Below are 144,179 nucleotides of genomic sequence, written 5' to 3'. Positions count from 1 at the left end.
CTCAAGAATTAGAAGAAAAAATTGGAGGAAATACCTGAGAAAGTAGAACCAAAAAATAAAAATGAAAATGAAAAAGAGATGGAAAATAGAAAATATAAGAAAATGAAAGACAATTCAGCAGCTACATAATAAAAATGTCATGCAAAAAAGAATAGAGAAAACAGGGGAGGAGATTATCAAAGTAGTAATTTAAGAAAGTTTTCCACAACTGAAAGACATGACTTTCCAGAGCTAAAGAGCCCACTACATGCTGAGCACAATAGATTTAAGAAGACCCACACCAAGGCATCTCATGGGAAGTTTTATTCACTAGGGACAAAAAGAAGCTCCTAAACATTTCCAGAGGAAAAAAACAGGCCACAAAGAGCTAGAATAAGGAAGGAATTGACTCTTTCAGCAATGCTCCATGAAAGAAGGTAGTGGAGAAATGTCTCCAGAATTCCAAGGAAAATGGTTTCAACCTAGAATTCTATATTCAGCCAAACTGTCAAGTGTGAGGATAAAGACATTTGCAGATGTTTGTGTTCTTAAAGATTGTGCTTAATATGTACCTTTTGTCAGGAATTACTGGAGAATGTACTCCACAAAGCAAGGGAGCAAAACCAGGAAGAAAGAAGTGAGATACAGAAAATAGGGGATCCAGCACAAAGAGGAGACGGGAATCCTCAGGATGAGCATGAAGGAGATCCCAGAGCAATAACTGCACAGCATTTCTAGAGAACAGTCTGTTCATTTTGGGGACAAGAAAGCAGAGGTATCCACCAGGGAGGTTGCCATGAAAAGAATAAAATAAAAGCAACCTGATGTATTTGAACATCATGAAAGGAAATGTATAATTCTGGAGGAATGTTTGAGGATGAATTAGTTATAGGAACATAGAAAACTAAGCTAACAATAAAGACAATTGTTTTTTATTCCAGGAGAAACAAAAAACTGTACAAGAAAGGAAGTATAATTGTTTTATACTGCATGGTCATGTTGAGTTAACCAAAAGTTATGGATCATGTAATCATATAGGTAGACATGAAGGTGGAAAAGAATGTATGTGAATGTGTGAGATAGGGCGTGAGGTGGGCAGTGTCATAAGAGAGCTTAATCTTCACCCTCCGTAGTAGGAAGCTAAAAGATATGAAACTGAGCAATCCCAAAATAGCAGCAATACAAGGATCCTATTGAGGAAGATGGAAGCAAGTACCAGAAGAATATTCAGCTAATATAATGGAAAGAATGTTGTGTTTGAGAAGTGGGAATCAAGGGTAGAGAAGGAGGAACAACAGTGCACCACTTTTTTTTTCATTTTGAGTCTTATAGTATTATTTGATTTTTAAAACTCTGTGCAAAGATAAACTTCTGTCTTAAATAAAAGAGCAAGAAATAACTAACATTTTTTCCAAATAATCTTTTGAACATAAAGGGAATGAAGTGAGGAAAGTAATAGTGATGTGTAAGGGAAAGCTTCAGCCCTGATGGTTATATAGTACTGGACAGTGGTAATTACTATCCCTATTACAAAAATAATCACATCCATAATTTCTTTTTCAAGATTTCATTTCATTTTATTTTTTTATTTTTTGGCCACACCCTGTGACATGCAGTATCTTAGTTCCCCGACCAGCGATCAAACCTGTGCCCCTGCAGTGGAAGCGCAGAGCCCTGGACCACCAGGGAATCCCCACACCCATAACTCTTACAAAGAAAAACCATAGGAAATTGGGGATACTTGTAGCAGGGGAACTCAATCCCATCTGGAGTGTGTGGAGGGTTTCCATATAGAAGCTTACAGTTCATCCAAAGACACAGATTATGAATAGATAATTTCAATACAAGACAGAAGTAGAAAGAGTAGAAGTATAGATAGAGGGGCTTAGAGCACATAGGAGGGCATTTAGCCCAGCCTGGATGGGTCAGTAAAGACTTCCTAGACTAAAGAATGACTAAAGATGTGCAGGAGGGTAATGAAGGCTGTAAAACAATAGTCAAGTGTTTCAGAAAGGTTTTGAACCTTTGCATGGATAGGTTGGAATTTTCTAGATAAATGTTTTGACTCAACAATCAGAATCATATCTGGTTTTGATATTTTAATATCTCTTTATGGATTTGGTAAAGAGAGGGAAAATAGACCACATAATGGTAATGTTTTTAAACAGCTGTTATAGAAAAACTTTATTTATTTGGGCATATTTATTTACTTATTTGGGCATATTTCTTTCAAGTTATATTCCTTGTCTTGTTCTGGGGATATAAGAAAGCAGGAGAAAGCAGGGGGTGTTGGGAAATATTCACCCTAATCCTTACTCTTTTTTTTTTTTTAACTTTAAAGCACTTATTTTGGGACTTCCCTGGTGGCGCAGTGGTTAAGACTCCATGCTCCCAATGCAGGGGGCCCAGGTTTGATCCCATGTCATGGAACTAGATTCCACATGCATGCTGCAACTAAGAGTTTACATGCCACAACTAAGGAGCCAGCGAGCCATAAGGATCCTGTGAGCTGCAGCTAAGAAGCCTACCTGTCGCAACTAAGACCCAGTGCAACCAAATAAATAAATAAATATTTAAAAAATAAAGCACTAATGACTCTACTACACAAAGCAATCTACAGATTCAATGCAATCCCTATCAAACTACCACTGGCGTTTTTCACAGAACTAGAACAAAAAATTTCACAATTTGTATGGAAACACAAAAGACCCCAAATAGCCAAAGCAGTCTTGAGGGAAAAGAACAGAGCTGGAGGAATCAGACTCCCTGACTTCAGACTATACTGCAAAGCTACAGTAATCAAGACAGTATGGTACTGGCACAAAAACAGAAATATAGATCAATGGATCAGGATAGAAAGTCCAGAGATAAACCCACGCACATATGGTCACCTTATCTTTGATAAAGGAGGCAAGAGTATACAGTAGAAAAAAGACAGCCTCTTCAATAAGTGGTGCTGGGAAAACTGGACAGCTACATGTAAAAGAATGAAATTAGAACACTCCTTAACACCATACACAAAAATAAACTCAAAATGGATTAAAGATCTAAATGTAAGGCCAGACACTACAAAACTCTTAGAGGAAAACAGGCAGAACACTCTGTGACATAAATCACAGCAATACCCTTTTTGACCCACCTTGTAGACAAATGGAAATAAAAACAAAAATAAACAAATGGGACCTAATGAAACTTAAAGGCTTTTGCACAGCAAAGGACACCATAAACAAGACGAAAAGACAACCGTCAGAATGGGAGAAAATATTTGCAAATGAAGTAACTGACAAAGGATTAATTTCCAAAATTTACAAGCAGCTCATGCAGCTCAATATCAAAAAAACAAACAACCCAATCCAAAAAATGGGCAGAAGACCTAAATAGACATTTTTCCAAAGAAGATATACAGTTTGCCAACAAACACATGAAAGAATGCTCAACATCATTAATCATCAGAGAAATGCAAATTGAAACTACAATGAGGTAATACCTCACACCAGTCAGAATGGCCATCATCAAAAAATCTACAAACAATAAATGCTGGAGAGGGTGTGGAGAAAAGGGAACCCTCTGGCACTGTTGGTGGGAATGTAAATTGATAGAGCCACTATGGAGAGCAGTATGGATGTTCCTTAAAAAACTAAAAATAGAACTATCATATGACCCAGCAATCCCACTACTGGGCATATACCCTGAGAAAACCATAATTTAAAAAAAGTCATGTCCAAAATGTTCACTGTAGCTCTATTTACAATAGCCAGGACATGGAAGCAACCTAAGTGTCCATCAACAGACGAATGGATAAAGAAGATGTGGCACATAGATACAATGGAATATTACTCAACCGTAAAAAGAAACGAAATTGAGTTATTTGTAGGGAGGTGGATGGACCTAGAGTGTGTCATTCAGAGTGAAGTAAGTCAGAAAGAGAAAAAAAATACTGTATGCTAGCACATATATATGGAATCTAAAAAAAAAAAAAAAAAAAGGTCATGAAGAACCTAGGGGCAAGACAGGAATAAAGACGCAGACCTACTAGAGAATGGACTTGAGGATATGGGGAGGGGGAAGGTTAAGCTGGGATAAAGTGAGAGAGTGGCATGGACATATATACACTACCAAACGTAAAATAGATAGATAGTGGGAAGCAGCCACAAAGCACAGGGAGATCAGCTCAGTGCTTTGTGACCACCTAGAGAAGTGGGATAGGGAGGGTGGCAGGGAGGGAGACACAAGAATAAAGAGATACAGGGACTTATGTATATGTATAGCTGATTCACTTTGTTATAAAGCAGAAACTAACACACCTTTGTAAAGCAATTATGCTCCAATAAAGATGTTAAAAAATTAAAAAAAAAATAAAGCACTTATTTCAACTTCACTCACTTATTATATTTCTTGGATTGGAAATACATACATTATTTACCAATAAATACTTAATGCTTTACAATTACATTTGCAGAGACTTGATAACAATTCCAATTAAATGAAAAAAGGTACAAAAATTATCTTTATTTTGCTTTTATAATTCAAAGTATATTCAAAATAACGTTTTATAGCAGCTAAAACTTTAACCAAAAATTCAGAGCTGCCGTTTTGTAAACTCAACAAAACTTTAAGTTAAATTATTTTGATGACGCTGACTCTCTTTACTAGTCTGATTAATCTAAGAATTTACAGCTGCTGGTCTGTAAAAAACAAGCTAGAGAGGAATTCCCTGGTGGTCCAGTGGTTAGGACTCCGCGCTCCTACTGCGGGGGGCATGGGTTCGATCAGGGGGGAAAGAAAAAAAAGCTAAAGGAACTCCAGTCTGTTTCTAGCTGTTATCCAGGGCTTCTATGTTTCTATGTTTGCTTCAGTCTGGCTCCAATCAGATTCATCATCCAGCAGGTTCTGGACTTTGTCTCCTCATTCTGGCCATGTGTTTCATTGCCTCCAGGATTTGATGATGAAATCTGCCTTCCTCACTTTGACTATTGGCCCCAAGCCTCACTTATCCCAGCTCCATGGAACAATGGGACAGAGATTTCATTCTGATCAACCAGTCACCTGATCAAGTTTGTTTGAAGATATTCTTTGGGGTCTGGAAAAACGTAGTTCCACAAACAGTTCTCTATGTGGTAGAATTATTACTGATTTTTGTTTTTTCTTCTTGTTCCAATTTTTCTCTGATAAACATAAGAAGAAGCAAGAGTAACATACCAAATTTATATGAAGGGCTCTGCTCTTCATAACCTCTTCAACCAGAGCAGCTCAGTCTTTTTGTGTTGTATTTTTTAACTTCCATAGTAAGATTTTAACAAAGGACTCTTAGCAAATACAAGCAGTGCTTTTTAAATCACTTGTACATTCACTATTACATTTCATCCTCAAACAACCCAGCATGGCTGATAGATCATTTTTCAAAATTCTACTACAGAGATAAATAGATGAAAGCAACTGACTGATCGAACATCTTTTATACAGCTAGTTAGCTTTAGATCTGAGATGAGAATTCAAGGTCAGAAGTAATTAAGGTGCAAATTGGGAATTCAAGGTGGTAGTTTCTCGTAGTTACCAAGTGTGAGCCCCAAATTAGATTTTTAATATCCACAACATTCATATATCTCCCTGATCCTGTTTGGGTCACCAGTACCACATTACCCTATTGGAGGATTAATTGTTCCAATCCTGATGCTTTGTTGGCTCATCTTTCTAAATTAAAAATGAAATTTGTAATCTAGAAAAAGATATTTTACACAAATGCATGAATTTATTTACAGGAAAACTCTTTGAGAGATATAAAAGTTAAAATCCAATAAAGGAATGACCTTTGCCATGGAAAAACAAAAGTAGGAAATAAACCAGGTCTTCTCTGGAAAATCTGGGACATGGAATCATGAGGCGTAATGTGCTTCCCCCTAGGGACATAGGTCACTTTCAATATTTGCCAAAACATTAGATCAGCCAGACACTAGGAAACATTTCTAAGCTTAATAACTGAGCTGCTTTGATGTGTTTTGGTAAAAGTTTAAAACCTCTCCAGCCCCACTTTATCAAACAGATACCTTTGGTATACAGCATCTCTCCCTTAGGATATTACTGAGAGAATAACCATCTATCTAACAATTTTTATTGTGCCTCTAGTAAGTGTACTGTGTATACGGTTGTTAAGTTGTAAAAGTGCAAAGATTAGAGCTCTGTAAGAGGGTTTGGGGAAATAGGAGTAATTTGTAATCTGAATAGGAAAGGACTTAATTATTCAACTGACTAAAATTATGTCAACCTTCTCTGCTTTGCAAATAAACTGAAAATTGTGGTAAACTTTAGATCAAAAACAAAACCTCAGAGGTCAACTAAGACAGGCAGTAAAAAAAAAGAGTTGAAACAAATTTGTTGTAAGATGGGTAATCCAAAAACACAGATACTTTTCTTTTTAAGGATAAAAACTACCTGAAATTCCACCAGCCAGTGAAAGGGATTATTAAAGTTTTAAGAAACATTCTTCCACACTTTATATATCCATATGCACAATAAAAACTATATATTCTGTTTTATAACTTGGAATGGAAATTTTTAATTTTTAAAAAAACGAATCAATATATCATAAGCATATTTCTATGTCAAGTGAGAAACTAAAATGTCCTGTTAGTTATTACATAGTATTTTATTGGATTAATTTACCAATTTGCATAGAAAAATCTTTGGGAATATCAGAAAATCTGAGTTTTGACATTTATAAACATTAAAATGATAGACATTCTTATAACCAAAGTCTTTGGAATTCTTTGTTAGTTTCTGAAGATAACTTCAGAAGTGGAATTTTAAGGTGTATTGGCTAAGATTCTTTGGTTGCAAGCAACAGAAACCCAACTAGAACTAGCTTAAGGAAAAAGGGAGAATGGACTGATTCACATTCATTCAAGAATTTTTTTTAATTACTATAACTTTTGTTCATTGGAAACTATAAGGATATATTTATTTTCCAAGTTGGAACACAGATCTGCTCAAAGAAAATTATAGGAAACTTTTTTTTTTTACAGTTCCCACTTCAGATTGTTCCTCATATATATCCTCTGATCAATAGTCAGCTAAACAATAAAGAAGAACTCTGCAGATCTTCAGAGCACTCTCTCTGTGCAGCAATCTCCTCTCTGGTATGCTGCCCTGAGAACTCTAGCTGCCTTGTCCTCCCACGACCCCAGCTCCATCTTCTCAACTCAGAGAGATTATGAGACTCCACCAGCGTCTCCTCTCTTTGCATGCAGTATGATAACTCTCCAGACAATAAAAAGGGGGTACTTATAAGGCTCACTTTGTTTCTTCTCTCTCAGAAATCACACTGTTCTGTACTGTCTGATGTCCAATGTCTAAAAATCATTTTTTGGGACTTCTCTGGTGCTCCAGTGGTTAGGGCTCCATGCTTCCACTGCAGGGGGTGCAGGTTCCATCCCTGGTCGGGGAACTAGGATCCCTCATGCCATGACCAAAAACATAAAAATACAAAAATAAATAAAAACCTTTTTTTTTTCATGTATTTTCTCTATCTTTTAAATTGTTTCAGAAAGGAGTGTAAATGTGGTTCTTATCATTCCATCTTGGTCCAAAGTGAAGTCTCTATCTCAACAATTATTCTTGGAGTGGCTGTCATGTGCCAGGCTCTTGGGATCCTTGCTTTTCTAGAGCACATGATCAAACTACAGGAAGGTCAGAAGTTGAGATAGCTCCCAGGCCAGCGAGACCCAAGGATATAAATGCTACCAGATTTCAAAATCTCTGTCTCTCTGTCTCTGTCTCTCTTTCCATACCTTGTGTCTCTGTATCTTTTGGCACAGTGGTGTCAATCTTTCCTTCTATAGATGAACTGCATTCATGAAGAGTACACGGACAAAGCAACCTGTAATTGCCTTCTTTCAAGCTTATTTTTTTTAGAAGAAAGTGAATCTCTTTTTCTCAGCGTCAGTTTGAAAAATCTCTAGGAAGGAATGATGAGCCCATCCGTTGGATGAATCACTGTGGCTGGGGAATGAGGAATTTACACAGACTCAGTCTGGATCATATGCCTACCTTTGTGCCCAGTGATCTGGAATTTCTTAGTAGATAGAAAGACACGGGAATTATCAGATGAGCAGCCATCCCAATCTGTGTCTACAATTTTGGGTATACTATTTTTTGATACTTGAAGAACTACTTTGAAGTAATTTCAAACTTCATGACATTCACCACTGGTTAATATTAAGGGTCAAATGCTTGCCTAATATAGTGTATAAAGAAGCTAAGGTAGAAGTAGCCTTAACATTTAATTAATGAATATGGTTCAGACAAGCAGTACGTTATAAAAAGAAGCATATGAGGATCCAGAAGAACAAGAGAGAACTTTAAAGGGCAAAGGAGACATTTATAAGCTTCGTTTATAAAACACCAAAAACGAGCTTTATGATAAGCTCGGGAAATCTCTTCTCATTCATGGACCCATAGCCAGGAAATTCTTAGGACATCTAGGCTAACTATGTCACAGCCTGAGGAGGAAAAAAATTTAATCTTGGAGTCATCTTTGATTAGTTTCCCCACTCTTTACCTTTTTATCCAATTAGTTATCAAGTCCTGTCCATTCTCTCAACCTTCACTGGCGTCTCCTTATCCAAGTCACTTTCATCTCTCACTTGAATACTGGAAAGGTCTTCTAGCAGCCTCTGTGAATCGAGACTTCCTCCCTATAAAGGGGTGCTTGTGCTTGCTGCTCAGCACAAATTTCTGCTTTTTCTTTGTAGCTGTACCCAAAAATCTCCTTTGGGAAAAAATCCCTCCCCCATTCTCAATCATGTAATTTGGGTGGGATTAACCTCACCTTCAGCTCCAGAAGGGGATTCTGGTTAGTTTAGCTACTCAGTGAATTCCTATTGAGTGAATTCATCTATTCCTTGGACTATACGGATTATTTCAGGCTTAATGAGACACAATAACATGTTTGTTGGGGGCTTCTGGGAGCTAATTTCTACTCTTCCTTCAGTTCTCTATAGAAATGTCACTTTCTCAGGGACGATTTCCCTAATCTCAATTTAGGTTGTGCTATACACTCCCATAATTACCTTTTGTGGTACATGTTGCATTTGTAATTTCTTGTTTAAAATCTGTCTTCTTTTTAAAGAATATACACTCCCTGGGGACAGGGCTTTCTGTCATACTCATTGCTATATTCCCAGAGTCCAGCACAGGGCCTGGGACCAAATACACAGTGAACAAATCCCTAGACCAAGAATGAACATGGAGCTCAGAACCATAGAAAAGGCAAAAAGTGTATTTTAAGAATAAATGAGCATTCCACCAAACTTAGCTTAAATGTCAACCAAAGGCTACGTAATATTGATGAATCTGAGTATCTTGGGTGAAATTCCAACTTAGATTGGGCTAAGAGAAGGAAAGTGAAATCTGATAGGCCAAATATGCCTTTCAAGTCAACATTTGACTATCCTTTCCTTACTTAATGTGCTCTGTGAACTCATCCACGTCTATTCCTGTGCATTGTCTATCGTTTTGGTGTTTTCTTTCTTTCTTTTATTTTACTTTTTGGCTGCTTTGGGTCCTCGTTGCTGTGTGTGGGCTTTCTCTAGTTGAGACGAGCAGGGGCTACTCTTCGTTGCGGTGCGTGGGCTGCTCACTGCGGTGGCCGTTCTTTGCGGAGCATGGGCTCTAGGCGTGTGGGCTTCAGTAGCCGTGGCACACGGGCTCAGTAGTTGTGGCTCATGGGCTTAGTTGGTCTGTGGCATGTGGGATATTCCTGGACCAGGGCTTGAACCCGTGTCCCCTGCATTGGCATGTGGATTCTTAACCACCGCACCACCAGGGAAGCCCTGTTTTGGCATTTTCTTATTCATTAATTCAACAAATATTTGTTCATTATCTCCTTTACTTACCACTGCCATAGATGCTACAGATAGGATGAATAAAATATGATCCTATAAGAAATTTACTGTCTAATTAGAGAGATAGATGTGTAAACAAATAAATTATGACATTGTAATTGCTGAAAGAATAGAATAGTGATTATTGCTTTCTTCAAACATGAGGTGTTATTGATCAGAGATCTTTCAGTTGCAAGTGACAGAAACCCAATTTCAAATAGCCTAAGCAGAAAATGGAATGTATTGGCTCATGTAACTAGGAATTCCAGGGATGAAGCTGAGCTGAGGAACCCAAATAATATTATTGGGTCTCTCCATTTATTTCTGGATTTACTTCTTGCTTTTGGGGACTTATCTTCTTCTTCTAAAGATGGACTCTGAAGTAGATTCTGTGGTACAACACCCAGACGCCACTTTTAGGATGGAAGCACTGGTTTCCCCCAGCTTTGGGAAGTGTTGGCTGCTGACGGCTTGAAGCTGAGTCTCTCTCTCTGGGAATTGCCCTTAGACAAAGAGGGGATCCTCAATCAGAGAGGGGGTTATGACACCTCCCTGGGAGCAGCTTGCATCCAAAAACTGATCAATGAGGGATACAAAGGCTTGGCCTCTTTCCTTGACTGAAGACTTATCTGAAGAGCCATCCCAGCTTTAGGGCTACCCATGGGATCAGCTGAGAAGTCTGTGGAACTTGAGGTCTGACTTTTGGCAGATCTGTTCCATAAAGAAGAGGGTTGAGTTTATTTTTAGAATTCTGGATATATAGGGAAGAAATGGAGAGACATGATGAGGAGGAGATACGAAGTGAATCAAAAGAATATTCCAAAAAACCCCTTGCCCTATGACCCCTCTCTAGGATTCTGCAGATCTTTACCAAGTGCTTGAGTGCAAGTATTTTTTTGTTTTGTTTTGTTTTGTGTGTGTGTGTGTGTGTGTGTGTGTGTGTGTGTGTGTGTGAAAGCAGTGGAGACACTGGGCATCCCCCACCAGAATGGCCTAGGAAGGGATGGAACTGTAGAACACAGGTGTATTCAGGAGTTTAGAGATATAATCTGAGAAAATAAGTTCTATAATTTTGCAGAAACAGTGAGTAGGTTTATGAACACTATAGGTTATAAGGTTTAACTACTGAATATCTGGATATACCTGTCATAGCAACAAATATTTTGGCAACTAGAGTATAGCTTTGTTAATGGCCAGAGTTCTTGGCCTTCCCCAATCAATAGAAATTGACTAGAGGCCAGACCAGAAATTCAGGCAAGGCTTTATTGAGGCCCCTGCTGCAGCAGCAGGGAGCAAGAGCAAACAACAGGTTCCCTTGCTTGCTCACTTGCTGGGCTGGGGAGTGGGGGGGCGAGCAGGTTTCTTCTATGGGGTGAGGGTAGGGGTGTGTCCAGGCTTCTGGCCAGAGGGGTAGCTTAGGTGGTTTGCCCACCCCTTAGGCGGTGTTATGTGCAGGGGGGATGCTCAGTATCGTGCTTTTGCTCCTGACACCCTGTTTTTGCTCCAGGCAGAAGTGACAGTTGGGATTTTTGGTCTCTTTGTATCTTTTGGGTCCAGAATTTACCCCAGCTGCACATGCACACAGTTATTTTTAGTCCCATATAGTTTATTTGCATTTTGTTGCTTGAGGAGAGGTGTGTCCTGGTACAAGCATTGCAACACTTTAGCAAAGGGTCACAGGTCCCAGCAAAGGGTCCCAAGTCCCAGCCAGTCTCAGCTTTATTCTCCAAACATTTGATGAACTAATAGTAAAACTAGTAAAAGCCAATAAATCACAATATAATAAAATAACGGTAAAATGCTATGGGAGGGACTTCCCTGGTGCCGCAGTGGTTGAGAATCTGCCTGCCAGTGCAGGGGACACTGGTTCGATCCCTGGTCCCAGAAGATCCCACATGCCATGGAGCAACTAAGCCCGTGAGCCACAACTACTGAAGGCCGAGCGCCTAGAGCCCGTGCTCCATAACAAGAGATGCCACCACAGTGAGCAGCCTGCGCACCGCAACGAAGAGTACCCCTGCTCGCCAAAGCCTGCACACAGCAATGAAGACCCAACGCAGCCAAAAATAAATAAATTTTTTAAAAAATGCTATGGGAATAGAAAGGTCTTGCACAACTAACTGATATAGTAAAGTTAGAGTTTTATAAGTCATTACTTAGTTTTATAATACGAAGGAAAACTAAGGGAAGAATTAGCCACGTCTAAAGTTATTATAAAAAAATGAGATATCAAGAAAATTGGAAGTCCATTTTCCATGAAAAATTTAAGGTATAAATTATGTTCATCCATCTATCATGACAGATAAAAATAGGCTCCAATGAAAACATTTCTAAAATGGTTTTCATATGTTTTCTTACAAACAAACAAAAAACCCCACAACTATCCACTGAAGAAGTACCTCTGCAAATGAATTTACATTTCCAAAAGGGCTTTCTTATGTTTTCTTAATTAAAAACCAACCAAACAAACAAAACCCCTACAACTATCCACTGAAGTACCTCTGCAAATGAATTTACAACTGCGGATTGTAAATCCTACCAGAAGATAGACAAATAAATTAGATAATTCCTGGAGAGCCATTTCTACCCTCTTAGCAGGGTTTTTTGAAAGTGTGACTCCATGCACAAAAGCACAAATCTGAACTGAAAATAAAATAGCATATTAAGAGGGCCATCTACTGGCAGCTCATTGAAATCTGTTTAATTCAGTAGGTTTCTATGCCAAATATATTTCCATATGTAATACTGTGATCAACTTTCTGGAAAAATTTAATCTGACCAACTTTCATGCTATACTTTGTATGAAGGAGAGTATCTTTAGTATCACAGTTATAATTTGAAACACAGATACGCATGTTAAGGAGTTATTCTTTGAAATTAGCCAACTTGGCTATTACAGTAAGAATGATAACAACAGGGTGTATGATGTTTAGTAAAGTGAACATAATAAGAGCAGAAAATATATGTCCAGCACTGTTCCATGCATGTACTTTACTTACATGAATTCTTGTAATCGTCACAGGAACCTTATAAGGTTTGTGCTATTATATTTTTCTCTTCTTTATTTCCCATTCATTCTTCTTTTTTAAAAAATTATTTATTTTTATTGAAGTATTGTTGATTTATGATGTGTTAATTACTGCTGTACAGCAAAGTGATTCAGCTATATATGTATATATATATAAATACACATTCTTTTCCATTATGGTTTATTATAGGATACTGAATATAGTTTTCTGTGCTATACAGTAGGTCCCTGTTGTTTATCCATTCTATTATAAAAGCTTGCATCAGCTAACCCCAACCTCCCATTCCATTCCTTCCCTAAACCCCTCCCCCTTGGCAACAACCAGTTTGTTCTATATGTCCATGATTCAGTTTCTGTTTCATAGATATGTTAATTTGTGTCATATTTTAGGTTCCACATATAAGTGATATCATACGGCATTTGTCTTTCTCTTTCTGACTTACTTCACTTAGTATGATAATCTCTAGCTGCATAGTAGGTGCTGCTATTATTCTCATTTTACAGGTGAAGAGACTGAACACAGAGAAGTTAGATATCTTGGCCAAAGATCAAGCAGCTACGAAGTGTCAGAGCTTGGATTAGGATTCAAGTAATTTGGCTGCAGAGTGGATACTCTTTAACCATAGCCATATACAAACACCTATTGAGTTCATATTATTTAATCAGCATTGTTATGGCTTACAAAGATAGTAAGTCAAATTTGAGAAGATTACAGTTAGGATGAAAAATGCAAATGTAGATAAAGTTTAACACAGATGATGTGGTAAGTTAATTAAAACATGTAAAGTGTGCTCTGAGACCACAACGAAGAGGCACTTAGCTCAACTTTATGAAGAAAGAATGGGATAGTATCTTAACTTGTTCTCCTAATCACAGCACCAACACACTAAAATATAACTACTTGTTTATTTTCTAAACTGCAAGCTCCCTGAAGTCAGGGGCTACCTGTGTCTGCTTTGCTCACTCATTTATTCCTTGTATTGAGCACTAAATATTTGTTTAATGAATGAATATAATTTAGTTTGTTGAGAAAAATATCTGAGACACAGAGTGATGAAAGATGAGGCTGAGAAGAGTGCAAAGGCCATTCCTAGAGGGCTTGATGTGCTGTATTAAGGAGAGATTTGGTTGAACTGCTCTGCTGTCCATACATGATCTCACATTTTTCGTGGTTTCAAAACTCACCTGACTTTTGGACTGTCTCCAGAACTGTAGTGAAGTAATTCCAAATGCCTGCTTGGGGTATGGATATCTACCACGATATTCTGGAGGTACCTAAGACTTAACACGTTAATATCTTCAAACAGAGCACATTTCTCCTCCATCACCAAATCTGTTCCATTACCTACATCCTTTTGTTGCTGTTGTTGAGATATAATTCACTTATTATTAGATTCACCCTTTTCAAGTGTACAATGCAGCATTTTTTAGTATATTCACAAAATTGTGCAACCATCACCACTAATTCTAGAATATTTCATCACCCAAGAGAAATCCTATATCCATCAATAGTCATTTACCATCCTCTCCTTCCCCCCAGAATCTGGCAACCACTAATTCAGTTCTGTCTATATGGATTTGCCTGTTCTGGACATTTCATAGAAATGAAACAATACCATATGTAGCCTTTTGTGTCTGGTTTCTTAACATAACATAATGTTTTCAAGGTTCATCTGTGTTGTAGCATATGTCAGTACTTCATTCTTTTTTGTGACTGAATACCATTCTATTGTAAGGATTTCTTTATGTATTAAACAATTGATGGACATTTGAACTGTTTTCACTCTTTGGCTGGTATGAATAATGTTGGTACAGATATTTGTATACAAGTTTCTGTGTAGATATATGTTCCCTTTCTCTTGGATATGTACCTCAGAGTGGCATTGCTGGGTTTTATGGTAATTCTATGCTCGACTTTTAGAGGAACTTCTTATTTTCCAAAACAGCTGCACCCTTTTATATCCCCACCAGTAATACATGAGAGTTCTGATTTTCCACATGCTTGTCAATATTTGCTATTATTTCAATTCTTTTTTTAATGGATGAGTAATATTCCACTGTGTATATATATATATATATATATATATATATATATATATATATATATACTACATCTTCTTTATCCATTCATCTATCAATGGACATTTAGGTTGATTCCATGTCTTGGCTCTTGTAAATAGTGCTGTTATGAACATTGGGGTGCATTATCTTTTTGAATTATAGTTTTCTCCAGATATATGCCCAGGAGTGGGATTGCTGGATCATACGGTAACTCTATTTTTAGTTTTTTGAGGAATCTCCATATTGTTCTCCATAGTGGTTGTACCAATTTACATTCCCATCAACAGTGTAGGAGAGGGTTCTCTTTTCTCCACACCCTCTCCAGCATTTATTATTTGTAGACTTTTTTTTTTTTTTTTGCGGTACGAGGGCCTCTCACTGTTGTGGCCTCTCCCGTTGTGGAGCATAGGATCCGGGCGCGCAGGCTCAGAGGCCATGGCTCACGGGCCCAGCCGCTCTGCGGCACGTGGGATCTTCCTGGACCGGGGCACGAACCCGTGTCCCCTGCATCGGCAGGCGGACTCTCAACCACTGCGCCACCAGGGAAGCCCTATTTGTAGACTTTTTGATGATGGCCATTCCGATCGATGTGAGGTGATACCTCATGGTAGTTTTGATTTGCATTTCTCTAAGAATTAGTGATGTTGAGCATCTTTTCATGTACCTCTTGGCCATCTGTATGTCATTTTTGGAGAAATGTCTGTTTAGGTATTCTGTCCTTTTTTTTTTTTTTTTTTTTTTTGGCCGCAAGGTGTGGCATGTGGGATCTTAGTTCCCTGACCAGGGATCAAACCATGCCCTCTGCACTGGAAGCACGGAGTCTTAAACACTGGACTGGCAGGGAAGTCCCCTTCTGCCAACTTTTTGATTGGGTTGTTACTGTGTTTTTTTTGTTTGTTTTTTACTGTTGTTTTTGATATTAAGGTGTATGAGCTGTTTGTAAACACTTGCTATTGTCTGTGTTTTAGACTATAACCAAAACTAGTGGGTGTAAAATGGCATCTTTGTGGTTTTGGTTTGCATTTCTTTGATGCTAATGATGTAGAACATCCTTCTCCTTTGGAGAAATGTCTATTCAAATCCTTTGCCCATTTTAAAATTGGTTTGTCTTTTTATGGTTGAGTTGTAGTGTTCTTTTTTTTTTTTTTTTTTTTTGCTGTACGCGGGCCTCTCACTGCTGTGGCCTCTCCCGTTGCGGAGCACAGGCTCCGGACACACAGGCTCCGCGGCCATGGCTCGCGGGCCCAGCCGCTGCGCGGCATGTGGGATCTTCCGGGATAGGGGCACGAACCTGTGTCCCCTGCATCGGCAGGCGGACTCTCAACCACTGCGCCACCAGGGAAGCCCTAGTGTTCTTTATATACTCTGGAGACAAGTCTTTTATCAGCAACATGATATGCTTATGTTTTCACTTTCTTAATGAAAATGAAAACCTTTTGAAGCAAAATACATTTGATTTTGATAAAGTTAAATTAGTAATGTTTTTGTTTAATCATTTATGCTTCTGGTACTGTATCTAAGAAATCTTTGCCTAACCTACAATCATGAAGATTTACTCCTATGTTTTCTTCTAATAAATTTATTGTTTTAGTTCTTACATTTAGGTCTATGATATATTTTGGGTTGATATTTGTGTAAGGCATGAGGTACAGGTCTAAATTGATTTGCTTTGCATTTGGTAATACAATTTTCCCAGTAGCATTGAAAAGACTATCCTTTCCCTATTGAATTGCCTTAGCACCTTTGTTGAAAATCAATTGATCATAGATGTAAGCACTTATTTCTAGATTTTCAATTCCGTTCCATTGACATATAGGTCTACCTTTATGCCAATACCATGTAGTCTTGATTACTGCAGTAAATTTTGAAATTGGGAAGACAAATCCTCTAAAATTTGATATTGGGAAGGATAAATCCTCGAACTTAGTTCTGTTTTCAAGATTGTTTTGGCTATGTTGGTTTCCTTGCATTTCTATATCAATGTTAGAACAGTTTGTCATATGCCCATGCTTGAATTGATTGACTTAAGGGATGAAGAATTATGGGCCAACCTAGGTCTATGGTCATAGAGGGGTGGGGTCTGAAGAAGAAGGGAAGGTGTGCCTAGTGAAAAAAGCTAAGACTAGAATAGAGTTGCTGTGTCTTTCTTTAATCTTTATTCCTGGAGAGAACAAAAGGTTGTGTAATGGAGGAGGGCAGTAAAGAGGAAATTTGAACTTCCTTGCTAAAGATCAACAGGTGTGGATAAGAAATGCCTGATTTAGGATTTTTTGAGGTAGAACCAGTGGAAACTGGATGCTGAATAGACATTGGAGGCAAAGGAGAGGGGGAAGTAGATTTCTCCAAGGATTCTTGTTTATTCAATTATATAAGATCAGTAATACAGGTAAACGTAATCAGTATATATGTATATCATAATCATAGAATGAATGACAAAAGCAACATGATCATCAATCATACATTTGAAAAAAATCTAATGCCCTTTCATGATAAAAAAAAAAACACTCAACAAACTAGGAATACAAGAGAACTTCCTCAAACTGATAACAGACATCTATGGAAAACCCATAATGAACATCATACTCATTGGTGAAAGACTTTGGTCACTAGTTGCCTGATACCTGGCCCTGGGATCATTTAGAGCAGGGGAAATATTGGTTTAGTGTGTGAGAGTTAGATAAGGAGATGGTTGAGTGTATAGACTCAGTATTGGTTGGTTTATGTATTAAACCCATGCTCAATTGGCAAATTGTTATTATCTTTAGGAATTAGCCAGCCCTTGCAGGGATATTCTCTCTCTGCATCTGTAAGGCCCCCAAATGCCAGAGCATCAAGAATACAGAAAATAGGGACTTCCCTGGTGGTGCAGTGGTTAAGAATCTGCCTGCCAATGCAGGGGACACAGGTTCAAGCCCTGGTCCAGGAAGATCCCACATGCTGTGGAACAACTAAGCCCATATGCCACAACTACTGAGCCTGCATGCCACAACTACTGAAGCCCACGTGCCTAGAACCCATTCTCTGCAACAAGAAAAGTCACAGCAATGCAAAGCCTGTGCACCGCAACGAACAGTAGCCCCTGCTCGCTGCAACTAGAGAAAGCCGGTGTGCAACAACGAAGACCCAATGAAACCAAAAATAAATAAATAAATAAATAAATAAATAAAGAATACAGATAATAAGAAAATATAAGTAATATAATATTTGCCCTGTGATGAATGGATTCCAAATAGACAAACAGAATCTAAGAAAATACAGTTAGAACAACTTCACACCTACTAGGATGCTATAATCAAAAAGTGAAAAATAGGGACTTCCCTGCTGGCACAGTGGATAAGACTCCGTGCTCCCAATGCAGGGGGCCCGGGTTCAATCCCTGGTCAGGGAACTAGGTTCCACATGCATGCCACAACTATGGAGCCAGGGTGCCACAACTAAGGAGCCTGTCTGCTGCAACTAAGACCCAGCACAACCAAATAAATAAATAAATAAATAAATATTTTTTTAAAAAGTGAAAAAATGATGTGCCATAATAAGTGTTGGAAAAGATGTAGAGAAGTGGGAACCTTCACACATTTGCTGATGGGAATATAAAATGGTACAGTTGCTGTGAAAAAGAGTTTGGCAGTTCATCAAAAAGTGAAACATAGAGTTACCATATGATCTGGAGTGGAGTTACCAATTCCACTCCCACATATACACCCAACATAATTGAAAACAGGGATGTAAACAGACACTTGTATGTCAATGTTCCCTGCAGCATTATTCACGTATCCAAAAAGTGTAAATAATCCACATGCCCATCAAGAGATGAATGAATAAGCAAAATGTGGTATATCCATACAACAGAATATTTTTCAGCCATAAAAAGGGATGAAGTACTGATATATGCTACATCATGAATGAACCTTTCAAACTATATGCTAAGTGAAAGAAGCCAGACACAGAAGACCACATGTTGTATGATTCCATTTATATGACCAGAGTAAGCAAATCCATAGAAACAGAAAGTATACTAGTAGTTTCCAGGGGTCAGGGGAAGGGACAAATAGAGAATGACTGCTTAATCAGTATGAAGTTTCTTTTTAGGGTGATGAGAACATTCTGGAACTAGATAGTAGTGATGGCTCTACAACCTTGTGAATTTACTAAATGGAACTGACCTATATATTTTGAAATGGTTGAAATGGTGAATTTCATGCTATCTGTATTTTATTACAACAACAAAAAAACAGCACCAAAAAAAAGTCCATCTTCTGCTGGGTACTTTAGGTCTGAATGTGATAGCTACAACTTTAAGAGTTACTAAAAGGACAGAATGAGATAATATATGTAAAAGCTCCCGTCACAATAACAGGCACCCAATACATAGTAGCAATTATTATTCTGAAATAAATGAATATTAATATGTAGATATTTGGGTTTATGACACAATAAAATAACTGTCTCTCTACTAGTAGCCATTGTATTACCCACTATCATGAACTTGAAGTAAAAATGCCACTTTAATTTATAATTGTCATTGATGAAGCAGTAGAAATGACTAACTTCATTGAATCTTAACTCTCTTTTTAAAAATTAATTAATTTATTTTTGGCTGCGTTGGGTCTTCGTTGTTGCGCCACAAGCTTTCTCTAGTTGCAGTGAGCAGGGGCTCTTTGTTTTGGTGCGCGGGCTCCTCATTGAGGTGGCTTCTCTTGTTGCAGAGCACAGACTCTAGGCACACGGGCTTCATTAGTTGTGGCGCACGGACTTAGTTGCTCTGTGACATGTGCGATCTTCCTGGACCAGGGCTCAAACCCGTGTCGCCTGAATTGGCAGGCGGATTCTTAACCACTGTGCCACCAGAGAAGTCCCTGAATCTTAACTCTTAAGTGCAAACCTTTTGGGTGATAAAATAGGCAGTGTGACTAAAGCACTTCTGCTGCATACCAAAGTGGGATGGTTCTCTTGAGGAGAAGCATATGTGTGTTTATTTGAGTTGCCAGCTAAACTAGACAATTTTTCTTGGAATGCCATTTTTTTCATGAAAGAGTAACTGACAAACCACATTTATTTAGATTTGGCATTTGACAGACATTTTTTAAAAAATGAGTGAAACGAACCTGTTACTTCAAGGAAAACCACACTAATTTTAAGTGAAAATTAGAATGTTGGAAAACTAGTATCAGCCACAGCAAGCTTGTCAGCTTCCAGATACTTAAAAGATCTTTTCTGACTAGAAAGTGCACGGTAAGGCACATGCCCACCTTAGGACTTTTGTACTGCCTGCCCCCTCTACCTGAATGCTCTTCCCTCATATCTGCTTGCCTCATTCCCTTATCTCCTTTAAATTTTCATTCACATGTCACCTTCTAAATGAGATCTACCCTGACCACCATTTTAAAATTGTAATCCATCCTTCAGGACTCTTGGTCCTTCTTTTCATCCTCTATTATTTCTTCCTCCCTCCACCTCCCTATAGGACTTATCACCTTCTAGCATTCTACATAATTTACTTGTTTTATTTTTTGTTTATTCTCTGTCTCAATCCACTAAAATGTAAGCTCCTTGAACAGAAATCCCTGTTTTTGTTCAGCTATAACCCCAACATCTAAAACAATGCCTAGTTCATTGTATACAGTGCAGACATACTCATTAACAAATGTTTGTAATAATAATATTTCATGTTAGCATAGTCATAAAAAGTTAGATTATACATCAAGTTATTATGGGTCATTATTTTGGTTGTGTTATATATTATTTAATGTTTGAATTTTTATCAAACACCTGGGTTATTTTAAAAATCAGAATATATATATTCTGAAGTATACACATACTTCTATGCCACAGTAAGACTTTGTAACTTTATTAAGTCCTGTTCACATTCTACCTTGATTTATAATTTAGTATGTACATACTTGTCTTCCTCAGTAGATTTCTAACTCCTCAAGGGCAAGATAATATCATGTTCTCCTAGGCACCTGACCAACTGAGTGTGTGACTGGCCATGCCTCAAAGTCTAACCATTTTCAAAACTAGAGTAAATTCATTACAAACTGGCTTTTGGCATTCAGAGGTACAACCTTTGTGAATTATTAAGTAAATAATATCCTTTAACTAAGTACTGAGACTTAATAAACAAGATCCTTGCCAGCTTTCGTATTTCTTGTAGAGAAGTCAAAAAGAATTACAAGAGGTCGCTTCTGGCTGTCTTTTTACTTTAAAATATATAACTTGAAGCTTTTTATAATTTTATTTAAAAACTAAAGTTTTGTGATATCAATATTTAATATTAATATTAAGTTAGTAGCTCCTTTCTGAACATTCTCCCAATTCAGAGTTTGAGTTCTGGTTTTTGGTTCAAGTGACAAACTGCCGGTATTAGACTCTTTCATCTTCCTCCAAGCTCACTGAATTCCTTAGTTTCCAAACACCCAAAATAGTTTTCTATCAAAAGAAAGAGAGAGAGAGAGAGAGAGAGAGAGATTATTTTAGATTCAGAAGAATCTGAAATTGGGTCAGGCTGAAATTTAGACTTAATAGAAGTAATGTTTATGAGCAGTATTTAACTTGCTGTTTTTCCCTGGAAAGCAGTGTAAGGTGGAAAAAAGAGCATAGGTTTAAAAAAATAATGTTTAAAAATAGTTCGTAATAACATGGAAAAGTGCTTTATGTTTTAATGGTAAGTGAAAAGAGCTGAATAAAAAATTGTTTGTAAAGTAATCACAACTCTGTCAAACAAACACATGAAAAACTACATTTAGAAGAAAAGATACCAAGAAATACAGATCAAAATGTCAACAATGGTCACCTTTAGATAACAAAAATAATTTACTTATTTATTTTTACAGTAGATCCTTTTGGGTTATCTATTTTAAATAAAGCAGTGTGTACATGTCAGTCCCAAACTCCCAATCTCTCCTTCCCCCACATCCATCCCGCCTGGTAACCATAAGTTCATTCTCTTAAGTCTGTGAGTCTGTTTCTGTTTTGTAAATAAGGTCATTTGTAACTTTGTTTTTTTTAGATTCCACATATAAGTGATACCATATGATATTTGTCTGATTTACCTTACTTAGTATGATAATTTCCAGGTCCATCCATGTTGCTGAAAATGGCATTATTTCATTCTTTTTAATGGCTGAGTAATATTCCACTGTCTATATCTATATCTATATCTATATCTATATCTATATCTATATCACATCTTCTTTATCCATTCATCTGTTGATGGACATTTAAGTTGCTTCCATGTCTTGGCTATTGTAAACAGTGCTTCAATGAACATTGGGGTGTATGTATCCTTTCGAACCATGTCTTTCTATGGATATATGCCCAGGAGTGGGATTGCTGGATCATATGGTAGCTCTATTTTTAGTTTTTTTGTGGAACCTCCATACTGTTCTCCATAGAGGCTGTACCAATTTACATTCCCACCAACAGTGTAGGAGGGTTCCCTTTTCTCCACACCCTCTCCAGCATTTACTGTTTGTAGATTTTTTGATGATGGTCATTCTGTGTGGTGTGACGTGATATCTCATGTAGTTTTGATTTGCATTTCTCTAATAATTAGCAATATTGAGCATCTTTTCTTGTGCCTTTTGGCCACCTGTATGTTTTCTTTGGAGGAAACATCTATTTAGGTCTTCTGCTCATTTTTTAATTGTGTTGTTTGTTTTTATGGTATTGAGCTGAATGAGCTGTTCATAAATTTTGGAGACTAATCCCTTGTTGGTAGCATCATTTGCAAATATTTTCTCCCACTTTGTGGGTTGTCTTTTCATTTTGTTTGTGGTTTCCTTTGCTGTGCAAAAGCTTTTGAGTTTAATTAGTCCCACAGATAACGAAATTTTGAGTGATTCTTTTTTCTTACTGCTTTTCGGCAGTTTACAATGATTTACATCTATATATATTTTATTTTATAATTGGAAAAAATAGTAACTTTCAAAAGAATGGAAGGAATAAAAAGAAGCAAAGAGAGAAAAATGTGAATTTTGAATTCATGCTTATCTGAGTTCAAATCATCTGAAAATTGGGACATGTTAGATAAGCCAAAGAGTATGACTTTTATTACCCACTGGGTTTCAGGTGCCTTAAATACATCAGTTCTGCCACTAGCCCCAAGCAAGGGGAACCATGCCTTAGAGCAGCTGTCCCCAACTTTTTGGCACAAGGGACTGGTTTAATGGAAGACAATTTTTCCACAGACGGGGGCAGAGGATGGAAGGGTGGGGTGGGGAATTGTTCCAGCGGTAATGTGAGTGATAGGGAGCGGCAGATGAAGCTTCGATTGCTCGTCCACTGCTCGCCTCCTGCTGTGTGACCCGGTTCCTAACAAGCCGCGGACCTGTACTGGTCTGCGGCCCAGGGGTTGGGGACCCCTGCCTTAGAGGACTCTACGTGTAATATGATCACAAAAATCATACTGAAAACACAGGAGTATCTTTCTCATTCTCTAACTGGCTCTCAGCACTAACCTGGTGCCACCCTTCACCCTAAACAGCTGTTCCTGTCACTAACATTGTTCAGGTCCCAGGAAAATGCTTCTCCACATCTTTTGCCCTACAAAAGGCAGCTGTATGCAAATGCTGTAAAGTTCTGGGATTTGCTGGTAGCAACATCAAATATAAATACTGCTTCAGAGTATGGAGAGGATTTGAGTGGCAAAATACTTAGGTAAGAAAAAAGACAACTTGTCAAATCTTATGTTTCAGAAAGCATGAATGCCATAGATTCCTGTATAGCAGAGACTCATTCCACGATAGGAATTTTCTTGCTTCTGTTCCTATTCCAATGTGTGGTTCCAAGTTAATTATGAATTAGCCTGGTATTTGCAACAGTTGTGTATGGTGACTGTGGTGAATATTTCTCAAATGGCCTACTGTGATCCCCACCTCCTTGTATGTATGTCTTTGTGTAATAATCTCCCCTTGCGTGTGGTCTCAGCCTAGCAGATTGTTTCTAATAAGTAGAACACAGCAAAAGTGATGCGGTGTCACTTCCATAATTGGCTTTTAAAAGAGTGTGACTTCCATCTTGCTAGCAGACTCTCTCTATTGCCTTCTTGGCTCACATGCTTTGATGAAACAGGCTGCTTTTTCGAGAGGCTCATGTGGCAAAGAACTGAGAGAGGAGATGACCAATAGCCAGTGAGAAACGAAGCCCCTCAGTCCAACAACCTGCAAAGAACTGAATCTTGTCAACAACCACTGAATGAACTTGGAAGCACATTTTTTCCCAGTCATATTTCCAGATGGGATCACAGACCTTGGTTGACCTTGATTGCAGCCTTGGCAGAGACCAGGAAGCAGAGGACCCAGCTAAGTCATGACCAGATTCCTAACCCACAAAAATTGTGATAATAAATATTGTTTTTTAAAACCACTAAGACATGGATAATTTGTTATACAAAATACGTGATTAATACAGTGGCTGAGAAACATTTTGCAATTTCAAGCATTATATATTACTCTTCAAATGTATGTATATGCATATTTAAACATAAAATACACGTTTTCATAAAAATATGATTAGCAATGTTGAACACCTTTTCATGTGCTTTTTGGCCATCTGTGCATATCCTTTGGAGAATGTCTATTCAAGTCTTTTGCCCATCTTTTAATTGGATTATTGTCTTTTTGTTGTTTATCTTTAAGTTTTTTATATATTCTGGATACTAGACCCTTATCAGATATACGATTTGCAAATATTTTTTTCCCTTTCTGTGGATTGTCTTTTCATTTCTTCATAGTGTCCATTGATGCATGAAATTTTTAATTTTGATGAAGTATGATTTCTCTATTTTTTCTTTCTTGCTTGTGCTTTTGATGTCATCTAAGAAACTGTTGTCAAATCCCAGTCATGAAGATATGCCTGTATGTTTTATTCTAGGGGTTTTATCATTTAAACTTTTATATTTAGATCTTTGATCCATTTTGAGTTAATTTTTGAACATGGTATGAAGTAAGGATCCAACTTTATTCTTTTGCATGTGGAAACCCAGTTGTTCCACCACTATTTATTTGTTGAAGAGACTATCCTTTGGCCATTGAATGGTCTTGGCATTCACTGCTTTTTTTCTCTTCAATTATTTTTATTGTGGTAAAATACACATAATATAAAATTAACTATTTTAACCATTTTCAGTGTACAGTTCAGTAACACTAAGTACATACACATTGTTGCGTAACCATCATCATATCTCTAACATCATTCATTCACAGAGTCAAAGTTCTGGTCCACAAACCCTTCCCTGTAAGAGGTTCAATGCTTGCAAAAGAATTTGTAATAAATCAGGCCTCCCAGTCCAGAAAAAAAAAAAAAAGAATCCATTTTATTTTACAGAATCCATTTTACCTTACAAAACTGAAACTCTATATCCATTAAGTAATGACTCCATTCCTCCCTCCCCCTAGCCCCTGGTAATCACCATTCTACTTTCTATCTCTATGAATGTGACTACTCTAGGTACCTCAGGTAAGTAAAATCCTACAGTACAGCTGACCCCTAAACAACATGGATTTAAACTGAATGGGTCCACTTATACTCAGATTTTTTTCAATAGTAAATACTACAGTGCTACAGAATCCATGGCTGACTGACTCTGTGGATGTAGAACTGTGGTTATGTAGGGCTGACTATGAGTTACACGTGCAGATTTTCAAAAGCGTGGGGATGGGTACCCTAACTCCCTCATTGTTCTAGGGTCAACTGTATTTGTCTTTTTGTGATTGGCTTATTTCACTCAGTATAATGTCCTCAAGTTTCATCCATATAGTAGCATGTGTCAGAATTTCCTACTTTTTTAAGGAGTAATAGTTCATTATGTCCATACACCACATTTTGCTTATCCATTTATCTGTTGATGGACACTTGGGCTGCGTCCACCTTTTAGTGGTTGTGCATAATGCTGCTATGATGTGGGTACACAGCATGTGCTGCTTTTTGTTAGAGAGAAAAACTTTTCCCAGAAGCCCCCCATAGCAGATTTTCCCTCACATCTCATTGCCAAGAATTATCTCACATGTTCATGCTTAAACCAAGAGAAATAGGCCACAGTGTTTGATTTAGGGTTCCATTGTAAAAGAAGGATGTGAGTATAAGTCAGTAAGTTACACTCTCTGCTGTCAAGACTAGTGAAGTCTACCTGCACAAGTTAGGGTGAACCTCAGATTTATATGGGATTTCTGTTTTGAGACCTTGAGGCTAGTGAATACTTCCTCATATTCCTGGCATCCTTGGTCATCATCTTTCTTGTGAGTTCTCACATGTACTTCCTTTCTTATGACCCAATCTCCCGCTACTTTTCTCCATTCACAATCTTTCCATTGCTTCTCTGATGCTCTAATTCACTACCTCTGGATTCTCCTCACAGAATTTTTGCCTCACCTTCTGGTCTTAACAAATGCTGACACTTCTCTGAAGATTCTGTCCCCCTGCAACTTCCTTGAAAGTATGTCCTTTTGTCTTTTTGGTCTCATTTATTCATGAACACCGGGTCCAGAGGTGAGTTCAGCTCTCTCCTTATTCTTCAATGTTACATCTAAACCAATAACCCTTTGTTTTTTATGTAAAAATCCCGTTCCTTGAAAAATTTCATAGAAATAAGCCAATCACAAAAATTTCATGGAGGGGGAGTGAGGGAAGGCCATTTTCTACAGATTTGCAATCCACAGACTGTTCTGAGCTCTTGGGTTTAAAAACTGGGATATTGACTAGGCCTTTGACTTAGAGGTTGCTTGCTCAAGCGTGCTTTCTCGCCAAACATCCACTCTCAGAGGGGCCTGCTGAGCCCTCAGAACCAGCACTAAGGTGGACAGTAGTAGAGGGGGAAGCCTCTAGTGTGCCCAGGTGCTTCCTACGAAGGAACAAAGTGTGCTCTGAGCCAGACTGGCAAACCCTGGTGCTTCATCTCCCATGAACTCAGGGGTTTTCCAGCTGCAGCGAACACTGCTGCATCACACAGACCTTGAGTTTGTAAGAAGACGACTGCTGGTTGACATGAGGCCTAACCCATGAAGGCTGGGAAGAGGCGGCAGGCGTTTGCTGAAGGCAGTTATTCCAGGCTCTTCCGTGTTTTTGCTGGCCAAGAAGTAAACTATTTTGAGCCCTACAGTGGAAGAAATCTGGTCAGCCAACTGCAGAGCACAGCCTTCACTAAGGGCTTGTTTTTCTTCAGCTTTTACTTGAAGGTTAATGTAGGATGGACTCCCAGATGGAGAACTCTTGGCTGTCCTACCATCAGCTCTGCCTTGCTCTGTGACAATCAACTTTCTCCAGATCAAGAGTAGGCAGGTACAAGTAGTGGGCCCACAACGTTTGACCTCAACTGGTTTTTCTAAGTTATTTTGTACATTTTCAGCAGCGAAACCAAACTGGGTCCATATATTTTTCTCCACTCTCCCTCATTTCTGTCACCTTTTGGCTTCCTGGTTACTAGCTCAGATGCCCATCCACCTGGCTCGTAATCTTATCCATGCCCATGGTTTCAACTCTCACCTAAAGCTAGTGAGTCCCAAGTCTATACATTCAGCTCAAATCTTCCTCTTAAGCTCCATATCTAATTGCCTCCTGGGCATAGTCCTCTGATGGTGCTTAAGCATTCCTAACTCAACATGTGGAAAAGTGAAAAAACAGAAACATGGGAGTCTCCTTTGATTTCTTCCCTCCTTCGCCCTTCCTCTTGGTTCTATTGTCCTAATATCTCTGACCAGTTTTTTGCTCTTCCTTTATTACTATTTATTTCAGGTCTCCCATTTTTTAAAACCTGAATTATGAAAACAATCTCCTAACTGTTCTTTCCAGCCCAAGCCATTCTCTGTAATCCTGCAAGCAGCAGCCTAAAAATGCAATTTAATTATGTCATTCCCTAAATGGTTTCCTTTATAACCCGATTAAAGTTCAACACTCTTATCATAGTGTACAAGTACCACTCCCCAACTCTCATGTTCCAGCTATAATAAATTTCTGGGTTATCCTAAACTGATCGAATCTTCCTCTTCTGAAGCTAGTTAATTATTTTTGTCATTTAAGTTATCTTAGGACTTCCTCCTTCAGGATCCCTCAATTTGAGAATAACTGACACTCCTTGTTCTCTTAATACCCTGTTCATCCCTCTATCATAATGTTTATCACACTGTGAGCTGTAAGTTACTTCTCTGAATTCTTTTCATATTTCCATGACTTAGCACAGTGCTGGATGTTCAGTAAATATTAGCTGTGAATAGATTTTGTGCTGCATTTCAAGGCTAAGGTTTACTTTGTAGCACTTGCTGAAGTATGGTTATGAAAGGAAAAGGAAGATGGAATAATATTGCATCTAGGGGGGAAACTGAGTCCGCTGAAGTTGCTTTCAGAATTGTGGGGATTCAGTACATGTTTGTAGGCTGAGGCAAAGGGGGCAGTGGAAAGAGTGAGCTTGAGGACGTAGGAGAGGGGATAGAAATAAGGTCACTTGGAAAGGAGAAAACGTTTTCACCAAGTTTTCCTTAAAATAATTTTAATAATTTCCACAAGGTATTCATCTCATCAGGGCTGAGCTCAATTTATCTCAAAATAACGTTCCTGATCAGTCATACATGGTACATGTTTACTTATTAAACAGGACCTTCATCTTTCTCTGGGTCCTGGAGGGAGATGAATAAGACGTATACTTGGTAGAAGTTAAGAATTAAAAGTTTACTAGCAAAAACCTGGAACTGTATCACAATCAATGCTACTAGAATGGCTTCTTTGTTTTCAAAGTACACACCTGGGATATGATGAATTTTGGAAAGGGCTTGACGCTTAAGATGAATGTTTTAAATATATATACGCACTAAGCAGTGAATTGCTGTTTTTCATGATTTTTAAATGTAGCATTCTATTAGTCAAATATTCTGGTTTTAATAGCTATTTAATTATACAATCTGATTTATTAATTAAAATAATAGGGACTTCCCTGGTGGTCCAGTGGTTAAGACTCTGCACTCCCCATGCAGGGGTCCCAGGTTCGATCCCTGGTCAGGGAACTAGAACCCGCAGGCAACAGTGAAAAGATCCCGCACGTGGCAACGAAGATCCCGTGTATGGCAACTAAGACCCGGGGCAGCCAAATAAATAAATAAATATTAAAAAAAATAATAAAGCACGGGTGTTAAAAATAGCTTATGTATGAATAAGAAGGGAGTTTTCAGGGCCTCAGTCATCACCATGAACTCCCACAAGCACTGATGGAGAACTAATTACTCTGTACAAAGTACGGTGCTTAGAGCTGAGAGGGACACAGATGTTTAAGATGTAGCTCCTGTGTTTTAGAAAGTATATTCACTACTAAAGAGTTCCAGTTAAATAAATGCATAAGTGATTATTGAAAGTTGATGTTGAAGATAGTTTCTAAATACTTAGAACGCTATCTGGTTCAAATATAGTAGCATATTTTCACTAATTGCATTATTGATATTATTTAGGTACTTTCTAAAAATAGGGTTATAGTTTATTTTTAAAACTTTCAACACCCTGAATAAAATTTTACCTTCAAAAAATATTTTAGGGCTTCCCTGGTGGCGCAGTGGTTGGGAGTCCGCCTGCCGATGCAGGGGACAGGGGTTCATGCCCCGGTCCGGGAAGATCCCACATGCTGCGGAGCGGCTGGGCCCGTGAGCCATGGGCGCTGAGCCTGCGCGTCCGGAGCCTGTTCTCTGCAATGGGAGAGGCCACAACAGTGAGAGGCCCGCGTACAGCTTAAAAAAAAAAAAAAATATATATATATATATGTATATATATATATATATATATATATATATATATATATATATATATATATATATATATATATATATATATTATGTGCCAAGCCCTGTTCTAAATACTTTATGGTGGCTTTTATTATCATCCTATTGTACAGTTGAGGAAACTGAAACACAGAGAGAAGAGTAATTTGCCCAAGTGTAGAGCTGTGACCCTTACACAGGTATTTCACTGCAAAGGTCTTTTAATTTTTTTTTTTTTTTTCTTTTTGTGGTATGCGGGCCTCTCACTGTTGTGGCCTCTCCCGTTGCGGAGCACAGGCTCCAGATGCGCAGGCCCAGCGGCCATGGCTCACGGGCCCAGCCGCTCCGCGGCATATGGGATCCTCCCAGACCGGGGCACGAACCCGTATCCCCTGCATCGGCAGGCGGACTCTCAACCACTGCGCCACCAGGGAGGCCCTCTCTTTTAATTTTTAATTAAAAATTTTTTTGACTAGGTAAGACATTCACACGTTTAAAAATAAAAGTGTGTATAATAAAGGAAGTTGATGTTACACATATTTTACTTTCTGTTTTCCATTCTGATAAAGCTCTCTTATCTTCTTTTCACTTCCTTTTAATTCTTTCTTAATTATCAAAACTGTATGTGCTTCAAAAAAGACTATAGTGCCTAGGCAGAGTGCTTTGCCCCTAGCAGCACTTATCATGTATTTGTTGAACCGAAATGAACATCTTGTCCAGTTTTGACTCTGTGTAGTTGGCAATTGGCTGAATTACAAAGTCAAAGACACATGAGGAGAGAATATTGCTGAGTACTGCAGCTGCAAGAATCTCTTTTAAAAACCTAAAGTCTGTTACATAAATTATGTACTCTTTAGACTCTTTCCCACATTCATTTATACAATTGATCATTGAAACCACTTTAGAAATATGTGTATCAAATATTTAGCACATTTTAAAGCTTCCTTAATAACAACCCTAATAAGTGGATCCAATTACGTGTTTATTTACTACAAACACCTATGAATAACAGATAACCTAATTATAGTTTATTACTACCTCTGAATCATTCCAATGAAAATATTTTCTGTCACAGAGTTCATATTGCTTTGGTGTATGAGTATCGAAAGCAGCAGATTGTTTTCCATGATCGTAGGTTTTAAATATTTACCTGCTTGTGCTGCATAATTTAGCACACTGGAGTTGGAAAGCAGTTTGTATGGCAGCTGATGCCATGCCAATGTTAGAGAATATAATTTCCCTGTGTGACTTCTACGTGAAGTTGTAAAAATGGAAAGTATTCTACTGTTTTACTAACCAATTAAAATTTGTTTTTACTGTAAATCCATAGGCTACCAATGTTTGTGGTATACATACAGTTTTATTTTGTATAATTACCATGTAGTTTATTTAAAGAACCAAAGCATTGTTTCTCGCATCCTGTTAATGTATGATATTAAAAATAAAATACATTCATTCTTGTAATCCGAGTCTTTATGAAAGTAACAAAAAAGCATCCAGACAGCTTGTTAAGTGCATATTATCTGTCCTAAGAAATCAAAACGGAGTTCTGTATTTTAAAATATGGAACCACTGGCTATCCAATCAGGCAAGAAAACAGTTATTTTGTTTGCTCACTCTAAAAAGTGTTACATCTTGCTATATCCTTTGTGTGATAGGTTACTTGGTGGCCCTACTGCATAACAGAAAATAAATACTTGCAGTTACCTGTTTTTGTGAGAATAATAATAAAAATAAGATAATTCAAACCATTAAACACATAAAAAAATTGAAAACCCTTTTCAAATCTACTTTTAAACTTTTCAACCCTGCATTCTGAAAGATTTTCTTTCCCTTGTGGTTTCATAGTCTGCTACTACAGACTGTTAATTTTTCTCTTCTCGTTTTTTTTTTTTTTTAATAAATTTATTTACTTATTTATTTATTTTTGCTGTGTTTCTGTGCGAGGACTTTCTCTAGGTGCGGCGAGCGGGGGCCACTCTTCATTGCAGTGCGCGGGCCTCTCACTATCGTGGTCTTTGTTGTTGCGGAGCACAGGCTCCAGATGCGCAGGCTCAGTAGTTGTGGCTCACGGGCCCAGTTGCTCCGCGGCATGTGGGATCCTCCCAGACCAGGGCTCGAACCCGTGTCCCCTGCATTGGCAGGCGGATTCTCAACCACTGCGCCACCAGGGAAGCCCTCTCTTCTCGTTTTTATTGTAATTTCCTATTCAATTCGGGAGCACATTTGGTAGCCCTTCTTCCAGCACAACCTTGCAGTACTGCAAAAACGACGCAGGATTACACTTTGCAATAATTTAGTATTTCTCTCAACACCCCTTATGAATGAGGATAAAAATTTTCATTTCATAAAAAGCCTTTGCAGACTGTCCTGTTTCAATTCTGGGAAATAATCTGAACGTGGAAAATGAACTCACATATTCCTTGATATTTAATACCTTCACAAAAGGAAAGGAGGGAATACTGGTATTTTTACCAAAGTGGGTCTTGGTAGAAAGGTCTACATTAATCTGAAGGATTTAATGAATCCTCTGAAATCGCCTTTGAGGTCTGCAGGTGTCAGGGGCAGAGTGAAGAATAAGGGGGGCAGTGCATGCTGGATCTTGTAGTTCCCGCGCTGGAGGAGAGGGAGTGTTGCATGGCAAGATGGGAGTTGAGGTCCAATTGTTCAGCAGGAAGTCATGGCAGGAATAATGTAGTTTGTCTATCGGAGACACCGCTTATAGATGGATACTTTCTCTTGGTTCTGCTCTTGCTATATTGGTGACTTACAGTCTGAGGCGGCAAACAGGACGAAAAAAAGGAAAAAAGGATGAAGTAAACGGACCGGGGGCTTGTAGGCCGCTGCTACTGCTGCTGCCAATCAATAGGCGTTAGTGCCCCGGAAGTGGCTGACCTACTGGGTTTGAAGGCGGGTGGGGCGTTTCTCTTACTACGGTGGCCGGGGAGCTCGAGGTGCATGTAGCTGCGGCGCTGAGGTCGGGGTGTCTGCGTGTGTGTCGGCTGCTTTTGTGGTGGCTGCTGGTGGAGCTGGAACATTTCCCGGTTGGTGGCTCCTGCACATTGTTTACATTTCTCCAGTTCTGTTTTCGGGTTTTCGGTGAGGGGTCGACTTGAGGTTCCTCTGACTCCGCTAGCTTCAGAGAAGGTTGGGACTTAGTGTCTCTGGTCCTTCCAAATGACCGGGTTTCTTGCGGGCCCCTGCCCTCAGTGGAGACCCAGTAGCCAACCGTTTAGGCTCTCTGAGGGTTTTGGCGCCTCCCTCATCTCTGTTTCTGGTGTAATTTGTTTTCTGACTCCTTGCCCTTCCTGGGCTCCAGAGCTAACGAACTGTAAGCCTTCCTGTGGGCAGCTGTTCCCCCTCTCCTAGAGGCTTTTCTTACGTGTTTCAGGCAGGATCTCTCGTCCCCTAAGTTATTGCATCCATTTAACTCCTTCCCTATTTCTCTCCGTTAAAAAAAGAACAGAAAAGAGAAAAAAAAAAATCCCCCCAAATCAGATTCTCAAGGTCTCTATCTTCTCATTCTTAACTCCTTTATCCCTTTTTAGGCCTTTGTTACTGCTTCAGACTCTTAACACATTTGCCTGAATATCTTAATGCTTTTCCATTCAGACATTAACGTTTAATCACTTTATTTGTTTCTTACTCATCCTCAACTCTTCGACTTCCATCCACATGTCCGGGCTTTTTAGGTTGGATGTTCAAACACATTCTTATGATGACTGGTGAATACGAGAGACGTCAACGAACAGCCAAGCATGACTCTGCTTATGAAGTTTATACTTAAGATCTATTTGGCTTACATTTTTGTTTTTTATTGATTATTTTCCCCCAAGGGGTTCACTGCTACCCTGTGGTTAGAGGAGAATACCTCGTCCTACAGCTCTTCGTATCTGAATTACTTAGATGGGATTTTTTTTCCCTTCTCCTACTCGAAACATATGTCCCCAGTAGAATTTTTGCAATGATTTTGTGTCAGTTAATAGCAGATAGACACAAGGGAATGCTCTTTCGTCCTTGGTTGTTTATGATTTGTAATTAGATTGTGAGTCATTGAAAGTACACAGAGGGATTAGAAAAGCTTTGAAAGGTAAAGTGTGTGTGTGTACCAATTTACAAGTAAATAAAGTGTCTTCCCTGAACAAGGGAGAGTTTCTAATTAGTCGAATAATCTGATGGTGTATTAAATTAATTCTCAGTTCTTTCACTGTAAAATTTTGGGACGTGTTTAAAGTTAAAAAGTAGCCAACATGAGAACTTTTATAGTTTAGTAAAAAGAGTTTAAAAACCATTTAACTGGGCTTCCCTGGTGGCGCAGTGGTTGAGAGTCCGCCTGCCGATGCAGGGGACATGGGTTCGTGCCCCGGTCTGGGAAGACCCCACATGCCGCAGAGCGGCTTGGCCCGTGAGCCATGGCCGCCGAGCCTGCGCATCCGGAGCCTGTGCTCCGCAACGGGAGAGGCCACAACAGTGAGAGGCCCGCGTACCGCAAAAAAAAAAAAACCATTTAAGTGATGCTCCTTTTTCTGTAAAATGGAATACAAATATATTGAAAAGTTTATTTGTTGTGATTGTTTATGAGATATTTCTATATATTTTTAAATTTATTTTATTTATTTAGTTTTGGCTGCGTTGGGTGTTCGTTTCTGTGTGCCGGCTTTCTCTAGTTGCGGTGAGCGGGGGCTACTCTTTGTTGTGGTGCGCGGGCTTCTCATTGCGGTGGCTTCTTGTTGCAGAGCATGGGCTCTAGGCACGCGGGCTTCAGTAGTTGTGGCTTGCGGGCTCTAGAGCACAGGCTCAGTAGTTGTGGCGCATGGGCTTATTTGCTCTGCGGCATGTGGGATCTTCCCGGACCAGGGCTCGAACCCGTGTCCCCTGCATTGGCAGGCGGATTCTTAACCACTGCGCTGCCAGGGAAGCCCCTTCTACATAATTTGATAGATCTGGTAAAATAGCATTGTTTACTATTCAGTAATGTTTTGTAGCCAGAAATTTTTGTACTTCTTGTCTTTCTGGGGACCATGTAACTTAAATAACTTTGCAGCTTTCTTCTGTTCTGAGTATTTTACTATTCTAATAGCAAAATTATTGTTCTTCTTTAGGAGTCAAATATAATCTCTATGTCAATAAAGTATAAATATTAATACATGTACCCAGTCTAAATTAGGTTATTCCTAATTAGTCAGAAATGGTTTTAGCCATGTTTAAGAGTGGGGCTAAATGTATAATATTTCAGAATTAATTCACTCATGAAATTCTTTATTGGATAAATGATATGAGGCTAAACATTACTCAAATTTTTTATATTTTTCCTGAGATTTTATTCATTTAGTAGGCATTTATTAAATCCTTTTTACTATTTAACTTTTGTCATAATATCATCAAAACATTTATTGAGAACATCCTCTTGTCCTCAGCTCTGTACCAGATGCTTTAAAGCAAGGGTCCCCATCCCCCGAGCCACGGACTGGTACTGGTCTTCGGCCTGTTAGGAACGGGGCTGCCCAGCAGGAGGTGAGTGGTGGGCGAGCGAAGCTTCATCTGCCACTTCTCATCACTTGCATTACCACCTGAACCATATTCCCCTCCTCACGAAACTGGTTCCTGGTGCCAAAAAGTTTGGGGACCGCTGCTTTAAAGCATTATTGCGTTAAATCATTATACCAACTCATTGAGCTACTGAGTATTATTTACATTTAGCAGATGAAGAAACTGAAGCTCAAAGAATTCAAGTAATTTAGTCCAGTTCCTTTTGACTCTTCCCACTTAACTACAGTTGCAAAGATTTGTTCACTACTCTGGAATATATAAAGAGCATTAATTCAATAAATACTTGCTAAGCAGCTATTACATACCAGATAGTCTTCTAGGTGCTGGGAATATAACAGTGAACAAGAGACAAAAGTCCCTGCTCTTAGGGAGCTTACACTCTATCAGAATGTTTGACATGTAAACCTTGCCTTCAAGAAACAAAATATAGCCAGTATGCGTTTGGTTTTATGTGTTTTAGAATGTTAAGGTTGAAAAGAGAGATTATTAACCAGGGACTATTTCATGAAGAAGATGAGATTTGATCTAGAACTAAAATAGTATAAATTTGGTAGGTAGAAATTGGGAGGAAAGTAATTCCAGTTTGAGGCATAAAATGAGCAAAATTCTAAATTGTAGGAGAGAGAGATTAGTGGGAGGGACAGTTAACTGGATTGCTTTGTATCTTCATTTCTTTGCATATAGGTGGGCAGTGTTGGCTGAATTTGAAACAAATGTTTAAATGAATGAAGCTGTGGCAAGAGCTCAGATACCAGGCGATGAGGAATTAGACAAATCTAGTGTTATTATTGTGGGATTTAAAGAAAAGAATTAATTGGATAACTGTTGGTGAAAGAACCAGTAAGCAGTTAATTATTGAATGTTGGGAGTGGCGTGGTGGCCAAAGGAGAAGGGAGGCTAGCCTACCATGTTTGAACTGAGTGGGTCAGTTGTATTGTAGATTTACCTGTGATGAGGGTTTTTTGTTTGTTTGTTTATTTTATTCCAAGATGCACCATTATTTTATGAACTGCCGTGAAAGAAAAAAAATATTGCCCATTAAACATAAAAAGATTGTCAACTGTAAGGTGTATTCAGTTTCAGAGTTTAAAATGTAAAAATGTGTGATCTAGAAATGATGAAATAAGGTACTCCTTATGATGGTTCGTGAGCCTTGTAACTACTTAATTTTTTTGGACTGTTTATAAATGTTTGTAATCTTTGACATGCATTCAATCATTTAGCGTTTATTTATTTACTAGGCACGCTTCTAGGCCACAGTGATATAGTGATGAGTAAATGCAGTCTCTACCTCATAGAACTTATGAGGGGAGGCAGACATAAATCAAATATTCCATCAAAGAAATGTAAAGTTGCAACTATTGTAAGTTCTATGAAAAAGGACTTGATGTTATACAGAAGAAAAACTGTTTACAGAGGAGATAAGAGTGTGGATGAGGAGAGGCCAGATGAGAGATGGTGATATCTTAGACAAGGTGGTGGTGAAGACAGGTAAAAGTGGATGGGTTTTAGAGATGTTTAGGAGGTAGAACTGGGTGATGAATTGGATATGAGGAATGAGGGAGAGAAAGGTGCCATCAGCCACCACTAGCATTTTGGCTTATGTAACTGGATGGATTGTGGTACAGTTCATTGAGGTAGAGAACATTGTAAGATGACTGGGTTTGGGGGGACATGCTTTGTTTGTTAATATTTTTTCACCGTGGCATCAGTGTTCAAGGTTTATGTCTTAATTATTCTTTTTTTCCTTTTATGTCATTGTTTAAGTTAAGTATGTTTGAGGAATGCTGTACCTGAAATAAGTTTTTTCAGTATTTTTTCCCTTGAGTGGGCAGGGATAAGGGTCTAGATGAAGGCTTTTGGAAATATGTTGGTATTTGTTTTGAATTTATATGTAACATATTCAACCATATATATGAATAGGTAACTGAGTAATACAGCTCTATATCATTTTTATTTGCACTTGGGATTTGGCAGTAAATTGGGCATCTGGTTAAATTCTAACTTCATTCAGTTGGTGTATGTGTAGATATAAATATGTATTAGGGAAAAAAGACATGCTTATGATTTTCTTTGAAATAACTCCATTGTGTAGTTTTTGGTAGATATTGAATTAATACAGTCAGTTATTATTTAAATTTTACATTTCAAAGTAAAGCAGTAGAGGGTACAGAGCAAAAGGCTTGGGCTTGGAGTCAAATTGCCTGGATTCAGGGTGTGTTTTGCTATTTAGTAGCAGTATGGTCTTGCAAAAGTTATTTAGCCTTTGTTATTTTTTAAATCTATAAAATGAGGATAATAATAGTACCTGCCTTATAGAGTTGTTGTGAGGATTAAATGAGATGGTACGTGTTCATAGGTTTACAAAATTCCTGGTACAGAGTTTGTTTATTATTATTGTTATTATTATTATAGTGATGTGGTGTCTGGGATCATCTGTACTTCTGTAACATTTTAATTTAGAGTTCCTTTTAACTAATAGATCTTGATTGGGGAAAAAATCGTTTGGCAGTCATATTTGGATTTGGAGAAAATATTATACAAGACAGCTTTTGTTTATTCACAATTGTCCTAGGTGAGTCAGCACATGTCATCTTTCACAGAATTCTCATCAGAGATTATGGTTAGTCTACAGCTATAATTGGAAGTTAATGATGGATTGGCTTATAATTACTTATTATTTGTTAGGATTATTACTTTTATTTTTAGTCCAACCTGTCTGAACTTTGTACTGGCTTTTAGGTCTTATGGATAGGGTGAAGAAGTAGTTAAACGTTATAAAGTCTGATCAGCTGCTCTAAAGTCAATTTAATTTCCATCCTACTTTTTTCCCCAACTTTTTTTCTTTTGAAAGTTTCAAACCTATACAAAAAAGTTTAAAGAGTAGTACAACAAATACCTGTATATCCTTTACCTAGACTCACTAGTTGTTAACATTATGCTTCTTTTGCTTTTTTGCTTTTTCTCTAACACACACACACACACACACACACACACACACACACACAAATGCACACATTTTTTTTTCCTTGCTGAAGCATTTGAAAGTAAGGGGAGACATCATGGTACTTTATTCTAAATACTTCATCATGCATCGCCTAAGAACTAGGACATCCTCCTACATAAACATAATGCCATTAGCATACCCAAATAATTTAATTTTGATATGATAATATTATCTAATGTATAGGCCATATGAAAAAATTCAGATATACGCAGATGTTCCAGTAATGTCTCTTGTAGCTTTTTAGGAAAAAAACACTGAATTGAGTAAGAGATTTCATTGAATTGTATTTGGTTGTCATGTCTCTTTGTTTTCTTTTATCTAGAACAATCCTCACCTTTTCTTTTTCCTCCTATCTTCCTTCCTTTTTTTTTTTTTTGGTGTTTCAAGACATTGACATTTTTGAAAAGTTTAGGCCAGTTGTTTTGTAGAATGCCTCACAAAATAAATTTGATTGTTTCTTCACAGTTTCAGGCTAAATAGTTTTTTTTCAAGACTGTTACATGGTAGTTATTGTAAACTTTCCATTTGATCACATCAAGAGTAATGTAATGATAATTTGTCCATTTATTGGTGATGTTAAGGTTGATCACTTAGGTTAACCAGACTCCTACATTTTAAAGGTGTCTTTTCCCTTTTATACTTAACTATTAATCTGTGGAGGTGATACTTTATCATTAGATTTTCTGTTTTCCAACAATTTTTTTTCTATACGGTGGTTTTAGTAGCCATTGATGAACCTTGCCTGATTGCATTGGTTGTTGCCAAATAATGGTTTTCCAGTTCTCTCAATCCTTCTACATATGTTTGCTGGCTATTTTCTTTAAAGAAGAGATATGCCTCCTCTCTCTTTTTATTTTATTTTAAAGGAAGATACAAAAAAATATATTTATTTATTTATTTGGCTGCATTGGGTCTTAGTTGCGGTGCGTGGGCTCTTTGTTGAGACATGTGCGCTTCTCTCTAGTTGTGGCGCATGGGCTCCAGAGCGCACGGGCTTAGCTGCCTGGCGGCCTGTGGGATCTTAGTTCCCTGACCAGGGATTGAACCCTCGTCCCCTGCACTGGAAGGCAGATTTTTAACCACTGGAACACCAAGGAAGTCCCTCTCCTTTTATTTTAGTACCTCTATGTACCCAAGGATTCCTTTTAAAAAAATGTATCCAATGTGATGATCTGTTACCATTATTCTTTTTTTTTTTTTTTTTTTTTTTTTTTTTGTGGTACGCGGGCCTCTTACTGTTGTGGCCTCTCCCGTTGCGGAGCACAGGCTCCGGACGTGCAGGCTCAGCGGCCATGGCTCACGGGCCCAGCCGCTCCGCGGCACGTGGGATCTCCCCAGACCAGGGCTCGAACCCCTGTCCCCTGCATCTGCAGGCGGACTTTCAACCACTGCACCACCAGGGAAGCCCCCATTATTCTTTTTGATGACTGAATTATCTCAGATTTGTTTAGTCCCTTCAAACTAGTTCCTGTGGCCTTTGCATATGTTCACATTGGTATTTGGGCACCTTCTTACTTCTTTGTACAATAAGGTGTTCCAGGCTCACCTTGTATATTCTACTTGGAATCAACTATTTTACAGTGGAGCCCTCGTTCATTTTAGTGGAAAATGGTACTTAGAAACCAAAATTTGGGCATTGAATATACTCACTACTACTACTGTTGTTGCTTCTAGGCCCTTTAAATGGTTACACACATACACACACATTTTTTAAAAGAAATCATGAATTTATAGGATACCTTCAATTCAAGTTCAGAACCACAGAGTTCAATTTTACCTTTCCTCAGTTCATATTTGTATCTCCCTTTTCCTACAGGGAGAATTCTGATTCTCAACCATATTAATATATTTACTCATTTAATCTGCCCTACACACACATATGATAGTTTTGGAATTGCTATATACTGATACTCCCTCCTGCAACAGATTTACCAAGTAAAGATTTCTTTGCCACTTTATGTCCTTATAATATATCCCACTAAAGATATATAGTCAAAGAAAGCAGGTGTTCAAAGGTATTTGAATTATTTCTTCTGTGATTATGTTATCAATTTAAAATATAGTTAAGTTCCTACTAAACTACTTTTTAATAGACTTTCTGTAAAATCGGTTATCTGTAAAACTACTAAAGTAGACATAATAATTTAAAACTTTATCATAATATATAGTAATAGGGAGCTCTAGGATAGTTATATCAGATAGAGACTATGCAGTTTTTATCTTTATAAGGCTTTAAATTTGTAGCTCTTTTTTCAAATTGATATAATTTTTTATTATTTAAAATTAGAAATGATGAGATAAATGACATCAAGCAATTCCATTTGTAAGCCAAAACAATTATGTTTGTGAACATTTTAAACAGTGCTCTTCTTTTGACTGATGATACAATTCAAGCATTAATCTTTAACAATAGACATAATTGTTTAGGGTACTTTAACTCATTCCTAAAAAATATGGCTAGTGTTTTCCTGTTTTGACACCCAGAATAGAAAGATTTATGTTATTTGTATGTCCTTGTCCTTTGTATTTGAAGAATGCCAGTTATGACTGTGTTACCCTGTGATTTTTTTTCATGTGTGAATGTTCTCATTGGAAATGGAAAAATATTTCTCTTAATTATTATAGCATTTTTTATTTTTGTTGTGAGACATAACCACATTCAATCTTGAGTTCTGGTTAGTTATAAACATATTGCTTATTAGAATGCAAGGTTAATGGGGACAGGAACCGGGTTTCATGGCTTATTATATTTCCCATAGTGCCTTATAGAAGTAAGTACTCCAATACTTGATGAATGAATAAATGTGATACTTTGTGTTTAAATGACATATAATACTAGTCTCAATAATATGGATGCACCTTTTTCTTGACAAAAGTATCTAATGGAATGGAACTTGGAAAAGGTCTTATTGGTATTTACTTGTTACAAATCTTAAAGTCACTGTGTCTCCCACTGAATTCCTCATCTTCCCTGAGCCTTTTCCTCTTGGGTTCCCTTTTTCTGTTAAAGGTATCATTATCCTCTGAGACATCAGACCTGAAATTTCAGTCACTTTATTCTGTCTCCTGTATGTGGGCATATGAGCATTCATATATTTATATGATGTTGCTATCGTCTCAGCTTGTTGCTTATATCTCCTTATTCCTTACTCCCTTACCAGCACTCTGATTGAGGCACTCATTACCACTCATAACAATCTTCTGATTAATTGAAGGAATTAAGAATATTTAATGTGGAAAAGAGATGATGGGATGGGGTGAAGAGCAGGAAATATGTCTTTGAATATCTGATGGACTATCAAATGGAAGAGGGATTGATTTCAGAGAGCACAGCCAGGACCAGCTACTAGAAATTAGAAGGACATAGACTTTTGGTTCCATATGTCTTTCAAGCACGTGTAGGTGTTTAAAATTAGCTGATAACATGCAGTTGTATGGATACTCTAGAGCAGTTATGTTAGTAGAAAAAAAATAATTTAAGTATTATCAGGCTTTTAAACTTGTAGCTGTATATTCAGCTCAATACAAAGCTCATTATGTACTGAGCTCCCTGTTTTAGGAGTGTTCACTCAGAGGCTGGGTAAATGCACTTGGCTAAGATGTTGTAAAGGAAATCTTGCTGCTATATGGGTGGATGAACTGATTAGCGATTAGTGAGCCTGAACCAGAGAGCAGATCATATTCCTAGGGATAGGAGTGATTTTTTGTTTTTGTTTTTTGCTTTTTAAACTTAACACATTTTCTTTCACTGCTCCTCCCCATCCAAGCAGTGCAAGTTAGGAGAGATTACTGGTAGATTGGAGTGTATTGTGTAGGAAGATGGTCAAGAACTATTAATAGTACTACTTAATAGTTACTAGATGCTTTTAAGTTCCCTTTTTATCCTAAGATTCTGACATCCTTCAGTTCTTAGAGAGGTTAAGTTTATATTATTGATTAAATGATTTAACTCACTATGTTATTTCTTATATGTAGACTGTGTACTTAATAGCTTGCAAAGTTGCACTTTAAAGTATGGAGGCTGCAAACATTCATATTTATCTTGGCCTCATCAGAGGTTACTAAAGTACTGACAGAGTTCTAGAGTATCCATACAACTACATGATTAAAATTTATTTATCAAACTATAGTCAATATTATGTTCTTCTTAGAGGTAAGATCAAGGAATGTCTAAGACAGCCCAGATAACATTAATAGTTCCTATTGTACCCTTGAACCATTTAGGTTGGTTATGGTGATGACTTTACAGTCTATGAACATGTAATACTCAGTGCTGCATATGTGGAGATGTTTGCCTGTAGGAACTTGATAGAAGTCATATGTCAGGATAAGTGTCTATTCAGTACTTAGGTTTTTCCATATAAGTTTCATTTTAGATTTAAGAGAACACCACCTAAGTAGTACCTTTTATTTATGTCATCATTATGAAGTAGCTCTGCATTGATTTAGTGTCTTTAACTGGAGGATGCAATCCTAAAGAGTTCTAAGAATATTTACAAGATGTATCCTTTAGGCAAAACTACCAAGCCAGTTTCTGGATGTGCGTGTCTTACCCTTATTATGTTGCTTGTCCCTTTTTTCAGTCTTTTTGTCTTTATCTCTTACTGCCATCTACGTTGCCTAACTGTTAGCTCTGAAAGAGAGCAATCCAAGTAAATATTTCTAGTGCTCTCCCTATCTTCATATTTGCTACTTAAAAAAAGCGTGCTGGGTTTACAAACTGAACATTTTTAGACAAGTTCAGGGCACGAAGATAGAAGACTGGCAAGTATAGGAAAAGCAAAGGAATAGAAATGGATACAATAGTTGACATTTCTGTAAACAAAAAACTGAGATGGAGAAAAGAAATAAGAGAGCAGAAATGACAGACCAACATATTGAGAGACATTCAAGGTCAGACAAGAGATTGATATTTGTCACTAAAAATGCAAGCAGGTAGAAAAGGTTACAGTAGATGAAAAACTTCCTCACAGTTCAATTTATTTGATGGCGTAGCTAAAAGCACATCAAATATTCGAAATCAATATCTATATTTCTTTTGCTGCAAAATACCATTTGGGGAAGATGCCCAACGATACACAAATCCTGGAATTCTGCAGTGTTTTTACTGGTTGTGCTGCGTGACTGAGATATATTCTGTAGAATCAGTCCCCTAAAGTTCTGTCAGGAGTTTTTACTGGCTTTAAATCCTCAGTGGATAAAATATTCTATTTATTGCTATATGGGGGAGGCTGATTATCCTTATCTGCTCTTCAAGGACATCGATTTGAGTACCTTTTACATTTATCAATTTATAATTTATCGACTATCTTAATGTGTGGTTGTGGTTAGAAAAGTGACTCTCTAAAAATGACATTTGGGTCTCAACCGATGATTTTCATATCAAATGTTGTAGTTCTGTCTTCCAAAACAGCTCTGTTTAGTCTTCACTCTGCACTTAAAATCATTAACAATAAAGTTGAGGAATGAACCTCATCTAGTGGCTTTATCTATGTTTACTGAGGTAAAGAGTTTTCTCCTCTTTAATGCTATTATTTTTAAATTGAAAATGGAATCATCAATGTAAACAGCAAACAGAAATATGGAAATGGTGGATGATAAAATTTGTTGTAGTATGCGTTAGTGAAGAATGTCTACTTGAAAAAGTGTTACCAATTTCTCTAAAGTTTTAAGAAATAAACCATAAATCCCTTCTAAAAAGTATTTGGAAATTGTGGAGAATGTTATTTGGGTGGTTTTTTAGACTGAGGCTCTGACAACACTACATAAAATAACCAAGAGTTTTGGTGTATCTTTTTTTTTTTTTTCCTGGAGCAGTCAAACCATGTATTTTAGGTATCACAGGAGATTGAAATATACTGGATAATGGGTAAATCATCTCTTCACTTTATAATTGATAGACTAGTGAATTTTAATTCATTTTTAATTTTTTTTTAAATCAGGAAAGCTTTTGGAAAGGGAATTTGTAGGTGAGGATAGTTTAGAATTGTGGTTTCTTCACTTGTATGTTTTTTTTTTTATAGTTAAACTAAAAGTACTGTTTGTCTTGCCTTTCCCTGACTTTTCTCACACAAACAAAAAGGAAAAATTTTTTTCTTCATTGATTTTTTAAATTATTATATACATTTTCTTCGAGCTTTATTGAGATATAATTGACACACAGTCCTGTATAAGTTTAAGATGTACAGCATAATGATTTGACTTACATACAACATGAAATGATTATCACAATAAGTTGAGCTATCATCTGTCATCTCATATAGATACAAAATTAAAGAAATAGAAAAAAATTTTTTTTTCTTGTGAAGAGAGCTCAGGAGTCACTCTCTTAAGTTTCATATATAACATACAGCAGTGCTAATTATATTTATCATGTTAATTACATCTCTAGTACTTATTTATCTTACAACTGGAAGTTTGTAACTTTTTTTTTTTTAAATAACTGGAAGTTTGTACCTTTTGACTACCTTCATCCAACTCCCCCTCTGCCAACCAGAAATCTGATGTCTTTTTCTATGAGTTTGTTTGTTTTTGAAGTATAATTGACCTAAACACTGTTAGTTCCTATTAACATAGTGATTTGGTATTTTTATACATTTTAAAATGATCACCACAATTAGTCTAGTTACAGTATGTCACCATCCAAAGATATTATGTAATTATTAACTATATTCCCTATTCATACCTGAGACTTATCTAAAGAAAATATTTTAGTAGACTGAATGGATGCAAGTATTAATTTATGCTTTTTCCTCTTAACAGATCTCACCACATTTATTTTTAGGAGAAAAAAAAATTATGAGTTAATAAGGGGTAGCCTCCAAGTCATTTTACTCAGCTAAAGCTGTTCTGGGGAATTACATTGAGGAAGTTAAGTTTTGTAAATGACTAAATAGCTGAATCTGATGTCTTTGAGAAACACAAGAATAATGTTGTTTATCTTAAAAAGGAAAAAAGCACTTTGTCTCAGCATTTTTATCTTTCTCATAGGCTGTTTAGGAACTTTGTAATAGAATGTCTTCTCTGTAGATTTCTTAGTTGAGCAGTTTAAGTTGTTTTTGTTAGAATTTAACATAACCTGGACACATTTGTAATTTCCTGTGTTAAGCTTTTCATTTGAGTGATTTATTTTTGAATAATTCTGTTATTATTTTACAAGAGGCTCAATGTAAACAATTTAATAAAGAGAAGTACAAACAAGAAAGTAGAAATGACTTTGCATAATGTCAGCATAGAGTCTCAACATAAATCATACCTTGTTAAATAAAGCTTCTCCTAATGTTAAAAAAAATGATATTGCATCTCTTAGAGATTTCCACTTTTAACATTATGGGCTTCTTTTTTTTAGAATATTTATTGGAGTATAATTTTTTTATATTGCTGTGTTAGTTTCTGCTGTATAACCAAGTGAATCAGCTATACGTATACTTATATCCCCATATACCCTCCCTCTTGTGCCTCCCTCCCAGCCTCCCTATCCCACCCCTCTAGGTGAACACAAAGCACCGAGCTGATCTCCCTGTGCTATGCAGCTGCTCCCCACTAGCTATCTATTTTACATTTGGTAGTGTATATATGTCAGTGCTACTCTCTCACTTTGTCCCAGCTTACCCTTCCCCCTCCCATGTCCTTAAGTCCATTCTCTATGTCTGCGTCTTTATTCCTGTCCTGCCCCTAGGTTCTTCAGAACCATTTTTTTTTTAAGATTCCATATATATGTGTTAGCATATGGTATTTGTTTGTTTCTTTCTGACTTACTTCACTCTGTATGACAGACTTTAGGTCCATCCACCTCACTACAAATAACTCAATTTCGTTTCCTTTTATGGCTGAGTAATATTCCATTGTATATATGTGCCACATCTTCTTTATCCATTCATCTGTTAATGGACACTTAGGTTGCTTCCATGTCCTGGTTATTGTAAATAGTACTGCAGTGAACATTGTGGTACATGACCCTTTTTGAGTTATGGTTTTCTCAGGGTATATGCCCAAGTAGTGGGATTGCTGGGTTATGTGATAGTTCTATTTTTAGTTTTTTAGGGAACCTCCATACTGTTCTCCATGGTGGCTGTATCAATTTACATTCCCACCAACAGTGCAAGAGGGTTCCCTTTTCTCCACACCTCTCCAGCATTTATTGTTTGTAGATTTTTTTATGATGGCCATTCTGACTGGTGTGAGGTGATACCTCATTGTGGTTTTGATTTGCATTTCTCTAATGATTAGTGATGTTGAGCATCCTTTCATGTGTTTGTTGGCAATCTGTATATCTTCTTTGGAGAAATGTCTATTTAGGTCTTCTGCCCATGTTTGGATTGGGTTGTTTGTTTTTTTGATATTGAGCTGCATGAGCTGCTTGTATATTTTGGATATTAGTCCTTTGTCCATTGCTTTGTTTGCAAATATTTTCTCCCATTCTGAGGGTTGTCTTTTTGTCTTGTTTATGGTGTCCTTTGCTGTGCAAAAGCTTCTAAGTTTCATTAGGTCCCATTTGTTTATTTTTGTTTTTATTGTCCTATAGATTTTGGATTGTCGTGTTTTTGTTTCCATTTGTCTCCAGGTATTTTTTGATTTTTTCAGTGACCTCAAAGTCATGCTAGTAAACATTGGTTGTTTACTAGCATATTGCTTAGCCTCCATGTGTTTGTGCTTTTTTGCAGTATTTTTCTTGTAGTTGATTTCTAGTCTCATAGCATTCTGGTCAGAAAGGATTCATGATATAATTTGGATTTTATTAAATTTACTGAGACTTGTTTTGTGGCCTAGCGTTTGATCTATCCTGGAGAAAGTTCCATGTGCTTTTGTAAAGAATGTGTATTTGGCTGTTTTTGAATGGTATGTTCTCTATGTATCTCTGAAATACATTTGATCTAATGTGTCATTTAAACCCCTTTTTCCAAATTGATTTTCTGTCTGGATGATTTTCAGTTCATGTAAGTAGGGTGTTAAAGTTCCCTACTATTGATGTTATTGTGTTACTTTCAGTTTCTTCATGTCTGTTAATATTTGCTTTATGTATTTAGGTGCTCATATGTTGTGTGCTTATATATTTACAACAGTTATATCTACTTCTTGGACTGATTCCTTGATCATTATGCAAGCTCCTTCTTTGTCTCTTGTAGTCTTTGTTAAAGTCTATTTTGTTTGATATAAGTGTTGCTATCCTGGCTTCCATGTCCATTTGCATAGAATACCTTTTTCCATCCCCTCATTTTCAGTCTGTGTCTTTAGATCTGAAGTGAGTTTCATGTAGGCTGCGTATGTATGGGTCTTGTTTTTGTATCCATTCAGCCACTCTCTGCCCTTGTTTGGAGTATTTAGTCCATTTACATTTAAAGTAATTATTGATAGCTATGTAATTTTTGCCATTGTGTTAACTGTTTTGGGTTGTTTGTGTAGTTCTTTTTGTTCCTTTCTTCTTCTTTTGCTCTTTTCCCTTGTAATTTGATGACTAGCTTTAGTGTTGTATTTGGATATATTTTTTTCTGTGTATCTATTGTAGTTTTTTGCTTGGTTATTACCATGAGGTTTATATATAGCAATCTCTATATATTTATATGATTGTTTTAAGTTGCTGATTTCTTAAGTTCAAACACATTTTAACAACCCTGAATTTTTTCTCCCCCCACCACATTTACTGTTTTTGACATCATATTTTACATCTTTTTGTTTTGTATATCCCTAACTAGTTATTGTGGATGTAGGTGGTTTTACTACTTTTGTCTTTTAACCTTCCTACTAACTTTGTACTTGGTTGGTTTACTACCTTTATTGTATATTTGGCTTTACCAATGAGACTTTCCTTTTGTAATTTTTATGTTTCTAGTTGTGGCCTTTCTTTTTCATTTAGAGAAGTCCCTTTAACAATTCCTGTAAAGCTGGTTTGGTTGAGCTGAGCTCTTTTGGCTTTTGCTTGTCTGTGAATCTTGATCTCTCCATCAAATCTGAGTGAAAGCCTTGCTGGGTAGAGTCTTCTTGGTTGTGGGTTTTTCCCTTTCATTACTTTAAATGTATTATGCTACTCCCTTTTGGCCTGCTGAGTTTCTGCTGAGAAGTCAGCTGATAGCCTAATGGGAGTTCCTTTGTAGCTTGTTGCTTCTTCCTTGGCTGTTTTTAATGTTCTCTTTATCTTTAATTTTTGCCAATTTAGTTACTATGTGTCTTGTTGTAGTCTTTTTTGGGTTGGTCTCATTTGGGACTCTCTCTGCTTCCTGGACCTGGACGTCTGTGTCTGTTTCATTTCCCAGTTTAGGCAAGTTTTCAACTGTTATGCCTTTCATACATTCTCTGCTTTTTATCTCTCTCTTCTTCTTCTGGGACTCCTGTAATGTGAATGTGAGTCATTGTGCAGAGGTCTCTTAAACTGTCCTTGTTTCTTTTTCCATTCAGGTTTAGTGATTTTCACTACTTTGTCTTCCAGTTCACTGATCCATTGCTTATATCATGCAGTCTTCTGTTGATTTCTTCTGTTGTATTTTTTATTTCAGTTACTGTATTTACCTCTGTTCGTTCTTCTTTGTATTTTCTTTTTTTATTTGCATTATTTTATTTATTTATTTATTTTTTACATCTTTATTGGAGTATAATTGCTTTACAATGGTGTGTTAGTTTCTGCTTTATAACAAAGTGAATCAGTTATACATATACATATGTTCCCAAATCTCTTCCCTCTTGCGTCTCCCTCCCTCCCACCCTCACTATCCCACCCCTCTAGGTGGTCACAAAGCACCGAGCTGATCTCCCTGTGCTGTGCGGCTGCTTCCCACTAGCTATCTATTTTACATTTGGTAGTGTATATATGTCCATTTCTTTGTATTTTCTAACTCTTTGTTACAAACTTCTAACTTCTCTCTCTGTTCATCCAATCTTCTTCTGAGTTCTTTGAATATCTTTATGATCATTACCTTGACCACTTTATTGGTTAGATTGCTTATCTCTGCTTCCTTTAGTTCTTCTAAATTTTATCTTGTTACTTTATTTGCAAAATATTTCTCTGTTTTCTCATTTTGCCTAATTTGCTATTTTTATTTTTATGTATTTGGTAGGTTGGTTATGTTTCCAGCCTTGGAGAAGTGGCCTTGTGTAGGAGACATCCTATGCGTCCCAGCAGTGCACTCCCCTGTAGTTACTGGAGCTATATGGTCTAAGGGTGCCCCCTTTGTGGGCTGCATGGGTCCTTCTGTTGCAGTGAGCTGGCTACTGTGGTTGGTCTGGTTGGCATGACTGGTCCCCAATCTGTTTCTTTGTCAGGCCCTGTCTTGTGCAGAGGCTGTTGGCTCCTGGTTGGTGGGGCTGGGTCATGAGGCACCTGACTGCAGAGCCCCCAGTGGGTCCTGGGGCTAGTGCTGTCCCACTGATGGGTGGGAACTGGGTTCTGCTGTGGGGCTGGGGGGTCCTGGATCTATTGTCAGCCTGCTGGTGGTCAGGTCCATTTTCTGGCATGGCTGGCTGCAGGGTCTGGGGTGTCCCAAAGCTGATTTTTTACCCACTTGTGTGTTGGGCCAGATCCTGGGGAGGCTGGCTCAGGGGCCCAGAGTATCCTAGAGCTGGTGTTGGCTTGCTGGTTGGCAGGGCCAGGACCCAGTGTGTCCTGTGGGTGGTGCTTTTCTGCTGGTTGGTGGGCTGTGTCCTGATATGACAGGCTGTGGGGCTGTGGTGGTCCTGGGTCTGGTGTCTGCCCTCTGATGGGTGGGTCCATAGCCCATGGGATTCTGGTGCTGGTGCCCACCCACTAGTGTCTGAGGTCCTGGGGCTAGTGCCAGCCCACTGGTTGGTAGAGCTGAATCCTGGAATCTCTGGCTGTAGAGCCTGGGGATTACAGAGCTGGTAGCAGCCTGTTGGTGTGGGGGGTGGGGCGAGGCCCAGGTGGTCCTGGGGCTAGTGCCTGCTCATTGGTGGGTGAAGCTGGGTCTCAGGGTCTTTGGTTGTAGGGCCCTGGAGGTCCTGGAGTTGAGGTGTTGGCACACTCGTGGGTAAGGCCTGGGCCCAGGGAGTTCTGGGGCTGGTGACTGCCCACTAGTGGGTGGGGCCAGGCCCTGGGTTCTCTGGCTGCAAGGCCTGGTGGTTCCGAGGCTAGTGCCAGTGCACTGGTATGTGGGGCCAGGTCCTGGGCCCTCTTCTGTACAGCACGGGTCCTGTGGCAGCTGTGGGCTCGGGGGAGGGGGGTCTTAAGGTAGCTGGCCTGCTGGTGTGTGAGGCTGTGTCTCTGCCTGGCTAGTTGCATGGCCTTAGGAATCCCATTACAGGTGGTGACGTGCTGGTGGGAGGGGCTTGGTTCCAGAGATAATAAGCGAGAGGGAGGAGTCCAAAATGGTACTTGACAGCACTGGGGTCCTCGCGGTAGAACAAGCTCCCCAAAATGGCTGCTGCCAGTGTGTATGTCCCCAGGGTGAGCTCTAGTTGCCTCCTGCCTCTGTGCCAAGATCAGCAGGTAGGTCTGACACAGACTCCTTTCAAATTACTGCTTTTGTTCTGGATCCCAGAGAGTGTGAGGTTTTGAGTGCGTCCTTTAAGAGTGGAGTCTCTATTTTGCACAATCCTCTTTCTCTCCCGAAAGTAAGCCCTACTGGCTTCCCAAGCCAAATCTTTTTGGGGGCTTGTTTTCCTGGTGCAGGACCCCTGGGCTGGGGACCGCAGTGTGGGGCTTGGACCCCCTTGCTCCTTGAGGAGAAACCTCTACAACTGTAATTATCATTTTGTTCATGGGTCACCCACCTTGGGGAATGGGTCTTTAGTGTACTAAGTCTCTGCCCCTCCTACCCATCTTGTATGTTTATTTCTTTATACCTTTAGTTGTAGAAGATCTTTTCTGTTGGTCTTCTGGTATATAATCAATAGTTGCTCTGTAAATATTTGTAATTTTGGTATGCCTGTGGGAGGAGGTGAGCTCGGGGTCTTCCTACTCCACTAAAGAGGCCACCCAGATGCATCTCCTATGCATTGCTGAATTTGACTTACTAATATTTAGTTGAGGATTTTGCAGCTATGTTCATGAGAAATACTGGTCAGTAGTTTTCTTTTCTTGTGATGTCTTTGGTTTTGGTTTTAGGGTAATGCTGACTTCATAGAATGAGTTTGGAAGTATTCCCTTTGCTTCTATGTTCTGGAAGAAATTGTAAAGAATGGACATAACTTCTTTCTTAAATGTATGGTAGAACTCAGTGATGCCATCTGGGCTTGATGCTTTGTGTTTTAAAGGTTATGAATTATTGATTCACTTTAAAAAATAGATATAGCTGTATTCAGATTGTCTGTGTCTTCTTGTGTGACTTTTGGCAGACTGTCTTTCAAGGATTTGGTCCATTTCATCTGGGTTATCAAATTTGTGAGCATAGAGTTGTTGATAATATTTCTTATTGTTATTTTAATTTCTGTGGGAGCTGTGCTGATGCCTTCTCTTTCAGTTCTGGTATTAGTAATTTGTGTCTTCTCTCTTTTTTCTTAGCCTGGCTAGAGGCTTATAGGTTTTATTGATCTTTTCAAAGAAGCAGCTTTTGGTTTCATTGACTGGTTTCATTCAATCTCTATTGATTTTTTTTTCTGCCCTAATTTTTATTATTTCCTTTTTTCTGCTTACTTTAGATTTAATTTGCTCTTATTTTTCTGGTTTTCTAAGGTGGAAGCTTATGTTATTAATTTTATCTTTCTTTTCTAATATATGCATTCAGTGCTATAAATTTCTCTGTAGCCATGCATTTGTTGCATCCCACAAATTTTGATACTACTTTTTCATTTTCATTTAATTTAAAATACTTTTCAATTTCCCTTCTTTGACCCATGAGATTTGAGATTTCTTCTTTGACCCACGAGAGGTATGTTGTTTAAGCTCCAAGTATTTGGGGATTTTTAGGCTATCTTTTCATTTTTGATTTCTAGTTCAACTCCACCATGATAAGAGCAAACATTGTATGATTTTGATCCTTTTAAATTTGTTAAGGGGTGTTTTATGGCCCAGAATGTGGTCTATTTTGGTGAATATTCTGTGTGAACCTGAGAAGAATGTGTAATCTGCTGTTGTTAGGTGAAGCAGTCTGTAGCTGTCTAGTCTGTAACTGTTTTCCACCCCCCCGCCCCGACAAAGGCCCCTTGGAGGGGTAGTCTGTAGCTGTTGATTGATGCTGCTTTTGAGCTCAATTATGTCTTTACTGATTTTCTGCCTGCTGAATGTGTCCATTTCTGATAGAGAGGTGTTAAAGTCTCCAATTATAACAGTGGATTAATCTATTTCTTCTTACAGTTTGGCCTCACATATTTTGATGCTCTCTGGATATCTTTTTTTTTAAACTTTTTATTGGATATCTCTTTATGGTGATAAATATAGGTCATAATATGTATCATCAACAGATATTTGTGTCTACTAGCACTCCTGTGTGCTAGGTGTGAGGATACAGTAGTGAACAAGACACATTCTCTGCCCTCAAGGAATTTATTATCTGAGAAATAATTTTGTAAAATGCTTGTTACCTCAGGCTTTCCAATATCTCTTGTGAATATGAAAAAAATATTAAATTCCTTTAATGTGCATTACTTTGATCTAGTAAGGTTGAAAATATTTTCATATGTTTATTGGTCCTTTTCTTTCAGAATGCTTGTCTTTTTTTTCCATTTAGTTTTTTTTTCTGATTGATTTTTAAGAGCTCTTTGTATATTATGGATATTAACGTTTTGTCTATACAATATGAATTGGATTTTTTTCTTAATTTATGAATTGCAAGTCAACCTTGTTAATGCTTTCTTTTTCTTCTTCCTGTACAGAAGTTTTCTTTTTTATGTGATTACATTTTCCTTTCTGATTTCTAGTATTGCATACCATGCTTAGAAAGGTCTTTTCTACAAGACTGTTAAAAACATTTAAATCAATACTTCCCTGTAGTATGTGCAAACATGCCATGTGTTTGCATTTGCATTTACTTCTGTGATTGGTCTAGAATTCATAATGTGTGAGGTAGCTTTATTTTTAAACTGACTAGCTTATTATTCCAGTACTATTTACTAAATCAGCTATCTTTTCTCATTGATGTGAAATATCTCTTGTATCAGTGACTAAATTCTCAAATATATTTGGATTTATTTCTGTACTCCCTGTTATGTTTTACTCAGTGTCATCCTTTGCTAATAAGATCAATAAATTTAAGTATTACTAAACTTAATTACTGTAGTTTATAATGTGTTTTAATATGCAGTAAGGAAAATCCTTTCCTCATTAGGAATTTTTGGTTCCTTTTTAAAGTGTTTTAATTTATAGTACTTTCTAATATGGTTCGAGGGATCACCTTTCAAAATCATCTCTGCTCTAAAAAGTTAGGATTTTTAGAAACAGCCATTTAAATTTTCGATATGGAAATAAAGTGGGTTTCTATCTTTATAGAAGATTGGAATTCAATTTTAGTTATATGGAAAGTAACTATACTGAATTGTTAAACTAATAACGGCTTAGTTAATTTGACCTTATGATAATAATTTTATTCTTTTCGTGTACTCTATATAACAATGGCAATAAATGCATTCTTATAAAATAGTTGAGATGTTCCAAAAACATTTCAAATGTTTCAAGTTTGGGGTAAAATTACTCTGAGTAAATAACCTATAAGTAGCAGGAGTTTGAAGTAAAAATAACAGTAAAAGAATAATTTAACAATTTATTCCACTCTCAGTTCCTTGAGGTTAGTATATTTGTCTCATTAATTTCTGTATCTGTCACAGCATCTTACCTTGGTTATTTATTTAATTATTTATTTAGGAGTCTTTATCTAATACACAGACTTTCCCCATAGAAAATGTCTCATTTTGTCTTCATTTTCCCCCAGCACACTTGAAAGGCATGTTGACTTTCACACTGTTGCTAAGGACTGTCCAGAGTGTTCCTGGTAGCTGGTATTGGGAACTCTTTGAACCAAGGTCCTCCCTGTGGCCTACTTTCTTTCTGACTTAGAAAGAAAATACATGCATGTACATTCTCTTATTTTATTTTTATTTTTTAATTTATTCATTTTTATTGAAGTATGGTTGATTTACAATGTTGTGTTATTTCAAGTTTACAGCAAAGTGATTCAGTTATACATACATACATAGGTCTATTTTTTTCAGATTGTTTTCCCTTATAGGTTATTACAAAATATTGAGTATAGTTCTCTGTGCTATATAGTAGGTCCTTGTTGGTTATCTCTTTTTTATAGACTGGTGTGTATATGTTAATTCCAAACTCCTACTTTATCCCTCCCCTGCCCCTTTCCTCTTTGGTAACCATAAGTTTGTTTTCTTTGTCTGTGGGTCTGTTTCTGTTCTTTATGTAAGTTCATTTGTATCATTTTTGTTTACATTGCACATATAAGCAATATCATATGATGTTTGTTGGCTTGCTTCACTTCATATGATAATCTCTAGGTCCATCTATGTTGCTGCAAATGGCATTATTTCATTCTTTTTTATGGCTGAGTAATATTCCATTGTATATATGTATCACATTTTCTTTATCCATTTATCTGTTGATGGACATTTAGGTTGCTTCCATGTCTTGGCTATTGTAAATAGTGCTGCCGTAAACATTAGGGTGAATGTATCTTTCGAATTATTTTTGTCCCTATATATGCCCAAGAGTGGTATTGCAGAATCATATGGTAGTTCTATTTTTGGTTTTAAAGAACCTCCAATCTCTTCAGTAAGTGGTGCTGGGAAAACTGGACAGCTACATGTAAAAGAATGAAATTAGAACACTCTCTAGCACCACACACAAAAGTAAACTCAAAATGGATTAAAGACCTAAATGTAGGACCGGATGCTATAAAACTCCTAGAGGAAAACATAGGCAGAGGGACTTCTCTGGTGGCGCAGCGGTTAAGAATCTGCCTGCCAATGCAGGGGACACAGGTTTGATCTTTCCAGGTCTGGGAAGATCCCACATGCTGTGGAGCAACTAAACCCGTGTGCCACAACTACTGAGCCTGCGCTCTAGAGCCCGTAAGGCACAACTACTGAGCCCGCGTGCCACAACTACTGAAGTCTGCACGCTCTAGGGCCTGCGTGCTGCAACTACTGAAACCCGTGTGCCTAGAGCCCGTGTTCTGCAACACGAGAAGCCACTACAATGAGAAGTCCGCGCACCACAAGGAAGAGTAGCCCCCACTTGCCAGAACTAGAGAAAGCCCATGTGCAGCAACAAAGACCCAATGCAGCCAAAAAATAAAGCAAAACAAAACAAAACAACCCCCCCCCCAAAACATAGGCAGAACACTTTTTGACATAAATCGCAGCAATATCTTTTTGGATTTGTCTCCTAGAGTAATGGAGATAAAAACAAAAAGAAACAAATGGGATCTAATTAAATCAAAGTATTTGCATGCAAAGGAAACCATAAACAAAATGAAAAAACAACCTACAGATTGGGAGAAAATATTTGCAAATGATGTGACCGACAAGGGATTAATCTCTAAAATATACAAATAGCTCAATATAAAAAAAACTAATAACCCAACCAAAAAATGGGCAGAAAACCTAAACAGATATTTCTGTAAAGAAGACATACACATAGCCAAAAGGCACATGAAAAGATGTTTGACATTGCTAATTATTAGAGAAATGCAAATCAAAACTAGAAATGAGGTATCACCTCACACTGGTCAGAATGGCCATCGTCCAAAAGTCTACAAACAATAAACACTGGAGAGGGTGTGGAGAAGAATGGACCCTCCTACACTGTTGGTGGGAATGTAAATTGGTGCAGCCACAATGGAGAACAGTATGGAAGTTCCTTACATTCTCTTATTTTAAACATTTTATATTTAGAAGATTCATGGTTGTTGGCTTTTTAAAAATAAAATTTATATATATATTTTTAATATCCATTTGGCTGTGCCGCATCTTAGTTGTGGCACACGGGATCTTCGTTGCGGCATTTGGGATCTTTTTAGCTGTGGCATGTGGGATCTTTAGTTGCATCATGTGGGCTCTTAGTTGTGGCATGCAGGATCTAGTTCCCTGACCAAGGATAGAACCAGGTCCCCCTGCATTGGGAGCTCGGAGTCTTAACCACTGGACCACCAGGGAAGTCCCTAAAAATAAACTTTTTAAATTCTAAAAATTATGTGTGTGCTTTGTATAAGATTTGGAAAAGGTGAGCGATAGTGATAAAAAAATAGCCATATGCAATTTGTCAGGGAAACTACTGTGAGCAGTTTGGTATACTTTTTTTTTACCCCTTCACCTCCCCCTCAGCCTACAGATAGTATTGTGTGATACATAAAGTTTTAGATTTTGCATAGTTTCCCCGTTTTCACAGACTTTTTGTAAGCATTTTTTTTGTTTTTTTTTTTTGTTGTTGTTGTTGTTGTTTTGTTTTGCGGTACGCAGGCCTCTCCCGTTGTGGAGCACAGGCTCCGGACGCACAGGCTCAGCGGCCATGGCTCACGGGCCCAGCCGCTCCGCGGCATGTGGGATCTTCCCGGACCGGGGCACGAACCCGTGTCCCCTGCACCGGCAGGCGGACTCTCAACCACTGCGCCACCAGGGAAGCCCGTGTAAGCATTTTTAATGGATATATAACCCATCATGTGGATGCACTATATATAATCACACATTTTATAAACTTTTCTCCTTTTTGCTTTTCCAAATTTTGTTAAATAATGCACTTTTGGGAGGAAATTTTTTCTTTATTCTAGTTGTCAGGTAAAGAATTCTAATTACAGCAGGTAAGACTACTGCTTATGTTTCATAATTTATCAGTTCACTGATTCATTTAATAAACATTTTGAGAAACAGTTGTGTGCCAGACAGAATTTAAGGACATTTGAAAAGTTTACTGTCTGGTGTAAGAGGCAGGTAAGAAGCAAGTTATTACAATACAGTGTGATGAGTGCTGTGATAGAGGAAGACATAGGCTCCTAAGGAGCTAAGAAGAGGGGCTTCTGTCTTAGTTTGAGGTTGGGAGGAGGGTAAAAATTTTACTAATCTTACCAGAGGAGGAGAAACTTAAGCTGGGTCTTAGGGACTCATGATAATAAGACAGTCAAAAAGTGAGGGTGAGCAGGAAGGCATTGTAGGTGGAGGGAAGAGCACATGCAAGGCATGGAGGTACTAGCATGTCAAGTTTAGGAAGCTTTAATATTAATATTAAAAATGGCTTTAGGGCTTCCCTGGTGGCGCAGTGGTTGGGAGTCCGCCTGCCGATGCAGGGGACACGGGTTCGTGCCCCGGTCCGGGAGGATCCCACATGCCGCGGAGCGGCTCGGCCCGTGGGCCGTGGCTGTTGAGCCTGCGCGTCCGGAGCCTGTGCTCCGCGGCGGGGGAGGCCGCGACAGTGAGAGGCCCACATACCGCAAAAAAAAAAAAAAAAAAAAAAATGGCTTTAGTATATAGTGCATGTGAGGGAGTGGCAAGAGAGAAAGCTGAGTAAGTGGGCAGATGTAATTTCATGAAGGGCTTTGAATATCATCCTCAAGGCTGGGGTGCCATCATGGTCGAGGCACAATCCTTGAGAAACATGTTTATAGTTCTAACTCTTCATTTGTACATCAGCAATTCTCAAATTAATAGCTCTCACCCAAACCTCACCTTTGAGCTCCAGAGCTATATATCCAACTGCCTTGTTGGCCTCTCTAGTATGTTTAGAATGTAAGTATCATGAAAGCAAGTATTTTACTCCCTTTGCCCTAAGCTATATCTGCACTACCTAGAACAGTGCCTGGCAATAATTTATTGAGTGATTAAATAAAAATGAATGATTCCCTACTATATCTCAGAGCCATCTCAAACTCCACATAAATCCAATTCATGATCTTCTCCCTCTAACCTGCCCTTCTCCTAATGTTCCCTATTTTTAAAAATAATTTAAAAAACATTTTATTTAGTTTTGGCTGTGTTGGGTCTTCTTTGCTGCACGCGGGCTTTCTCTAGTTGTGGTTGTGGGGCTACTGTTCGTTGCAGTGTGCAGGCTTCTCATTGCCATGGCTTCTCTTGTTGTGGAGCACAGGCCCTAGGTGCGTGGGCTTCAGTAGTTGTAGCACATGGGCTCAGTAGTTGTGGCTTGTGGGCTCTAGAGCGCAGGCTCAGTAGGTGTGGCATGTGAGCTTAGTTGCTCCGCGGCATGTGGGATCTTCCTGGACCAGGGATCGAACTGTATCCCCTGCTTTGGCAGGCGGATTCTTAACCACTGAGCCACCAGGGAAGTTCCCCTAATTTAATGCTCCCTATTTAAGTGATTGGCACCAACTATTTAATTTCACAAGCCAGAAACCTGGGTGTATCTTTGACATATTCCTCTTTCTCACCTTTCACATCCATTTTCTCACTGAGACCTAATGAATTCTTGACGTTTCTTCATATGTCCATTTCTCTCCATCTCCACTGCTCTAGTCCAAGCTACCATCTCTCTCCTCATCCTATACAATAGTAGTAAACTCTCACCCTTTACTCTTGTCCCTTTTCAATCTGTTCTCTGTGTTGGAGTCAAAAAAACCAAACCCACAGAATCTGATTCTGATATTCCTGTTTGGAACCAGTTGCTCTTTGGATAAAGAACAAAACCTTTAACATGATCTACAAGGCCCTGTGTGCTCTGGCCACTGTCTAACCCAATAGCCACATCTCATGCCACTTTTTTGGATTCTGTTCTTAGTTACATTGGCTTTTTAAATTCTTCCAGTGGACCATGCTTTCTTCTGTCACAGTTATAATGTATAATTAGTAGCTTCTAATACATATTATAAAACGGAATGCCTATTGTCAGAGAAACAAATGTATCAATACCTTTGAGTTGATATTTATAACCCTGAAAGGATAATGTTCTGTGTGGCACTCTTTTCTTGAAAAGAAAACTGTCTGTGAATTATTTCAAATAAGCTCAAACATTTTCAGTTATAATTTGTTCCTCTTTCAGATTACAAATCACGTATCTCAGTTTTCCCTCAAGTAAGTTAAATACTTATAAACTACATTTATTCTTATTTTAAAGTAAGAAAACATTGTTTGTAAATTTAAGCCATTTGATTTTTTTAAAAAATGCTGCAGAAGGAAGCAAGGATGTATTGGAAATATAGGAAATGCCTTAATTAAAAAAAACAACTAGGCTTTATATGAAAGTAGTGACTTAATCAGTATAAGTGGAAGCCTCCATTCTGAAGATAGTTGCCATTTCTTATACGATTTCAAATCGCCTTCTCTGATTACAAATGAAATAAGTCTTGAATAGTCTCACCAAAACTGACTTGTGTTACTAAGTTATTGTTCTTAATTGTGAGTGTCTGGGGGAGTTTATTGTTTGGTTTTGTGTGATAATTTTTATTGTTGTATATAAAATATACAACAATAAAATACATTTTGTAATTAAAATATTTATAGAGTATATTGTATTCTATTCTGTAAAATGAAAAATTGATTTGCTCATTTCCAGTTCAAGTTGTATTTAATCACTTAAGTAACTTTAGCAGATAGTGCACCATATAATATGTACTCATTACTTATTTTTCTTTATCTTCTTTTCTTTATGTCAGAACAAAAGTCTAAACTTACAGAAGAATGCAATCAAGTGATGGCTTTTTCTTTAGAATCTGAATATGGAGGCCACAGGAACAGATGAAGTTGACAAGCTGAAAACTAAATTTATATCTGCTTGGAACAACATGAAATATAGTAAGTATCAAGATTTGAAAACTGTATAAGTCCAAAGAAATATTTGAAGACATGTATTATCTCCCTTATTAAGTCACTGGCAATTGTTGAGATTCTCTTTGAATGAAATATTTCTGTAAGGAATGTAGATAAGAATACTGCCTGAAGAAAGAGCCAAATACCATCATAAACATTACTTAGAAACACAGGCATATCATGTGGTCCTTTAAAAAAGAAAATTCCAAAGAAGATAGAATTTATTCAGGTGATAATAATACCTCAGGTTTTCAGACCCAGCATCAGGCAACCTCATGTGTGAACCAGGAAGCAAGCAAAATAGACCTCTGAACACACAAAGCAGACCATTTAAAGTTCACATGCTGATACGTATGACTTTCTTCTAAGAACACACTCAGATCCTTATTTTTAACTTAGTTACTCTTGGTTTGCATACAAATCCAATAAGGATCATATGGTGGTTTTGAAGCCCACTTAAGACTAGAAACAAATTGGAGATGAAAAATCCTTCAAAGATGGAGAAATACTCAGCAGAACCAGTTTCAACCAGAAGAAGTTCATATCCATAAGATAGGAATGATAAAATTTAGTAAAACCCCTTGACAGTGCAAATTTAAGTAAAACACAATTGGCTGTTGGCTCCTGATTCACTGGAAGTCATGGCCAGCTAGCTATTTAGACAGTTAAAACTTGATAATAACTTGGCATTGTATTTTGAAGATTATAGACATTAATTTTTTGAAAAATTGAGATTAAAATCATATACTACTAAAATTCACCTTTTTAAAGTGTATGATTCAGTGGTTTTTAGTACACTCACAGGAATGTACAACCATCATCACTATCTAATTCCAGAACATTTTCATCACCCCCAAAGGCTACCTTGTACCCATTAGCAACTACTCCCTATTCCTCCCCACCTCTCTCCAATCCCTGGCATCCACCAGTCTACTTTTTGCCTCTCTAGATTTGCCTATTCTGGACATTTCATATAAATGGTATCATATAACTTGTGGCCTTTTGTTTTTGACTCCTTTCACTTGACATAACGTTTTGAAAGTTAATTCATGTTGTAGCATGTATATATCAGTACTTCATTCTCTTATACGGCTAAATAATATTTCATTGTATGGATATATCACATTTTCTTTACCCACTCATTAGTTGATAGATGTTAGGGTTGTTTCCACTTTTTGGCTCTATGAATAATGCTGTTATGAATATTGTATACAAGTTTTTGTGTAAACATATGTTTTCAGTTCTCTTCGGTATATACCTAGGAGTAGAATTGCTGGATCATATGTTTACCCTAAGTTTAACTTTTTAAGGAACTAGCAAACTGTTTTCCAAACTGTTTGCACCATTATACATTCCTACCAGAAATGTTTGAGGGTTTTGAATTTCTCCACATCGTCAGCAGTACTTGTTAATGTCTATCTTTTTAATTAGACCCATTCTAGTGAGTGTGAAGTATCTCACTGTGAGTTTGATTTGCATTTCCCTGATGAACATATGAAGATAATCTTCTTTTTATGTATTTATTGGCAATTTGTATATATTCTTTCAAGAAACGTCCATTCAAATCTTTTGCATGTTTTAAAATTGGGTAGTCTTTTTATTATTGAGTTGTAAGAGTTCTTTGTATATTCTAGATAAAAATCCCTCAGCAGATATATGATTTGCAAATATTTTCTCCCATTCTTGGATTGTCTTTTCACTTTCTTCATAGTGTCCATTGAAGCATAAAACTTTTACTTTTTGATGAGGTCCAGTTTACCTATTTTTTTTCCCTTTGTTGCTTGTGCTTTTGATGTTGTATTTAAGAAACTGTTGCTTAAATCAAGGTCATGAAGATTTGCACCTATTCTTTAAAGAGTTTTTATCTTTTTAGCTCTGATATTTAGGTCTTTGATCCATTTCAAGTTAATTTTTGCATATGATGTTAGGTAGAGGTTCCATGTTATTCTTTGTATGTGGGTATCAGGTCTCAGCACCATTTGTTTAAAAGAATATTCTTTCTCCATTGACTGGTCTTGCCACACTTATCTAAAATCAGTTGACCATAGATGTAAGGGTTGATTTCTGGACTCTCAATTCTATTCCATTAATCTGTATGTTTGTTCTATGCCAGTAGAACATTCTCTTGATTACTTTAGCTTTTTGTAAAATTTGAAATTGGAAAGTATGATTCCTCCAACTTTGTTCTTCTTTTCCAAGATTGTTTTGACTGTTCTGGATTCCATGCATTTTCCATATGAATTTTTGATCCTCTTATCAATTTCTGCAAGAAATCCAGCTGGGATTTTTATATAGATTTTAGTAAAATCTGTAGATCAGTTTTCAGAGTATTGACATATTAACAGAGTATTGCCGTATTAAGTCTTCCAATCCATGGACATGGGATGTCTTTCCATTTACTTAGGTCTTTAATTTCTTTCAATGATGTTTTGTAGTTTTCTGTGTGTAAGTCTTGGCACTTCTTTTGTTAAAGTTATTCCTGAGTATTTTATTCTTTTCAATGCTATTTTAAAATGAATTTTCTTCATTTCATTTAGACTCTTCATTGCTAGTATATAGAAATACAATTGATTTGTGTGATTTGATCTTGTATCTTGTAAACTTGATAATCTCTTTTATTCTAATAATTTTTTGTGGATTCTTTAGGATTTTCTGTGTGTAAATCATGTCATCTGCAAACAGAGGCTTATGTTCTTTTTCAACCATTTAATTAGATGGATAGGTTATGTGATGAAGATTTCATTTATAAGGTCTGAACATTGTCATACAGGTACTCAACACATTTCAGCAGTGACCTAGGAATTGTTATTTAACCTATTATTTACATATGTGTAGCTTTCCCTATCTAGATATTTAAGTGGGCATCATAAGATTATGGTAATCCCTATCTCTGAAGAACAGATTGTTCAGGGTAACTACATGTTCTAGATAGTTTTAAGTTATAGAGTAGTATTTTAGTTTTATTTTTATTGGTGAAAATTATTCTAAAATGTTGAATGTATTTTCATTGTTTAGAGTTTGTGTAGTATGGATGGTTTAAAAAGGATTAAAATCGATTGAGCACCCACTAGTATGTTGTAGTTTATGTACCTTCTCATTTAAATTTCATCTTTCTGAGTTAGATATCTTTCTGAGATTTAAATCTAATATGTTTCTAAGGTATTCTTTTTTTGCAAATTAGAAAACTGAGATTAGGTGACATATTCAAGGTCATGTATCTAGGTAAGTCTTGAAACTTGTATTCAAACCCAGCCTCCCTTGCTCCCTATTCTTGCTGTTCTCTGAATGCACTGAACATAATTTAGGATTATTTTTTATCAATGTCAATATTATTATATAAAGATGGAACTAGAAATGGCATAGCACTTAAAATTTAAAATAACTGGACCTTACTTTCTTGAAAAAGTGTTTCATTTTTGCTCCCCCCCCCATATTTACATGACTTTATGAGGTATGTAAACTTGATTTCCTTTTTAAAATATTAAGAAGTAAATCATCCTTCTGAGTGTTTCTGTTCCTCCAGAGAATCATTATTATCTCTACTATTTCTATGCTCTTTGGTTTGTTTGCATCTTTTAAAGCCTGACTTGTGATTTTCAAATTGCTAACTTAATGGACTGTTGGTTTTTTGGTAACATTTTGTTTATGGTAGCTAGTCTCCAAAGACAGTCCTCAGTGAATCACATTTTGTATTGTCTCTTTTCTCATATGAATCTGGGCTGGCTTGTGTCTCATATCAACCAATAGAATAAGTTAGAAATGAAGCTATGTCAATTCCAGGCCTAGCCATTAAGAGACAACTTCTGCCTGCTGTGTGCACTATAACTCATTGCTCGTGTAAAATGTAGATCATTATAGAGGCTCAGGCTCTGACTTATCAGATTCACCTTTCTTTTCTTTTGGAAGGACTGGTGACTGGTAAGAGGGTATACAGGTAGAGGGTAAACCATAGGGAGAAAGAGAGAAGTTCTTCCTTAAAGGTTTTTTGTTTGTTAGTTTTTGAGGTTGTTTTTATGAAGTTCTTAGGATTTGCTTTGGAAACACTGCCTTTTGGGGAGAGGGGATTGTTATCGTTTTGGGGATTAGAATCATTCTAGTATGGTACTAATAATACTCCTAGGAAACAATGTCTATAAAGCACCTGGCTTAGTTCCTAGTATAAAATAGATGGTCAGTAAATACTATTTTCCCATTGGTGTTCAGAGAAGAGAATGAGAGATAGGTGGGAAAAGGAAAAGATGTCTTAGAAGTGCGTGTTTGAGTCAGAAGAAGAAGATTTAAATGGATTTAAATGGGCTGATATTGGGGAGGATATTTTTGTTATGGAATAGTATGAACCAAATAGTAAAGTCCACTTTGAGTATAGATGAGAAGTAGTGGAAAAGATGACTGTAAAGGTAATTTGTATCATATTGTGGAAAGTCTTTAGTATCACAGAGAAGTTCATTATAAATCTGTTAGGTAATGAATCATTGAGGATGGTTTTTGAGCAGACAAGTTACCTAATCAAAGCTGAGCCACAGAGAGATTAATTTGGCAGGGATACGTGGCATATGCTAGAGTGGGGGAAAACTGATTACAGATAAGCCATTTTGGGGGAGTGTTGCAGTAATCCAAAGCCTGATTACTGTATTTGACTTTCCATTCTTTCTTTCTTTTTTTTTTTTGGCTGCGTTGGGTCTTCGTTGCGGTGCTTGGGCTTCTCACTTGCAGTGGCTTCTCTTGGTGCAGAGCACGGGCTGTAGGCTTCAGTAGTTGCAGCATGCAGGCTCAGTAGTTGTGGCATGCGAGCCCTAGAGCATGTGGGCTTCAGTAGTTGTGGCACGTGGGCTCAGTAGTTGTGGCGCACAGGCTCTAGGGTGCGTGGGCTTCAGTAGTTGTGGCACGCGGGCTCAGTGTTGTGGCTCACAGGCTCTGGAGCACAGGCTCAGTAGTTTTGGTGCACATGCTTAGTTGCTCTACAGCATGTGGGATCTTCCTGGGCCAGGGATCAAACTCGTGTCCCCTGCATTGGCAGGCAGATTCTTAACCACTGCAGTACTGGGGAAGTCCCTCCATTCTTTCTTTTTCACTACCAAACTCAGATACTTGCATGATTTTTATTATAAATACATATTTTAATTTACTTGTTCTTTATGCTTATTTGTATTATAGTACTTAAGGAAGCACTTTCATAAAAATCACTCATTTAAAATTTTGTAACAACTCTGTTAAATATAAATGTTGGTCTGCTTAAGACTAGACCTAAGTCTCTTAACTCCCAATTTCAGATTCTTTTTATTTATATGTTCTTGCATTTTAGGAACTGCTTTTAAGTCTGCCATTAGCACTCAGGAATTTCATACACTTAGGAATATTCAGGAATGTAATGGGCAAGTGCTTTTCTCAGGAAATTGAGAACTATTAATGACATCATAAAAAACCAAAAGGATAGTTCCTTTTAGATATAGACAGTTTAGTAGGAAGAAAATTGGAAGAATTAGAGTTTGCAACTAAGAGTTGAGGATTGGGGATGGGAGATGGAAAATTGAGATGAAAATGTCTGAAAGCTTTATACATCACTTTCAGAAATCCTCATTTGGCTGAAATGATGGGGTAAAAACAAATTTCCCTAGGAAACTTCAGAGATCCACTTTTATCATAAGCATTAGTGTACTGTGTGATCTTTTTCCTAAACTACTTCACTGGAATATTCAAATACTTTAAACTTTTAAAATATCTAAAATGGAAGAAGATATAAGAAATTGGTAACATTTGTTGCCTTTGGGAAAAGAGGTTGGTGTCAGGGAAACTGGAGTAGAATTTGTACCTTTTAATTTTTATACCATAAGAACGTTGTGATCTGTTTGAAAATAAATTAAAACTAAAATTTTTTATCTGCCATGTTCTTTAAGTGGGCAGAATGTGGTTAAAATACTTGGCTTTATTTGAAAGTAGCATAAGTGGCCTGTATTTTCAGTTCATTGTCAAAATACTTTTACTACACTTGTAAAATATGCACATCCATAATTGGGAATTGGTGATTTGAAATTAAATAAAAGAAAATGCTGCTGAACTTTTAGTCTGAAATCCTTTAATTGCAAAACTGTTTTTCTCTTTTTCTCATTTAGGTTGGGTGTTGAAAACAAAGACATATTTTAGTAGAAATTCCCCTGTATTATTGCTTGGAAAGTGTTACCATTTTAAATATGAAGGTAAGTGCTAAATTTGTAATCCATTTAAAAATCTTTGTAGAAATTCATTGTGTAATTGTTTTCATTATTTTATTTCCAGATTAACCTACTTTTGACATATTTCTTTTTGTTTTTTACTTCCAGTTATTTTTATTGTGGTAAAATACACATATCGAAATTTACCATCTCAGTCATTTTTAAGTGTACGGTTCAGTGGTATTAAATACATTCATAATGTTGTGCTACCATCATCACCATTCATCTGTAGAACTCTTCATCTTGTAACACTGAAATTCTGTACCCATTAAACAATAACTCCTCATTCCTCCCTTCCCTTCAGCCCCTGGCAACCGCCGTTCTACTTTTTATGCCTATGTTTTGGCATATATCTTTTAAAAACCTGTATTTTATGTAACACATAAAATACTGCCATATGGTTTGGGTTTCTTGTGAATTCCTTGAAAATAAAGTTCATACCGTCATACACCATTTGTTATATCCCTCATAATTTTGGACTTACCGTATGAGTGCTAAGTAAATATTATTTGAATCAATATCTTAATATTCTTTATCAAGTTCTCTGATGATAATTTTAAAGTATATGATAATTTAAAGTATCACGTTAGTTAATGTAAAAAATGGTAAGCTTTCCAATTTCTGAAATTATTTACTGTATTTGATGTTTCTGAATTTTCATATATGCTCATCATCCTTTCTGTAATTATCATATATTTTCTTTTAATAATGTATGTCCCCTATTGAGTGCCTACTATGTGTCAAGCATCATGCTAAACTCTTTGGGAAATGTATTTAATTCTCACAACAAGCCTACAAGGTAGATTTAAGTGTCCCTGTCCTATGCGCTTGAAAGCCAGAGTTTAGAGAAGTTAAATAATTTGTCCAAAATCACACAGGTATTAGATGACAGAGCTGAATTTAAACCAAGACTATGTTTCATTTTAATACTGGCATTCTTTGTACTATATGTCTTTGCTTGGTATTTTGTATGTATGAGTGTGTGTGTTTTGTGTGTGTTTGTGTGTGTGAGAGAGAGAGGAGAGGGGAAGAATGTATATGACAGTATGTGATTATCAAGGCTTGTATTCATTTTTTGGTTGATCTTTTTTGGTCACATCGGCAATTGTCTAAAGCCTAAATGGTTTGTAATAGTAACAGCTGACATTTGTTGAGTATTTATAATATGCCAGACAGGATTTTTAAGTAATTTACGTGTATTAACTCATTGAGTCCTCACAGTATTCTTGAAAGATGAGTAGGAAGTTGATGGATAAAGAAGGCATGCATTTTAGGTAAATAGAATGGCATGATGAAAGCAATAGCACTGAGATGTTAGACAGTATATTTAGGAAACATAAGTGTCCAGTGTAACTATGGTGGGAGAGAATTATGAAAAGGATCAAATTATGGAGGAGCATCTTGAATGCCGTGCTAAAGAGTTAGGTCATTTGTTTACAGGCAGAGGAGAGTATGGGCTTTGGGGTGAGACATATGTGGGTTTGAATTTTGGCTCCTTTGGCTGATTAGTTGTTATTTTTGGCAAGTTATGTAATTTCCCTAAGTATTAATGATACCTGTTTCATAGGCATTTAGTGATATGCCTCGTACATATAAGCATTCTAAATGATATTATTATTCATGATAAAAGGAATGTGAGAAAAAGTTATTAGAATTATTTTTAAGGATATCATTATATATTTTTTGGAAGAAATACTTTGAGCAGTAAATGGATTCTTGGGGGTCCTCAACTCAAGAGATGAAAAGTAAATGATATAGGGGATACAAATGAGACAAATAGAAGACTGTTTTGTTTTGGACTAGGAGTAGGGATACAGGGAAAGACAAGGGTATGGGGCTCGGGAGGGAGAAAGGAGAGCGAGCCAGAAAGGTGGTTGGATTCTGCATGTCCACTGAGAAGTTTCCTTGTTGACGTGCTCTGGTCTTCAGTAAAGTCAGGTAAGTTTATGAAATGCTTGGTGTAGGAAAAGTTCTTTTGGAAAGGGGATGGATTTGGCATCTGGAATGAAAAAGGCATCTCATATCATTGTAGGAGTTAGAAGCGGGAGGGGAGGAAACGAGAGTTTAAGCTGTGTAGAATTAACAGAAATCTGGGGGGCTAGCTTTGAACTTCTACATGTCACAGAATTTTTGGTTCAAGCAAGTTTTCTAAGTTATCAGAGAGATAGGGGGTGGTGTACCCAGCTTCTTAACTACAATAGTTATTATTATCCTAGGTTTTTGAACAACAAAATACCAGATTTCATTTAATTATTTTCAGTGATCATGTATTGAGAACATGCTAGCTAGGACATTGATCTTGCCCAGAAGGAGCAATGATAATCATAACTAAATACATGCTTTAGAAAAATAACTGATAGCAACGTAGAAGAACCATTGGAAGTCAGTTATCAGGCAAGATACGATGACTCTGATATAGGGCAGTGAAATAGAGAGGATTGACTTGAGATTTTTTTTTTTTTTTTTTTTTTTGTGGTACGTGGGCCTCTCACTGTTGTGGCCTTTCCCATTGCGGAGCACAGGCTCCGGACGCACAGGCTCAGCAGCCATGGCTCACGGGCCCAGCCGCTCCATGGCACGTGGGATCCTCCCGGACTGGGGCACGAACCTGTGTCCCCTGCACTGGCAGGCGGACTCTCAACCACTGCGCCACCAGGGAAGCCCCAGACTTGAGATATTTTAAGGTAGACTCGATAGCATTTGACAAATGATTGGATTTGAGGTCATGAGAGAGAGAAGATAAAGAATACTTAAAGACTACTATCTTGGATTATAGGTAGTGTTAGTAACCAAATGTGATATACTAGAGGAAGCGTGGATTTTGTGGGGACATGTAGTATTTGAAGTAGGCCATTCAGAAGTAAGCAGTCTGAATGAAGTAGGTGGTTTAGAATTGATTGGTTAGTTATTTTTATTTTCAAAGAGGTAGCATTTGAGGCTAATGAATAAGGTCACATTGATGGAAAGTATAGGTGGAGAAAATTCATCTTTAAGGATCTACTGATGAAGAAGAATCAGTGAATGAAATTGAGAAGGAGTAGGCAATATATAGGACAAAACCCATGATAGTATTTTATCATAGAGACTGAACGAAAGAGATTTTCAGGAGAAAAGTTGGGACAAAGTGCCCAATGCTCAAAGAGGTTAAGCAGGAAAAAACCTGATTAGAGGCTGTAGGATTTGTCAATGAGAAATTGCTGATGACTTTTGAAAGATCAGTTTCACTGGAGTGGTAAGGATAGAAAAGTAAAAGCAGTAAAATTAACAGCAGCTCACCTGCATTTACTGAGTGTGGCTCTTTGTTATGCATTTATTTATTTATTTGGCTGCATTGGGTCTTCATTGCTATGTGTGGGGTTTCTCAAGTTGTGGCGAGCAGGGACTACTCTTTGTTGCAGTGTGCGGGCTTCTCATTGTGGTGGCTTCTCTTGTTGTGGAGCACGGGCTCTAGGCGCACGGGCTTCAGTAGTTGCGGTATGCAGACCCCATCGCACACGGGCTTCAGTAGTTGCAGTGCGTGGGCTCAGTAGTTATGGCGCATGAGCTCTAGGGCACGCGGGTTTCTGTAGTTGTGGCATGACATTGTGGCTCGCGGGCTCTAGAGCACAGGCTCAGTAGTTGTGGCACATGGGCTTAGTTGCTCCGCGGCATGTGGGAACTTCCCAGACCAGGTATTGAACCTGTGTCCCCTACATTAGCAGATGGATTCTTAACCACTGTGCCACCAGGGAATTCCCCAAAGCATATTCTTTTAAAGATTTATTGGTTATGATATCGGGGTAGAGAAGAACTGCTTTTATAACACATAAAAACACAGCCTGTATAGGAAAATATTGATGTATTTGACCAAATAAAAATTTAAAAATCTGCATCACGAAAGACACCATAAACAAAGTTTAGAAGCAAGTCAGAGAGAGAAGATATTTGTATACGCTCTCTCATTCTCTTTTTCTCTCTCTCTGTATTGGTATATGTATGTGTGTTTGTGTGTGTGTGTGTGTGTGTGTGTGTACATTGAAGATCTGTCTGTCCATCTATTATCTCTTCATCTATATCTTAGACAAAGGATTAGTCTCCAAAATAATACGAAGCTACAAAATAATATGAAAAACATGGACAATTCAAAAAAAATGAGCCAAGGAAATGAACAGGTGCTTTTAAAGTAGAAACTTGAGTGGCCAAACATAAGAAAATATTCACCACAGTAATAAAGGGAGTGCAAATTAAAATGAGATATTGTTTCTTAGTTATCAAATTTGCAAAAATTTAAAAACTTGATGATATCAAATTTTAGCAAGGTTGTGAAGAAACAGGAACTCAAACACTGCTGATGGGAGGCAACTTGGTACAACCTCTTCATGAATTTGAAGGTACTTAGAAAAATTGATAATACATAAACTTAGGATCTAGCAATTCTACCTTTTAAGTATTTACCCCAGAGAAGTTCTCTGTATATGTGTAGAACACTTGTACAAGGATGTTTATTGTAGCTTTGTTGAAATAACAAAAAATACTGGAAACAAGTGTGTGCTACTAGTGGATTAGATGAATAAGGTTATTCATTCATTCCAAAAGTATTTATTAAGAGCCTGTTATGTGCCAGGCACTGGGGTTACTGCTGAAAGTATTGCAGGCACAGTACTTACACTCAGGGAGCTTACAGTCCAGTAGATGAGAGACATTAAACAAATAATTACAAAATTATTAATTTCATTATGATATTCATGATAAAACAGAAGTATAGGTTCTTATAAACAGAGACCAAATTAGAAAGGATGTGATTGGATCAAATAAGCAGAAAGTCCATTTCAAAATAGCTTAAAAGCAGTAAGGGTATTTATTATCATTCACAAGTGGAAGTCCTGACATAGGGATGGCTCTAGGTTGGTTAATCAGTGCCTCTGTGACATCATCAAGGACCCATGTTCTGTCCATCTTCCTACTCTGCTAATCTCAGCATATTGGTCTTACCTTCATCTACCTCTCCTATAGTAACAAGTGCCTATCTTAGTACCATGATAAGACATATGGCAGATATGGCAGAATCCAGTGGAAGAAGGACTTTTTCTTCTTTGTTTTCTTTATTATAAATATGAATTTTTATTATTTTAATAATTTTATATTATTTAAAATCTTTACATTTTTAAAATTATGAATTACTCATATACAGAGAAGACAAAAGCCTTGTGTATACACTTTCAAGAATAGTAATGAAATTTTATTAGACAAGAGAAGTACAACATTATGAATAAGTTTTAATCTCCTTGTGCTTCTACCCAACTGTAGTCCTTCCCATGCCAAAAAACTCTACTATCCTAAAGTGGTGGAATTTAGTGTTTCCTGTTTTTGACCTTTTTGAAAATGAAATTGAACTATGTTTTTGCTTCTGTGACTTGCTTATGGCTTTTAAGGTTGTATTTTTTTTTTATTTTTATTTTTTTGCTGTACGTGGGCCTCTCACTGTTGTGGCCTCTCCCGTTGCGGAGCACAGGCTCCGGACACGCAGGCTCAGCAGCCATGGCTCATGGGCGCAGCCGCTCCGCGGCATGTGGGATCTTCCTGGACTGGGGCACGAACCCGTGTCCCCTGCATCGGCAGGTGGACTCTCAACCACTGCGCCACCAGGGAAGCCCTTAAGGTTGTATTTTTAAGACTTGTCCATGTTCAGGAATAAAGACACAGACCTACTAGAGAATGGACTTGAGGATATGGGGAGGGGGAAGGGTAAGCTGTGACAAAGTGAGAGAGTGGCATGGACATATATACACTACCAAACATAAAATAGGTAGCTAGTGGGAAGCAGCTGAAAGCACAGGGAGATCAGCTCGGTGCTTTGTGACCACCTAGAGGGGTGGGATAGGGAGGGAGGGAGGGAGGGAGACGCAAGAGGGAAGAGATACGGGAACATATGTATATGTATAACTGATTCACTTTGTTATAAAGCAGAAACACACCATTGTAAAGCAATTATACTCCAATAAAGATGTAAAAAAATATTTGTCCATGTTATGTGTAGGTTCTAGTTTATTTTTACTGCTGTATAATATTCTGTTGTATGAATTACCACAAATTTTTCATTCTACTATTGTTAGACATTTAGTTTGCTTTGGCTTTGCCTTTTTAAATAGTGTATAATAGTACATTCTTGTATTTTTGTAGAAATAAGACTGTATTGTCAGAAGTTTTTGAAATACGACATTTGCTGATTTAAAATATCTACATGCAGAATGAAGGGAATGAATCATTAGCCAGAAGAATATCATATTTCTGTTCTTATAATCCACTTTATAGATTCTCTTTTCTAATGAGTTAACCCCAAACCACCTTCTTACACCTTTCTAGGAATTTTTTGGTATCCTCAGAGAGGGGGAGGCCTTTGTACTTAAAAGCATACAAATCTTAGTGAGTCAAGTATAATTCTGAAAACAGGAGGAATAACACTGAATAAGATCAAATATACACTTGAAAAGAGATTTAAATATACATTTTGAAAATAATAGGAGTCATAATAATCAAGATAAGATAAAAGGGAATTAGAATATTTGTTCAGAAAAACAAAGGGATATGGCATGGTGGAAGTAACGTATTAAGGATTTTTTGTTGTTGTTAATGAAGTTTTAAAACTTTTGAAATATATGACATAAAGGTCTGTTGATTATGGGGGGCTAATTTTCTTTATTATTTCTCCTATTGTGGGTATACAAACCCATATTATGTAAAGGTTTATTAATCCTATAATTATGGTATGACTTTGGCGAATTTCTATTTCATAACAGTTGTCCTAAGGTTATTGTCCTGTTTTGTTATGACTTTTTTATAGCTTCAGCAGAAATATAATATTCTGTTTATCGCATTTGAAATATTTTAATGGTAACCTTTTCTCTCTGTGTGTCATTATGTACTCACAGCTTTTTAGATTTACTGTGCATTGGTCAATCTCCACCAGATTTTCTCTTAGATGGTTCAGGACATGATGGGCCCAGAGACCGTTAAGGAAAAACTGTATCTGTGGTTATCTCTAGTATACCAGTTCTATCTTAGGGACCCAAATGATTTAACATGAATAACAGAGATAAGGCTCTCTCCTTCTTAATTTTGGGGCTGAGGAGCATCTATAGACAATGATTCTAACCTATGGACAAAGAAACCCCAAAATAGTGCGTGGAAAAAAGGAAAAAAAAAAGCTTTTTAAGAAGTAGAGAGGGTAGCACAGAGGCTAGAAAATAATAAAAGATTTTTCTGCACTGAAACCAACCCAGGGTGGAGCTTTGCCTAGGGATCTCTTTATAGGACATAAAGGGCATGAAAGTAAGGTATCAAGGGGTCTTCCTTTGTCAGCTCTTGGTTCTTGTACTATCTCTACTATTTTCAGGGGTCTTTGTTATTCCACATGTTGCCAAGATTATGCCCAAATGTTGTGGAAATAAGATCCCACAATTTGGAATTTTTTGAAACATGACTTTTGCCATTTAGTAAGAAAGGGTGTGCAGGATGAAATCAATTATTTATAGGTATATTACTTAATTTGGAAATTTCCCAGATCTTGTTCTGTTATTGATTTTTAATTTAATTCCATCGTGGTCAGAGAAAATATTTTTATGACTAATCTCTTTGAAGTTATTGAGACTTGCTGTATGGTCTAAATATGGTATAACTTGGTAACTGTACTTTGTGATTCTGTTACTGGAATGTTCTATAAGGACAGTTAGGTCAAGTTGGTTGAGTTCAAGTCTTCTCTGTTCTTGCTCTGTCCTACTTGTTCTACCAATTTTTATGAGAGGGATATTGAAATCTCTGACTATAATTGTGGATTTGTTTATTTCTCCTTGCAATTCTATCAGTTTTTGCTTCTTCAACTTTGAAGCTTTGTTATTGGGTACATTAACATTTAGAGTTGTTATGGTCAGTTAATGAATTGACCCCTTTATAATTATAAAACCCTTCTTTATTCCTGGTGATATTTTTTTGGTCTGAAATCTACTTTGTCTGATATTAAGCTTTCTTTTGCTTAGGGTTATATGGTATATCTTTTTATGTTCTTTTACACTTAATCTATTTGTCTTTGTATTTAAAGTTTGTTTCCTGTAGGCAGTAAATTGTTGGGTCTTGCTTTTTTATACAATCTGATAATCTCTGCCTTTTAATTAAGTTGTTTAGACTACAGGCATACCTCGGAGATATTGTGGGTTTGGTTCCAGACCACTGCAATAAAGCAAATATTTCAATAAAGTAAGTTGCACAAATTTTTTGGTTTCCCAGTGCATATGAAAGTTATGTTTATACTGTATTATAGTCTATTAAGTGTACAATAGCATTATGTCTAAAAAAATAATATATGTACCTTAATTAAAAAATACTTTATGGCTAAAAAATGCTAATCATCATCTGACAACACAGGGTTACCACAAACCTTCAATTTGTAAAAAACGCAGTATTTGCAAAGCACAATAAAGTGAAGAACAAAAACAAGGTATGCCTGTATTCACATTTTATATGATTATTGATATAGTTATGTTTGTCTGTTATCTCACTATTTGGTTTCTATTTGTTAAATCTGCTCTTTGTTCCCTTTTCCTCTGCTTCTACCTTCTTTCAGATTGAATATTTTTTGATTTCTATTTTATCTCTGTTGGTTGATTAGCTGTAACTTTTTATTGTGTTATTTTACTGGGTTACTTTAAGGTTTTAGGGTATATCTTTAACTTATCACAGTTTACCTTCTAATGATATTATACCAACTCACATATAGTATAAGAACCTTAGAGTAGTGTACTTCACTTCCCTCCTCCTGGTCTTTATGCTACTGGTGTCATACATTTTATTTATTTGTATCTTATACATGCCATAATACATTGTTATTATTTTTGTTTAAACAGTCAATGTCAATTACTTAAGTCAATTACTTAAAGAGATTTAAGTAATAAGAAAAATAATACATTTGCTCATATAGTTATCATTTTTGGTGTTCTTCATTCCTTTGTGTGAGTCCATATTTCCATCTGCTAAAATCCATTATTTTCCTGCTTGAAAGACTTATTTTAACATTTCTTATAGTGCAAGGTGTGCTGGTGATACGCTCCTTCAGCTTTTGTGTCTCTGAAAAAGGGTTTTGCTTTCATTTTTGAAAGATATTTTTGCTGGGTATAGAATTTTGGGTTGATGGGTTTTTTTCTTTCAGTAGCTTTAAAGATGTTGCCCTGCTATCTTCTTGTTTATTTTGTTTCCAGGGAGAAATTTGAGGTCATCCTTATCTTTCTGTGTACATAACTGTGTGTACTTGACTACTTTTAAGATTTTTTTTTATCACTAGTTTGGAACAATTTGATTATGATGTGAAGTATAGTTTTCTTCATATTTCTTGTGCTTGGGTTTTGTTGAATTTCTTGAACCTGTTGTTTCATAGTTTTCACCAATTTTGAATTTTTTCAGCCATTTTGTCTTCAGATATTTTTTCTGTCTTCCCCTCTCTTCCCTCTCCTTCTGGGTCTCCAATTGAACATATATTAGCATGAATGAAATTGTACCACATCTCACGGATGTGCTTTTATTTTTTAAAAAATTCTTTTTCCTCTCTGTGTTTTAATTTGGATAGTTCCTATTGCTGTGTCTTCAAGTTCACTAATCTTTTGATCTTTTCTTCAGCAATGTCTAATCTGCCATAAATCCTAGTCAGTATATTTTTCATCTTGGACACTGTAGTTTATATATCTGAAAGTTCCATTAAAAAAATCTTCCTTACTTATCTTCCTTACTTAATCTTCTTCTACTTACCTTTTTGAACATATGTAATATTGTAATAATTGTTTCAATGTACTTGTTTGCTAATTCTAGCATTTGTGTTAGTTTGGGTTCACTTTTGATTGGTTGAGTATTCTCATTTTGGCTTGTGTTTTCCTGCCTATTTGCATGCTTGATTGATTGCCAGACGTTGTGTTATTTACCTTGTTGGGAGCTGGATATTTTTTTATTCTGAGTATTGCATTGTGTGAATACGCCACACTTCATCCATTTTACTCTTGGTGGGCATTTGGATAGTTTTCAATTTTTGGCAGTCGTTAAGAGCCCTGCTTGAATATTCTAGTACATGTGCTTTGGTGAATGAACATGTGTATGGATTTTCATTCAGTATGTATACCTGGGAATGTAATTGCTGGGTCATAGGGTATTCCTATGTTCAGCCTCAGTATATACTACCAAATAGTTTTATAAAACAGTTGTGCCAATTTGTATTTCTACCAGGTGTGTATGCAAATTCTGTTTGTTCTCTGCTCACCAGTACTTGGTATTTTTCCATGTTTATGAGAGCCACATTTTATTTTAATTTGCATTTGTCTAACTTAAGAAATTTAGCATATTTTCATAAATATTTTTCCATTTAAATATGTCTTCTATTAGATTATCTCTAGGTTTTCTTAATATATTCTGGATATGAATCCTTTTTTGGATATGTCTATAGGAAATGTTGTCTCCTACTCCATTACTTTTTCACTCAGTTTATCTTTTGAAGAGCACAGTTCTTAATTTTAATATAGTCTGGTTAACTTTTTTATCTTCTTAAATGGTTAGTACTTTTTGTGTTCTGTTTAGTAAATCTTCGCTCACTTTAGGACAAGATAGTCTCTCTAGTGTTTTGAAGCTATCATTTCTATGTTTTTTCTCTCTGGTTGCTTTTAAGATCAGCTCTTTGTCTTTCATGTGGATTTCACTTCATTCTACTCAGAATCATATATTTCTTAAAATCTGAGGAAACTTCAGCCACTTTTAACTATAGTTTTTCTCCATTCTTCTTGTTCTCTCCTTTTGCATCTCTGATAAGTCTTTCTGTTAGATTTTTTTTCATGTCTCTGAAATTCTTGTTTTTTATATTTTCTGTTATTTTTTCTCTCTGTGCTGTGTTCTGAGTAATTTCTTTAGTTTTTCTGGTTCCTTGATTGTCTTCTGAGCTTTGTATAATTTTCTATTTAACCTATACCAAATTTCTATTTTTATTTATTATATTTTTCATTTCTAGTAGTTTTATTTGGTTTTCCTTTACATGTGCCTGGTCAATTTTAATTGTTTTCTGTTATTTTTCCACCTTTCAGTACCCTTCTACTTTTTAAACATATGCATACTTATTTTATCCCATACCTGATAATTACAATAGTTGTACTCTTTCAGAGTTTATTTCTGCAGTTTGTTGTACTTCTGATTATTTCTCATACTAGCTTGTTTAATTGTGATTTTTTAAACAAATTATTTATTTATTTTTGGCTGCATTGGGTCTTTGTTGCTGTGTGCAGGCTTTCTCTAGTTGCGGTATAATTGTGATTTTTGATTGCGATAAGCACCCTTCACTGAGCCCTCAATATTGCTAGCAGGTCTCTTCTATTTCCTTTATCAGCTTTCTTTCTCATTCTTTGTAGGGGTTCTTTCAGGCATTCTCACTCTTCATAAACCTCTGCTCAGAAGTTTTTTCCATCATAGAAAACAAAAGCAAAGCAAAACAAATATTTATTGTGTATCTACTATGGACTGAACTCTGTGTTAGGCGCTGAACATTCAGAGGTCTAGAAGATAAACATATTTCTTCTCCTCTAGAATACTTGAAATCTGGAGGGGGAGCAGATGTAGGTAAAAAGCATTCTAGATATAATTAGTTAATACTGTGAAAAGGAAAGTCAGTCAAAAAGTGGAATAGCAGGAGTAGTATTATAGTGGAAAGTCAACAAGACAACAAAGTTCATTTAGTATGAACAGATTCACAATAATATTTAGAGTAAATATTAAGAGGAGACTAGATCTTAAAAGGATAAGGAATTGATCACTTTGTCAAGATAGGAGATTAGAACTATGTGTTTGGCAAGCCTCAGGATGAGCTGTGAGAGTTATGTGTTATTATATCCAATTTCAAACAAATTTAAATGTCTCCAAAGTAGAAATTTTGGACTTATTTGTAGTGCCATATTCAGTTTTCAGGTATTTTTATTTTTATTTGGAATTAAATTCAAACGCTAATCTTCAGAGAAATTCATTGATAATAGAGGCTTGCCATGTATTCGTTTTTTTTTTTCTTAACATCTTTATTGGAGTATAATTGCTTTACAATGTTGTGTTAGTTTCTGCTGTATAACAAAGTGAATCAGCTATATGTATACATATATCCCCACATCCCCTCCCTTTTGCGCCTCGCTCCCACCTTCTCTATCCCACCCCTCTAGGTGGTCACAAAGTACCAAGCTGATCTCCCTGTGCTATGCAGCTGCTTCCCACTATCTGTTTTATATTTGGTAGTGTATATATGTCAATGCCACTCTCTCACTTCGTCCCAGCTTACCCTCCTCACCTGCCATGTCCTCAAGTTCATCCTCTTAGTCTGCATCTTTATTCCTGTCCTGCCCCTAGGTTCATCCAAACCATTTCTTTAGATTCCATACATATGTGTTAGCATATGGTATTTGTTTTTTTCTTTCTGACTTACTTCACTCTGTATGACACACTTTAGGTCCATCCACTTCACTACAAATAACTCAATTTTGTTTCTTCTTATGGCTGAGTATATGTGCCACATCTTTTGTGTGTGTGTGTGTGGTACTTGGGCCTCTCACTGTTGTGGCCTCTCCCGCTGCGGAGCACAGGCTCCAGACACACAGGCCCAGCGGCCATGGCCCACGGACCCAGCTGCTCTGCGGAATCCAGGATCCTCCCGGACCAGGGCATGAACCCGTGTCCCCTGCATCGGCAGGCAGACTGTCAACCACTGCACCACCAGGGAAGCCCCTTTTTTAAATTTAATAAAAAAAATTTTTTTTTCACATCTTTATCGGAGTATAATTGCTTTACACTGTTGTGTTAGTTTCTGCTGTCTAACAAAGTGAATCAGCTATACATATACATATATCCCCATATCTCCTCCCTCTTGCGTCCGCCTCCCACCCTCCCTATCCCACCCCACTAGGTGGTCACAAAGCACCAAGCTGATCTCCTTGTGCTATGTGGTTGCTTCCCACTAGATATCTGTTTTACATTTGGTAGTATATATAAGTCCATGCCACTCTCTCACGTCATCCCAGCTTACCCTTCCCCCTCCCCGTATCCTCAAGTCCATTCTCTACTAGGTCTCTGTCTTTATTCCTGTCTGCCCCAGGTTCTTCATAACCTTTTTTTTTTTTTTTTTTTTTAGATTCCATGTATATGTGTTAGCATATGGTATTTGTTTTTCTCTTTCTGACTTACTTCACTCTGTATGACAGGCTCTAGGTCCATCCAGCTCACTACGAAAAACTCAGTTTCGTTTCCTTTTATGGCTGAATAATATTCCATTGTATATATGTGCCACATCTCCTTTATCCATTCATCTGGTGATGGACACTTAGGTTGCTTCCATGTCCTGGCTATTGTAAATAGAGCTGCAATGAACATTGTGGTACATGACTCTTTCTGAGTTATGGTTTTCTCAGGGTATATTCCCAGTAGTGGGATTGCTGGGTCATAGGGAAGTTCTATTTTTAATTTTTTAAGGAACCTCCACACTGTTCTCCATAGAGGCTGTATCAATTTACAATCCCACCAGCAGTTTAGGAGGGTTCCCTTTTCTCCACACCCTCTCCAGCATTTATTGTTTGTAGATTTTTTTGATGATGGCCATTCTGACCGGTGTGAGGTGATACCACATAGTGGTTTTGATTTGCATTTCTCTAATGATTAGTGATGTTGAGCATCCTTTCATGTGTTTGTTGGCAATCTGCATATCTTCTTTGGAGAAATGTCTGTTTAGGTCTACTGCCCATTTTTGGATTGGGTTGTTTGTTTTTTTGATATTGAGCTGCATGAACTGCTTGTAAATTTTGGAGATAATCCTTTGTCAGCAGCTTCGTTTGCAAATATTTTCTCCCATTCTGAGGGTAGTCTTTTCGTCTTGTTTATGGTGTCCTTTGCTGTTCAAAAGCTTTTAAGTTTCATTAGGTCCCATTTGTTTATTATTGTTTTTATTTACATTTTTCTCGGAGGTGGATCAAAAAGGATCTTGCTGTGATTTATGTCATAGAGTGTTCTGCCTATGTTTTCCTTTAAGAGTTTGATAGTGTCTGGCCTTACATTTAGGTCTTTAATCCGTTTTGAGTTTATTTTTGTGTATGGTGTTAAGGAGTGTTCTAATTTCATTCTTTTACATGTAGCTGTCCAGTTTTCCCAGCACCACTTATTGAAGAGGCTGTCTTTTCTCCATTGTATACTTTTGCCTCCTTTATCAAAGATAAGGTGACCATATGTGCGTGTGTCTATCTATGGGCTTTCTATCCTGTTCCATTGATCTGTATATCTGTTTTTGTGCCAGTACCGTATTAACTTGATTACCATAGCTTTGTAGTATAGTCTGAAGTCCGGGAGCCTGATTCCTCCAGCTCCGTTTTTCTTTCTCAAGATTGCTTTGGCTATTCGGAGTCTTTGTGTTTCCATACAAATTGTAAAATTTTTTGTTCTAGTTCTGTGAAAAATGCCATTGGCAGTTTGATAGGGATTGCACTGAATCTGTAGATTGCTTTGGGTAGTATAGCCTTTTTCACAATGTTGACTCTTCCAATCCAAGAACAAGGTATATCTCTCCATCTCTTTGTATCATCTTTCATTTCTTTCATCAGTGTCTTATAGTTTTCTGCATACAGGTCTTTTGTCTTCTTAGGTTTATTTCTAGGTATTTTATTCTTTTTGCTGCAGTGGTAACTGGGAGTGTTTCCTTAATTTCTGTTTCAGATTTTTCATCATTACTGTATAGGAATGCAAGAGATTTCTGTGCATTAATTTTGTATCCTGCAATTTTACCAAATTCATTGATTAGCTCTAGTAGTTTTCTGCTAGCTTCTTTAGGGTTCTCTGTATAGTATCATGTCATCTGCCAACAGTGACAGTTTTACTTCTTCTTTTCTGATTTGGATTCCATTTATTTCTTTCTTCTCTGATTGCAGTGGCTAAGACTTCCAAAACTATGTTGAATAATAGCAGTGAGAATGGGCAACCTTGTCTTCTTCCTGATCTAAGAGGAAATGCTTTCAGTTTTTCACCATTGAGAACGATGTTGGCTGTGGGTTTTTCACATATGGCCTTTATTATGTTGAAGTAGGTTCCCTCTATGCCCACTTCCTGGAGAGTTTTTATCATAAATGGGTGTTGAATTTTGTCAAAAGCTTTTTCTGTATCTATTGAGATGATCATATGGTTTTTCTCCTTCAATTTGTTAATATGGTGTATCACATTGATTGATTTGCGTATATTGAAGAATCTTTGCATTCCTGGGATAAACCCCACTTGATCATGGTGTATGATCCTTTTAATGTGCTGTTGGATTCTGTTTGCTAGAACTTTGTTGAAGATTTTTGCATCTATATTCATCAGTGATATTGGCCTGTAGTTTTCTTTTTTTGTGACATCTTTGTCTGGTTTTGGTATCAGGGTGATGGTGGCATCGTAGAATGAGTTTGGGAGTGTTCCTCCCTCTGCTATATTTTAGAAGAGTTTGAGAGGGATCGGTGTTAGCTCTTCTCTAAGTGCTTGATAGATTTCACCTGTGAAGCCATCTGGTCCTGGGCTTCTGTTTGTTGGAACATTTTTAATCACAGTTTCAATTTCAGTGCTCGTGATTGGTCTGTTTATATTTTCTATTTCTTCCTGGTTCTGTCTGGGAAGGTTGTGCTTTTCTAAGAATTTGTCCATTTCTTCCAGGTTATCCATTTTATTGGCATGTAGTTCCTTGTAGTAATCTCTGCTGATCCTTTGTGTTTCTGCAGTGTCAATTGTTACTTCTCCTTTTTCATTTCTAATTGGATTGATTTGAGTCTTCTCCCTTTGTTTCTTGATGAGTCTGGCTAATGGTTTATCAATTTTGTTTATGTTCTCAAAGAAGCAGCTTTTAGTTTTATTGATCTTTGCTATTTTTTCCTTCATTTCTTTTCACTTATTTGTGATCTGATCTTTATGATTCCTTTCCTTCTGCTAACTTTCGGGGTTTTTTTTTCTTTCTCTAATTGCTTTAGGTGTAAGGTTATGTTGTTTATTTGAGATGTTTCTTGTTTCTTAAGGTAGGATTGTATTACTATAAACTTCGCTCTTAGAACTGCTTTTGCTGTATCCCATAGGTTTTGGGTCATCCTGTTTTCATTGTCATTTGTTTCTAGGTATTTTTTGATTTTCTCTTTGATCTCTTCAGTGATCTCTTGGTTATTAAGTAGTGTATTGTTTAGCCTCCATTTGTTTGTATATTTTACAGATTTTTTTTCCTGTAATTGATATCTAGTCTCTTAGCATTGTGGTCGGAAAAGATACTTGATATGATTTCAATTTTCTTAAATTTACCAAGGCTTGATTTGTGACCCAAGATATGATCTATCCTGGATAATGTTCCATGAACACTTGAGAAGAAAGTGTATTCTGTTGTTTTTGGATGGAATGTACTATAAATATCAATTAAGTCCATCTTGTTTATTAATGTATCACTTAAAGCTTGTGTTCCCTTATTTATTTTCATTTTGGATGATCTGTCCATTGGTGAAATTGGGGTGTTAAAGTCCCCTACTATGATTGTGTTACTGTCAATTTCCTCTTTTATGGCTCTTAGCTGTTGCCTTATGTACTGAGGTGCTCCTATGTTGGGTGCATAAATATTTACAATTGTTATATCTTCTTGGACTGATCCCTTGATCATTATGTAGTGCCCTTCTTTGTCTCTTGTAATAGTCTTTATTTAAAGTCTATTTTGTCTGATATGAGAATTGCTACTCCAGCTTTCTTTTGATTTCCATTTGCATGGAATATCTTTTTATATCTCCTTACTTTCAGTCTGCATGTGTCCCTAGGTCTGAAGTGGGTCTCTTGTAGACAGCATATGTATTGGTCTTGTTTTTGTATCTATTCAGTCAGTCTGTGTCTTTTGGTTGGAGCATTTAGTCCATTTACATTTAACGTACATTTACATTTACATTTATCAATATGTATGTTTCTGTTACCATTTTCTTAATTGTTTTCAGTTTGTTTTTGTAAGTCTTTTCCTTCTCTTGTGTTTCCTGCCTAGAGAGGTTCATTTACCGTTTGTTGTCAAGCTGGTTTGGTGGTGCTGAATTCTCTTAGCTTTTGCTTGTCTGTAAAGGTTGTAATTTCTCCATCGGATCTGAATGAAATCCTTGCGGGGTAGAGTAATCTTGGTTGTAGGTTTTTCCCTTTCATCACTTTAAATATGTCCTGCCACTCCCTTCTGCTTGCAGAGTTTCTGGTGAAAGATCAGCTGTTAACCTTATGTGGATTCCCTTGTATGTTTTGTTGCTTTTCCCTTGCTGCTTTTAATAGTTTTTCTTTGTATTAGTTTTTGATAGTTTGATTAATATATATCTTGCTGTGTTTTTCCTTGTATTTATCCTGTATGGGACTCTCTGTGCTTCCTGGACTTGGGTGGCTATTTCGGTTCCCATGTTAGGGAAGTTTTCAACTATAATCTCTTTAAATATTTTCTCAGACTCTTTCTTTTTCTCTTCTTCTTCTGGGAGCCCTATAATTCAAATGTTGGTGCATTTAATGTTGTCCCAGGGGTCTCTGAGACTGTCCTCAATTCTTTTCATTTGTTTTTCTTGATTCTGTTCTGTGGCAGTTATTTCCATTATTTTATCTTCCAGGTCACTTATCTGTTCTTCTGCCTCAGTTATTCTGCTATTGATTCCTTCTAGAGAATTTTTAATTTCATTTACTGTGTTGTTCATCACAGTTTGTTTGCTCTTTAGTTCTTCTAGGTCCTTGTTAAACATTTCTTATATTTTCTCTATTCTATTTCCAGGATTTTGGCTCATCTTTACTGTCATTATTCTGAATTCTTTTTCAGGTAGGCTGTCTGTTTCCTCTTCATTTGTTTGCTCTGGTGGGTTTTTACCTTGCTGCTTCATCTGCTGCATATTTCTGTCTTCTCATTTTGTTAACTTACTGTGTTTGGGGTCTCCTCTTCACAGGCTTTGGGTTCTTTGTTCCTGTTGTTTTTGGTGTCTGCCCGCAATGGGTGAGGTTGGTTCAGTGTGTTATGTAGGCTTCTTGGTGGAGGGGACTGGTGCCTGTGTTCTGGTAGGTGGGCCTGGATCTTCTGGCGGGCAGGGCTGTGTCTGGTGTTGTGTTTTGGCATGTCTGTGAACTTAGTATGAGTTTAGGCAGCCCTTATGCCAATGCGTGTGGTTGTTTTTTGTCTTACTAGTTGTTTGGCATGGGGAGTTCAGCACTGGAGCTTGCTGGCCATTTGGTGGATCTGGGTCTTAGCGTTGGGATGGAGATCTCTGGGAGAGCTCTCACCAATTGATATTATGTGGGGCTGGGAGGTCTCTGGAGGTCCAGTGTCCTGGACTTGGCTCTCCCACCTTGGAGGCTCAGGCCTGATATCTAGCCAGAGCACCAAGACCCTGCCAGCCCCACGGCTCGGAAGAAAAGGAAGAAAAAAAGGAGGGGGGGAGGGAAAGAAACCAGATAGAATCCCAAACCAAATGGTAAAAGCAAAACTAGGCAAAATCACACGAAGTAACATACACACACACACTCATAAAAAGAAATAATAATAATAAAAGAACAGTCAGAACCCTAGGACAAATGGTAAAAGCAAACCTAAACAGACAAAACCACACAAAGAAACATATGCATACACACTCACAAAAAGAGAAACAAGGGGGAAAAATAAATTAATTAATTAAAAAAAGAAGAGAGCAACTAAACCATTAAACAAATTCACCAATGATAACAAGCACTAAAAACTAAACTGAGAGAAACGTAAAAACCAGAAACAAATCAGACGCAGAAAGCAAACCCCAAGTCTACAGTCGCTCCCAAAGTCCACTGCCTCAATTTTGGGAACATTCGTTATCTATTCAGGTATTTCACAGATGCAGCGTTCATCAGCTTGATTGTGGGGATTTAATCTGCTGCTCCTGAGGCTGCACAGAGAAATTTCCCTTTCTCTTCTTTGTTTGCACAGCTCCTGGGGTTCAGCTGTGGTTTTGGCCCCGCCTCTGCGTGTAGGTCACCCTCAGGCATCTGTTCCCTGCCCAGACAGGAGGGGGTTAAAGCAGCAACTGATTAGGGGTTTCTTGCTCACTCAGGCCAGGGAGAAAGAGGGTACAATAGTCATAATTGGAATGCGGGGCGAGCCTGCGGCGGCACTGGCTGACATGACATTGAGGCACACCGTGTGTTCTCCCGGGGAAGTTGTCCTTGGATCTTGGGACCCTGGCAGTGGCCGGCTGCACAGGTTCCCGGGGGTGGTGTGTGTGTGGGTAGTGACTTGTGCTTGCACACAGGATTTTTGGCGGCAGCGGCGGCAGCATTAGCATTCCGAGCCCATCTCTGGGGTCCAAGCTGATAGCCGCAGCTTGCTCCCGTCTATGGAGCTCGTTTAGGTGGTACTCTGCCTTCTGTGGGCACACAGGGAAGGAGTCCTCTCTCCTCATGCACCCCGAAACAATGGTCAATATATTGGTCAATAAAAACAATATATTTAAGAATTTTATATTCTTACTGTTTAGCTTGTTAGTTTTGATTTTATAATTTGAGTATAAGTATTCATGACAGTAAATACAACGTGCAATTTTATTTGATTTTAAGAACTAGTTATGTGATTACATACATTTTTACATATTGACAAACATGATATTTTATTTGCAAATCTCATTTTAGAGAGCACTAATATCTATATCCTGAGCCAAATGAGGCAATAAGAAAATATATTTTTATATTATGTCCTCATAAGAGAGTTGATTATATTCGGAATATAGGATATTATTATTAACAACAGTAGTACTGATAATGCCTTATATTAGTTAGCACCAGAGTGTACAGAACATTTCAGCATTCATTCTCATTTGATTTTCATAATAGCCTGAATAGGCAGAATATGAGCCTTATCTTCATTTAAATTGAAAAAAAAGAATTAAAAAGATTGTGCTGTGCTCCATATGGAGAGTAATGGGAATATAGTACCATTATTGACATTTCTTTGCATTTATTTAGAGTATAGTTTATATTTTTATTTTGTAGATGAAAATGAACTGTTACCTGTAAGCTCAGGATGTACAATAGAAGATCATGTGATTGCGGGAAGTGTAGAAGAATTTCGTAAAGACTTCATTTCAAGAATATGGCTTACCTACAGGGAAGAGTTTCCTCCAATAGAAGGCTCAGCTTTGACAACGGACTGTGGTTGGGGCTGTACACTAAGAACTGGCCAGATGCTGTTGGCTCAAGGACTCGTACTACACTTCCTTGGTAGAGGTAAATCAAATCTCTGGTTTTGGGGGTTTTGTTATTGTTACTCTTTTTTAAATTTGAACTCTAGCTTGCAAACTGAATAAAATTCCCTGATGTTAATTTCCTGAGTCCCCTATGTCTTCTAAAGTTGTAACTAATCTAGCATGTAACATCTTTGTTGGACTGGGCCATTCACCTTTCAAAATACAGATTAAACATAAGTATTATTCATGACTCCCACTATGAATTAATTAAGTTCAAATTTTAGTAGTCTGTGGATTTTTTGTTGCTGTTATCATTTAATTCTTTTTGATTGAACTCTGGATTATCTCCAGTTCAGTAAATTCTGGGCAGGTCAGCAGCAGTGACTTTGAGCGGAAAATTATTGAGCAGTTAATGTTTTTACATTATTTAAATCTTAAGAAATTTTACAGTTTTATGCTTTAAAATTATTTTTATCTTTATAAATGTGATTATAATCAGTTAAATTGATTAGGGCATTTTCTTAATAAGGTCATCATGCTTAGACTTTTAGACTCTCAGAAATGTCATTGATACTAACTTACTTATATCTATTTTTTCCAATGTGCCACCTTTCTTACCATTTCTATTAGTTCATTTTTATATAATGTGTACATTTGTAGGAGGATTTTAGTTGACCATTTTAGGCTATCATATCTGGTTATTACTAAGTGTCATTATATTTTTTTAAGTGTCAGTCAATTTTCTGCAATGCATGGCAAATATTTAATAACCTTTCTGTAGGGATTATTGATGAGATCATTTGGAGAGAATGTTTATTCAAGAGCAGTGTGGATATTGCAAGGAAAAGGAATTTTTCAGCTTTTTGTGGGATGATTTATTTATAGTCTCATGAAATCATGGACAAGAATTGGAATACTTTTCACACTCCTGACTAGGTCCCTGAATCTGTGACTCATTTTGTTAGCTTGAAATTATATGAATGTTTGGGGACTGTTGTGTTATTGAAAACAGCGAGGTAGTGATATAATTGATTTCGGGGGGGATCTTTGATCTCTAATGACTTCTTTTATTAACTTCATTTACTAGCGAATTGATGTTACTCCCTAAATAATAAAGTTATTTTGAAAGGACTGAGAGAAAAAAACACCTTGTAAAGAAATATTAAACTTCCAGGTCAAACTTCTATTTTAACGTCTAAGCAAAACAAAATCCACTTTCTGAAGTTAAACTCTCATAAATACTATGATTGTTAGTTGAATATGTTTATTGTGCCTTTGGGTAGTCAAGACTGGATGTCTGGTGAGCAGTACTGGTAATGGAATACAAAAGTCTTTATTCCACCTTAGCACTGTCAAAAAAAACAAAAGAAAGAAAAACATATTCCAGAATTGTCCATTTGTACCTAAGTTTACTATTTTTTCTCTTTCATTTCAGTAATTTTTTCCTAATTATATGTAATACATCCCCATTTAAAAAATTTTAGAAACTACAGAAAAGTCTGGAGAATAATATTTCAACTCAAAAGTAAAGATCATTGGTATATTGGCATGTTTCCTCTGCTTGTACGTTTATTTGTTTTTTTACACAGCTTTATTTAGATATAATCAACATACCATGATTTCACTCATTTAAAGTGAACAACAATTCAGTGGTTTTTAGTATATTTACAGAGTTCTACAATTATCCCCATAATCTAATTTTAGGACATTTTCATCTTCCCCCAAAGAAACCTCATACCCATTAGCAGTCATTCCCAATAGCAACCATTAATCTACTTTCTGTCACTATAAATTTGCCTATTTCTGACTTTGCTATTTTAGTTTAGTAACCCATATGACTTTAAATGCTACATGCTTATTTTAGTAGAATTGTTAAAGTCTAACTATTTAAAAGATCTGAACACCTTGCTTTGGAACTGCTATAGCTTGGACCTGGCCTGATGCTTTGAACATTGAAAATTCAGACTCTGAATCATGGACTTCCAACACTGTAAAAAAATTTACTGCATCATTCGAAGCATCACTTTCAGCGGAAAGAGAACTCAAAACCCCAACAATTTCTCTGAAGGAAACAATCGGGAGATATTCTGATGATCGTGAAATGCAAAATGAAATTTATCACAGGAAAATCATCTCTTGGTTTGGTGATTCCCCCTTGGCTCTCTTTGGTTTACATCAACTAATAGAATATGGAAAGAAGTCTGGGAAAAAAGCTGGAGATTGGTATGGACCAGCTGTGGTTGCTCACATTTTAAGGTAAAATTGTTTTAAAATCTTTCATCTTGTGACAGAGGTCCTCAGGCTCAGAGATAGTGATTTTTGCAGTACATATATATTATTGGAACTTTTAAAGTCTAACTGTATGAGAATATTCATAAAGTAGCTTTCATTTACTGTTAGGGAAAAAACAAGACATATTGTGACTCTAGTTACATTTAATTTATCTACTGACAAATTTTTCTTCTTTTGCTCATAGGTATAGATATCCAAGGTCTCTTTCTAACCAGGTTTTCATTAGACTACCTTATTGAAATGTTCTAAAAACTAACAACTCTTTCAACCTTGGAACATGCATAACATTATAGTTTTTTTTTTTTAGTAGTGTAACCTGGAGGCTGTAATGTACTGATAGTGTAATGAAATGTCAAGAGCTAAAATTGATGTTTTCAGCATTTCTTTGCACACATCAAATTCTGGTGAATTGTAAATGTATGGGAGTATTAATGTTATAATTATATCATAGTAAAATAAAGTGTCTGTGACATTCAGAGTAAGAAAAAAGTCGGAAGTCAGATTTCACTATACCTCAGCTTTTTATGTGCCAATTATTTGGATGCTACTTAAGTTTTTTAAAAAATTGTCATATTTATTGTGTCCCACTATTATTATTAACTGAATCATTAATATTGTCATCCAAGTACAGCATGTTATAGTAAATTTAGTCTATTTAGAATAATATACAAAATCCAAATTAGTACAAAGGGTGTTTTTGCTTATTAAGAGGCTTTTATATTTTATAGGTCAGATGCTTATAGTTGAAAAAGTAGTTGCCTAATATTATTAAATGGATTGTTAATAATGTCAAGTCCAGCTTGGTATGATATGTATAAAAACATAGTCATAAAAGCATGGTTTCTACTCTTCAAGATATTATGTTCTGTATCCCAGGGATCAGAACACTTTTTCTATAAAAGGCCTAATGGTAAATAGTTTAGGCTTTGCAGGCTATATAAGGGCTCTATTGCTCATTTAGCTCTTTTTTTTCTTTTTTTGTTTTACAGTCGTTGAAAACTGTAAAAACCATTCTTAGCTTGCAGGCTGTACAAAAACAGGCCACAGGTCATGCTTGAACTATGGGCCATAGTTTTCCCATCCCTCTTTTATATTAACACATACAAACATGCATAATAAGGCATGTTAAGTTAAAAAATTATAAAGATACAGTTAAATAAAAGTATTTTTCCACAATTTGTGTAATTTCCTTTTACATATATTGTTGTGATTTTTTTTTCACTTCATGTGCACCATTGAGAATATTATACTCACTTGGAAATATTTTTCAATTTGCAGTTTTACTTATAGAATTCTAAGACTTGAAAGTAGGAAATTCATTTGTTCAGGTCATATAGGTTTTTGAATGAAGGAAAAAAGTCATGCTATTGTTTAAAGAAAAGAAAAAATCTTTCATAAATGTACCAGAGGACAATCATACTTTGATAGTCAGTAATGTAAGTTAATATGAAGCAAACCTTGAAGCATATTGTAATACCACTGGTTAGAAAACATTTAATATAGCCAGGTGGGTTTGAGAGAAATTACTTTTTGGGGGGCAGCGTGGGGTTCACACCTTTGTACCCAAGAATTTTAAAATATGTTTTTTAAACTTATGTTTTTGGAGTAATTTAGTGTAATATTCTACTTTGAAAAAATTGATTTTTGATACCATTCAGATGATAGTTTTGAAAGCAGACACTATAGGGTAAATAGGAAAGTCAAGAAAATGATGGCTTTCTTTTCCCTTAAATTAAATCTTTTGTTATTAACTGGAAATGTTAGTTAGGATTTTAAAGGATAATGCTTGTTATTTTCTTAGAAAAGCAGTTGAAGAAGCAAGACACCCAGATTTACAAGGAATAACTATTTACGTTGCACAAGATTGTACAGGTGAGGAATGTATTATATAATTCTACTTTTTATCCATTTATTTGGTCAGACCTTTTTAAAAATTTAGGTATAATTGATATATAACATTATGTTAGTTTCAGATGTATAACATAATGATTCAGTATTTGTATATATTGTGAATGATCGCCATAATTAGTCTAGTTAGCATCCGTCACCATACATAGTTAGAAAATTTTTTTTCTTGTGATGAGAACTTTCAAATATACAATACAGTATTATATAGATACAGAACTATATTCCAGTATTCCAGTTCTATATTCCAGAACTATATATCCAGTATTATACAGGACACAAAACTATAGTGCCCATCCCCATGCTGTACATTATCTCCTTATGACTTATTTATCTTATAGCTGGCAGTTGTACCTTTTAGTGCCCTTCACCCATTGTGTCCCCCCATCCCACTTCTGCCAGCCATCAGTCTGTTCTGTGTATCTGTGAGCTTGGTGTTTTGTTTATTCATTTTGTTCTGCTTTTTAGAGTCCACATATAAGTGAGATCATACAGTATGTGTCTTTCTCTGTCTGCATAATGCCCTCAGGGTCTATCCATGTTGTCACAAATGGCAAGATTTCATTCTTTTTTATGGCTAAATAATATTCCACTGTATATATGTACCACATTTTCTTTATCCATTATCCATTGATGGGCACTTAGGTTGTTTCAATATTTTGGCTATTGTAAATAATGCTGCAGTGATTAAAGAGGTGCATTTATCTTTTTGAGATAGTGGTTTTGTTTTCTTCAGATAAATACCCAGAAGTTGAATTGCTGGATCACATTGTAGTTCTATTTTTAATTTTTTGAGGAGCCACTGTACTGTTTTCCTTAGTGGCTGCACCAACTTACATTCTCAACAACAGTGCACAAGGGTTCCCTTTGCTCCATATCTTCAACAACATTTGTTGTTTCTTGTCTTTTTGATAATAACCATTCTAACACGTGTGAGATGATATCTTGTGGTTTGATTTGCATTTCTCTGATGATTAGTGATGTTGAGCACCTTTTCATGTACCTGTTGGCCATTTGTATGGCTTCTTTGGAAAAATATCTCTTCAGATCTTCTGCCCATTTTTTAAATTGGATTATTTGTTTTTTTGATGTTGAATTATGTGAGTTATTTGTATATTTTTCATATTAACCCCTTATCAGATATATGATTGCAAATATTTTCTTCTATTTGGTAAGTTACCTTTCCATTTTGTTGATGGTTTTCTTTGCTGTACAGAAGCTTTTTAGTTTGATGTATTCTCATTTGTTTATTTTTGCTTTTGTTGCCTTGTGGTGTCAAATTAAAAAAATTATCACCAAGACCAATGTCAAGGAGCTTTCCGCCTGTTTTCTTCTAGGAGTTTGTGGTTTCAGGTCTTGTGTTCAAATCTTTGTTGATCGATTTTGATTTAATTATTGTGTATGGTATAAGATAGTGGTCCAATTTTATTCTTTTGCATGCGGCTGTCCAGTTTTCCCAATACCATTTATAATTAGATTTTTCATAAGTATTTAGCTTATCCCAATTATACTGTAAATGATGAAAGTAGAGACCATGTTTTACACATTTTTGTTCCTACATTGCACCCTGTATAGGCACTGATTAAATATTTCCTGATTGAATATATACTATGAATTATTAGTTACAATATTAAAATAAGTTCTTAAGAAAAATTTCAGTATTTAAAATGACTACTTAAAAAAGATAGGTGGGAAAATTTAACATAGGTATATACTTGGGGTGCATGTCTGCCATGTCTCATCTCATTGGGGATGTGTTTCAAGGAAGGAAAATTCTCTGTTTGATTTGTTTCTCACTAGTCAGTCCTTCAGTAAATGATCTGATCATGATGCAGCTATTGTCCAGAATGTTGCTTTGTTTTATTGTTATGGGTATTCTGTTTAATGACCAGTATCTATAGTAATTTTGAAACTCTACTGGGGATAAAATAGAGACCTTAATTTCCTAATAAAATAAAAGTGCCTTCAAAATAAACCACCTCATGTTGTTTATTTTTTACCGAAATGCTGTTAAGAGGATAAAATATGTTAATGTTTGGGGAAAGTTAAATATGCTTCAATTATGTTTAATATAAGGGTATTTACAAAATGCTTGAGATTACCCTGGTAACTGACTAGTGTTTATAGTGTGGATATAATCGTTACCAAATACACGTGCATTTTGTTCGGCCTTTTGTTAAGGTTAATTGGATTTTTAAGAAAGAGTGATAAGCCATGATTATAGCCATATGAACATGAAAGTTTTAAGTTTTCAGATGAGTGTGTGAATTTTGCAGGTACTGTATTTGTTTTTCAGGTAGGAAATCTTGCAAGTAAACTGTACTGTGTTAAGAGTTCTAATTAAGTCAGAGGATGTGCTTAAACAATTAGTCATTAAATAATTTATGAATTTGCCTTTTGTGCTTTTATTGATATCAATCAGCCTTGGTCTTATGCATTACATATTGTTAGTTAATTAAAGAACACAAAGCTACTCAATATCTAAGTGGTTTGTGTAATTTGAAGTAGATCTTAAAATTTTGAACACTGATGTTTAAAATTCTAAAGGGAGAGTTTATATTACTGTAGTGCATTTTGATAGATTGTGAGGTTAGGAACTAGGTGAAGCCAGAGTCTATTAATAATTCCCCTCCACACCCCCATCTTCATTAGTGTTTTTAAAAGCTCCACTTTCTATTCATTTTCTCTTCCTCTCATTCTGTATTCTCTTCCTTTGTAATTGCATATTTTTCCATGCCTTTAAGTAGTTAGGACTGTGCTCTATATACTAGGACTTCTAAAACTGCATTTCTAGTGCTACTTGTATTAATATGAGGTAACTTGTATTTTCTGCTGTCCTTCAAATATTTCCATCTGGATGTTCTACAAACACTTCAAATTCAGCGTGTTTAAGATTAAACCTGTCATTCCCCTCTACACCACTCCTTTCTTGCTTTCTATTTTCTCTTCACTAATAGTATCATGTCCACGTGCGTGCGTACTTATTCTTGACTCTTTTTTCATTGCTTATATCTAGTTAGTCAACCGAAGCTTAACAAATTATACTTAAAAAAATGCATCTGAAATCTGGCCTCTCTTCTTCACTCTCATTGATTTAGATCAGACCCTTATCTCTAACTTGGACTTTAACTTGATTTCCCTTTCTTTTCTTTCTCTCATTCATCTGATCAAAAGAAATTGATCATGTCCCTTAATTTAAAACCAATGACTGTCTATTAACTCTAGTCTCAAGTTATTGTAGCATGTAAAGCACATGAAGTTCTTTACCATTTGTCTTGACCTACATTTCCAGCATCACCTCTCAACACTGTCTTCCATGCTGATACACCAAAGTACCATCAACCTGCAAACCATTCCTTGGGCATACTATCATTATCTTTTTTCCATGTCTTTGCTGATATTATTGCCTCTGCTTAGAATGCCCCTTATTATTAAAATGCCTTTTGTTAACTCTTACTCATTCTTTATGAACACGCTCGAAGGTACACCTTTGGTGAAGCCTTTACCAACTCCCACCAGGTAGAATTAGTTTATTATTCTGTGTTCTGTAACATTTTGGAAATACCTCTATTAAATATTGTGCTTGTAATTCACTTTTAATATCACCGTGTGCTTATCTGTATCTCCTTGGTAGGTCAATGATTATTAAGGTAGCAGGGGTAGGGGAAAGGTACCAGAACCATTTGGTTGGCAATCACTGCTGTAGTGAGCCTGTGTTATGGAATTGGATTATTTCATAGCCCTTACATATGTTGAAAGTGAAGGGAAAATACCGAAACAATTGAGCCAGACACTGTGAAGTAAGGATCTTATTTGCTTTTATATTTCTGTGGCATAGAAAACTTCAGTAAATAGTTGGCTGTCAATCAATGTGTGTTGAATTAGACTGAAGGGTAAGAAGCATTTGATAAGGAAGAACTTGTTGTATATGCTAGTGGAAATACTATTGCTAGTGGAAAGTGGAAGATAGGGATGGTCACGTGTGCACTGCCTCAGAAAAGTGAGAGAATTTGAAGGTTTATAATTAGAAGGCTTTACTGAGTAGTTTAGCAAAAATAAGATGACAGAATTGAAACATGGAAAGAACTGTTTTTCCATTTTTGTGGCTTCGGTTTAGACTGACTATGGGGGATAGGGAAGTGGGTAAACAGGAGACTATGATAGCTCATAATCTAAATTCGGAATTTAGGGAGGAACTGGGACCGCAGTGGCAGAATTTGTTAATCAGCTAACTGTGGAAGAGTAAAAGAGTTTGCTGACAGGGAGTATGGGTGTAAAGTAAGTTTTGAATAAAACTATTTTTTTTTGTTGAACAAAACAAAATAAAGTTTTGTCTGTATTTGCTTCCACCAAATCTACCCATTTTCTCTTGAACTATCCACTTAGGCTCTCATACCCATCACTCTACCAAAACTACTCTTGTCAATAATTTAATCTCACTAAATCCAGTTGTCACTTCTCAGTCTTTACCTCACAATCTGTCAGCAGCATTTGACACTGTTGACTTCTCCCCGACTCCTTGTAATGTTTTGTTTACTTAGTTTCCAGAGCACTACTCTTCAGGTTTTCCTTTTACCATTGTGTCTGCTCCTTCACGGTCTCCTGTGCGGATTCTTCCTTATCCCCCTATGTCTAAAGTACTTGGTGTGTTGTGCTACGTCTTTAGATCTCAACTTTTTTTTCTGTGTATACAGATTTGGATTTACCCAGTCTCATAGCTTTACAGTACCGTCTGGGTCCTGTCAATTCCCCAATTTATAGCTCCATCCCAGACCTGTTCCCAAGTGCAGGCTTTTATGTCCTTACCTGCCTACTCATCCTCCTTGCTTGCATGTCTAATAGATATCTCAAACTTAGCATGTCTGAAACTGAATTCCCACTCCTCCTTTCTATATTTTCCCTTCCTACAGTCTTCTATGTCTTTGTAAATGGCAGCCCGCCTACTCTGTTTGCTTATATGAAAACCACTCAACCACTCATCTTTGACTCCTTTTTTCCTCTCACATCTTATGTTTATGTATTAGGGAGTTCTTCATTTTCAACTGATCAGTTTTCACCACCTGCACATGATCATCCCATGACCGTTCCATATCTTGACAATTACTGCCTTTGTTCAAGCCACCATCATCTCTTGCTGGGTTCCTGCAGTGGCTTTCTAACTTCTCTATGCTTCAGCCCTTGCCCTCTGCAGTCTGTTAGCACAGGAACCAGACTGGTAAAGTATAAATCAGAGCATGACGTTCCTTTCCTAAAAAAAACTCTTCAGCGGCTTCCCATCTCCCTCAAAGTAAAGACTGAAGATTTTGTTAATGGTTTTTAAGATTTCCCACAATCTGTCTTCGTTCTCTCCCCATCTGTAACTTTATCTCCTAACCTCATTTTCTACTATTGTACCCCTTGCTCACTTCCCTTCAGAGGCACTGCTCTCTTGTTCCTGGAACAAGCTGGCAGTGCTTCTGCTTTAAGACATTTGCACTTGCTGATCTTTCTATGTGGAATCTCTTCCCCCCAGGTATCTGCATTTCTTGGTTTCTTTCTTTCTTTAAGTCGTGACTTCCCTACCACCTCATTTTAAATTGCACCCCTTCTCTACATTTCTTATCCATCTTTTTCTCCCTTGTTTTTCTTGAAAGCACCTATCATCATCTGACATATCTTATATTTTACTTATTTATTGTCTACTTCCCTGTTAGATGGTATGCCTTATGAGGGCAGGGGTTTTTCTCCATTTTGCTCACTGCTGAGGACCCAGTGCCATATAGTAGTTATTTGATAAATATCTGTTGAATGCATAAATGAGGTAAGTATTTTTTAACTCATTGAGACCTTGTTAGTGATGTCAGAGATCATATGACTGGCCATTGTGGGGGGGAAATTAGGGTACAAATGTTTCTGAAAATCATTTTTATAAAATTTAATACATATTAATTGTGTTTTTCTCAGTTTACAGTTCTGATGTAATTGATAAACAGTGCACTTCCATGGCCTCTGATAATACAGATGACAAAGCTGTTATTATTCTAGTTCCTGTTAGACTTGGTGGAGAAAGAACCAATGCCGACTATTTAGATTTTGTAAAGGTATGAAATAAGAGCTAAAATTTTTTGAAGGCAATGCTGGCTGTTATGAAAAATAGAGAAGGTTTGCAATCTTTTTTCTATGAAATGGGTAGTGATGATTTTATAGTTGTAGATTGTAAAGTTTGACATTAGAGATCTTAAATTTCAGTATTACAAGATCAGATGTGATTTGAAGAGTAAGGTGTTCTATGACAAAATAAAAAGGCTTTTAATCTTTGCAGCTAATCAAGGGGATACAGTGCAGCAATAATCATAGTCTGAAATATGTCTACAGTTCCCATCATCCTTATTTGTGATTTTTAAAAATATGTACCTTTGTTTATTCATAAAACCCACATTAAACTATATCTAGGTAATTATTGAAACAAAATGAGTTTTTTTTTATTGCTGCTGCATTATCTCTTAGTTTGTTTCCTGTGCTACCATAAGGTCCATCAGTAGGTAAATACTTATTTATATAGAACTAAATGATGAAGATAGTATGGGGAGCTTCCAACTTTGTTTTCTTCATATTAACCAGTTAAAAATCTGTTCTATTTCAGAACACATAATTCTTATTTCCAAAAGAACCTGTCTAATTAGGTTATCTTGTCACAAAACTTTAACTTTTGAAATACTTAGTTTCTAGTTGAGAGTATAGTATTTATATTATTTTCATAGTTTTAATAAAATCAAGACCAGAGATAGAATTCCTCTTTGAATGGAGTGTTATGGCATATAGCAATCTTGAAATAAAGTTTAGATTTGTTCCCCACATGAAGCATTAACCCCATATTGTGGTCCCTATGTATATAGGTAGAATATATATCCTCACTCTAGACTGTACCAATTCTAAAAACCTAGAGCAGTTATTTTCAGTATGTGGTATATGGAAGTCTAGCTGGTATATTGGCTTTTCCTAATCGTTACTAAACTGTTGCAGTCATACTTGTTACTAATAATACCAGTACTATAACCAATAATGTATACATACCCTAGATAAAAGGGGGGTTTTGATTTCTAACATGTGGACTCTTTAGTAGAATTATTGGTGGAATGTGAGAAGATATGAACCATTTCATCTAGTGGATCCACAGAGGGTTTTGAGACTTCTCGCATGTTGTCATGTCTCTGTTGGTTGTAACCAAATCTGAAATGAATTCCCCTGCCTCCTCTACTACCATGAGAAGATCAGAAATTGAGGCAGTCTCGGAACTGACTCTTTTGCCAGACCCCCACTCCTGGTGAAATGGACTGCAGATAGCTTTGAGGCATGCTTCATCTGGCTGAGAGCTTTGCTGTTTGGTGGTGTTGATAAAAGTTATCAGATGGCAGGACTGCTTAACGCTGTTGAGTGATTCACTGAAGTCTGCATTGTAGTGAAACAAACCATGGTTAGCTGTTAAAGTGATCCTTAGTACCTAGCATATAGGAGCTGCTCAGCAAATATTTGTTAACTCTCATTTTGTATAACACTTTTAATACAGATTTATCTCATTTTACCCTCATACTAGCTAGGAACTGGATTGTCTTTATAAAACAGAAATGACAGAAGTTAAGTGATATGTTCAAATTCTGATAACAAACTGGTGACAGAGACCAGAACTTTTGTTGTTTTTCATATTTTCCCCTAAAATATGGACTCTCTAAAATGTAACATTTCTTTGAGCTTCTACTAACTTAATTTATGCTACAGTCCCCTTTTAGAGTAGTGACTATTAATACATTTAAAATTTTCAACTCTCAGGTAAAAATGGCCGAAATGGCTGAGTGAAGTAGTGTTACGTTGTGCTTGGTCAGGGCGTGGTTGGGTCAGAAGCCAAAAGGAGAGCATGTAAAGAGTCATTCAGTTAGCAGTGAAAAAATAGTGTGTCTAATAGCCCTAAAAGAAAAGTAATCTTTCTCTTCCATTTCTGCTCCCTTTTCTTCTCCTCCTTCTCCACCTCCTCCTGTACCTCCATCACTGCCCCACTCACTGCCCCTCACTACACTTCTTCCTCCTCCTCCTTTGTCAGCAGCTGTATTTTTTCCTGCCAAACCATTGTGCATTACACTCTCTAAAATTCACCGTTCAATTCTAGTTTTAAAATTTATTGATTGAGGTAATTCCACAGTATTTCAGAGATGGTTACCATCTCCTGCTGCTTTCTGTGAGGAGAAAGAAATTTGGTGTGGTGCTTTATCAGCTCTTACCACAGGAAGTTTACTTATTTATTTATTTTTAAAAGGACCTGGAATGAGGAAAATCCAATATGTTCTCTTTCTTCAGCAAGACAAATTAGGACTTTCCTTTTTGACTGATTACTTCAGTCTTATTTATTGCTTCATGGATACAGCTCAATCAATTCTCACCACTAGATAACTGTGAAAAAGCTTTTTTAGGAACTGAAAAGTGTTTCAAGTTTCCAAAGATACAGCTTCTTATATGTAATGGCATTTTAGCTCCTAATCTACTTATAAGTGTTTATTGCTAAATCTGCTCTAATCTGTTGAAAAGGAAATATAGGTGTCAAGAACCAAAGTCTTTCTTCCATTACCTGAAATCATTCTTTTTCTGAAGCGAGTCTGTGATGATTCTTGTTATACATACATGTATTTTTTCTTTTTTTTCTTGGCTATGAGGGACTTAGAACTTTCACTTCCTCATGGGTCCCTGTATCAGAAACATTGTATTTCAGCTGATCAGATTGCCTCAGATTAAAGTAAGGCACTCTCTAATTGAGTTAAGGATTTTTATTTAGGGGGAAAGCAATAGAATGATAGAACTGTTAATAGAATGATAATAACAATAGAATAATAATAACGATTATTATCAAGTTTTTTGGTATAATTTCATCTTAATTTATTTTTTAGTTAGCTCTAAAATTTTAACTTTATATGCCTTCTCTGTTTCTGTAATTTCTTCAGTGCAGTTCTCCTTTCCAAAAAAACCTCTATGATATTTTCACAAGACTGAAAATATACAAAATTTACAGCCATTAAATATTATAATATAGATCTATATTTACTGATAGGAAAAGATGTTTATGAGATAATGAATGACAAAAGTTACAATAGCATATGTTGTATGATGCCATATATATAAAATTGTATTTATAAATCTATATGTGAATATATGTAATATAGACAGATGTCAAGAAGGTATTCTCCTAAATGTTAATAATGATGAGTGTTGGGGTTTTGGGAAATTTCTGTGTGTGTTTTTTCAATAACCACCACATATTATTTTTAAGAAAATAATTAAGTTTAAACAAAACTGTGGTTTGTTTACTTGTTAAAGGAAAAAAGCATTTGTTCATACAGTCTTTATTTTTGTATCTTCTAGATTTTGAAACATCCTCTCATTTAAGAGAAGGAAAGTTTATTGTTTAATATTTTGGGGGTTTATAACATATACTTTATCATTATTAGTGTTTTCTAACATAATATATGCTAAAATTAATGTAGAAACTATTGATAGGATATTAATTGATTCCACTGGACATGTTTTTAATTGACTCCACTCCATGGACATGTTTTTTTTAAAAGTATAGAATTATTTGGCCCAGCTTAAATAGAGTTCTGCTTAGAATAGATGCTGAGGGAAATATTAAACAATTTATTGAGGTATCACTGATATTTTATGATTAGTAAAATAAACTGAGTTTAAATACAGTAATAATTATTATTTTCCTTGGATTAAATTGTTTTCATTAGTCTTTATATTTATTCCAAATGAAGTAGCGTAAAAATTTTGTCATGAATGCCACTGATTAAAAATGGTTTTTAGTTTGTGATTCTAAGACTCAAGTTTCAGTGAAAACAGTAACAATGTCTAATAATTATTTCTAGCATTTCAAAAAACCTGATGAAAATACTACATTGATCACAGCAAGGCTGCACCAGCTAACTGAAAGGCCAAATGTTTTTACTTTGGCAGTCATTTTTATTGCCTTTCCATGGTTATGTTGTTTATAACTGGCACATAGTAATTGTTTAATGTTGTTGAATGGTTTAAAGAAAATGGAAGATAGTTTGGTGGACAAAAGGATTTCAGAACATGGGGAAAATGTAATAAAAATAAAACTGGTGGTGAAAAATTTGGGAACTACTACTAGTAGTAATACAAATTTGGTTGTTTTGAATAATTATCATTTGTCTCTTGACTCTAAATCTGAATTAATTTATTTTGTCAGGGTATTTTAAGCCTTGAATATTGTGTGGGTATCGTTGGTGGCAAACCTAAACAGTCATATTACTTTGCTGGATTTCAAGGTTAGTGATTTAGTAAAATATATTTCTTCTCTGTTTTCTTTTAAAAGTTGGAAAGTTAATATAGGATCATCTAGAAACAGGATGATTAATGGAGCAAAATGAGTACCTTATAAATTCATCAGTCCTACCATAGCCATTCATTTGTCATTTGGTCCAAAACATAATTGGATTCTGTAAAATGTATATTTAATTTCTGTTATTGCATAAACAAGGCATAATTTATTGGTTTTACTAAACTTTAGAAGACATTGCTGCCATATTCTGGCAGTTGCTATTTATATATTTACCTTTTACCAGTTTTAGTGGTGCTAGTTGATGATAAAATGACAAGCAATATGTTCTTCCTGTCAGGATAAAGTAGTGCAATACATTTTTCATATGCAAACTGTAGAATATAATTGTGTGTTTGTGAAAGTAATTTTATCACCAAAAATTAAATGACAGTCTCATCACTTTATAAAAATTCTGCTTATACAAGCATATTTGATTATGCAAAAGTTAATCTGTCCTGTGCAAACCTATGTTTCAGTCAATGAATATCAGTCTGGCAAGCTGTTACTCCCAGATTTTTTTCAGCTATTCTACATAGAAATTGGATTGTAAGCAGTGTAATAATAAGGTGATTTTTGAATTACTTGTCTTCTGTTTTGTCCTTGTAGATGACAGTTTGATTTACATGGATCCTCATTACTGCCAATCTTTTGTAGATGTCAGCATAAAGGATTTTCCTCTTGAGGTACTGTGGATAAAGAGCTGGTACTGTTTTCTTACCATATGAAGCAAATTCTAATTATTTAGAGATGTGCTAGGCAGCTACACTTTTATGGTATCACAGTTACAAGTTAATAATAAATATTTTACTAATTTATAAAACCATAATACAATGGTCAAAGGTTAAATAGTTCGTTGCTGAATTTTAATTTACAATACACTTTCTTCTTCATTTATCTTTGTCTCTAACTTGTTAGATACCCTAGCCCTACCAAAATTAATGATCAGGCCTCCAAGTAATTTTGTACATATACAGCTGAATAGTACTGAAGAATTTAAAATGTTAGGTATGTTTAAAAAAAAAGAAAGGGGGAAAAAAAGAAAAATAAAGAAGATGATGGAGTTGGGTTAGAGTGACAAAGTGATTGAAGGAGCCTGCAAAATTATTTTGCTTTAAGTATAGTAATTAAGTCTTAGCCTCTAGTTAAGTTTTCATGAGTTTTAATTCGGTTTCTAGCATTTGTTTTAGCTTTGATTTCTTAAAGTCTTCCTTTCCTTTATGTTAATCATTTTCTGGTCCAGCATTTAAAAAAAATTTTATTGCATTATAGTTGGTTTACAATGTTGAGTTAGTTTCAGGTATACAGCAAAGTGAATCAATTATACATGTGCAGCATTTTTTTTTCTTTTTTTTTTGCGGTACGCGGGCCTGTCACTGTTGTGGCCTCTCCCGTTGCGGAGCACAGGCTCTGGACGTGCAGGCTCAGCAGCCATGGCTCACAGGCCTAGCTGCTCTGTGGCATGTGGGATCTCCCCAGACCGGGGCACGAACCTGTGTCCCCTGCATCGGCAGGCAGACTCTCAAGCGCTGCACCACCAGGGGAGCCTCATGTGCAGCATTTTAATTCAGAAAATTTTGAGAGTGCATAAGTGAGACATGTTATTATTACATGGTTTTGGTTCTTGTTTTCCCAGGTGATGCTTTTACAGACTTTGAAAATAATCACTTGAGTGGCATGGATCACTGATTCTCAAGGGCTTGACAAGATGGAAATGTGTGGTTTAGTACTTTGTTTTAGTAAAAGCCTGCTAGCTAATATTAATACCTAATAAGTACTTAGGAGATAGATTATGAAAATGGATAAACCACAAGATTAAAAACTGGTTTTAAAAGATACATTATAAAACAGCTTAGCATTTTTTGTAGACTGTTACCTCAACTAAAGTACAAGCGTCTTGAGGCCAGAATCAGCTTTGCTTTCTACTTCCTTCCTTCATAATATTTTGCATGTAAGCTTTAATAAATATTTCTAGTTGGCTGATTGATACTGTAGGAGGAGGCACATAGAATTGTGCTACATGAACTACACTGTAATTCTTTTGCTGCTGCGTTGTGGTCTTGTGGCACTGATTCCTATGTCTAAGTTACATTTCCAGTGTGTATGTATCAAACTGACTCCCTAAAAAAGTAAACACTTGAGATTCAGCTGGAAACTTGTTCACAGTATTTTAGTATTATCTAAAATAGGCAAATTAAAAGATTATTAGTGTTGGTTATTTTGGCCAGTAGAAAGAGACTATTCTTCTGATATTTTGAGAGACTCTACAAAGATGCCAGGTCAGTGAATATCCTGGTTATGTCTACACAGTCAATATTAGGAAGGTCGCAGCTCATTATTGGGAGACTGTTGCAACACTTCATCACTTCAGTAAAAGTTTGAAGTGGGGTGAAAGTGAGAATGGAAAAGAAGAATTGATTTTAAGAGACTTTGTAAAGTAAAATTTGGTGAGATTAGGTAACTTCTTGAATGCACAGAAGCATTTATTTCTTATACATTGGGACACCAAGAAAGTGGGTTTAAGATGAGCTTTAGCAGTGAGGGTCTGTTGAACTGTGGGTTCACATTGCTAGTGGTTAGGACAGGGCAGAGTTTCAATTGTTGGGATGAGAGGACTAGTGGATATACATTTTCTTATACATATTTATGAAGTGTGTGTGTGTGTGTGTGTATACATGCATTATGTGTGTGTATATATTTAATAAGTTAAGATTTCTTAAACCAGAGACTATTGCTTCCTGCTATTTATGATATACTTTCAGAATGACTGATTCTATCTCTTTACAAATACTGAATCTATTCTATTATTAAGGTAATATTGTATTACCTTAATATTAATATTCTATTTAATAAGGTAAGAAAAACCTTATTATAGATATGTTAGTCTCTTCTGATTCCTGGGCCCCCAATTCCAAGTTTCAGATTTTAGGAGGTTATACAGTGGTGACTATTTTAATATATCCTAGTAAGTTCAGAGAATAGTGGCATTAAAGCTATCAGAATGATGTGATGTGATTATGTAGATAGATGAGTGAATTCATCGGTGAAAGATGTATGCTTTATGAATTACACATGTGAACTGCAGTTCGTAGGAGGTGCTTTTTAGTAAGGATATATTCTCTAATTAGTTATCTTAGGAAGCTTTATCTAAATCACCAGAATAACACAGCTACACCTAAAAGTATTTATTTCAGTATTATTTGTATGTTTAGGTAATAGAATCCACTATTCCATATAATAAGCCTAGAACAGGCCTAGCATTTAGTAGGTGCCTAATATCTAACTGTTTGTTTAGGCAGTGAATAAACAGTGTGTTGAAAAGTGAAATAAATGGGAATTAACTCACTCTGGCCAGTTCTTTCAGAAACATATTTTATTGTCACAGAAGTGTATCTCTTGATACTTGCTAAAATGTGTTTGTGAAGCAGAAGCTGCTACTCTTAGCAGTCATCAGAATTTTAAAAATTACAAAAGAAATCTAAGTGCATAGCTCAGAGAATTATCGCAAAGTGAACATAGCTATGTAATGCCCCTTGGGAAAATATTTTAAAGTCTAACTTGTTTTACAGTAAACAGAAATGATTCTGAATTATAAATTAATGTTGGTTTGTTTCAGAATCTTCTTGGGTGAACAAAAGATTATAATTTAAATGGTATAAAATGCCTTTCTGTAATATGAGTCCTAGTACTCATGTAGGAACACCCAATAACAATTTCACTTTTCAGTCATCAGAGATTTATATCTGTGTTTTGGTGAATAATTTCAAAGTTCTTTGTAGGTATCAAAACAACTATGATTAACTAGTGTTTGTCATTATTATCTCTGATGATTGAGGCAATACAGTGAAATAGCACTAAGCCTATTCCGGTTTAGTCTCAATGGTTCTTACATGAAAACTTGAATCAATGTTTTAATATAATTTAGGGCACCCATGTAGACAGGTTAAAAAAATACTTTGTTGGACCATACAAACTTTTGGCTCTTCTTTCTTATCCCCAAGTAGCAAAAGCTAAATAAACATTCCTTATTATTGGCTTTGGAAGGAGTTGGGCAAATGACTATTGTTAGATACCTTGTATGTAGAATAATTTTATTGTAACTATGACCTGGAACTGTCTGAGCCTTAAACAGTAATACTCCTGTATATTGTTAACTAACAAGTTTACCTAGCTCTTCTATGCCTTTCCAGATCTGTTTTTAGTATCTCTTTATAAATAAAACAGATAAAACAATGTTAGAAAAAGTCCAACTAAGACAATACTTGTGTTGACTAGAACACTGGACGTTCCAGTTTAGCTAGGTTGGATCTCACTGTAAAGTAAGTGTTAGCTAAGCATTTCATAGAAGTCATAGTTTTGAAAACACATTTGTTTGGTCTATGCTTACTAGAATGATGTTGGATTTGAATCTAGTATGTGACTGAACTGTCTGTAAGGGGAAAAAAAGCAGCTTGGAATGTATTCATTTTGCATATCCTCTGACGATAATATGGGATATTAATTGGATCACTAGGATGTATGTAAAGGGAGAGAAAAGAGTGATTTTGACTGATTCACCATGAACATAAATATGAAAGCTTATATTTTTCTGTGTTTTAATAGATAGTTTCAAGTTGAAATCCCTTAGTTTCAGGCATTAAATGTAGGGAAATTTTAAGTTTATGGGTTCATATCCAGCCTAGATTATTTCTTGAGCTTCTTCTTTAATTCAAAAATATAAAATATGCAATGAAGAATTTCCCATACCTGTCTCCCATCTGCCCAGTTTTCTTCCTCTCCTTAAACTTGTTAATTTTTGATAACTTTATGCAAATATAAGCAAATATGAATATATATATATACTTTTTATGGCCCTCCTTTTTAACATAAACTTTTTTTATACATACAAAAAAAGATTTGGTAGCATCAATAATTTTTAAGGACAAGTGTCTAAGCATTCACGCAGTTAAAAAAAAAATCTTTTGAACAAAGTACCAGAGTGTAGTGGTAAAGAAAAAAAACATTGGAATGATTAGCTTTATATTCTGCCCTTTTCCTCCTTTTGCATTCTCTAAAGATACCAGACTCTACTAGTAGCCACAGCCTATTGACAAGAGTAGAGCATTTAGAGCAGTCTCCTTAGCTCATTTATATCTTTAGCACTGTGACCACTTGAGAAAAGTGAACTAAGGGACAGGAGGACTGGTAAGGAGAAGGGCAAGGACCGTAACAGAACAGTTTTCACCTGTACCCTGTGTGGGACTGAGCAAGAACTTGAGGTAAAGCTCAGTAGAAGAGTGGGTTGGGAGAATGTGTAATTATGTGCTAATTGTGTCAATTACTAAAACTTTCATGTTGATCTCTTTTCATATCATTATGGAACATTTTCATGAACCCGCGTATTTGTTTACAAAGTCTTCGTGTTCTTATTGAAAGGTTTATAAGCATTTAAAAAATCTCTAACCAAACAGACTTAATTACACTTTCTTAGAAATAGCTAACTTGATTCTAAACCTTGTACTAGCTTATTCATGTCTTTTTCAGAGACACATTTTTCTTCCCTTCTGCAAGTGTCAGAAATGCACACCACTTTTTTGTCTTTTTTTTTTTTTTTTTTTGCGGTATGCGGGCCTCTCACCGTTGTGGCCTCTCCCTTTGAGAGGCACAGACTCCGGACGCGCGGGCCCAGCGGCCGTGGCTGACGGGCCCAGCCGCTCCGCGGCACGTGGGATCCTCCCGGACCGGGGCACGAACCCATGTCCCCTGCATCGGCAGGCGGACTCTCAACCACTGCGCCACCAGGGAAGCCCTGCACACCACTTTTGACACACTTCCTTTCTTTTGCAGAATGGCACTAATGTTGCGTAAGGTGGAGATTTGGTGAATTGAATATACACAATGTTGGCGTTTACGTTTTATAGCTTTGGAGATTGGGAGGGATCATCTGCAGAGGAGAAACTAAAACACCATTTGAAAGCATGTTTGTAGTTTGGAGAAAAGCTAAATAGCAAATTTTAAATTAAGTAATATTTTTGTATACTTAAGTCCATCAAATAAAACTAAATTAATCCTAAAGAACTTTTAAAATTACAGACATTCCACTGCCCTTCTCCCAAAAAGATGTCATTTCGAAAAATGGATCCTAGCTGTACAATAGGATTTTACTGTCGAAATGTTCAGGACTTCAAACGCGCTTCTGAAGAAATCACTAAGGTACTTTTATTTTAAATATTATAATAATATTTGTAAATGACCTAATTTTTATTAGAGGTAGCCTATCAGAAGATAAAAATCTGTAGATTATGATTCGTTTATAAAATTTCCCCTTGAATGTTAATATTATTAAGAATATTTTGAACCAGAAAATACAACTATTTGGGGATTCCTAGCTTTTGAGGATGATGAAATCACTTAGTGACCAATTGAAAGTATTGCTTGCTCCACTAGGTGGCACTGTTGAAATAAAAATCTCTGCAAACTAGCCATGTGCAAGCAATTAGCTTATATTTTATTTGAAGAGGATTTTAAAAGGGCAATACCTTAGGGGGTAGAAAAAAATTAATGAAGTATTTGATCAAGCCAAATTGTGCATTATTTCTTGTTAGTCCAAGTGTTTTGATTTTTGTAAAGAGAAATGGTGTTTTTGGATTTCTCAGAACTGTTTTATCAAGTGAGCTGTATTGTTACCTTCCAATAAACTTGTTTAATCTGATCTATTCTACTTATAGGATCTTGAAAATAAGTTTATTTAACTCCTCTTATTACCTTTAAACTTCTGCATTTTTCTGGCCCTTGAGTACTGCTAAAACATTTATAGGGCCATAAACTCTGTCTATATTTAGTACTTTAGAAAGTAAAAAAATTACTTATTTAGGAAGTAAGCCTAATTGGATGGCTCTCTTTATTAATATCAATATTATAGGTTAGCATTTTTTATGATTAGTAAAACTAAAACTAGAATCATTTTGGGGAATTCTTAACTTGAGCTCAGTTATAATATGTATACCTTATTACTACTTTACTTCCAATTAATTTTATTCAGGAAAATGGACATAGTGGGTTGAAATTTTATTTTTATAATGTAAAAATAGAATGAAAAAAAATAAAAAGTTTCATTTAAGTTAGGTTTAGTTTACTTGACCTGCCATGTAAAAGAGGAAATATAACAGGAACATGACAGAAAAATGAATGAGGAGAGGAGAAAATGAGATATGTGAGAACCTTTTCTTATTCCTCATTTCTCACAGTTGTTGTCTTTTCATCCTTCTTTTCAACCTGAAAGGCCAAGTGAACATAAGAAAATATGTTTTCTCTATTTTCCCCTCTTTTATTACTTGAAATTAGTATATACATTTGTATATTTTAGTTTGACAATTCTCTGGCTTTATAAAGTATCATGTATGTGCTAAAATATACAAATACAGATAGATATATGGTAATATAGATTGATGTTGATGAACATTTTCCGTTAAAAAGGCCCATTTATGTTTCCATTAGTTTATTTTTTATCTAGGTTGAAATAAGTATATTTAGAACAGTGATGTAGTCTACCTCTGGAATAGAAAAAAGCCCAAATTACTGTTACCAAATTGAGAAAAACAATATTCATAAATGAGTTGCATGTTGATATTTTCTGATTAAAAACAGATAGTTTTGTGGTTTTATACTAATAGTTTTTACACTGGAAAACTACTTAGAAGTTATTGCTCTTGATGCGTCCAAGTAATATGCAGTATTAAAGCAATGAGAAACCATGTTGAAATATAATATGGAAGTACTGAGAATTTTGCCAGAGTCAATTAACTTTGCTTTAATTATACTGTTGTTCTTAAGTTAATAGCTTTTTGGTAACAGTATCAAAACCTCACTTTGTCAGTTAATAACTTGATCATTTACTTTTACTTGGAAGATTATAAGTTAAGCAATTTTCCTTCTTAAAAATGGAATTCAGCATTTTTAGTTAAACTGTTATTTTTTTCTTTGAAAATTGAAACATCTTAAATTATTTGTTTCTATATAGGATATATTTTCAGTTTTCTCATTTTGAAATTGAGGCCAGGTAGTCTAGATTCTCATGTTTAATTTGTAATGCTATGTGAATGAATATTCTAATGCTTATGCCACATGAGTTTTAAAATGTTAATAAAAATTGTTAAATTAATTCAGTGTTTAGCAGAGCTCAGTCCAGCAAGTATCTGAATAACTGTCATGTTGAAAACACAAAATGACCAAGGCTTTGCCCTCAAGTAGCATTTATAGTTCAGGAGGTGGAATAAGACAAGTAGACATGTATTACATTGAATATGATAAGCATTCATACAGAAATAGAAATAAATTGATAGGGTAAAGAGGAGTGTTAAAATGAGAGAGATGTCATATCCAAGTCAAAGTTCTTTATTGTGATGGTGATATTTAATATGAGCCCTAAAGTGTAGGCTTAATTTCTGTTGGCTAAGGGAGAAGGGGGAGGGTATGTGAAGTAGAGGAGATAACAAGAGGAAAAGTATTGGAAAAGAAAAATGTAGAGCTTCTCTAGAGAATGGCAAATAGTCCAATTTGTTAGGTGCCATGGATACATATAGGGCACGATATTTTGTCCTCTGATTGCACGAATCAGAATCCCTAGAGGTATGGCCTGGGAGCCTCCATTTCTAACAAACTTCACAAGTAATCTTGTACACCAAATTTGAGAACCACTATTATAAGACAGTGCAACCTAAAGTGTGATACTTGATGTTTTTAGGGGACCCTGGGACAAATATTCTGATACTTATATATGTATATTCATATTAGAAAAGAATAGCTGGCTTATTAAACATGTGGTTTCCTACTTATCATTGACCTGTACAAGGCTACTGGGGTTAAAATTATGAAAAGAAAAATATTCATTAGTTGTAATAGAGATGGCATATATAGTGAAAATAAGGAAGGAGGTATATAAATGTCCAAGGCTTGGGAAACACTGCTATAGGAGATAGTGAAGTATGAGGCTAGAAAAGGAGGTTGGAATAATATTGTGGAGAGTATTGAATGCCAGGCTGAAGAAGTTTGTACTTTGCAATATGTTCATTTTATTAAATTAGTTTTTAAAAATTTCAAGCATACAGAAATATAAAGTATAGAATAATAAATAGCCATGTGCTACCTCTAAGCTTAAGGGAGAAAAAAAATACCCCACGTATATAATTATATAATCTAAGTGTATTACCCTTCCCCAATCTTATTCCCTTATTTCCTTCCCAGTGGTAGCCACTATCTAAATTAGTGTAAATTAGTATACTTGATGTATCTGTAAACAACATACACTCTGTTTTTTTTGTATGTTCTTAAACTTGTCATTAATTATATATTCATATAAAAATGTATGTATCATTTTGCAACTTGCTTTTTCATTTGATAGTGACTTGGAGATTACATCTATTCATGTTGGTCTAGCTTATTCACTTAAACTGCTAAATAGTAGTACATTTTACAGTATACTACATTTTAAAAAATGTATTTATTTCTTGAATTTTTTGAAGTATAGTTGATTTACAATGTTACATTAATTTCTGCTGTACAGTTGTACATATATATGTATATATATTCTTTTATACATGTATATTCTCAGTTGTACATATATATATTCTTTTTTGTATTATTTTCCATTATGGTTTATCACAGGATATTGAATATAGTTCCCTGTGCTATACAGTAGGACCCTGTTGTTTGTCTGTTTATTTATTTATTGAGGTACAGATGTTGAACATCTTTTCATGTACCTGTTGGCCAATCGATATGTCTTCTTTAAAGAAACAGCTATTTAGGTTTTCTCCCCATTTTTTGATTGGGTCGTTTGTTTTATTTGATACTGAGTTGTATGAGCTGTTTGTATATTTTAGATATTAACTCCTTGTCAGGTGCATTATTTGCAAATATTTTCTCCCATTCTGTAGGTTGTCTTTTAATTTTGTTGATGGTTTCCTTTGCTGTGCAAAAGCTTATAAGTTTGTTTAGGTCCCATTTGTTTACTTTTGCTTTTATTTCTTTTGCCTTGGGAGACTGATCTAAGAAAATATTGCTATGATTTATGTTGAAGAATGTTTTGTCTATGTTCTCTTCTAGGAGTTTTATGGTGTCATGTCTTGTATTTAGATCTTTAAGACATTTTGATTTTGTTTTGTATATGGTTTGAGGAAGTGTTCTAATTTCACTGATTTATGTGAGGGTGTCCATCTTTCCCAGCACCACTTGCTGAAGAGATTGTCTTTTCTCCATTGTATATTCTTGCTTCCTTTGTTATAGATTAATTAACAGTAGGTGTGTGGGTTTACTTCTGGGCTCTCTATTCTGTTCCATCTATCTATGTGTCTGTTTCTGTGCCAATGCCATGCTGTTTTGATTACTGTAGCTTTGCAGTATTGTCTGAAGTCTGGGAGGGTTTTGCCTCCAGCTTTGTTCTTTTCCCTCAGGATTGCTTTGGCAACTCTGGGTCTTTTGTGGTTCCATATAAATTTTAGTATTATTTGTTTTAGTTTTGTGAAAAGTGTCTTGGATAATTTGATAGGGATTGCATTAAATCTGTAGATTGCTTTGAGTAGTACAGCCTTTTAACAATATTAATTCTTCCAATCCAACAGCATGAGATATCTTTCCATTTCTTTAAATCATCTTCAATTTCCTTTATCAATGTTTTATAGTTTTCAGTGTATAGGTCTTTCACCTAGGATGCTGCCATTTTAGATTAGCACTACAATTCATTTCCTTCTAATCTTTTTTCTTTATTTTTTTAATAATTGTATTTTTTCTTTTTTAAATTGAATTATAATTGACATACAATACTAGACTAGTTTCAATTGTACAACATAGTGATTCAGTATTTTTACACATTATGAAGTGATCACCATGATAAGTCCAGTTACCATCTGTCACCATACAGAGTAATTAAAATATTATAGACTATATTCCCCATGCTGTACAATACGTCCCTGTGACTTTTTTATTTTATTTTATTTTATTTATTTATTTAAACATCTTTATTGGAGTGTAATTGCTTTACAATGGTGTGTTAGTTTCTGCTTTATAACAAAGTGCATCAGTTATACATATACATATATCCCCCCATCTCTTCCCTCTTGCATCTCCCTCCCTCCCACCCTCCCTATCCCACGCCTCTAGGTGGTCACAAAGCACCGAGCTGATCTCCCTGTGCTATGTGGCTGCTTCCCACTAGCTATTGTACATTTGGTAGTGTATATATGTCCATACCACTCTCTCGCTTTGTCCCAGCTTACCCTTCCCCCTCCCCGTATCCTCAAGTCCATTCTCTAGTAGGTCTGTGTCTTTATTCCTGTCTTGCCCCTAGTTCTTCATGACCTTTTTTTTTTTTTAGATTCCATATATATGTGTTAGCATACAGTATTTGTTTTTCTCTTTCTGACTTCACTCTATAAGACAGACTCTAGGTCCATCCACCTCACTACAAATACCTCAATTTCATTTCTTTATATGGCTGAGTAATATTCCATTGTATATATGTGCCACATCTTCTTTATCCATTCATCTGTTGATGGACACTTAGTTTGCTTCCATGTCCTGGCTGTTGTAAATAGAGCTGCAAAGAACATTGTGGTGCATGACTCTTTTTGAATTATGGTTTTCTCAGGGTATATGCCCAGTAGTGGGATTGCTGGGTCGTATGTTAGTTCTATTTGTAGTTTTTTAAGGAACCCCATACTGCTCTCCATAGTGGCTGTATCAATTTACATTCCCACCAACAGTACCAGAGGGTTCCCTTTTCTCCACACCCTCTCCAACATTTATTGTTTGTAGATTTTTTGATGATGGCCATTCTGACCGGTGTGAGATGATATCTCATTGTAGTTTTGATTTGCATTTCTCTAACGATTAATGATGTTGAGCATTCTTTCATGTGTTTGTTGGCAATCTGTATATCTTCTTTGGAGAAATGTCTGTTTAGGTCTTCTGCCCATTTTTGGATTGGGTTGTTTGTTTTTTTTGATATTGAGCTGCATGAGCTGCTTGTAAATTTTGGAGATTAATCCTTTGTCAGTTGCTTCATTTGCAAATATTTTCTCCCATTCTGAGGGTTGTCTTTTGGTCTTATTTATGGTTTCCTTTGCTGTGCAAAAGCTTCTAAGTTTCATTAGGTCCCATTTGTTTATTTTTGTTTTTATTTCCATTTCTCTAGGAGGTGGATCAAAAAGGACCTTGCTGTGATTTATGTCATAGAGTGTTCTGCCTATGTTTTCCTCTAAGAGGTTGATAGTGTCTGGCCTTATATTTAGGTCTTTAATCCATTTTGAGTTTATTTTTGTGTATGGTGTTAGGAAGTGTTCTAATTTCATTCTTTTACATGTAGCTGTCCAGTTTTCCCAGCACCGCTTATTGAAGAGGCTCTCTTTTCTCCATTGTATATTCGTGCCTCCTTTATGAAAGATAAGGTGACCATAGGTCCATGGGTTTATCTCTGAGCTTTCTATCCTGTTCCATTGATCTATATTTCTGTTTTTGTGCCAGTACCATATGCTCTTGATTACTGTAGCTTTGTAGTATAGTCTGAAGTCAGGGAGCCTGATTCCACCAGCTCCGTTTTTCTTTCTCAACATTGCTTTGGTTATATGGGGTTTTCTGTGTTTCCATACAAATTGTGCAATTTTTTGTTCTTGTTCTGTGAAAAATGCCAGTGGTAGTTTGATGGGGATTGCATTGAATCTGTAGCTTGCTTTGGGTCATATAGTCATTTTCACAATGTTGATTCTTTTAATCCAAGAACATGGTATATCTCTCCATCTCTTTGTATCATCTTTAATTTCTTTCATCAGTGTCTTATAATTTTCTGCATACAGGTCTTTTGTCTCCTTAGGTAGGTTTATTCCTGGATATTTTATTCTTTTTGTTGCAATGGTAAATGGGAGTGTTTTCTTAATTTCACTTTCAGATTTTTCATCATTAGTATATAGGAATGCAAGAGATTTCTGTGCATTAATTTTGTATCCTGCTACTTTACCAAATTCATTGATTAGCTCTAGTAGTTTTCTGGTGGCATCTTTAGGATTCTCTATGTATAGTATCATGTCATCTGCAAACAATGACAATTTTATTTCTTCTTTTCCAATTTGTATTCCTTTTGTTTCTTTTGCTTCTCTGATTGCCATGGCTATGACTTCCAAAACTATGCTGAATAATAGTGGCGAGAGTGGACATCCTTGTCTTGTTTCTGATCTTAGAGGAAATGCTTTCAGTTTTTCACCATTGAGAATGGTGTTTGCTGTGGGTTTGTAATATATGGCCTTTATTATGTTGAGGTAGGGTCCCTCTGTGCCCACTCCCTGGCGAGTTTTTAATCATAAATAGGTGTTGAATTTTGTGAAGAGCTTTTTCTGCATTTATTGAGATGATCATATGGTTTTTATTCTTTAGTTTGTTAATATTGGTGTATCACATTGATTTTTTTTAACATCTTTATTGGAGTATAACTGCTTTACAATTTTGTGTTAGTTTCTGCTGTATAACAAAGTGAATCAGCTATATCACATTGATTAATTTGCATATACTGAAGAATCCTTGCATTCCTGGGATAAATCCCACTATCATGGTGTATGATCCTTTTAATGTGCTGTTGGATTCTGTTTGCTAGAATTTTGTTGAGGATTTTTGCATCTATATTCATCAGTGATATTGGCCTGTAGTTTTCTTTTTTTGTGACATCTTTGTCTGGTTTTGGTATCAGGGTGATGGTGGCCTCGTAGAATGAGTTTGGGAGTGTTCCTTCCTCTGCTATATTTTGGAAGAGTTTGAGAAAGATAGGTGTTAGCTCTCCTCTAAATGTTTGATAGAATTTGCCTGTGAAGCCATCTGGTCCTGGGCTTTTGTTTGTTGGGAGATTTTTAATCACAGTTTCAATTTCAGTGCTTGTGATTGGTCTCTTTATATTTTCTATTTCTTCCTGGTTCAGTCTGGTAAGGTTGTGCTTTTCTAAGAATTTGTCCATTTCTTCCAGGTTGTCCATTTTATTGGCATAGAGTTGCTTGTAGTAGTCTCTTATGATGCTTTTATTTCTTTGGGGTCCATTGTAACTTCTCCTTTTTCATTTCTCATTTTATTGATTTGAGTCCTCTCCCTCTTCTTCTTGATGAGTCTGGCTAAAGATTTATCAATTTTGTTTATCTTCTCAAAGAACCAGCTTTTAGTTTTATTGATCTTTGCTATTGTTTTGTTTGTTTCTATTTCATTTATTTCTGCTCTGAACTTTATGATTTCTTTCCTTCTGCTGACTTTGGGTTTTGTTTGTTCTTCTCTCTCTGATTCCTTTAGGTGTAAGTTTAGATTGTTTATTTGAGATTTTTCTTGTTTCCTGAGGTAGGATTTTATTGCTGTAAACTTCCCTCTTAGAACTTCCTTTGCTGCATCCCGTAGGTTTTGGATCATTGTGTTTTCATTGTCATTTGTCTCTAGGTACTTTCTGACTTCCTCTTTGATTTCTTCAGTGATCTCTTGGTTATTTAGTAATATATTGTTTAGCCTCCATGTGTTTGTGTCTTTTATGTTTTCTTCCCTGTAATATATTTCTATTCTCATAGCATTGTGGTCGGAAAAGATGCTTGATAGATTTCAATTTTCTTAAATTTACCAAGACTTGATTTGTGACCCAAGATGTGATCTATCCTGGAGAATGTTCTGTGCGCACTTGAGACGAAAGTATAATCTGCTGTTTTCAGATGGAATGTCCTATAAATATCAATTAAATCTGTGTGGTCTGTTGTGTCATTTAAAGCTTGTGTTTTCTTACTTATTTTCTGTCTGGATGATCTGTGCACTGATGTAAGTGAGGTGTTAGATTATCCCACTATTACTGTGTTACTGTCAATTTCCTCTTTTATAGCTGTTAGCATTTGCCTTATGTATTGAGGTGCTCCTTTGTTGGGTGCATGTATATTTATAATTGTTATATATTCTTGGATTGATCCCTTGGTCATTACGTAGTACCCTTTCTTGTCTCTTGTAACATTCTTTATTTTTAAATCTATTTTGTCTGATATGAGTATTGCTACTCCAGCTTTCTTTTGATTTCCATTTGCATGGAAAATTTTTTCATCCTCTCACTTTCAGTCTGTATGTGTCCGTAGGTCTGCAGTGGGTCTCTTATAAACAGCATATATATGCGTCTTGTATTTGTATCTATTCAGCAAGCCTGTGTCTTTTGGTTGGAGCATTTAATCCATTCACATTTAAGGTAATTATCGACATGTATGTTCCTATTACCATTTTCTTAATTGTTTTGGGTTTGTTTTTGTAGTTCCTTTTCCTCTCTTGTGTTTCCCACTTAGAGAAGTTCCTTTAGCATTTGTTGTAGAGCTGGTTTGGTGGTGCTGAATTCTCTTAGCTTTTTCTTGTCTGTAAAGCTTTTGATTTCTCCATAGAATCTGAATGAGATCCTTGCCAGGTAGAGTAATCTTGGTTGTAGGTTCTTCCCTCTCATCTCTTTAAATATATCATGCCACTCCCTTCTGGCTTGTACAGTTTCTGCTGAAAGATCAACTGTTAACCTTATGGGAGTTCCCTTGTATGTTATTTGTTGTTTTTCCCTTGCTGCTTTCGATAATTTCTCTTTGTGTTTAATTTTTGCCAATTTGATTACTATGTGTCTTGGCGTGTTTCTCCTTGGGTTTATCCTGCCTGGAACTCTCTGCACTTCCTGGGCTTGGTGGCTGTTTCCTTTCCCATGTTAGGGAAGTTTTTGACTATAATCTCTTCAAATATTTTCTCTGGTCCTTTCTCTCTCTCTTCTTCTGGGACTCCTATAATGTGAATGTTAGTGCATTTAATGTTGTCCCAGAGGTTTCTTAGGCTGTCTTCATTTCTTTTCATTCTTTTTTCTTTATTCTGTTCTGTGGCAGTGAATTCCACCATTCCGTCTTCCAGGTCACTTATCCGTTCTTCTACCTCAGTTATTCTGCTATTGATTCCTTCTAGTGTATTTTTTATTTCAGATGTTGTATTGTTCAACTCTGTTTGTTTGTTCTTTAATTCTTGTAGGTCTTTGTTAAACATTTCTTGCATCTTCTCAATCTTTGCCTCCATTTTTTTCCCAAGGTCTAGGACCATGTTCACTATCATTATTCTGAATTATTTTTCTGGAAGGTTACCCCTATCCACTTCATTTAGTTGTTTTTCTGGGGTTTTATCTTATTCCCTCATCTGGTACATAGTCCTCTGCCTTTTCATTTTGTCTACCTTTCTGTGAAAGTGGTTTTCATTCCACAGGCTGCAGGATTGTAGTTCAGTATTTATTATGTAATGTTAAAGGAAAAACAGGATAAACACTATATATAAAATTTAATTTCAGTTTTGTTAAAGTAATTTTAAACATGTACTTTAAAAAGTCTAGAAGGAAATACAACAAAATATTAAATATTTCCCCAAGTTATTAAATGTCTTTCATTATCTTTATTTTGTATAATATCTCAATTGATATAATATCCCAAGTCATATAGATAACCTAATTTGGAATTTTTTGTGTGTAGATTTTATATTATCCATTATGGAGGGACCTTAATGTTTTGACAATGCATCCTATTTTGTAGTATAAAAAAGAAAACTAAACTTTTCCCTTCTAATAAAAGTTCAAATCAATGGTTATTCTTTAAAAAAAGTCTAAAGAATTCTTGATATGTTGCTTAGAGCTTTGAAAAGCATTTGAAAGGCATCTTGATTTTGAAAGAAAGGATGAAGAGATGATAATGTTAGCTCTGCGTGTTGAGTTGAAAATGATACAATGATACCTGCTTGTTAGATACTGGACTTTTATAAGTGATGTTAAATGAATATAAAATGGTAACAATTTTGGACTGTATTCCAGCCATTGGCTAGAGGTGAAAGATGATTGATCAGATGCTGGCCCCCTCTGTCTCTTACTTTTCATTTCCACATTTTTGCCCTTCTCTCTACCTTGTTTTTTTTTAGAATGTAAGTTAAATAAATTTGAGAAGTGTAAAAAGTAGGAGCACAATATGAATTATAGGATCAATCATATTTCATCACATCTGGTTTTTTAAGTACTTGATTGTTTTTAAATGGTTCATTTCCACTCAGTTAGAAAATGGATTTTGTATTAACTGTCTCATTGAAATATTTTAAATTTAACATTGTATCTGTATCCTAGGGCTACATATTTATTTTAGCCAAGAGAATCTATAAATGTAATATATAAGAATTTGATGAGCCTTCAGTTGAATATCAACATTTGGGAGAATTTAGTTTTTACTGCTAAAATTATCCTTAAATTATATTTAATTGATCATGATTAATGATGTATAAGTACTATTGATATTTTTTCAGCATTCTTTGTAACTCACATAAACTTTTCAGAATCCTTCTTATAAGTCCTGGTTACCTATAGAAATGTTTATTTCTATAAAAACATCCTTCACTCAAAAATTTTTATTCACCTTAAAATGAAAATTGTTTTAATTTTTTAATAGACTTTGTTTAACAGAAATATTTAAATGGTTTAGAATGGGTTGTGGGCTTGTCAACGAATGCCAAATTGACAGAGGTTATATAAAGGTTGTCGGTGTTCTCACAAAATTCCAGGTATTACTTATTTTACTTCTAAATTGTGTAATGTAACTTTAGAAGGTAATATGTAAAGTGTGGATTGTTACTGTGTATAAAAATACTGTTTTTCATCTTAACTAGATTATTGCAGAAATATATTTTTTTAATATAGAAATCTTTGAAAAGACCAAACTTGATTTTAAAAAATAACTTTTTATTGCTTTTGGTCATCCTAACATTTCTCTGAGATAAGGAGATTGGATAACTTTTGCCCAGTTTTATAGGTGATACTCAGTTAGAGTGATTTGTCAAAGATCACATCAAAGTTAAGTTGTAGAAGTGAGATTAGAATGCACCTTTTGACTTAGTTTAATTTTTTTTTCTGTGTTATGGTACTAAACAGTCATTTACAGTATTTTACCATAATCAGTGATACCATTTTGTTTTATTGTCTTTTACCACCAATAGAAGATAAATCTTAACTCACTAGTAAGCCTTCAAACGAATGTGATCAGAAGACTTTACTTTTGGGGGTTTTGGGTAGGAATGATAATATAGTTAATTTCTGATGGTCTAATCCTAATGGGGAAGTAGGTATTTAGCGATAAATAAACTATACAATGCTGATCAACTTTTGTCTTTTAGCCAGAACAGTAAAGCAGTAGCACTGGATAAATGTAAATGAGAGAAGCTAACAAGAGAAATTCAGGGCTAAAACATTAGATTTCATCATGTGGTCCTACTGTGCACTATTGCATCCAATAAGGGATTCTTCTGTTCTTTCTGTTACAGATGCTGAAAATTTCTTCTAAGGAGAAATATCCCTTATTTACTTTTGTAAATGGTCATTCCAGAGACTATGATTTTACATCTACTATAACCAATGAAGGAGACCTTTTCTCAGAGGATGAAAAGAAAAGATTAAAAAGATTTAGCACAGAAGAGTTTGTCTTGCTGTAAAGATTAGCACATTTGTGCTTGATGAGAAGAAATCCTTTGAAGGAAGCAAAATGAAGAGAAACAAGTATACTTGAAACTGGTTTATTTTCACAAATACCTTAATTTTATATGTTCTTTAAAAAAAGAACATTTGAAAATATACAAGTTTTAAAGATATTTTTTTGAAAAAGAAATGATTCATTGAATTTTGATTTCTAATAAATATCAAGTGATTCTGGCTGCATTCCTGTTTCCCTAAGATCTGCTAATGATAACTCTACCTTAACTGCAAGTCTTCCAGTCTTCAAATTCTTCCACCTGGGTTCAGTATTCTCCTGAAGGTTTTGTGATATTGGGCCCCAAAGTAGGATCACCAAATAGTTTCAAAAGCTTCAGTTTATACTAATGACCAGAAGAGCAGAGAATGAATCTTCAGTGCTGCCTAAGCCTCCTGATACTAATGCAACCAAAGGATGCTTTTGGATGTATCTTGATATATTAAATAGTAATTTTTAGCTGTGATATGATACAATTACATAAGCAGAATTTTGAGTTCAGGTAATACTTAGCAATATGATTTTATAATGGCTCCTCATTTTGCTTGCTGTTGAGCCTTGTCTGAGGGGTGAAGGTAAAGTATTAGTTTTCCCCACTGATTTAAAGCTTATGTTATTAATAATAACTACATCCAACCTAACAGATTAAGGCAAAATTGTTTGTTTCCTATCTCAAAAATGAAATTTTATGGAAACTCTACTTATTATGCAGTTTTAAAATCTAAAGATAAGTACCAGGAAAGATATCAGTAGATGCTCATCCATGTGATTTTTGCTATTTGTATAAATCAGTGCACTGGTGTTTAGAAGCTGAGGCCATCTATAAGGTAAATCTGGCTTAAGTGTATTATGTATTACTTAAAGGCAAATTTGTGATATAAAAGTATGAGTTATTATTGAGCCAGGTTTATAAAATAAGTACTTTAATAAAGATGTAAGAACATAAAATGCCTTTGTTTTGATTTTAATGAGATTATTTTAATCCTTTCATTTGAAAAATCATTGTCTCAAATGAATTCTGTTTATTTATAATGAAGGCAAATAATATTGTTGCTTTGAAAGCAAGTATTAACTTATTTTATGAGGCTTCCATGTTTCAGTGTGAAAAGGTGACTTATAAAGACATAAAATTGTGTATCATTTAAAGTCATTGATTTTTTTCCTTCAGGAAGCCTATTTGTTAGGTTTAGAGTTACATGCAAAACTGAAAGAGGGTGGGCAGATAGATTGCTTTGGTATGCCTGATGAGAGAAATCAGGTTTGGCATTTCCTGGTGAAGGTAGTTTATTGAATTCAAAAAATAGTCAGTAATCTAAAATTTTCCTTTACCCTAAATGAAATCTGGACAAGTTAAGTATGGTACTGATTTTCGTAGAATGCGAAAGCAGTACAGGTACAACGAGAAGCCAGTGGTATGCCTGATTTTATACACTGAAGCTCCCTCGTCTAAAGTACTGCAATTTGTTGTTCCTATACACCTGCAGTAGTCACAGGATTCTACGACAAACACATCAAATGAGAGCACCATATCTTCAAACAAATCAGAACTGACTGTAAGTGTTCTCTTACAAGGACTATATACAAGCTTAGAATTACAGGATAACATTCTGTTATTTTCACAGCATATTTGGGGATGAGACAAAATTACACCTGGACAAAGTTGAGGTGAGAGGAGGGAGAAACTTCCTTTACATTGCATTATATTGAAAATACTCAGAATATTGCACAGACAAGACAGGTCTTACAATGCAATCATCCCCATGACTGAGAATAAATGGTTAGGATCAGAAATTATTACAATAATATGCATATAAAAAGTATTCAACAATATGTATGAATGAATGCATGCATTCATGAAAATTGAGAGATAGGCTGATGGATTTATCTTGCCTATTAATAATAAAAAAATCAGCTTCAGCCAAGGACCAGCCAGAAGTTGTGCTAATCTTTTATTGGAAAGACAGCAAACAAAACTACATCATTAGATTTAGAATAGAGGTTTCAGACTTTGTTTTGAACACAGATTTCATTTAAAGTTCTGACAGTCAGTAAACTCAGTCAATAAAGCTATTGGATGATCTCTTTCAGCCTGGAATAAAGGAAAGTAAAAAAGGACAAGATTCTAAGATGGGTGTTCTATTAGAATTATGATAGGAGGATCCTCCACTTGGACATCAATATTAAGATACTAGATTTTACCATTAACATTTCAGAAATGAATTTAAAAATTTTTTGATGTGACTTTTTGGTGGCAAAGGTTTCTTTTCTCTCTTTTTAATAAAATTTGACACTTTGAATCCCCTTTTGTCAATGTAATAACCACCAGCAGGCAATCTAGAGAGTCATTATTTGGTGAATGACTGAATGAAAAGATCCTTTATAGTGTAAGTCTATGCAAAAGAATTTCTCAGAGGTATCCATTTTTCTGTTTTTACGTTAAACCAACCCCATTGAATTTGTATTAGTGAGAAGACAACCTTAGAGGATTAAAAATTCTGTTAACCTTAGGATTTAGCATTGTCCAAGGGCAAATGTATCTAAAAATATATATGTTAATGTCATCTTATTTTTAGGAGAATGGAAACAAAATAGCAAAAATGACATCTGTATCGTCTGTCCAATTTTAGGTCAGAAATCTCTATTTTTTAGAGATCTCTTGTTACTTTCTCTTATTCCATGCCAGAAAGCACTGTATTTCTGGTCAAATCGTACTAATTGAGTCTTTTTTTTTTCCTTTTCTCTGCTAATTTCTTTGCTACTAGAAGAAAGATTTATTTTCATGGTTTATCACAGGACACTTTCAGTAGCTTGCATTGTACATCTAAGTCTTGACTATATTTTCATACACAATCATAAAAACAGTATAAAGGATTTTCCAAAAACAGGACACAATAGGAAGAACAGATAATGAAAAAACACTTGAAAATATTAAATCACTATATGAATTCTATTGAAACAGACATAAGATGAGGAGGAGATTGAGAATTTAAAATAATAGTGAAATGAAGATATCCAGAATATATTGATAGAGACAATTTCTTAGAAAGGATAATGGATTATTATTTTCTATAAAAAGAAGAGCAAGTGTCTTTCAAAAAATTTTAGGAGAATAAATACTTAACCAGTAATATTTATTATAGCCTCACTATTGTCAATCAACCACAATTTAATAGTACTATATTCAGTTGAGTACTTAGACTGAATATCTTGAGGTACTTAATTGAAAAGGTGAAACATCCGACAAGGAAAAATTGGAAACATCCTATTGATTCTAAAATATAAATTGCCTATCATTTTATTTTTTTTATTTTTTATTTTTTCCTATCATTTTATAGTTTGAATCTTAAGTCAGTTTAGAAATCTGAAGCATTTTTGTGTGGTTTTCATGGTTATATAAAGACTTTGTCTTTGCCTATAAACTTTGGAAAATATTATATTTAGAGTCATTATTGCAGAAGTCCTCAGCATTATTGGTGGCAAGCAATGGCCCAAAACATTCACAACTACTATAAAGTTTCACTTATTTTCTCACAATAAGAAAAATATGCTAGGGACTTCCCTGGTGGACCAGTGGTTGAGACTTCGCCTTCCAATGCAGGGGGTGTGGGTTTGATCCCTGGTCGGGGAACTAGGATCCCACATGCCTCGGGGCCAAAAAACCAAAACATAAAAACAGAAGCAATATTGGAACAAATTCAATAAAGACTTTAAAAAAAAAAGAAAAAGAAAAATATGCTAAAAGTGGAGAATACATGTTTGTATTAGGTAGAAAAATTAATTGTGCTACCTTCTAACCAATTCCTCCAGAAATTTAGAAACTCAGTTTTCCCCTGTTTTAAGTCAATAGTCCAGATACTGCTGTCATTCAAGAATGAATCACAAAAAAATTCTGCAGAGAATTATCTTTCATTTATAATGTTATTGAAAATTAAGTTAATAAGTATAAATATAATACTTATATTTTATACTAAGACAATATAATAAGAATTGGGAATTCATGGGTTTTAAAAGAAGTTATTTTATAAGCAGGAAAGGTAAAGAAAGGAAAGTTAGAAGTCCAATAGAAGTCTGATAACAAATGGATGAGAGAATTACTGACAGCAAGTTTTGAGTGTGTCTAGGCAAATACACCATATCAAACTGACACAGGTAAAAAGTATGAATTTAAAAGGATTGAAGGCTGGGATGATTTAAATTAAAAATATATATATTTAATTTATTCCTTTTTTTGGGCTGCGTTGGATCTTAGTTGTGGCACGTGGGATCTTTTGTTGCGGTGCGTGGGCCTCTCTCTAGTTGTGCTGCACAGGCTTCTCTTTAGTTGTGGTGTGCGGGCCCCAGGGTTTGTGAGCTCCGGAACGCGTGGTCTCTGTAGTTTGTGGCACACAGGCTTATTTGCCCTGCGGCATGTGGGATCTTAGTTCCCCGACCAGGGATCGAACTTGCGTCCCCTGCATTGGAAGGTGGATTCTTTACCACTGGACCACCACGGAAGTCCCTGGGATGATTTAAAATTTGATGTAGGCATTGGAAGAAAGTAAATACTGACTGATACCAAAAGGTATGTGGCTGCCATGTTGCACACCTCCAGGGGGGCATTGTTTTCAGTGTAATATGAATGGCACTCCTGGAGTTGTACAATGTGGCATCCTTGTAGCTACTTGCTATTTATACAGCACTGTTCTGATCAATTCAGTTGTATCAAATTATAGCTAATGAATCTAAGATGGGGAATTAGATCTGGGATTAAGGAGACAATTAAGGAGTCCTGAGACTTGGATGATCCTATAATGGTGCAGGTCAGGAGAGTCCATAGTTAGGACTCTATCTAGTAAGTTACCAGGGAGTTTTAATGGAGAGATACACACATACATATTTAAGTTATTTCCAAGTTACTTTAACTAGATATAGAAAAAAGTCCACCCTACACCTCTGCTACCTCAACATAGTATTTTCACTTGTCTATATTGTCTTCTATTTTGTGTTTAATAGGTTGAATTTTGATTCTTATTTTTTAAATTTAACTGCATTCTATTTGATGGAGAGAGCCACCACTTACCAGTCTTTCAACTTTTGATTTGTGTAATGACATTGTCTCTCTGACTTGCATGTAGTCTTTCCTGTGCCTTTTATCTGGTTCCTAAACCTGATTCACTGTGCTTGGCCAGTTTTGTGGCTACCAGCCCATGTCTAGAGAGAGAGACCTAGAGAGAGACTCTTATTTTTGTACATAATATGTTCCTGTAAACACTTAAAACAGCTGAATGTGAAGGAACTGAGCCATAGATGCTTTCAAACAATATTTTAAGGAAGGTTCTGTCCCAGAGAGTATAAAATATTATGGAAATATTAAAAACATTATAAAATTATTTTAATCATATAGTCTTGACATAATCTTATAGTACTAGCATCTCATAGATGTTCTTTATTTTTGTTCTTTTATAGTCAAACATACAGTTGATTGACTTAAAGTCCAGTGAGCATTTCATTGAGGCTGATGATTATTTCTATCTTTATATTAATTATACGAAATTTGAGACCTACATTTCTTACCGTGAGTTTTAGCACTTTCTTTTTTCTATTTTCCTGTCATGTTTACAAAATAAGGGGAAATGAAATATAAAATCCAATATTGTATAAGCTGCTACACAAAGATTGTGGTATTAGCTGGCACACAGCATCAGCTCAGAGCTCATAGTGCTTCTCTGTCAGCTGATGTTCCAAAGTCCAAGTTTTATAATATTAAAGGTCATTTAGGAGTATCAGATTATATGAAAGTCTAATGTCTTTTTGATTTATAGCCATCCTAGTGGGCATGAAGTGGTATCATGTTTTTTTTAAAAAAATAACTTTATTGAGATGTAATTCACCCTTTTCAAGTGTACAGTTCATTGGTTTTAGATATATTTGCAGAGTTATACAGTGATCACCACTCTCAAATTTCAGAATATTCTCATTACTCCAAAAAGAAACCCTGTACCTATTAACTAATTTACTTTCTGTTTGTGTGGATTTGCCTATTCCAGACATTTCATGTACATGGAATCATATAATATGTGGCCTTTGGTGGCTGACTCCTTTCACTTAACATAATGTTTTCAGATTTATCCACATTGTAGCATGTATCAGCACTTCATTCTTTTTTGTGGCCGAATAATATTTTATTAGATGGATATACTACATTTTGTTTATTTATCAGTTGATGGATATTTTGGTTGTTCCTACTTTTTGGCTATTACAAATAACACTTCTGTGAACACTTGTGTATATGATTTTATTTGGACATTTGTTTTCCTTTCTTCTGGGAATATGCCTAGGAATGGAATTGCTGGTCATATGGTAGCTCTGTGTTTAGCTAATTAAGGAACTGCCAAATTGTTTTCCAAAGTGGCTGCACCATTTTGCAATTCCATTAACAATGTATGAAGGTTCCAATTTTTCTACTTCCTCACCAACCCTTGTTATTGTCTTTAATTTTAACCATCCAATGTGTGTAAAATGGTACATTATTCTGGTTTTGATTTGCATTTTCTTAGTGACTAAGGATGTTTAGCATCTTTTCATATGCTTGTGGCCATTTGTATATCTTCTTTGGAGAAGTGTGTATTCAAGTCCTTTGATCGTTTTAAAATTGCTTATTTGTCTTTATATGTATTGAGTTATAAGAGTTCTTTGCATATTCTGAATACAAGTCCTTTATCAGATATACATGATTTAAGAACATTTTCTCCCATTCTGTGAATTTTTTTACTTTCTTGATGGTATCCTTTGAAACACCAATAAAGTCCAATTTATCTATTTTTTATTTGGTTGCTTGTGCTTTTGGTGTCATATTTAAGAAACCATTGCTTAATCCACTATCACAAAGATTTATGTACTTCTTTCTAAGAGTTTTATAGTTTTAGCTCTTACATTTAGGTTTTTAAATCCATTTTGAATTGATTTTTGTATATGGTGTGATATAGGTGTCCAAATTCCTTCTTTTGCATGTGGACGTCCCGTTGTCCCAGCACCATTTCTTGAAAAGACTATTCTTTCCCCATTGAATGGTCTTGGCATTCTTATTGAAAATTAATTGACCATAAATGTAAGAGTTTATTTCTGGACTCTCAAGTCTATTCCATTTATCTATATGTCTACCCTCATGCCATATGTATATGATGTATAGTTGATTTACAGTGTTGTGTTAGTTTCTGCTGTACAGCAAAGTGATTCAGTTATACATCTCTATACATTCTTTTTCATATTCTTTTCCATTATGGTTTATCACAGGATATTGAATATAGTTCTCTGTGCTGTACAGTAGGTCCTGTTTTTTATCCAGTACCATGCTATCTTGATTACTATAGCTTTGTAGTAAATTTTGAAATTGAGAAGTGAGTCCTCTAACTTTGTTCTTTTTCAAGATAATTTTGGCAATTCTGAATACCTTGTATTTTCATATTCATTTCAGCTTGTCAATTTCTGCAAAATTTTTCTTCTTTTTTTTTCAGTCTTTATTTTTAAAACATAAAGTGTTATTGAATTTCCACATAGTATGAAGTTGGCTCCAAACACCAAAGATTTGTTTGCAAAGGAATAAAACATGCAAAACATAGGTCGTATAGGTATGGTCATATTGTAAAAGAACATATCAAATTACACTAGATTACAGCCAGAACAAGTGTTTCAAAACTAAGACTTTACATATTCACTTAATACTGCTAGTTTGGAAAAAATTATGAATCCTTATATTTAGGGAAAAACAGATACTTAATTTCCCTGTCAAGCTCCAGTGTTCCACCGTGAAGATGGCATAAATGAACTGGTTAAACTATAGAGTCAGACTGGCTCTGCTCAAATTGTGACTTCAGCACTTACTAGCTATGTACATGGCCTTGAGCAAGTAACTTAATCCATCTATAAAATATGGGTAATAGTAACTATCACATCGGGCTATTGTGAGGATTAAGTGAGGAAACATGCAAAAACACTTAGAAATAACGCCTGGCACATAGTGAGTACTCAATAAGTGTTAGCCTTTAAAACTGTTGTCAAGATTTCATTCATCTCTGTCTTAATATTTGAAAAGGCTTTAAGAGTAGGTTTTTTTGTTTTTTGTTTTTGGAACTGGCATTGAAGAACAAGAGTTAGAAAAGAAAAGAAAAAAAATCAAAACCCCTAAAACTTCTTAATTCCACTCCAATATTGAGTGTCTGTCAGGCTCTGTAGAATACCTTGAGGTAAAAAAGTGACACTTCTGTCAGGAAGCTTAGAAATTTACTTAAGGGTGGGGAAAATATACCAAAAGATGGTCACACTTTGTAGGGGAAGAGAAGAATTATAATAGAAATTCTATAAAGTAAAATTGTATTTGGTTTCAAAAGAGAGCTCACATCTGGTTATGGAGATTAGGAATGTCTTCATGGAGGAGGTGTCATTTGAGATGAACCCTAAAAGACTGGTATATAGGCAGTGGTGAAGTAAGTAGTGGGGCTAATAAGGAAACAGCACAAAGACTCAGAGACAGGGTCCGTGGACATGTTTTCTAAATGAAAATGGAGTTGGGGTGGGGGTTATCCCCATAGGGCACGTTTGAGGTACATGTGGCTGCTTTTGGTTGTTCTACTGACCAGGGAGCACTGGTGGCATTTAGTGAGGGAATGATGATAATAAACATCCTGCAATGATGTGGATAGAAGAATAAATGATAAGAATGAAACATATGTCAAAGCTATATTACTGAGGATCTTGAGGGTCAGGCTGAAATTTACACTTAGGTAGGTAGATGCCTGGGAGGAGAGCCACAGGAGCAAGGATGTATGAAGGAAGAAACAAAGGGTATAGAAGTCAGAAGAACTGGGGTTTAGTTCTAACACTAAAACATGAAGATTTGGGCTTCCCTGGTGGCGCAGTGGTTGAGAGTCCGCCTGCCGATGCAGGGGACACGGGTTCATGCCCCGGTCTAGGAAGATCCCACATGCCGCGGAGCGGCTGGGCCCATGAGCCATGGCCGCTGAGCCTGTGCGTCTGGAGCCTGTAGTCCGCAATGGGGGAGGCCACAACAGTGAGAGGCCCGCGTACCACAAAAAACAAAACAAAACAAAACAAAACATGAAGATTTAAAATTGAAGAAGATTTCTCAAGGCCTATCCTTAGAGTCTGTTTTACTTTGATATAATTCTGTAGAGTCTATGGATGAACTTAGTGAATTTAGGTGGGGCTGAGGAACAGTAAGTCATTTAATGTAGAGGTTCTTAACCTGATGAATCCATGAGTAGAATTCAAGGGTCTGTGAACTTGGATGTGAAAAAAATTACATCTTTATTTTCACTAACATCTAACTAAAACATAGCATTTCCTTCCACTAAGAATGTAGGCAAAAAAGTATAGTAATATTAGCAGTACCTAGGACTTTGCAACTCATAGAAATCATAAATTCTTCCATACCATGGTTAATGCGGTTATCTTGAAATATTTACACTGCCTTGAAATTACAGTAGGACTTGCTGCTAGGACTTACTAATGTGTTGATAAAGAAGCCAATATATTACTATATATCAAATTTTAAAATATTTTCATAACTATTCCCTTTGTAACCATGTGCCTTTCATGTACATTTTAAAATATTTTATTGAGAATGGGCCCATAGACTTTACCAGGCTCCCAAAGGCTTTAAAGTGGGGAAGTGGGAGAAACGGAATGACAGAAGGTCGTGAGGATGATAGGCAAGGCAGAAGTTCAGGCTGAAATCCGGAGTTGGAGCATTTTTAGTGTTGAAGTAGATGGATGCACATCAGGAGGAGAGGGTGTGAGATGATGACAGAGCAGCACCTGGAAGCGGGAATGCAGAGCCACCCTCACCGCCACCCGCCCCCCCCAAATGGGAGGGATTCAGATAGAAGGAGGAGTCTCTGCTGGTTGAGTTTAGATGGGAATCAGTATCGTCAGGGAAAGAAAAGTTTGAGTCAGTGTGAAGAGAAAGAGGGTTAATGATTGCAATGATGATAACAATTGCAACAGCTACCATTTATTGGGTACTTACCAAGTATTTTATAAAAAACATTATTTCATTTAATCTACACAAAAATCCTGGGATATTAGTTATTTTTATCATCTTTTACAGATGAGGAAACTGACATTTCAGATACAGTAACTTGCCAGGTTAGCACAGTTGATAATTTGCAGATCTGGGATTTAAACCTCTCCTGATTCCAAAGCCTGTTCTAGTTTTCCCTGGAGGGTAGAGAGTTAGAGGCTCCAAAGGACCGAGAAGCAGGCGCTAGTGAAAATGGCACATAGAGTGGAGGAAGGCTGGGCTGGATGGGGATGAAAATGGGGCCAGCTGTCGAAGGGTAGCCTTTGACCTAATGTAGCCAGAATTTTGGAAAACTGGGAATAAAGACACAGGCAGTTTGAAGAGGTTGAAGAAGAGATGAGAGACACTTGACAGATTTGCTTATGTTTTACTGGCGTTGAGAATCAGATTCCCGTTGTTTGAGAAACTGCTAAATAGATGGGAAGTTTTCGTAAGATGCTCCTTTTCTCTCTTCCCTTCAAGTAGTGCATCCTACTTACCCTGACGTGAAGAGTCTGATCTTAGTAGCCTTATGAGGCGACAGATTGAGCCCTCTCTTCTTTGCCTGGCCTTCAGACCCCAATTTTCCAGAGACCACAATTGAGAAAGACCTTTTGTTACTGTACAATAGGGGGAAAACTCCCAGTGGTAGAAAACAGACTGAGGACTTTGCAAAATATAGCAAGTTCATGTCTGCTAATATGTTAAGTTATTTGGCCTCCCTAGTTTAAGTAGTGATTTGTTGTTTTCATGCTAATACAAATTCTTGTATTAATAGGAGCATGGCCTGGGTTTCTTCATCCGCCTGGGAAAAAATTACTTGTTTGATGGTAAACAAAGAACAGAAGAATTGATTCACTGTCCTCATTTTAAAAAAAGATGGTATGAAGCAATAGTGGAATAATTTTAATTGTAACCCTCTAACACTTGCCATCAGTAAGATCATTTGTGTTCTGTTTTTAGGAAATGGAGTATTAAAGAGTACATAGTGCATTAGAAATGCAAAACATGACCGCATGTTCTCAGGATTTTGTCAGTGTTACATGAAAGAGCACTTGTATTGGGATACTCAGCTCTGAGGGTATTCTCTGTTCAGTGTGTATTTACAGAGATGTATGAATATTTGATTAATGAGTCATGGTCTCTGGAGAAATTTAATAACTGTATTGCTGTACAAAGCCAGGCCCTTAACTGTTAACACAGCTGCCAATAGTGTCATTGACACTGCAACTCTTTCTGAATCTAATATATCTAATATATTCTGTGGAGTAAATTCCTTGGTCAAAAAAAGATCTGTGAGAGACATTATTCAGTTATCTGTTTCGAACTTTACTCAATTTAGAGGCTCTGATTTGTAAAGATTTTTCCAGTGAAAACAAGCAGTGATATGGAAACTTAAAAATGACCTATTTTAAATGATTACTTTTCCCAGAAATTAGTTGAAAAATCATTGATAAATAAAAAGTAGTTGATAATTCTCTGCAAGATTATCTGTTAGGGATTCAGCAATAATGTTGTCTTGCTTATCATATTAAGAAATATCCATAAGAAGTAGAAACGTGAGGTATACCTGTGATTTAGATATAGATCTCACATCTATTTGAATGCCATAATCTAAATTCATTATTAAACATAATTTAATGCTTCTTCAGGAATTATGGAAGGCTAATTTATCCCTTCATCTATTTTTTTGTTTGTTTTTAATATCTATGGAGAAATCAATTGTAACTTTCAAAGTTAGGTCGGTATTTTAGTATTGTTACCTCATTTAACTGCTTGGGTAACAGGGAGAAATGTCAAAAAAAGATAAATTTAGTGCAGGAGCTTTTGCTGGAAGCTGTAACTGCATGTTAGAATTATCCATGCTATGCAGAATTTCCTGCAACACTTCTCCTTAGGGCCACAATGCATTACAGCAGACATATAATGAAGCTGCTATAAAATCTCTGGTAATTAAGGGGGATTTGACAGTAATTGCAACAGTGAATCAACTTAATTATTACCTGCTTCAAAGAGAGCTAACCTGATGTTATAATCTAACCTTTTCTACTTTTAAAATGGGAGATTAAACAAGTATATGTAGCATTTAAGAATTAAATCTGTTGAGATAGAATTGCATTAATATACTTCTAATATACATTTTATGCACATGTACACATCCACTTCTCAAGAAGAACTAGCATTAGGCTGTCTGTGATCCTCTGAAGTTATTTGGTATACTCTGGAAATTGAAGCAAACCCACAATCTCTGAATGGAGTCCACTCCTCCTCAAGTCCAGAAAGACCTTGATTATGGTTTGCCTGACTTCTGCAACATAAAGAAGGATGCTTTCTTAATATTAATATGTAAAGAAAAGAAACACCATTATATTATTGTTGTTTGCATTTAGATAGACTAGCTCTTAGAATCTTAAAATCTCAAGAGCTACAAGCAAGCTGATATGAAAGTGAAGATTTAGAATCAAATGAAAGCTCTTCTATAACTTGGTATATTCAACCCTGAGTACAAAGAACAAGACACCCAAGTTTCAGCCCGAGTTCTGTCTGTGGTAATGCTTCTTATAAACTCTATGCTCCTATTTCCTGTAGCCTGCTGTCTTCCTTCTCACAGGAGTGGGAATGGAGAAAGAGGAAAGTAGTCACTGTGATTTGGATGAGTTCATGTCATATACCACGTGCTATCAAGAACTTAGAACAATTAATACCAGGTTCCATATTTATGATTTGACACGCCCCACCCCCCCACTCTGGCAGATACCCCTCTCTTTTCTGCTTTTAAGTCTTATATCTTCATTGGCTTTAGCTTTACCTATAGCCATATTAATTCTCTGTAATTATAGGAAGATTGGAATTCAGTAGTTTTGTTTTGGAGTGTGAATCTTTTTGTATTTTGTGTCTGCCATATGTAGAGACCCAGTAAACTGACTCGTTTCATAAGAGATGATCGATTAGGCATAGATCTGGTACAGTTTGGGATGGAATAATCTTATCCTCAATTACTGTTTGCCACACTAGAAGTAGGTTCATATGAAAATGAACCAGAATTGATTCTCCATCTGGGGCAGCAGGACCCCTGGGCAGGCTTTGATCATCGATCTTTGTAAGATTTCTTCTGGTATGTTGCAAATTCAGCCTGAAGGAAGGATTCCTTGAAGGAAGATTGAGAACATGTGTTATATACCTTGTTTTCTAATGTTGCTTCATACCACTAAGCAGATTGTTTCTCAATATAAGAAGCAAATAAGTATGGTCAATAATGAATAATGATTGGAAAATTAAGCAATGTGAGTTATAATTTCAATTTGGTCACTGATTGACTTGGGGAAAATTGTCTAGAACCTCTTTTCATTTTATTCCTCTACTAGACTGAATTTCAGCTACTCCACAGGAATCCCCTAAAACCCAGTCTGCTTGTTTGTTAGAAAACTTTTACCAAAGCAGAAGCTCACCTAAGGCGTGGCCTTTGTAAAGGTAGTTAGTACAGCTTCCAGAGGTACCTGTTTTGTGATCAGGGATCCTCCTATTCCACATGAGCCATGGTTGTCTTCAGTTCATGCTCATAACTTTTAATTTACCAGGGATCAGTGATCTATGCAGGGTTTATCCCTCTGATTTTTATCTTTTAGATGGTTCATTCCTTGTTTTAATGAGCAGAGGAGGTTACAGGGCATGAAACTCAAACGAAATGATTTCTACTTGATAAACAATGTAACAAGGCCATGGAAAGAAGTTGGAACTGTTGGCCAGAGAAAAAATCCTTTACTTATACAACTTATCTATGTACTTGAGATAGAAAGGTGAACAAAACAGGCAAGGTTTCTGCTCTCATGGAGTTCACATTTAGTTGTAACTTCTATTTACTAAGTGCTTACTATTCTAGGCACTTTATACGTATTATCTCATTTTTATGCCATAGACAGAAATCTGTGCTTTATACGGAAGAAACTTGAGACTCAGAGAGATTAATCAAATTGCCCAAGGCTACCCAGCTGGTAAATGATTCATTCAGGATTCCACCCCAGATCTATTTGACTCCATAAATGGTTGAAACTGCTAAATTTTGGGATTGTATATAGAATTAATGGACCATGTTGTTCTTTTCCTAGATATTATAAGTTAAAACTAACTTTACCATATCTACCATGCCAAATATTTACTACAGTAATGCAATGAGGTAGAGAGCCCTAAGTTTTTTTTTTTGCTTGTTTTTTAATTAGATGTATATGACACATTAATATCCTGTTTCTGACAAAACCCAGAAGTTAGCAAGGTTTCATGAAGACCCCCTGAAATACAACAGAATTTTCAGTGTCAGCATTTTCAGTGTCAGATATGACATAAGAATCAGTAAGTTTTGAAGCTGTTACCTTCCATGCAAAAGCTATTACCCTCTCTCAGTTCCTCTCAGATCTTTTCCACAAACAAAACATGTACTGACTTCTTATGAACTTTATGAAGAACAGGTATCCATTTAGAGAACTGCATTGTAAGACAAATTGTCATACTTCTTTGTTCTTATAGAATGATGGAGTAAAAAAAAATAGGGTTATGCTTTCTGAGAGAAAGTTAATTATACAATCACCTCAATTATTCAGGGGTAGAATATTAGATTAGGGATATATTCACTCCTGCCTTGGGCGATAGAGAAGGACTTTTTAGTTGACACTAACATGATTGCAATAAGGGATTACAAGTGAGCTGGCATCACCTGAAAAATGACATATATCTTAGAAAGGTGGCCAAGTTTTGGGGACCTTAAAGATTATCTAGTCCATTGTCTTCTTTTTACAGATGAGGAAACCAAGGCCGCCAAAGATAAAATTACTTGCCCAAGTTACACAGCTATGTAGGACAGAGCTCTAATTAGGATTCAGTTTGTTCTTTTTTTGTGTGTGTGTGTGGTACGCGGGCCTCTCACTGTTGTGGCCTCTCCCGTTGCGGAGCACAGGCTCCGGACGCACAGGCTCAGCGGCCATGGCTCACGGGCCCAGCCACTCCGCGGCATGTGGGATCTTCCCGGACCGGGGCACGAACCCGTGTCTCCTGCATCGGCAGGCGGACTCTCAACCACTGCGCCACCCGGGAAGCCCCAGTTTGTTCTTTTAGCTGAGAGAAAATTCATTTTAAAGAGTTAATATTTGGTAGCTTTAATATAGATAGCAGAACATCTACTGATGTCTTTTTAAAAGTCTACTCTTATTTAAGTAAATTGGGTCATTCAGTTGACTTTCAAGACTAGAGTCCTGAAAAGGGATGGAGTTCTTGTTACAGAAGTTGCCTTTCCTTTGGTGTCCAATTTGAGCATTGATGTAGACTTGGGATAGTGAGTGAAACCATCAAGAGAGAAAATAGAAAACTAAGAGCAGAGGGAATCAGTCTGTGTTCTTTTTTTTATTATTAATTATATTTATTTATCTTTGGCTGTGTTGGGTCTTCTTTGCTGTGTGTGGGCTTTCTCTAGTTGCGGCGAGTGGGGGCTACTTTTTGTTGCAGTGCATGGGCTTCTCATTGCAGTGGCTTCTCTTTTTGTGGAGCAAGGGCTCTAGGTGCGTGGGCTTCAGTAGTTGTGGCACACAGGCTCAGTAGTTGTGGTGCACAGGCTTAGTTGCTCTGCAGCATGTGTGATCTTCCCGGGCCAGAGATTGAACCCGTGTCCCCTGTACTGGCAGGCAGATCCTTAACCACTGTGCCACCAGGGAAGTCCCAGTCTGAGTTCCTTTTTAAAAAAAAATTCTACCCCTCCCTCCCAATTCATATCTTGGCTTTTTGTGTTATTGTTATTGAGTCACTTCTGCAAGAGGAATAGGAAAACAGGTGATGACTGCCAGTTGGCAAAACTTCAAAAGGAAGGTCAGGTGTGAGAAGAAAACGAATGGAGATTTCTAGTATAAAATCTGTTTCACTTATCTATTGCCATGTAACATATCACCTGAAAATGTCACAGCTTAACCCAAGAAGGATTTGTTTTTCCTCGTGGTTCTGTGGGTGGATTGAGTTCAGCTATAAGGTTCTTCTGCTCCTCGTGATGAAGCTGTAGTCAGTCATGTCTTGGACTGGAACAGCCAAGATGGTGTTATCTTCCAAGACCACTCTCCAAGTAACCTCTCATCATTTGCTAGTCTAACCTGAACATTTTAGTGCATGGCAACTCCTAAGAGAGCACAAATGCAGTAGCTTCCAGGCCTTCAAAATGCTCATGCCGGGATCTTGCACAGTGTCACTTCTGCTAAATTCTGTTGAGCAAAAGCAACTCAAAAGCCCAGCCCAGATTCACAAGTAGAGGAAATACACTCCATTTACTGATGAGAGAAATGGCAAAGAATTTTGTGGTCATCTTTAATCCATTATCATCTCAATTTTTTAGAATCTCAATTTTTGTTTCTCAACCAATCTTATATCTTAACTTTCTTACCTTTTTAATGTCCATATCAAACATCCAACAAATGCCAGTATTTCCTTAGCCCAGGCAATAGCCTATATCTTTCCTCAATTTCCCCTAAAGACAAAGAAATTCACAGACATACACAACTCAGGAAAATGCTAGGATTATGACGTTGTGAAATTCTAGATTTCAGAGATTACAAAAATATCCCTGATTATCTGCATGAGATCTGAGGTGAATTTTCCAGCCCCTTTTTATTCTCTAGGGGTATAAAAAGAAGATTTCAAGTCCCAGGAAATTTAAGTTTTGTAATAAAAAGAAATATGAACATGTGAGAGTGAGCCAGAGGGAAAATTTTGGCTGGGAATTTAGATGTGTAATTTGGTTCAGCAAGAAGACCAAATCCATTTTCCCTTTGGCTGCTGCATTCTAATTTCTCTAATAGAGTCTGAATTTAGAGAATCATCTTCTCTGACTAGGTACTCCTCTGCCAGAACAACAGAAAGTGCCAAACTGACGTGGCAGTGATGGCCAACTTGACATGGAGACACTGGAAGAATAAGAATGAGGGATCAGCTTTGATTTCCCTAAACTTTATTTTTAAAAATACTTACAAAGGCGCTACGCACAAGCACTCAGGTCTGCTTTTCTGCTGAAAAGGCAGTGATTGCACTGCCAGAAGGGCCCTCTTACTGAAGCATGTAGACAATGGTGGGAATGGGTGTTATGGAGTGGATTACACTGTAAAGACAGCAATGTGATTTTAAATCCCCTTTTCCCTGAAGGCACCAGCAGAATCACCAAGAGGTAGCCTCTTCCCCCTCAAATGAGATACAGCAGTTTATCATGTCAGACTACGCCATGGAGGGTTAAGGCTCTCAGGCTTCTGGCTGTCAGGAACAGGATTTCATATTGGGACCCCTCAGGCCATATGGAGGAAGCCTAAAAAGTTCATTCTTCTTTTCCCATTGTCTAGCATCTTGCCTCCTTTTCCCATCCCAGTGTCCTCTTGACCAACCTTGTAGTCCAAATCCAAATCATGTCTGTGAAATAAGCATTGTAAGATTTTCCCCTTCTTAAGAGAGGGTTCCCAACTGTATCTGAATAAATTTAGTAAAAAGAAGTAATGGGTTTTTAATCTTAATTTATGAATTTTCATAAGCTTCCACAAACTTAGAAAACTATCTTTTAACACTTGGAACAATTCTGTGAAAAGAACCTAAAATTATTTCTGCCTAATAGAGAATAATCTATGGAGGCAGGATCATGAGACAAAAATATACATATGGAATTCTTTTGCAGAGCTACTATATTAAGATTCTGTTCACAGCTCTTATTAGAGTTCATCACCACCTATTTCAGATTTTGCTCATAGTAATTGTTTCATTGTAAAAATCTTTTGTGTCTGTTTTCTGAATTGCGATGTTGTCTATAAATATTTAGTGATAATTCATGATTGGATTGTATTTACCCCTGTAGTTATGTATTACAAATGAAACGGCAGCATCTGCTGAAATTAAAAGTGGCCACATTTTCACTGGAGCTTAATTAAATGCCAAAATTTATCTACATTAACAACAAAGTACTGAAATTTATTGATCAATTCACATGATATAAGTTGACAAATGGCTTAAGCAATTTCCATAATTTTCTACACGTGTTAAAATTTGTAATGAAAAAGAACACTATATTAACATTAAATGAGAAATGAAAGGGAGATTTTGTACTGGGACCAGTGCCCTGGAGCAGTGTACTTTGTTTTCCAGGCCCTGTCCAGGCTTGCTGTTTGAGCTGTGTACAGATGGGTCTCTGACAGTCCTACAGCTGTTCTCCTAATTGTCCATTAAGTGTTCTATTGATTCTCTGATTCAAAGTACATGTCTTTCAGCTCAAGCTATCCTGTGAAGTGGCAGACACATTCCTTGTAGAATGACAGAGCTCCTTGAAACCTAAAAATGTGGTCTGCCAGTTTCAATTGAGGATCCTGCTTTCAAAGGAAAAGGCTTGGTTAAAGGCGCTTTGTAATAGCTGGTTAGGTTTTATTTTCTAAACTTTTAGCATCAATCAATTAAAGCAGCAGTAGCATGAAGAGTTTTAATTCCTGGTTAAGCATGTACAGACTGCACCTGGCTGATTCAAGGTAGGGTGAGGGGATCAGTATTGGTAATAGAAGATCAGCCTTCTTTAGCTGTATGCAGATTTCTTCCCCCTGTGCACCTGACACGCGCAGTCATTTTCATTTGACTTGCAGGTTCACTTTTATCATTTTTTTAAAAATTGAGATCATCTGCAATTCCAGATTATGCCAGTCAGAAGCCTGTTTAAAATCATCTTTCTTAAATCTGCAAAGAGAAAGATAAAATGCATATCTGTTCTGAGGACCATAAATCTTCAGAGAAACAAATAACCATAGATAAAACTGTACAAGTTATTTAGTTCTCCACTGGAAGAGGTTTATTAATGTAAAATTTCTAGTCCACCGTGTCATGATTTGGTTAGCACTCTGTATCTCATTTGCGCAATGGTACCTCAAGCAAAGAGCTGATCGCTTCAGAGTTTGAACTTTATCAGTTGTGTAGTTCAGTTGTAATCTAAATGCAAGGAATAGAACAAAAGCCACTCTCCAAAAATAGTCCAAAACTATGGTTTAGGTCACCCCCGATACTATTTGTTTCTTTTCTTAATGAGATGATATATCCTAATGTTTTTACCACTTCAGTTTAGCTGTTAATTGCTTTGTAATATATTATTTCAATAGAAAGCAGTCTTATTATCTAGTAATCTTTCAGCTATAAATGAACTGAACAAATAATGTTTGTGGCCTCCGGTGTATCAGTTTAATTAGGAGCTACCCCAATGGCCCTAATCATGGTTGAGGTTCTCTAGTGTGATTTTAGCTATTAAGTTTTGAGATTCAGCTAGATTTTCAAAGGGAAAAAAGACTGTCAAACACACATTTAAACGTGTTTAATGTGTTAAATACACATATTTAAATGTATAAAAATGAAAAATATAGATTATATTAAGGAAAATCACTTTAAAGGAGTGATTAACTAAAAACTGCTCTGTTTCTCACCATTAGCTGCTTGTTCTTTTTTTATGTCTCCTTTGTATCTTCTCACAAGGGCCCCTTTTGAAGAATACTCCCTTTTCTTTTCCTCTCATTATTGTTGGGTAAAGGAGCATGGCCACTAAACTAGTGTCCTCTTTGTCAAAAGCAAGTGATTTGAATCCTGATGCTCTGTCTGAAGTATGACTCTCTTTGCTGTGACCCTCCCAGTCTATAAGCCTCTACGTTGTAGCATCCTAAGTAGGAAGTGAGTGACCTGCAGTAAGAGTTGCTGAAACAGGGAGACAGAATTTAGATACTTAAAATTTTTTTCTAGTGTAATGTGTTTGGGATTTGGAAACATTAGGAGTTGTATAGTCGATTCGCTTTTAAAAATATTTGTTTTGAAATTACATAAAATACGTAAATGAATGAACTATATGGTACATACTCCAGAATCAAATCTGAATTTAGGGATTTATATTTTTTCAGAATATGGAAACTTCAAGCAAAATGTCCTTTTACCAAAGGATGATAAATCTTCCCTATCTGCTTTTTCTTGGGAAATAAGTGAAAAATCTATTTCTAACATAGTAATATAGTATATATTGATACCTGCAAAACATTATGTGAATCTAGTTAGACGCCAGCACTTTCAATTACACTGTTAGCCAGTTTTTAAAAAAGATTTTTAGAAGCTTTCAACTGTAGACTTTTGTCTTGTTGAATGAACTTCAGCTACACTAAATTTTAAGTAAATTTGTGATGACTGAGCAATATACATTGGCTGAGCTAGAATCCAATAACCCACAGGACAAATTAATTTTCAACAAAAAGGGCAGAAACCTCAAGTGCCATAAGTATATGGAGTCTCATTCTATCTCTCTGGAGCCATTTTTGCAAATCACTACAGCTATTCATAATCTAAATCAGTCTCCTTTAGCAGCAGAAAGATCTTTTTTCATGACAAAACAGAAGATGACATTCATTAGTGCCTAACTTGCATAAGCTACCTTAAATTTATTGGTGCTCTTCTACTTATCTGAGTAAGAATTCCTTTGTCTATAGCTATAGGAAAATTCCAGTTGTACTACTTAAAAATATAAAGTGTCACTTTTATCAGAACTTTTGGCAGTTTACTTTATTTTGGAAGTAAAACTGGTTGTTAAGGTTTTAAGACTTCCAATGGGCATTGTTTCAATCATATTTAATAGGTGCCTAGGACTGTAATAGGATCATGTATCAGATTCTCAGCTGCCAAAAAAAAAAAAAAATCCACATTTTCATCCGTGCACTGCTGGGGTGGCATGTGGGGGAACCAACCTTTGTGGGGGCGGATATGGCTAAATGCATCATCTTGCCTGCAGCTGCGGACAGACCTAAAGCCACCCAGCCTGTTTGCTCATTGTATTCAAGGGTTATGTGTGATTTTAAAAGGGTCAAAATGCTTATATTATTTTGAGCTGTTCTAAGCCTTTTTCCCTAGGAAAGAGCCCAGTCAGTGGGAAACTTAGTCTTATGTTTACAGTCTTCTGATTAGAACCCTTCTTTTGTTGCTCAGATTTTCTTTCCAGTTTATAAGAACCAGGCTTGGATCTGTCTGGAAAAATTAAGTTGTAGCTACATCATTAGGACCATGTTTTTTTTTTTTTTGCTTTTTGTCCCCTCCCACCCCCATCCATGCTGGTTAAAAAGAAATAAGGAAAAGCTGAGTATACTTCAATTTTGCAATGATAGTTTTTGTTTTCTTCTGACAATCAGGTGCTTGGCCTGGTGAGACAGTGAGGAGAATTATCCAGCAAGAGTTATGTTGGCAGGGCAAAATGGCACCTTGGTGCATCTACGTAGAGCAGGAGAATGTGGGTATGGCCTTGATTGAACCTGACTTGGCTGTGGCTTTACAGTAAGGTAAGATAACCAGATCCTAACACTTCTTTTTCTGTGTCTACACAGCATCTCTAATGCCTGAATTCACATCTCCATCTGCTACTAGTCATCATTTATCACAGATGGTAACATTGAGGTAAGACTTGGATATGACCTGGAATGAAGGGAGAACTGAATAGTACCACAGGTGGTGTAGCCCACAAATTGGAAGACATCTTATACTTTAATTACAACAAAAATAAAGTTATTTTAACTATGGGAAATTTGGGATTTAAGGGAGACGAGAAAAGGGAGCTTAGGGATAGTTTCTAGTCACATATCTGCATGAGGACTTCAGAGGCTGATCTTTGCTGTCCTGGTTTTTCTCCTCCTTCACTGCTCCTTTTAAAGTTCCCCCTCATCTCTTTAATCTGTAAATGTTGGGGTGCCCTAGAGCTTAGTCCTCAGCCTTTTTTCTTCTCTTCTATGTTTATACCCCTTGATGATTTCCTCCAGTTTCATGACCTTAAATACCATCTATATGGTGCCTACTTCCAAATGTATAACTCCAGCTTGACTTTTTCCCTTAACTAGCTGCTTTACATCTCCAGTTGGATATCTAGGAGGCATCTCAAATGCAATACAATCAAAGTTAAACCCCTGATTTCTCCTCCCCATCCGGCCTGCCCCCCCCCCAAGAAAAATCTGCCTTCTTCACAGTCTTCTGTCTCAGTAAAGGGCAGTTCTAGCTACTCAGATGCTCAGGCCAAAACCCATTAAGTCACCCCTGATTCCTCTTTCTCTCTTTCTCATGCCTTGTATCAATTCCATCAACAAATCCTGCCATCTCTACTTAAATATACAGCTAGAAAAAAAAAATATATATATATATATATACATCTAGAAACCAGCCTCTCCTCAGCACTCCACTGCTACCATCCTGTTCCAAGCCTCTGTCATTTCTCACCTGGATTATTGCAATAGCTTCTGTACTTAAGTTCTTGTCCCCCTATAGTCTATTCTCAACATAGCAAACAGAGTGATCTTTTAAAAACCATGTCAGGGACTTCCCTGGTGGTCCAGTGGCTAAGGCTCCATGCTCCCAATGCAGGGGGCACAGATTGGATCCCTGGTCAGGGAACTAGATCCCACATGCCACAACTAAGAGTTTGCATGCCACGACTAAAGATTCTGCATGCCACAACTAAAAAAACAAACAAAAAACATGTCAGAACCCTCAAATGGGGTCCCAGTCACTCAATATGGAAACCAGAGTCCTCATGATGACTAACAAGGTCCTTCATGTTCTGGTCCCCAGTTACCCTGCTGACCTTGTCTCCTCCAGCTCTGTCCATCGCTCACTCTTCCTCAGCCACCTGGCCTCCTTGTCCCTCAAACATGCCGAGTAGGCTCCTGCCTTAGGTCTCTGTACTTGCTTTGCCCTCTGCCTAGAACTCCCTTCCCCAAGATATTCTCATGGTTTGTTTCCTTACCACTTTTAGGTATTTGCATGCATATCACCTTGACACCAGTATCTTATTTGACCACCTCATTGATGACTGCACCCCCCTCACTGCCACATCCACATCAGGCTCTTCCTATTTCTGTTCTGTTTTACCTTTCTCCATAGCACTTGTCACCATCTGGCATTCTGTGTGTTTTATTTGCTTGTTTATTGTGTCTTGCCCTGTAGAATGTAAATTCCTAGGGACCAGGGGGTTTTGTATGTTTTGTTTACTTTTGGATTCCTAGCACCTGGTATAGTGCCTATAATATATTAGACCTCAATAAATATTTGTTGAATGCATAAAAGAAGGGCTTGGGGTAGTTCATAGCACATAATGAGCACTCAATAGATGTTTATTATTTTAAAAGTTGTCATTGTGCATAGTATAGGATAACTATAAGCCAAGAGTCTACTTATACATATTAATGGCCCTATAACTTTGTATGGTAAAGCTCCACTATTATTTCACTTTAGCCTCAAAATATCTCTTCTGGAATATACCAGTGCTTAGCACCATGCTTTGTACACTCTCAGTAAATGTTTGATAAAATGAGTTGTTCAGTTTCTGAGTTGAGAATATCGTCTTTAGAAGGCCAAGACCAGAAACCCAGTGTTCTTTGGGACCAGCTTCCTGATTAAATCTTTTCAAAACAAAAGCAATAAGGGTAGCAGAAATTTAAAGGTTAGAATTTCCCCTTCTTCCATTCTAAGACTAAGTTCTTAGCCCTGGGTCCTTTTTATTTAACTTAAAATTACTGGGCAGTTTCAATAGTTTCACTTTGTTTTTCATTGTAGAGCTTGGTGTCCATGTGTATTACAATACAAAGTCCAATATCATAGCAAATGATAAACATGTTCATGAAGATCCCTCTGTCAGGTCAGTTCAACAAATATAGAGATCTACTTACACTAAACTAAGTGCAAGGAATTTGTAGATGAATATTACTTGGTTCTGCCTTTGAGGAGCCTAAAAACAGTGGAGAAGACAGACATAACTAATTGTATTTCAATACAGCGTAATAAATGCTGTAAGAGGACCATGTGCAGAGGCGTAGAGGTAGCAAGTAGGAAGGAATGATTAACTTTGGGAGATGGGGTGAGTTGGGGAGGAGATTAAAAGAAGGCTTCTTAAAGGTTATACCCAAGCAAAGCTTTTATGTACGAAAAAGTGTAAACATGAGTTATGGTGAGTAAGGTGGGGGCTGGAGAGGAAGAAGGCATCTCAGAAAGAGGGAACAGTGTGCGCAGGTGCAAAGCTGCATAACAGTATAGTATGCTCAGAAAAGTCACAAATAGTTTGGTATTACTGAAGCAGAAGGTGTGAGTGAGTGTGTGTGTATGTGTGTGTGTGGTGTGTAGGGTGTGGTGGCATGAGTGGGAAGTCATAGAATATGAGGCTGCAGGACTTTCCATGCAACATTAAGAGCTCCCATGTGGTCAGTGGGGAGCTATTCAAAACAGAAGCCAAGTTCTCAAAACTACTCTTCTTGCACTACAGAGGGTGTATTGAAGGAGATAAGAGGGGAGGTAAGGAGTCTACTCAGGAGGCTATTGAAAAAGTCCCAGGGTAAGCTGATGATGGCCTGAACTAAGGCAGTGTTACTGGGGATGGAGAAGAAGCAAGGACTTTTGAGACATTCTTCAGAGACTCAGGCAAAACACATTTGGTTGATTGCATTTAGGGGGCACGAGGAAGACAAACACCTACTTGCTTCATAAAAATACATTTCTTAGTTCCAGATTCTAAATAAGTTGGAGTGTTATCATTTGATGAGAAGGGGAGTTCTGAGACAGAAGCTATGGCAGGCCTCTGCACCCCACAGGTCCACGGAAGAGCTGGGTTCCTCTGGGGTTTCGTCTCCAGAGCGGAATTGTTGGTTTCCAAGGCAAAGAACCCTAACCTGGTCTTTAAGAGCTGGAGGG

At 36.3% G+C, this 144,179-nt stretch overlaps 1 protein-coding gene across 1 annotated transcript; it reads left to right on the top strand.

Moving 5' to 3' along the window:
• Positions 1-32,602: 32,602 nt before the first annotated feature.
• On the top strand, positions 32,603-120,341 carry ATG4C (autophagy related 4C cysteine peptidase). Its single transcript, XM_081225793.1, has 11 exons — positions 32,603-32,722; positions 59,721-59,859; positions 65,985-66,068; positions 86,109-86,342; positions 88,228-88,558; positions 90,396-90,466; positions 96,443-96,579; positions 100,734-100,812; positions 101,472-101,548; positions 106,935-107,054; positions 119,193-120,341. The coding sequence occupies exons 2-11, from the start codon at positions 59,784-59,786 to the stop codon at positions 119,358-119,360; spliced, it is 1,377 nt and encodes a 458-aa protein (XP_081081919.1). The 5' UTR covers positions 32,603-32,722; positions 59,721-59,783; the 3' UTR covers positions 119,361-120,341.
• The last annotated feature ends 23,838 nt before the right edge of the window (positions 120,342-144,179 follow it).

The sequence above is a fragment of the Mesoplodon bidens genome (assembly GCF_964165515.1).
Source record: "Mesoplodon bidens genome assembly, chromosome: 2".
Lineage (NCBI taxonomy): Eukaryota > Metazoa > Chordata > Mammalia > Artiodactyla > Ziphiidae > Mesoplodon > Mesoplodon bidens.
The sequence above is the reverse complement of the archived record's forward strand: the minus strand, read 5'-3'. Positions and strand labels throughout refer to the sequence as shown.

Bases quoted from the DNA above. Each gene is read 5' to 3' on its own strand.
- ATG4C (XM_081225793.1), top strand. From the start codon at position 59,784: ATGGAGGCCACAGGAACAGATGAAGTTGACAAGCTGAAAACTAAATTT. The intron at 88,559-90,395 runs GTAAAATTGTTT...TTATTTTCTTAG, and splicing joins GTGGTTGCTCACATTTTAAG to AAAAGCAGTTGAAGAAGCAA. The intron at 107,055-119,192 runs GTACTTTTATTT...TTTCTGTTACAG, and splicing joins CTTCTGAAGAAATCACTAAG to ATGCTGAAAATTTCTTCTAA.